The sequence below is a fragment of the Tamandua tetradactyla genome, chromosome 25, assembly GCF_023851605.1.
Source record: "Tamandua tetradactyla isolate mTamTet1 chromosome 25, mTamTet1.pri, whole genome shotgun sequence".
In the NCBI taxonomy this organism is placed as follows: Eukaryota; Metazoa; Chordata; class Mammalia; order Pilosa; family Myrmecophagidae; genus Tamandua; species Tamandua tetradactyla.
Genome location: NC_135351.1, coordinates 32,422,451 through 32,566,629, shown reverse-complemented (window position 1 = coordinate 32,566,629; position 144,179 = coordinate 32,422,451). Strand labels below are relative to the sequence as shown.

Below are 144,179 nucleotides of genomic sequence, written 5' to 3'. Positions count from 1 at the left end.
AGCAGACTCACCACCCTCCCCCTGTCCCCTGTCTACATGGGACATGACTACCAGGGGTGTGGATCTTCCTGGCAGCGTGGGACAGAAATCCCAGAATGAGCTGAGATTCAGCATCAAGGGATTGAGAAAAACTCTAGAATGAGCTGAGACCCAGCATCAAGGGATTGAGAACACCTTCTCGACCAAAAGGGGGAAGACTGAAATGAGACAAAGTGTCAATGGCTGAGAGATTCCAAACAGGGTTGAGAGGTTATCCTGGAGGTTATTCTTATGCATTAAGTAGATATCACCTTGTTATCCAAGATGTAATGGGGAGGCTGGAGGGAACTGCCTGAAAATGTAGAGCTGTGTTCCAGTAGTCATGTTTCTTGATGATGATTGTATGATGATATAGCTTTCACAATGTGACTGTGTGATTGTGAAAACTTTGTGTCTGATGCTCCTTTTATCTACCTTGTCAGCAGATGAGAGGAACATATGGAATAAAAATACAGAATAGGGGGAACAAATGTTAAAATAGATTCAGTTTGAAATGCTAGTGATCAATGAAAGGGATCAGTAAGGGGTATGGCCTGTAAAATTTTTTCTTTGTTTGTTATATTTTTCTGTTGTCTTTTTATTTCTTTTTCTGAATTGATGTTAATGTTCTGGGAAATGATCATGATGATGAATATGCAACTATGTGATGATATTTTGAATTGCTGAGTGTATGTATTGGAAATGTCTGTGTTTCTTGTAATTTTTTTAATTAATAAAAAATTAAAAATAAAAAAATAAAAAAGTGTAAGACATGGACGCTGTAAACTATAAAGTATTATTGAGAGAATTTAAAGATGTAAGTAAGTGGAGATCTGTTTCATGTTAATGGATTGGAAAACTTGATATTATCGAGATGACAATTCTCTATAAGCTAATCTATAAATTCAAGGTAATTCCTACCAAAATCCCCGTAGAAATTGATAAGCTAATCCTAAAAATTAGAAACTTTCAATGCCAAAGACAAAAAGAAGCCAAAACAATTTTGAAAAAGAAGAACAACATGGGTGGATTTATACTGCCCAATTTCATAACTTGTTAATATGCCATGGTAATCAAGTATAGCATGCAGATCAATGGAAGAGATTTAAGTGTTCAAAAATAAATCCTTCCATTTATGGTCAATTGATTTCATTAGTTTGGACTTCATCAAAATTTAAAACATTTGCACTGTGAAGGATACCACAATGAAAATGAGAAAACAAACCACAGACTGGGAGAAAATATAGGCAAGTCGATTTCCGATAAAGAGCTTTTATTCAGAATATATAACTAAAAGCAATCCAATTTTTTAAGTGAACAAAGACTCAAATAGATGGTTTACCATAAAAGATACACAAAGGGCTAATACACAAGTAACGAGATGCTCAACATCACTAGTCATTAAGAAAATGCCAAGCAAAATCAGGATGAGGTATCATGATATACTCACTAGATTGACTATTATCAAAAAGTCAAACAATACCAAGTATTGGGAAAAAGATGGAGAAACTGAAATTCTTAAGCAGGGATGGTATGAGTATAAAATGATGTAGCTACTCAGGAAAATAATTTGGCAGATTCTTAAAAAGCTAAACATAAATTTGCCAATCAATCTGTCAATTCCTCTCCTGGGAATCAATGTTAAATAAATAACAACATATGACCACACAAAGACATGCTTGTGGATATCAGCAGCAGCATTATTCAGAACAGTCAGGAAACCGGAAATAACCCAAATTTCCATCCCCTGATGAATGGAAAAACAAAATAAGATATAGCCATACACTGAAATTTTATTCCACAATGAAAAGGAATGAACCACTGACGTACTACAAAGTAGATGAATCTAAAACAAATTATGCTAAGCCAAAGAAGCCAGACTTCCTATTATATTGTTCCATTCACACCAAATACTAAGAAAAGGCAGATTTAGATGTATAAAACACAGATCAGTTGTTGCTCAGGTATGGAGCTAGTAGGGGTGCACTATAAACGGGCATAAGGGAAGTTTTTCAGGTGATGGAAATGTTCTAAAAGTAGCTTGTGCCGATGGTTGCATAACTGCATAAACATACTGAAGGTACTGACTTGTACGCTTATAATGGTGAATTTTACAAGGCGTACATTTCACTTCAATAAATATGTTCAAATATATGTACATACATATGCACTTATATTCTTATTTATCTTTACCATCTGAGTCCTGCCTCCCTATTATATCAGAGGAACTAATTGTGGTTGTTAAATATGGCATTGAATAAACAGAAACCTAGCAAATTTGATGAGTCAGTTGTCATTCAAAGTTATCAATACCATCCTTTCAGTCTAGCTATGTGCCTGGACATGATAAGGCATGTGGGGGCAGCTCAGATAAGGTTAGTACCCATGGGTTCCTTAAATAGCTAGGAAGGGGCAGACAGAAATGATGTCTGCCATCTACATGTTGCATGTATCTGTGATAGCCTAGATATTTTTAAAATTAATTTTTAAATTAAAAAATATATATAACAACAAACACAAACATTCTTAACTTATGATCATTCTGTTCTCTATATATAATCGGTAATTCACAATATCATCACAGAGTTGCATATTCATCATCATGATCATTTCTTAGAACATTTGCATCAATTCAGAAAAAGAAATAAAAAGACAACAGAAAAAAGTTCATACATACCACACCCCTTACCCCTCCCTTTCATTGATCACTAGCATTTCAATCTAAATTTATTTAAACATTTGTTTCCCCTATTATTTATTTTTATTCCATATGTTTTACTTGTCTCTTGATAAGGTAGATAAAAGGAGCATCAGACACATGGTTTTCACAATCACACAGTTAAGTTGTGAAAGCTATATCATTATACAATCATCTTCAAGAAACATGGCTACTGGAACACAGCTCTACATTTTCAGGCATTTCCCTCCAGCCTCTCCATTATTTCTTGACTAACAAGGTGATATGTATTTAATGTGTAAGAATAACCTCCAGGATAACCTCTCGACTCTATTTGGAATCTCTCAGCCACTGATGCTTAATTTTGTCTCATTTCTCTCTTCCCCCTTTTGGTCGAGAAGGTTTTCTCAATCCCTTGGTGCTGAGTCCCAACTCATTCTAGGATTTCTGTCCCACATTGCCAGGAAGGTTTACACCCCTGGGAGCCATGTCCCATGTAGACAGGCGGCTGGCAGTGAGTTTGCTTGTTGTGTTGGCTGGAGAGAGGGCCACATCTGAGCAACAAAAGAGGTTCTCTTGGGGGTGACTCTTAAGCCTAATTTTAAGTAGGCTTGACCTATCCTTTGTGGGGTTAAGTTTCAGATGAACAAACACAAAGATTGGGGACTCAGCCTATTGCTTTGGTTGTCCCCACTGCTTGTGAGAATATCAAGAATTCTCCACCTGTGGAAGTTGAATTTCCCCCCTTTCTCACACTTTCCCCAAGGGGACTTTGCAAATACTTTTTAACTCACTTTTGAAATCACACTGGAATTTATTGGGGCATCACTATGGACAAACCTACAAAACCTTATGCCCTGCTCAAGGTTCCTTATATTTATAGTGTTCAATTAAGCTGTCCACATAAGTTATATTAGGAACTGCACTAGTCAAAATATAAATTTTGTACCAAATAAACAATTTTTGCTTTAATCTCACACATAAGTTAAAAAATTTAAATATTATCATCTATTTTCAATACCCTGAAGTAATGACCTTCCTTTGTTCTTCTTCATGCAAAAACATTTTTAAATTTGTACATTTAGTCACTATCATTATACACTCTAGGCATTCCTAGATTATACCATTTCAGTCTTCATCTTCTATCTTTCTTTCTGATTTCATTTGTGCCCCCAGCCCTCCTCCCTCTATCATTCTCACATTTAGCTTTATTCAGTGTTCTAACATAATTGTATTACAGTTAGGTAGTATTGTGCTATCCATTTCTGAGTTTTTACGATCAGTGTTGTTGCACAATCTGTATTCCTTCAGCTCCAATCACCCAATCTCTTACCCTATTTCTATCTCCTGCTGGTCTCTGTTACCAATGGAGTTCTCCAAGTTTATTCATTAATGTGAGTTCTTATCAGTGAAACCATACAGTATTCGTCCTTTTGTTTCTGGTTAATCTCACTCAGCATAATGTCCTTAAGGTCCATCCATGTTGTTATATACTTCATAACTTTATTCTGCCTTACAACTGCATAATATTCCATCGTATGTATATACCACAGCTTGTTTAGCCACTTGTCTGTTGATGGACATTTGGGTTGTTTCCATCTCTTGGCAATTGTAAATAATGCTGCTATAAACATTGGTGTGTAAATGTCCATTTGTGTCCTTGCCCTCATGTCCTCTGAGTAGATACCTAACAATGGTATTGCCAGGTCATATGGCAATTCTATACTTAGCTTCCTGAGGACCCACCAAACTGCCTTCCACAGCAGTTGTACCATTTGACATTCCCACCAACAGTGGATAAGTGTGCCTCTTTCTCCACATCCTCTCCAGCACTTGTTATTTTCTGTTTTATTGATAATGGCCATTCTGGTGGGTGTGAGTTGATATCTCATTGTGGTTTTGATTTGCATTTCCCTAATAGCCAGGGAAGTTGAACATCTTTTCGTGTGCCTTTTGGCCATTTGTATTTCCTCTTCTGAGAAGTGTCTGTTCAAGTCTTTTGCCCACTTTGTAATTTGGTTGTCTGTCTTTTTGATGTTGAGTTGAACAATCTATTTTATTATTCTGGATACTAGACCTTTATCTGATGTATCATTTCCAAATATTGTCTCCCATAGTGTAGGCTGTCTTTTTACTTTCTTGATGAAGCTCTTTGATGCACAAAAGTGTTTAATTTTGAGTAGTTCCCATTTATTTATTTATTTCTTCAATGCTTGTGCTTTGGGTATAAGGTCTAGGAAACCACGTCCTATTATAAGATTTGTAAGATATTTCCCTGCATTTTTTTCTCACAGTTTTATGGTCTTAGATCTAATGTTTAGGTCTTTGATCCATTCTGAGTTAATTTTTGTATAGGGTGCGAGATATGAATCTTCTTTCATTCGTTTGCCTATGGATAGCCAGTTCTCTAGGCACCATTTATTAAAGAGACTTTTCTGTTCCAGGTGAGTTGGTTGGACTGCCTTTTCAAAGATCAATTGTCCATAGGTGAGAGGGTCTGTATCTGAAAATTCTATTCGAATTCATTGGCCAGTGTATCTATCTTTATGCCAGTACCATGCTGTTTTGACCACTGTAGCTTCAAAATATGCCTTAAAGTCAGGTAGTGTGAGACCTCTGACTTCATTTTTCTTTCTCAGCATACTTTTAGCTATTCGGGGAGCCCTGCCCTTCCAGATAAATTTGGTTATTGGTTTTTCTATTTCTGAAAAGTAAGCTTTTAGGATTTTAATTCATATTGCATTGAATCTGTAAATCAATTTAGGTAGAATTGACATCTTAACTATATTTAGTCTTCCAATCCATGAACATGGTATGCCCTTCCATTTATTTAGGTCTTCTGTGATTTCTTTGAACAGTTTCTTTAGTTTTCTTTGTATAGGTCTTTTGCCTCTTTAGTTAAATTTATTCTTAAGTATTTTGTTCTTTTGGTGATAGCATAGATATTTAATATGGAAAATATTAGAAACATTTGGAGCTTCTTTGAAAAAGATTATACCTTAATGAAGAGTTTGTCACAAGCATGAGCTATGAAATAAATGTTAACTTCTGATTAAGGCACCTTGAATATCAGATGCCATGGAAGTGGTCACTCACTCCTTTAACAAATATTTACCAAGTTCCTATAATGTTCCTGGCAGGGTAATTGCTGGTGATTCAGTGGCTAACAAGAGTGTGTCCTCCAGAAGCTTTCAGCTTAGGAGAGTATGCAGATAAGCCCTCCTCTCTCCACCCAAAAAAAAAACTATTAATTTTAAGAGGATATATTTATTAATATGGGTGTAATAAAGTTTTCAATAAGGGTTGCCTTTTGCGTACACAAAGTGTTTGTGAAAATTAGAAAAAAAAATTTCTTTTGGGTGCAAGAAAAATCCCTTCATGCAAAAGATGTGCTGAAACACTCAAGGGGCCCTTTCTGTAGGGTCTGAGCAGCACAGCTGTACATGGCTACCCTGGATTTCATAGCTACTTCATGCTTTGGGGGAGTTATTCCAAAAAGGAAAAATAAAGCAAACATTAGTCAATTTTTACATTAACTTTGGGCTATTTGATGTCTCTTCTGGTGAAGGGCTTCATGTGTGCAATCCTGGTGCACTGCTCTTGGCGTGAGCAGGTGCTGCAGGTGCTTCTTGGGGTGCCTGGCTGGTCCTTGCCTTTTATTTAGAGTCAGCGTCTCTGCTTTCTTGTCTCTGAGGAGGGGGCCACAGGCCAGTTGACCCTTGTTTCACACAAGAGCAGATTAAACAGCACAAATTGGGATAACCAATTCTAGGACATGGAAATTAAATTTTAGACATATCAGTTAATACTGTTTAAAGTGGGAAAGAAAGAAAGTGCTGGGATAGGAGAGTGGTATGTGTGATGGCCACCCAGCTCGTTTGGGTAGGGAGCTGCATACCTGGAAGCACCTTGTTGGCTGTTTGGAAAATTGGGTTCCTCGGGCTGGGGAGCAGCTCAGACATTGAGCCCTGAGTTAGGGCCAACTCAGGTTAAAGGTAGCTGGAAGCTTTCCCATCAGCAGGTCTTCCGCATGGTTCTGCTGGGTCAGGTCTTTGGTAAGTCACAGCCTTAGAGGAAGTGAGGCATGGGCTTGTGTGGGTCTGAGCCAGGTGGATGGGCCCTCTTTAAGAAAAAGAACACAAATTTAGCGAGGAAAGTGGTATTTAGATTGAGAAAATAAATCACAAACAATTATAATTTTATAAAAAGCAGACAAATACCATAAACATCACAAAATCCAGAAAAGTAACATTGTTTAACTGCCTAAATGAACTACCTAACACCTCTAGAACAAATTTTTCCCCTACTGTTTTGGGCTTCATGCACTTTGATCATTTCTTCATCTGAAAAATTTTAATATTTTTTCTAGAGAGAATAGAAACATAACTCAATCTTTCTTCTATCATGATGGACAGAAATGAAGAGTTCAGAAAACTTTCCTGCAGCTTCCTCATTTGTTACTGGCAATGTCACATCTGAGTTTCTTGCTCAGGCCAGTCAAGGAAGAATTCCAGCCCTTTGCCATCACTGGGCAGGGACCCTGATGGCCACTGCCACAGCTGATGGTTGGTCCTTTTGCTGCCTGCCATTCCCACTGGGTAGTAGCTGGGATGGAGGGGTAGAAACTATTCTTGAATTCTGGGTCATAGTGGGTCTCAAACAGGAAAGCCAGCTTCTCTTTGGTCCTTCTCTCTGAAGCAAAGATGGAGTCCCAATGTACAAGGTCTACTAGGAACAGACTGCGTCTAAGGGCCCAGGTTGCTGTGGAGGTAGTGCTGGAAGTCTTCCAGGCTCCCTGCAGGCTCCCACAGGATATAAAGAGTGACCACCAGGCTGGAGCTGCACATATGGCTGGGGCCACTGTTTCTTCCCCCGTTACCTGGAGAATGCTCCAAACCTTGGAATGGACAAGTGCAAGAGAGGGGCCTTAAAGATTAGCCTTCATTAACAATGTGGCAAACCTATAAATTAGCCTTTAAACATAGCTGACATCTCTCTGCTAGGCATGTTGTATACATTGTCAGACTGACCCTTAATGCTTCTTTATCTGTCACAGATTGTGAGATGGTACTTTAGCTTCCTAGGTTGCTGCAACAAAATACCACAACAGGGTTGGCTAAAAACAACAGAACTTTATTGTCTCACAGTTTAGGAGCCTGGAAGTCCCGAATCAAGGTGCTAGCAGGGCTATGCTCTCTGCAACTTCTAGGAGAGACTATTTCCTGGCCTCTTCCTAACTTTTGGTGGTTACTGGCAATCTGTGGCATTCACTGGCTTATGAAGCATCACTCGAACCTCTGCCTCCATCTTGACATGGCCTTCACCCTGTGTATCTCTGTCTGTGTCCAAATTTCCCTTTTCTAGTAAGGACTCTACTCATATTGGATTTAGGGCCCACCTTAACCCAGTAGGATCTCATCTTGACCAATTACATCTGTAAAGACCCTTCCAAATAAGGTCACATTCATAGGTACTGAGGATTAGAACTTGAACCTATCTTCTTGAGAGCCATAATTCAACCCCAAGCAGAGGGCAATTAGCCACACAGTCTCATTAGCATGAGGACCCTACAAGAGACCTTGAAATCAGTTCAGACTTTGGGTTTCATTGAATGCTGATAGGCCAAGGGACACAGTGAGTAAGGTGAGCTCCAGGATAGTGACACAGAAGTTGGCAGGCTTAGGGCAACATCAGATGACATATTCCACATCTCCTTCACACTAAAAATTCTCCAGAAAGACCCATCTTCATGGAGCAGTCCAAAGTCCCCTCCAGGCGAGGAGATGGCCAGCCCTGGGGCCCTTGGTTCTGCAGTGGACAACCTCTAATGGCCAGGGGTGGGGGTTGCTCTTGTTTTGTTCCTCACCGAGTCTCCGAGAACGTGGAGCAGGGATGAAAGATGCTTTATTGACCTTGTTACCAGCCAGCTGAGGGAGTGAGAATGACAAAGTTTATACATTCTAAAGAATATCATCAGTTGGATTCATCACTAAGTTATAATTTTATATTTATACAAATAATGATTGTGAAAATATCTTTATTGATTTTTATTTTTATAAGGGTAATCTGTGCTTATTTTAAACAGCATAAAACTGTATTAAGAAAAAAATTTAAAAAAAAAACCGAAGTTTTCCGGTAATCCCGGTATTAATTAACAGTTTGGGTTATATCCTTCTAGATCGTTTTTCCCTATAGATATCAACATACATACCTCTATGTGTGTAACTCAAATTTCTGTAAGTTTTCCAGGATTCTGGGGTCACCACTTACATTAATATCCAAATAAAATAGCTCAAGCTGCCATCCTCAATAGTTTTAGGGATCTAGGCTTTTCTCCAGCTGTTTTGATTCTCAGGAATGTCGAGGATGCTAGTAGGGTGCTTGTTTATTACCTCTTGCTCTGGAGTTCTGTTCCCAGCTCAGTTGTTTATTGGGTTGTGCTGCCACTCCCTATCCCTGCTGACTGCTCCAGCTTTTCTTTGCTCTATTTTTCTTTAAAATCTGAACACAACTTCATCTCCCTGTTTCTCAAGGCACAGATAAGATATCGCTTGAGTATAATCAAATTTTACTTTCCAAATATTACTTTTGGGGTTTTTGGAGAAGATACAGTTCATGTTGTGCTTTACATTTAACTTTTCTTTGGTTATAGTTCACGGCCCTGTGCTAATTATGACAATTATTCATAGTTATCATTATTTTAGACCTTACTGTTAACGTCTAACGTTCATTGCACGATACAAGAGGCTGGGCATTGTGCAAAGAAAATTTCATGCACGACCTTACTTAACCTTCACACCTACCAGTGATGGAGCTGTGAGTACAACCATTACTTTAGAGATCAGGAAACTGAGGCTAAGAAGGTTGAACTTATCCATGGTCACACAGGTAATTGAAGTATGGAGAGGTTTTGAATCCTCTCTTTAGGCTTGTGCCTAAAGTTCCATGCTCTCAATAATTATGCTGTTCTGCCCCATACTTTCCTTAATATCATAAATGATGCTCATTCTAGGGATGGCTAATAATGTTTTTCTTATAAAAGTCAATCCAACTTGGATCATACCTAACCTGGCAGCAACAGCCTTTATCTAAAGGTTATGTTTCTATCTTTCAAAACACTGATTTTTGTTTTATTCCTACAACCTCCCTCCAAATCTTTTTCTTTAGTAGTCATTTTTGCCTTAATTACCTTAAATGAACTCGACTCTACCTTAATTTTCCTTTAAGACTTCCCTTTGCTTTATGATAAAACAATGCCTATTTTTAACTTCTTCAGCTCTGTGATTATTCTATTACCTCTTTTATTTTTTTCATGCTTACGTGGCCCTAAACTTTTCTCCTCCTTAAAAGCAACTTGCTGGAGAACTCTAGAAATCACAGTCTCCACAAAATCCCAGAAGCCAAAGGAATGCACATGGAAGACTTTTACATTAGACATTACCGGTTGTCTTTGGTAGCGTCACTGACAACAAACTACATGAATAGTTTGTTGGATGAGTTTAGACCTTGAACAGAGATGTTTTAGAGCTTTGTCACAGGATTCTTGTTTTCACCAAATACACACTTTTGGCAGGGACAGAATTATAGGGTGGGCTGGACACCTGCAGCTGATCTGACTTTGTTTTTCCCCCATCTCCTTCATAGAGCATAAGGAACATTTCTAACTTCAAATGAATTGCGAAATGGGTGGGTCCACATGGAATAACGTTGGCTTTCCTCCATGCTACCCAGATGCTTGAAGAATATTTTGGGAAATTGGTGTAATGTCAAAGATATTTTGAAAATTAATTCCTGGACTTATGAGCTAGTATCGCCCAAAGAGGATTTCATGACACTCCACTTTGACTACAAAAGGAAGCTTCTCCTTGGAAGATGTTGTGCTGCATTTTTCTGAAACAACTTTTATGGTTTAGCAATACACATCAGGGCTAAACAAAAATGCATATGCTATTTGACCAGTATATCCATTTATAGAAATTTATCCATGGGAAACCAGAAAAGCAGCTATATTGCCAAAGACATTCATTATCATGCAGTAGCACAAACTTACAAGTGGTATATTATGCCCAGCATAGTGAAGTCATTGTTTAAATGATTGAATCCCTGCTTGATTGTGCATTATGAAAAACAGAAAGATTTTACAGAAATATGAAATGATGTTAAAGACATTATGTAAATTTAAAAATCAGCTACAAAATAGTATGAGCCTTTTGCCTACCACAATGTAAATTCTGTCGTTGTCTGTTCCCGGAGACTCTAGTTTTCTGCCTGCCTTGTCCTGCTGCCCTGAGCTCCTCCTCTATAGGTTATTGCCTCTGATGGTGAAAGTGATCAGAGTTACAACAAACTGCCCCTGGAGTCAGCTCCACAGCTTTGGGACTTTACTGACTCATGCACCTCTGAAGTTGTTCAGGCAGAAGGAGTTAGGACAGAAACTTATCCCCACACCTTGACAAAAGTTCTTAGGGAATGCCTATTTCCAAAAGAATGCAACCATTTCTCCTCAGATCCCTTAATCTGGGGTGTCTTGAAGTACCTCTGGTACTTATTAAAAGGCAGGTCTGTGGGCCTATTCTAAACCTACAGCATCAGATGTCCCACCATTTGAGAACTGGAGAGCTGTTTTTTTTTTACAAATTCCCGGGAAATGTCTTTTCTCCTTGCCAGCCCATTGCCTCCACTAATTCTCCTGTATTACTGATGCTCAGGGGGTTTCTTGCCTCCTGAGCCCCGGAGCCTTGGTTCCGTTCCTCAGCTTTGCTATCTAAATAGAGCCTCTTTTTGGTTCTTCTGAGGAGCTTCCTGCAGCTCTGTGGCTCTGAACCTAGAGTCCATTCTCTCTGTCTTTCTAATACTCTCCAGTCCTGTCCTCAGCCCACCCATCACTGGAAGAGACGTCAGCAACTGGCAAGGATCAGTGGGACTCACCAGTACGTTCCCTGCAACATAGCACCGCCTGAGCCAACTTCCTTTCATGATATGACTCCTCCCCTTCCTTTCAGTTATGGCAAAGCAGAAAGCAAACAATCAAACACACATGATATGCTAAAGTTACCTTTTGTTTATTTTTTTAGTTCAAATTTGCCAAAATATCAGGAAGAGTTTTAGAACTTCCAGAAAAGAAAACCTTTCTTATCCTTTGATTATACCATCCATCCGTCAAGTCATTTCACAAATCACATTTCACAAATTCCAAATTGGCCTTATTCTTAAAGTTTGCCTGAGAGAGACCATCATCTCCCTTTAAACATTAAAAAATCTTTTACTGTTTCTGTTAAAACAAAAACAAACTAAAAACCCTGATATTGATTATTTTTCCATTGATCTTCCACATTTGGGGAAGACAAAAATAAAACTCAGCATGAAAAAGCCAGATAATTCCTCATCTGTGGGCATGGAAATGCATGTGTGTGTTGCAGGGACCCTTTGTGGTCTCAGGTCTGCAACTCCTGCTCTTCCCTTTTCCTCAGGAGGGCAGCGATTCTCCCGGAAGCCACAACTTAGACTCTCCCACCTACACATTTTGTGAGCATTCAAGTGTGTACCTGTGCTGACCTATGATATCCTCCTTGTTTACTGTGCTTGAATCTGTTCAGGTCTTTATAGGGTGTCTGGGTCCATACCTCCCAAATAATAATAATAATAATAGTAATAATAATAATAAATGTGACAGCTTTAAAAAGGATGAAATCAAACACTTTGAATGGAATGAGGGATTTGACTCCCTTTGTTTCAAAACAGGAATTTCTCCTACGTAACCTGATGTCCCACTTGAGAGAAGGTCATTCTGTGTTGGGCATAGAAAGGCATTGCTTTGTCTTCTCAGCCTTGGGAGAGGGTCTCCCAGGAAGTAAACAGGCAACTGGTTCAATGGAGAGCTTCACTGGGCACACTAACTCTTTGAATTCGAAGATGTGCCTGAAAATGTCAGTTCAACAGCTTATGCGTCATGTTGGCCTGCCTTCCTTTTAATCCCTTTGAAGTTTGTTTTCTGGCTCCTGTGGAGATACGTGACTGCAGCATGTTTGGCCCCGCTTACAGAGATCCATTTTGAAGCTTAGCATTGGTACACCAGAAAATTTGTCTAAACTAGTTTGTAGTTGGCGTGGTATTATGGTACTTGAGCATATGTATCTTAATGAATCAAGCACTCATGAGATAAATGGAGTAAGTTTATCACAGAATTAATACAAATTTTGGTTTCAAATATAACACCATGATTTTTCTCTAAAACAGAACTTGATCCTTTGAATGGCATGCTTATTTGTTTATTTCTAGTTGAAAAACTCAATAAAATATCTTTTCTATTTTGTAGGCCAAACTATTTGAAGTTTAATATGATTCAGTTGAAGCTGGGGAAAATGCCATTAATAAAAAAAGTGATTTTACGAAAAAAATAACTAAATTGCCTACCAAACAGCACATCTAAATAGTGAAAAGCATTCTATAAGCCAGTAGAAAACAGTTGAAAGATATAAAATATCTACACTAAAACTCACAAAGTATAAAATACTAGAAAATTCCAAAGTTTCCTTCCAATGTTTAACCTTTCTAAACCTTTTAAAGTTAACTTTTCTTCTTCTAGGGAAGTAATTAAGCATTTTCTGTTTGCAGCCTCAAATTTTATTTCAAATAATATTGCACAATGGTGACTAATATACCAGTTGACTCCATTTAAAGTTGATTGATTGAGTGAGAAACTTTTGACATTAGAAAATCAATGCTGTTCACATTGGAGAAAAAACACTATAGGCTATTTTTAATGAATTTAAAGGAAACTACAACCACTTATGTAAACTATATTCTATGTTCATATTATTTCCCTTTAGTTATATTTGTTTAAAGCTCAATAACTACAAACACTCTAAATGAAGCCATATGCACAGACCAAGCAAGAATCATAATTCTCTTTTACTTCATACTTAAATTCAAAATATTTCCCACTTACAAATGATTTATAAAGCTTTAAAGAAGGTGAAACAGTCATCAGGTTCATAATTAGAAAAGCTATAAATAGAGAAACAAATAATTGTGAACATATTCAGAATATACGAAGAAAGGAAACATAAAAATACTTTACCCAGCTAGTCAATGGAATTTCTATTATTAAATATGTATTAAATTTTGTATGCAGCAGAAAGCAATGACAGTGTCATGGCATAATTAAACATCCTGTGTTCTAAGATCCATACATAAACCTCACCTCCATACTCTATCCAAGTAAATACTTTGTAGTAGTATTTCTCAGGACAATATTTCTTAAGTTAAAAATAAAACTATTCCTTTTTATTCCTTTTAATATAATAAATGGCAATGCTTTGAAGAGTGTTCTGGTGGCACAACAAAAATCTGTAAGAGGAAAGTAACAAATAAGTCTAATTAGGTCACATTCTTGTTATTTAGAAACTCGTGTTCATCTCCACTTCATTACTTACAAACACTACTTTTTTTTTAAAGTGAAGAATAACCAAATAAACATAACATTTTTGTGGACTTTAAACAAACACAAAAGACAGTTTTGGCTATGTATACAAGGAGGAATAAAATTCTTAAAAGCCTTTATATTCATTTTTTTCTCAAGTTTTTCAATGTTCCAAGAGATATCTTAGTTTTTTTAATTTAATATTATAAAGAGCATGATACATGTTGTCTAAGTTAAAAAACTGAATGAGATGGTGAAGGAAATGCTCAAGCCAGATGAATGGATGCAGTTGTGACATGTATACCCCTTTACCCATTTCAAAGATCAGAAAAGAGTTACTTTCAACATGGAGGGTTTGTTCTATCGAAGTAAAATTTAAGAAGCAGAGAAGAGAAATCAAACTTAAGTCAAAGCAAAACCTGTTTAGAAAAATAGAAACTCAGGTAATTTTTCCTAGTAAAAATTTTTCAGTGATTAGGAGCCGAATGAGAACTGTAGACATTAAGAGTAGAAAGGGGTGAGAATGAGAGCCTGGCACTTTTCACCTCTGAATCTGGAGAACTGGGACCTCATTCTTTCTAGGAGTCAGGAAAGCTTTGGGTGGGCAGCAGTGATACAACAGAGGAACATTTTATTAAGATAATCTGAAGTTAAAGCTAACATTTCATGTATTCCTTCATTAATTCTGCAAATATTTATTGGTCATTTCCAGTCTTCCAGGCTCTGTCCTATCTCATGGGAACTAATCAAATCAAATTCCTCACCCTTATTATTTTCCAGTTGGAAAAGAGACAATAAACAAACAAATAAACAAACAATGATTAGCATATTAAATAGTGATAAGTGCTAAGAAGAAAAATAAAAACAGGGAAGGAGGGTAGGAAATATCCTTGAAACTACAGAGAAGGTGGTCAGGAAAGGGAAAAACAAATATGAAGGCATTAAGGCAGGAAAGAACCTGGTGTGTTTGTTTCAGGACCAATATTTCTGGTTTTGGGAATACAGTGGACTAAAAATACAAAATACTTCATCTCAGAAAACAACTTTAAACGCTGGATATAAACATAATAAATAGCACCTGTATTAGATTTCTATTGCTGTATAACAAATTACTCCACACTCACTAACTTAAAACAACAATAAACATTTGTTATCTTCCCCAGTTGTTGTGGGTCAGGAATTCAGGTATGGCAACACTGGGATCTGCTTCTAATCTGGCTTACTCACATGGTTGGTAAATTGATGCTAGCTATTGGTGGAGAGTTTCTATTCTTTCCCATGTGGGCCTCCACAGGCTGCTTGAGTGTCCTTCCAATATGGCACTGCTTCCCTGAGAGCAAGAGAGCCGTGAGAGATGCCAAGGTGGGAGCCACAGTGTTTTTATGACCTAACCTCAAAGGCTCCCACTGTCATTTCCCCATTATCTGAATGATCACACAGATCAATGGTGATTCAGGGTGGGAAGAAACTATACAAGGGTGTGAAACCAGGAGGTAAAGGTCATCGAAGGCCATTTGGTAGCCACTACATATGCATAGTTGTATTGTCAAGAAATAAGGAGATTCAGTGGTAGAATGCTTGTCTTTCATGTGGGAGACATGGGTTCAATTCCTGGATCATGCACCCACCCACCCACACCCACAGCTCACACCCCCAAAAAAAAGAAAGAAGGAGAAATGGGTACAGGAAGTTAAGAACCTTAATGCTAAGCAGCACTGAATCAACAGTTACCCTGAGGGATTTGCAAGTCTCTGTCTTCCTATGTCTAGGGCATAGTCTCCAAACCATAGCTATTACTAATAACTCATGCTTAGAAGCAGAAAGAGTGGGATTTGGAATAAAGACCTAACAATAAAACAGGGGCACTGGAAGTGCTATATCCTTAGCAACGGGGACTAGAAAAATCTGCCACCTAGAAGGGAAAGCAGTAAGGAGTGTCATCTATATTGGCCTTGCTCAGTGTGGAAAAAAAATGTTCCCTAAAAATTTGTGGCCACAGTTGCATCCTCACACAACTTAGAGTTTGGATTTACACTTCCCTAGGATCTAAGAAACCCAACTAAAGTTCATATAAAGTGATCCTGAGGTGGCAGCCCTGAAACCAGGCAGAATCAATGGTTAATCCTCTCTGGCTTCCATCATTTCCTTGTAACATATGCCTAGCAAAGAGGAGCATACACTACACAACTATAAATACACATGGAAACAAGGCATTGTGGGAGAGCATCCAAAAAAAAAAAAACCGAAACCAATAAGCAATTGGATTGAATTCCCAGTATTTTGAATTAAAGGTATATTAAAATAGGAATCTAATGTAACTATTTTTTAAATGCTAAGAGAAGTAAAAGTGAAACAAACACATTTTTAAAAAGATCAGGTAGATTTGAAAAGAAACAAAAACAATGCTCGCCATAATATAGGAATAAACAATATCACCATTGAAATTAGAATATTTGGGGGATTGTGTACTTCAGGCATGTTAGAGCAAGGAAGTCAACAAATCCTCTCCCCCAAAGCAACCATATAGCTAGACAAAGAAATACATGATCATTTCAATAGAGGCAGAAAAGGCATTTGATAAAGCCAACATTTGTTCATGATAAAAATAGGCCCACAAATTTGAAATAGAAGGGAATCTCCTCAACTTGATAAAGTACATCTGTGAAAAGTCTGTAGCCAAAATCATACTTAGTGGGGAATGATGTTATTATAAATGAAATTGTTTTCCTAATTTAAATTTCAGTATACAGAAATAAAATTGCTTTCTGTATACTGATCTTGTATCCAAACTTGCTGAACTCTTTTATTAGTTCTAGTAGGGTTTTTTGTGGATTCCTTTGGGGTTCATGTCATCTGTTAATAAATAAAGTCTTACTTCTTCTTTTTCAATTTGGTTGCCTTTTATTTTTTTTGCTAGAGCCTCCTTTAAAATGTTGAATAGAAGTAAGAGTGGACATACTTGCTTTGTTCTCTATTTTAGGTAAGAAACAGGATGCAACCAAATTGAAAAAGAAGAAGTAAGACTTTATTTATTAACAGATGACATGAACCCCAAAGGAATCCACAAAAAACCCTACTAGAACTAATAAAAGAGTTCAGCAAGTTTGGATACAAGATCAGTATACAAAAAGCAATTTTATTTCTGTATACTGAAATTTAAATTAGGAAAACAATTTCATTTATAATAACATCAAAAAGAATTAAGTATTTAGGAATAAATTTAACAAAATAGTGCAAGATACATACATTGAAAACTACAACATGTTGATGAGAGAATTTATAAAAGTGCTAATTAAATTGAGACATTTATGTTCATACATTGGAAGACCACTACTTTAAGATGTCAAGTCTCTAGAAATTCTCCTGAGCAGTTGTTTTTGCAGCAATTGACAAACTAATCCTAAAATATATATGGAAATATAAAGAACCAGAATAGCTAAACAATTTTGATAAAGAAAAAAGAAGTTGGAGAACTTACAATTCCTGATCTCAAAAGGAAATGAAATTATTGAAAGCCACAGTAACCAAGCCAACACACGACTGGTGTTCTGAGCAGACCTAGATAGATCAAGAACAGAACTGAAAGTCCCATTGGTTTCCAACAAAGGTGCCCAAGGCAATTCCATGTAGAGAAGGGTAGCCCTTTCATCAACTAATACTGAAACAATAGGATAACCACATCAAAAGGGGAATTTAGACCCTTATCTTAAACCATATGCAAAAACTAATTCAAAATGGATCATGGACCTAAATGTAAGAGTTACAAGTCTTAATATTTGCCCTATGTGTATTCCTTGCTCAGTTTTCTATGTATTTGGCACATATCCTTCATTAAACTCCCCCAGCAGTATAAATCTCCTCTCAATACCTTTATATAGGCCAGGTGTCTGTCAATTTCATTGGTTGGGATGACCAGAAATCTTTATGTATTCATGGACAGATCTGGGGGCAGAAGGGATGCCTGAACATGGCTGGGAAAAGTCACATCTTTATTTTCACTAATTGCTTGCCAAATTTTAGCATTTCTAAAATTATGAATATAGCTGTCAAGTTATAGCAGAACCTTTTATTTTCTCCTGGACCTTTCGCCCCATCTGTCTTTGGTTTCTCTCTGTTACAGAGTTGTCATCTTTGGATTCCCTCCACCAAGTTCATGGAGTGGGATGGGGGTGGGAAGCTTCCTTTGCTCTTCATGTTTGGGACCCTGTTTCATTGCTCCCGTGTCATATTCTTACGTGCTGTGCTCCCTCCTGCATATTGTTGAGAGAGAATGTAGAAAAGATACATTTTGAGAGTTTCAGTTCTTAAAATTGCTTATTTTATCCTCATCCTTAATAGGTAATTTGTCTCTGTGAACATTTTTAGGTTGGGAATAATCCTCCTAAAGAAGTACGATGACTTTGCTGTAATGTCTTTGAGTTCCCAGTGAACTCCTGGGAAGTCTGAGTCAGTCTTGGTTTCACCTTTTCTGTGTACTGTTTCTTCCCTCTCTGGTAGTTTATCGGATCGTTTTCACCCCAATGTTCGGTGATTTCATGATGATTCACTTGAGCATAGTTTTGTTTTCATCCTGGGCCCTTTGGGCACACTTCTACAGATTTGGGAGATTTTCTTGAATTATTTGATAAATTCTCTGCCCATCTTCTTCCCTCTGTCTAGTCAAATTGCCTTTCTCTCTCTCTCTCTCTTTCTGGAACTTCTTTTATTTGGGGAGGTAACTCGTTGACTGATTTAGTATTTTTAAAAATAGTTATTTTCCATCTTATTTTTATTTCTGGGTTTTTTTGTTTTGTTTTGTTTTTGCCTTTTGCTATATTTTAGTTATTTTTATTACTTGTTTGTTCCTTTCTTGTTGCATCCTGCTCTTATTTTACAGATGCTCTATTGTTTTTTTTGAGCTTTCTAAGGGTATTAATGTTAGGTTTTTATTGTATTGTTTTCTCATGTTAGTTTCTATTTCTTCAAGTTGCATTTTTTTGATAATTTGTTTTCTTTTTATTGATATATTTGTTCTTTTTAAATTCTCTGGCTTTTCTATTAGAATAATAGAGAATGTCCTCAAATACTTTGTGACACTTTGTAGCCCATGCATATTAAAAGAAGAGGAGTTCAAAGGGGCACCTATGGCTTAGTGGGACTTGTACACTGTGATTTTCATTGTGGGGTGAATTGACTCGGCCCTTCTATTGGAGAGCTCCAACATTAGTATCTTCAAGCTGGTTAGATTTTACAGAAAGTTGTCTTCTAGTCTTTGTCAGGAGGGCATTAGTCATTCTCAGGTTTCTAGGAGCCAGTGGGGAAAGAGCGAAGATAATCTGACATTCAGTATTTCACGTATTCCCCCTTTTCCCTGCCAGTCTCTGCCTTCTATGATGCCTGGCCTGCCCTGGGCAATCAGTGTTGCTCTGGTACCAGTTTTGGAGAATAAACTTTCAAGTCATTGGCCCTAAATGGGATAGAGGAAGGAGTTTGTTCACCTAACTTCTTCCTACATCTTCAGATCAATTTTCTCTTTTCAGAGTTTCTCCTCTACCCCGCCCCCGCCATCCCCCCCAACACTGAACCACATCACCTCGACTGGCAGGGGTTCTGGAGTCCCCACATCCTGGCATTTGTGGATTCTGTGACTAAAACAACTTGCTCCTGGGTTTTCTCCATGGCCAGGTGAGGATTTCGTTTTCTCACGTTTGCCAAGTCAATTGCCATTACTGTGTATGCTTTAGACTTTATCAAAGTCAGTTGCTCTTTTCTCTCCTTAGATTCTCTTTTCCTTCGAGGGTTTAGGGCTTCAAAAAATTGACTCAGTGAATTTCAGGAGGGAGTCAAGGCAAATCAAGTGTTCAGTGGGTCACTTTTATTCAAAAGTGCTTATGTTATTCTTTGTATCACTTTTCTGTCAGAAGGTTTTCATAACTCAAATTAATTAGAAAGATTCCATGGCCAGAAATAGGTAGCATCAGGGCAAAGCAGGTGCTGGATTATTGGTAAGGGGAGTTAAATACCCCAGAAAAATGGTACACTATCTTCAGCACAGTCACAGGGAACCACGTTTCTCTGCTACTTAGAATTAGTTATATTTCTCCTGATCCCAAAAGGAAATCCTTTTGTTAATAAATGCAAAAAAAAAAAAAAAGTTCATAGTTCATGTTCTTTTCACTTGCTACACATTTTACTCCTTGTTTTTTGTTTTCTGTTTGTTTTTTGGAGAGTAGGTATTGAATAGCAATTTAGTAATTAAAGGAGCAATAAAAAAGACAACTCTATACATTCACATTTTCAATTTCCAGACTTAATGGCTAATTCAAAATGATCTCCTAGACCCACAAGCTTGCACTGTAAGTCTCCTATGGATGAATAGCTATCTCAGAACACTCTCAGGAACTAGATCTTTCCGTTTGCTCAGAGGTCAGTATGAGGCGGCGCACAGAAAGCAAGTACTTTGCGAGTGTGTCAAAAGCCATAGGGGATCTGCAAGTCTGAGAAGCTTCATTCATTGAGGCAAACGCCAGGTCCCAAAGCAGATGCCGCTTACAAGACAAGGAGAAGAGAAAGCCTACTTCTCATTTCAGTGTGTCTCCTTTACTCTCGCCCCCTTCCCCCCCCCACCTCCCGAGAACAGCCTATAAACCCACTGGCAGATTCTTCTGCCAGAGTTGGTGAAAACTCACACCGAGGGTCCAGGCAGCTGGTTTGGTTAGTCTGCAGGGAAACTGTATTAGACCTGGCTCAACTGGGAAGGCTGGGTGGGACCCCTTGGCCCCATGATACTTTCCCTTTGCTTTGACATTATTTGCCCTGGAACTCTTCGCCTCTGTACTTATGGTTAACGATGTGTGGGAGAAGGGTACTTCTTCAGCCTTGTTACTAGAATCAGCCCAGGCTAACAGGACCCTTTGTATGCTTTCAATTAAAGTTTAAACGTGTTCTGCCTTTCTGTGTTCACTTTTAGCCACTTTTGCTGTGCTTTTGGTTCTCTCTACTTCACTTCTCCTCTGTCACCTGATTTCAGAAGAAACCCTGCCACTCATCACGGACCTATGGAAAGAGAACAATTACATAATTTCTGGAATTTTTATTTACAAATGTGGGTTACAAGGACAAAGAGGAATTGGATTTCACTTCGAAATGGAATGTACTAGATATGTAAGAACAGGTGAAATGTGGGAGGTAAACAAAATTAGGTGGCTCTATTAACTTCCCATGGTTTTGTCCTAGAGAAATTATTTCTAGGCGTGAGGAGAATTTTGCCTTTAGACGTTTTTATTTTATTTAACAGACCCTTCTATAGCATTTGTCAATGGCAGGCCATAAAAACTACAACTAGTAGATCATTTAATCCCAAACAACACTGTGAGGTAATTATTAATTTTATCCTCATTTTATAAATGATAAAAATGAGACACAGGGAGGTTCAGTTACTTGTCAGAGGTTGCACAGCTGGTTAGGAGCAGGGCTGAAATTCCATTGCACCAGCCCTCTGCTCCAAAGCTCATATATTTCCTTTCCTAAATATTAAAAACCATTTCTTATGATTATAATCTCCTTATAGAGTCTAAATAGGAAAAGAAGGAGATAGAAAGAAAGAGAGAGGGGGTGAAATAATCGTAAATGGCAATGATCACTTACTTTATGGCCATCATAAACTGGAATGGTTTTATTCAATAACATATAAAGGATGTATCATTTGAAAATGTTTCCAAGATAATCTTCTGTATACTGCAAAGTAAGATATACCTATACTTGAAAACAGTGAAAGAATTCCTTAAAATTTGAATCTGCTTTACATCAAACATATGTTAATTTGCTGAGTAGATTATGATGACAGGGAAATAAAGAAGTATTTTCATCATATTTTTAATATATTCAGGAGCTTCTCAATAGATGGTTAAGGAAAACATGCATATTAGAAAAATAATTTCAGTTTCTACTGTGTCCCTAAAAATTATATTCTGTTTTAAAATACATATACAAATAACTGATTGTGATTTTGCAAAAATGGGTTAACAGATGTTAGAGACATAGTTTGAGTGTATGTCTTCCAAGAAAATACTGCTATCCTATAGCTTATAGATGTTCTTAAGCCTGTATTTATAAAATATATTTTAAAAGAAAGAGGCGTTGTAACTTCATCTGCATGTGTTACAGAGTCAGTGTTTGGAGAGGGATATAGTCTTGAGAGGACATAGACTGGGGAAGTGAAGCTGAATCAGTGGATCTAAGGAATGGTCATGAGAGTGTGTGGAGTGGTTTGAATAAATACAAGAGGGCAAGAATCTGAGAATACTTACCTACTGTTTTAGTTTACTAAACCTGCCTGAATACAATATAACAGAAATGGGTTGACTTTTACAGTGGGCATTTGTTACCTTACAAATTGACAGTTCTAAGACCATGAATATATCCAAATTAAGGATCAAGAAGAAACCTTTGAAGAAAGGCTGCTGGCATCCGGGATTTATCGGTCATACAGCAGGGCAGATGGCTGGCATCTGCTGGTCCTTTTCTCCCTTGTTTTGTTCATTGCAGTCTCTATTCCAGGGGCCTCCTCACTGAGCTTCTATGGGTCTACTCTTAGCTTCTCTGGAATTTTTCTCTGAGCTCTCTGGGCTACTGTATAGCTTCGCTGGGGCTTTTTCTGTCATTTATCTTCTCATAAAGGACTTCAGTAAAAGGATTTAAGACCCACCCACCTTGGATGGGGTTGGTAACATGTCAATTAAAATAACCTAACCAAAAGGTCCCACCCACAACAAGTTTGCACCCAGAGGAATCAGTTAAAAGAACATGGCCTTTCCTGGGGTATAACAGCTTCAAACCAGTGCACCCACCAAAGCTGATGATTCAGGATGTCACATGCCCAAACAACATTTGGTTAACTGAATTTATTTCTTAACGAAAATTAATTTAATTTGCTTAAGCATCTATGCTTTGGGATATCACATGGCAAAATGCATCGGCATTTCAGATCTTCTAGACTTACTCAAAATGGTACAGCTCCATTTGTTTCTTTAGAACTTGGAAGCATTATTTCTTTATGGTGGTTTAGACATTATGTCTTGGCTCCACTAAGATTATCTTGAAGCAGTTCTTTCTCATATAAATATCCTTCCCCCAAATTATGCTTTGTTTTAGTTACTCTTGATGTTCCAATAATTCTTACCACATGGAGAAAAACATTTAAATATTTATTTAGAGGGAATGAAGTTCCTTACTCTGTTCTTTCTCTTAATGGTGCTCACCCAGTGCTGTTATTTAAAAGATAGTTTTAGGTTGAAAAACAAAAAACAAAAAACAATGTATTCTTTACCCAACTCAAAAGGGGAAAGAAACTGTCAGGGTTGTGATTACCTCTATTTTCACTTTTCTTCTCATGCCTTCTGAGTTATTTAAGCTACTAGAATATGAGGAAGGGACATATATTTTTAATGAATTTTGTTCAGTCCTATATCTTGACACTGGTGTCTAGAATAGTATAGAACATTATAGGTTCTCAAAAATATTTTCTGAACAAATGAACATTCTGGAAGTGGGATGTAAATCAAAACTTCACAAATTTGAAACAGAAAGCATTCTAAAAGAACCAGTCTCAACGAGTGTGGCAATGTTCTATTGCAGAGCTGCCTAAGGGGTTTCTTAGGAAAGTTTTATTTCATGAGCCACCTGAAATATTTTCATACTCGGCTTTTTAATGTTTGCTTGTTTAGAAGTTCTCTAACTGCATGAAAATAAAATTCTTTATCAGTTTTTAATCATTTGTAAAGCACGGAAGTGTGTAAATCCTGACAGCTATTCACAAAAGACTCAATTTTAAAAAATTTCCTCCATGATGGAATACATACTGTATTAGTTTGTAAGCTGCTGGAATGCGATATACCAGAAATGGAACAGCTTTTAAAAAGGGAATTTAATAAGTTACAAGTTTACAGTTCTAAGGAAATGAAAGTGTCCAAATTAAGGCACGGACAAGAGGTTACCTTCACTCAAGAAAGGCCCATGTGTCTAGAACAGCTCTGTCCGTTGGGAAATCACATGGCTGGCATCTGCTGGTCCCTTGCTCCTGGGCTCCGTTGCTTTCAGCCTCTGTTCCTGTGGGGGTCCCTCACTTTGCTTCTCCGGGGCTGGCTTTCATCTCTTGGCTTCTCTTGGCTCTCCCCAGGTTCTGGTTTGCTCATGGTGATATCTGCTGGGCTCATGGTGATATCTGCTGGGCTCCAAGCATATCCTAATATCTGTGTCTCTGTTCTCCAAATGTTGGCATCTGTGTCAGCTCTACTCTGAAGTTTTTGTCAGTTTTGTCATTTCTGAGGTTTCTCCAATATGTTTCCTCTTTTAAAGACTCTAGTAAACTAATCAAAACCCAGCCTGAATGGGTGGCGTCATGTCTCCATCTAACCAAAAGGTCACACCCACAAGTGGGCGGACCATATCCCTGTTTCGATAATTTAATCAGAATATTCCAGTTTACAGTATTGAATCAGGATTAAGAGAAACAACTGCTCCCGCAAGATTGGGTCAGGATTAAAACATGACTTTTCGGGGGGTACATAATAGATTCAAGCCAGCACACATACTGTGAATATTTCCATCTATTAAATACTCAAGTGATGTTCCTTAATTTGAAAGTGCTCTTTCCATAAAAATCACAAGTTTCTTAGAGGTTTTTAAGTTTCTGGTGCTTCCTAACCTAAAATCTGTTCTATCAATGGAGGTCTTTCTTCTAATCAAAACTGCATCCAAGGGTCCTCACAACTTTATTGTATTTCAGATTGAAATTTTATTTTCATCTTTAATGTGGCTTTCCAGGATGGATCTGTAGATAAGCTTTTGTCCTGCCACCACCTCCGTTCACAACCTTGACTTCCCTCCTGTTGATAACCTTGTCCTTTGGGGAGAGCTGCCTTAGATAATCTAGTTGGTGCATAAGTTCTGCTGGGACAGCCCAAGTCTCTGCTCCTCTGGTTCAGAAGCTCTATTACAAAATGCCACAAACTAGCCAAGTTAGGGCAGTGGCCATAATCAATAGAGAATCACCCTGCAACAGGATATCCAAGGGGGCGGAAGATGACATGGGCTTAGGCAATGTGATGTTGGCTGGTCTCTGATACTCCACTGTCTCCCCATCCCCTTCACCATTACAGGTCGCCCACTCTTCTTCTGACTCAGTCATTGAGTGGGAGTCAATCTGCTGCATTTCTTATTTCTCTCTTCTTTATTCTTACTCACCAAAGGAACATAGAGAATTGACATCACGTTAGATGTAGTTTTCTGGTAATTTCTTCATAGTATGGGAGTCACTAGTTACGCTGGGTAATTCAGAATTGACTATAAATGTACTTATAATTATTGCCATATGATTTATCAATTTGTCTAACTTTGCCCCCCTCAAATAACATGCATATTATTACGTGGTATCTGCCCTTGCTCAGAATGAATTAAAGAAATAAAATCTAACCTTCTTTACTACTACTCAGTATTATTGGTTATTTCCTTGGGAAACGATTGACCCAGGATTTTCTGCAAGACTGAGTTAAGACATGACTTTTAAAAGGAAAGAAGAATAGAGATACAGAAGGTCCGTTTTGGCTAGTCATTTGGTTTCCTCTTTGTGGGGGACGGAGCCAAAGTGACCCCAGAAGATCAGGTCAAGCTCTTTCCATTGAATGTTTAGGCCCCCCAGCTCTTTACATAGATGAGCCTACTTCACAAGGGTAGATATTTTTGAAATGTTTTCAAATCAAAACATTGGTTGTTCTAGTCAGAGGGTTTTTTTTAGCAGTATTGGATATACAGAAATAATATTTAATTTCTCTGGTTTATATACCAAATAATGATTTTTTTATTCAGACTTGAAATTTTTTTTACTTAATAGTCATGCAATATAAAATAGCAATGATATAAACTTATTTGTTGGTTAATAAAAAAAAAGGAAAACGTGTTTTCTTTTTTAAATTAGAATTTCAAAATATTTTATACCCACCAACCAGTTAGCTCTATGCCTGTAGTCAATGGTTTGACACTCTAAATGTCACTCTCTAATTAATGTCAGTAAGATGGATCACAGAATAATCTCCCAATTAATAAAAAAGTGATTGCATTTTTCTCCATAACTTTTTGCTGCTCTGAATTCGAAGCATTGATTATATACTTGAGAATGAGAGCTAGGTTGCTTATTTTTGTTCTAAATTGTTCCTTAGAAGATATTCACTCTCATTTTACCTTGTGTGAATTTTACATTTCCAAGATGTCCGATTTGCCTTCCCCTAACCACTGAAAAGAGGACAAAAAATGGATGGTATAATTACCACCACCCCTCCAACAAAAAGGACTGAACTACCTTAACAATTCTGTGTGTGTGTGTAAGTGAGAGAGAAGAGGGAGGGGAGAAAGGGAGGGAGGGAAAAAGGAGGGGGAGAAGGAGGGAGGGAGACAGAGAAAGAGAGGACGAGCAAGAGGAGAAAAATAAAGATAAAAAACGACTTCCTTCAATTTTACTCAAACTCATTTCTCTTCTCCACATCACCACACACACACACAGACAGTAATTACATTTTTATATTTTCAGTATGTAGCCATGGCTCTGGAAACTTGGTAACCACATAAAGTTTTAGAAACATGCATCAGGGAAAGCTCCAAGCTACATCTGTAGCAAATAGGCTGTGTGTGCGTGTGCGTGTGTGTGTGTGCGTGTGTGTGATTTGGTTTGTTTGAAATGTATTCAACAAAAATACTACTGATAGATTTGTTTGCTAAAAAAATTGTTTGCAAAGACATTTCTAGACTGGGTAATAGTTTATGGTATTAATATATTTTTAATATTATGAGACATTTTTACTGCACAATGAAGCAAAGAACCTGTTCCCTGTGTTCTTAAATATAATATATTTTGAAACAAACCTCTCCCTCAGTTTCCTCACAGGGCAGACTAGATCTGACCTCACAAATTTGCTTTGAGGGTTAAATCCATGTACAATTCCTAAAGCACTCAGTACGCGTATTATTATTATTATTATCATTATCATTAGGCTTATTGATGGTTTCCGATGCAAGGCTAATTTTGTAATAGGATGGGATTTTGATAAAACTTGTCTGGGCTAATGCTGCAGTGAAGTGACAGCAATTATCTGGCCAATTACAGTAGCAACCATCAGTCTGACTATTTCATTGAAAATTTGCAGTCTGTTATTTAATTGCCTAAATAAGAGAAAAGATGGCTTTCCAAGACCAAATTGCATTTATATACAGCTAAATTAATGATCTAATTCAGATTTTCAAATGTGGAGATTTCCCAAGAGTTCAGATTGGTGCTTAGATTTAGGAACAAGAAGAAACAAAATCCTGCAGCATAGGAAACAAACTTATACATTTCCCCCCTTTATCCAAGTATTGAGTAGAGAGCTTCAAAACCTTGGTTAGCATTCATAACCAGACTAATCTTGTATTTGGTATTTTTCAAACGGAAAAAAATATAGTCACTAGTTATTCCAGCTTTCATTTAAGTGAACCTCTATCCATTACTTATTTATTATTCCTAGTAATGATTGCAGTGATTTTAATTAAAGATCTGAATGATTAAATTTTCATGTTTATATTTTTAGTTTTTGTGGCCTTTCAATATAGTGCAGATGTCTTTCAATCATTTCCAAAACCGTGTTTGGAGTTTTGGAACCAGTGGGTAATACCACATCCTCTCATCATTCTCAGTGCGGAGTTAAACCTGTATTGAGTTTTGAATTGATCCTGGTTGTTCATTTTTATTAAGCACCAGGCTTTCATTTAAACCAGTAGTTATAGAAGTATAAGCATATAAAAGTATAAGTATTTAAATGTCAAATCTTCTGTCCTTAGGTTTCATAAAAGTATATGGACTCCTTCTTTTAACCTACACTCAAATCCATTTAAACTCAGATTGTACTAATGACACATAAATTCACCAAAACTCATGAAATCATGGTTGTCTTCTAGGATTTTGCAACTTAAAACTAAGAATGCATTACTTGTTCTAGTGAGGATGTTAGTTTTGGAGACTATGTGGAACATCAAGTATACTAAATAGGGGAGGATAGAGAGAGCTTATTTCTAATATAGCTTCATTTTATCATCATTTTTGGCGTTACTTCTATTCATCAGAAGCCACAACAATGTATATAGAAGTGTGTGTATGTACGTGTGTGTGTGTGTGTGTGTGTGTGTGTAACAAATGAAGACAGGGTTGGAGGTGGAGGTGGAGAGCAGATCTGAGGTGCATTTTGCAGAGTGGGCTGGGAAGAAGTAATGACATAAATGCAATACAAACACACATATGGCAACACACCAGCAGTGAGCTTTAAAACAACTGGGTGCAAATCACATGTAAAATAATAGTTTTTTAGAACAGCATCCAGAGAAGCTTGACAAGAATTCATTATCATCCACTGAATCATGGCTCCATTTTCAAGGACTTCTCATCCTAATGCTTTCTCGTTTGAATAGGTCTTGCTGAGAAGTACTATAGGTGGAGAAATATTAAAATAAAGGTAAATTTAGAAGTGTCTATAGGTTTATAGTTTCTATTTCAAAGGTTTTTTTCAGTTTAGCAGTAATTAATCAACATATATGAATTAAAAAAAAGAGCATTGAGAAAATTTTCACATTTTCCTCTGGCTCAAGCTTGAGATGATATTTATATGTTAAACAATTTCCATACTATTTAGTTGCCTCTTTTAGTCATATATGACCAATAGTTTTCACTGTTATTTTTCTCCCATTTAATTTCAAAATCGGATATTTGAAAATCAAATATCACAATGGAAAAACGTGAATTGATGCCAAGAATACAAGTTTTATAATTATTTTAGATTTCTATGTAAATTACTTGAATTCCCTGCACCCTAGTCCTTAAAATTAATTATCTGCTGGACATAACTTTGAGAAGTGAAATTAATAGAATGTTACAAAACCTGTGGGAAATGTAACATGGAAAATATTAGCAGTATTACTATAGATTTAACACACCACTCCTACAGTGGAGACAAAATGTTATAATAGCAAAATTCCTGTTTGGATCAAAAATGCAAATTCCTGAAAATATCCTCAATAATCATTTCCACAGGATCATAGCCAGAATGGTAATTTCTAGGGCTTCCTAGGCTTGGCGAGAAAATCACCATATTCACGGCTTCTTCCTTTCTTCCTCTCTACACTTCCCCTACCCAACATGTTTAAGGAAGTTAAAACTTGGTAAAACCAATACCAAGAGAGAAACCAAAATGAATGGACAGTTAAGAGGGAGAATGTGGAAGGAGCCAGGCATTGTTTTGTCAGTAGTGGCAGGCAACCAACCTTCTTTCTGGCACCTGCTTTTAAAAATCTATAACCTTGAACAATTCATTTCTGTCTAGGACTCCCTTTTCTTTTCTTTTCTTTTTTTTTTTTTTTAACTTTTTTTATTAATTAAAAAAATTAACAAACAAAACATTTAGATATCATTCCATTCTACATATACAATCAGTAATTCTTAATATCATCACATAGTTGCATATTCATCATTTCTTAGTACATTTACATCAATTTAGAAAAAGAAATAAAAAGACAACAGAAAAAGAAATAAAATGATAATAGAGAAAAAAAAGACTATACATACCATGCCCCTTACCCCTCACTTTCATTTACCACTATTTCAAACTGAATTTATTTTAACATTTGTTCCCCCTATTATTTATTTTTATTCCATATGTTCTACTCTTCTGTTGATATAGTAGCTAAAAGGAGCATCAGACATAAGGTTTTCACATTCACAGAGTCTCATTGTGAAAGCTATATCATTGTTCAATCATCATCAAGAAACATGGCTACTGGAACACAGCACTACATTTTCAGGCAATTCCCTCCAGCCCCTCCACTACATCTTGAACAACAAGGTGATATCTACTTAATGCATAAGAATAACCTCCAGGATAACTTCTCCACTCTGTTTGGAATCTCTCAGCCATTGACACTTTGTCTCATTTAACTCTTCCCCCTTTTGGTCGAGAAGTTTCTCTCAATCCCTTGATGTTAATTCTCAGCTCATTCTAGGGTTTTTCTCAGTCCCTTGATGCTGAGTCTCAGCTCATTCCAGGATCTCTGTCCCACATTGCCAGGAAGGTCCACACCCCTGGGAGTCATGTCCCATGCAGAGAGGGGGAGGGTGGTGAGACTGTTCGTTGTGTTGGCTGGAGAGAGGGGCCACATCTGAGCAACAAAAGAGGCTCTCTTGGGGGTGACTCTTAGGCCTAAATTTTAAGTAGACTTGACCTATCCTTTGTGGGTTAAGTTTCATGTGAACAAACCCCAAGACTGGGGGCTCAGCCTATAGCTTTGGTTAGGACTCCCTTTTCTTATCTGCAAGTAGAGAGTATTGGACGAGAGGGTCTCTTAAATTCCCTTCTGAGGTTGACCTTCCTGTGACTAACTCAGCACATTTTATCATCCCTTGTTTCTCCTCCCGCAATCACTGACAGTGAGCTATACAAAAATGGGAAGACGTGGTTATTTTCCTTCAACTAAAGATGCTTCTGATAATGAGCATGATTCCGTGACCTACTGCTCTCATCAATACCGAAAAAGCTTTTGAAACATGACTTCACAACCATACAGGGGAATTACTCAGAGTAAATCAATTTCTTTCCTATCTGGTTATTGATGCACAGGGTTATTAGTGATTGCAAGGGGGTTGCTTTTTTCTTTCCCAGACTGTTTTTCTTCTAAACAGTTTTATACAGAGCAGAGTTTATAGATAATACTAAAGTATAGGTCTGCCCAGAGAAAGTGGATTAGTTGCTGTGATTTCCATATGGAAGAGCCTAAAAGTGATTTTCAGTGCCGAATGACCTAAGCTATGTGTAGCTCCAAAAACTCAGTGGAATCTCACTTTCCTGAAGCCCTTAATACAAAGAAATGCCTGACATCCTCACCTTCTCCAACCGCATCATCATCCTCACATCAGTCATTATCAAAATGATGAATATAGCAACGAGCTAATAATGAATCATAGCATCCTGCTCAGGTGAGAAATACCAATTGGCACTCAAAATTGTTATTATTTTTTTTAATCGGCAATGGAGCAAGAACCAGAAGAAAGTTTGTAGTTAAGAAAAAAAGAAAGAAAGAAAGTAACCAGAATTCTATTTCTGGTCTTGCTGCCACTGACTCATGGTATTCCCTTGAACCAGTCGCCTATCCACACAAGTGCCTTAGTTTATAGACTCAAGTGTGAAAAAGCATCAGCTTTCCTGTTGGAGTGTTGGAGAACTGCTGAGATCACTTATACAAATATTTTTCTTTGCGCTCCCTACAAGACAGGAACTTTATAAATATTTAGTATTGCTGCACCTTAGGTAAAAGTAGACAGAGGAATTATGATATTCCAAAAAAGAAATTACCTATTTCGGACCATCCTGGTTCATATCAAGTGACTTTGCTATACTCCCGTGGGCTTTCTTTATTTCCCTTTTTCCTTCCTTGCCTAATGTGGAAATATAAATAAACCTCAGCAGCAGCAGAGGGTTTGGGAGGGAGGGAGCCCAGCAGGGCTGCAGTCACACTGGCTGATTGCAAGCTGTGTATCAGAGCGGGTGAGAATTCAATATAAACATAACATTTCGGGCTCCCAATTGAAAAATGTGAGAAAATGATTCATCATAAGAATGAGTAATTTGGTTAAACGTCCTGGACTTAAGGAAAACCTCACTGAATCTCTCATTTTATCTATTCGGTTGCTTTCCCTGGATACTTGTTGAGAGAAGAAACTGTGATTGTAACTAGCACGCTCAGGCTGTTTATTTCCAATGAAGCCTTAAAAAATGAGTTCACCTGTTTCTTTGCAAATTCTTATCCAACGAGCTGATCCTCCAAGACTGTCGTGGGAGTGGGTTCTGGAATGACGTTCCCAGAATTCATACAAGGCTTATTTTTGGATAGTGGAATTTCAGACAAATTCTTTAGTTCACTTTCTTGGTCATACATACTTTTCTGTGTTTCTTGACTTTTTTCTTTCAACAAGTAGTATGTATCGCTTAAAAAAAAAAAGGGCTTTTCCAAAAATAATTTGAAATGCCTCCCATTGATTTCATGCTCTTCTTTATCATAAAGTCGGAGCTTTAATGGGCCTTTGCTTTCTTCCTGCTTTCCTTTCAAATTTTAGACAAGCAGTATACAGTAATTGGTTTCCAAATTGAGAAACTGAGGCCTCTATAAAAGTGAAGAGGGGAGATGTTTTTCATCTAGGGAATTCAGGTTGCTTACCATGTGAATTTAGATAGAATTATTTATTTGTCCTAAGTGACTGGGGTAATTCAAGCCACACCAGAGTGGTCTCTGGTGTACAAGTTATGCTCAGGATTCTTTTTGTTTACCTAACTGCAAGATGATTATGCTAGTTTTAGTATTTTTTGAGCACTCTGGGTGTTTTAAATGCAATGCCGGTCAAAGACACACAAAGACCATAACTTCACACTCAGTGACCTTAATGAAGGAATAAAAACAACTTAGGACTTTTGTGTATTCTCGTGTGGTCTCCTTTTCTATTTTTTACCTCAACATCATTGCAGGGCAGAACATTCAACCAATGTGGGGCAAGCTTTTCCCTGACAGACCAACCTTATTAAGAGGATGTTTCCAAAAGGATTGAGCATGCAGCATGCTGCTGTGTATTCTAGGCAACAGGATTACAACAAGGGATCAGATGCCTCCCTGGCCTAAAGAAGCCTATGGTCTACTAAAGAGAAACAAACATACAGACAGGGAAGGTCTGTACAGAGGATTCCAGAGCATTCCGTGGCACCAGGTAGAGGGGTCGGTGCCACCCAGACATTGAGTGTGGAGGAGGATCGCATGCTTCAAAGAACGGGAGGAGTAAAGCAGCAGGGCTCTCTACTGAAGACACCAAACGGAATTTTCATGTGTCTACGGGCAATGGGTGAGATGAGCATGGCGGAAGGTAAGGCTAGAGCAGAAAATGAATGTCCGATTCTGGAAGGCATGACATCACTTTCTAAGGAGAAAGACTATGTCCTGGAAGATGTGAAGTGGGGGGTTATATAAGGAAACTCAGGAAGCAGATATAGCCATGTGTTCCAGGTCCTCTATCCTAGGATCCTAGGAATAAAAGTAGGGTCACAAAGGAGGAGTTTGCCTTTGGTTGTGCTACAGGAATTTAATCCCCCTGAAATCCCCGCCTGGCACAGTAAGAGGCCGCAGGTGCCTTCCTGGTGCCATGCCCCCTCCATTTTGGACTCTGAGTCTGCTGCTTTGTTCCTCTTCTTCTCCATATCCATTTTCCCACCCCCTTCATGGCGGAAGCCAAAACCCAGGTGCTTGGACAAGGGTCTTGCTAGAGCCAGAGCCAGAGATGCAACTCCTAGGGCGCTGCAGTGGATGCTGTTGCCCCGAACTTTCCTGGAGGCACCGTGTGGCTGCTCTTTCATGTGCTAATGCGTCCGTTCTTTTAAGGCTTTGCAAGCTCTTTCTTTTAAGGCTCACCCTGGGCTGAGGTCTCAACACCCCAGTTCTCTGATGCTGGCTTGTTGTAATTGGCTAAATCTGTGAACCTGATGGCTTTTTTTTTCTTGGGATGCGTCTCTTCCCAGGAAACTCCTTGAACCCAAGCACAGCTGAATCCTTGGGAGAATACAGTTTAGATGCATGCTAGTAATTGGGCTATGCAAAAAGAAATAGGAGAACAGGAGCAAACAGGATGAAAGCAAGTGTGAGGACAGAGAAGCATGTACAGTTTATGTAATGCTTTCAAACCCAGAGTAAAAAGAACCAATTTGCAGTATTCTTCTTACCCATATATTTTTTCTTCTGATTTCTGCTAATTTTTCTATTCTGTATTGTTTGGCTTTTTGTAAGCCACTTTAGAACTTTCTTTGAAACATGGCAGGATATAAATAAATGAATAAATAAGGAGGCCAATTTATAGTTGACATGTTGAGTAATGAGCATTCTGGAAACAGGAACGATGTGGTCAAAAGTTCAGACACAACATTTGTGATAAACATAATCAAGGCCAGAACTTGGAATAGCAGGAAGACAGCACTCAAATTAAAGTCGAACTCCTAAATGAGGAGTTAGGCAGAGCAGTCTGGCAGAACCTGTCCCCTCAAAATCCTCACCAAACCAAACCCAAACAGGCAGAAGGCAAGCATCAGAGCGCTGGCTCCTGCGGAGAGGAAGGAAGAGGAAGGAAGATTTGGGGCCCCGCAGGGTGAAGGGCGGGGCGACTGCTCTGGGGACAAGTTCCAGGCTCCTCCCGGGGGTAGGGACACCGCCGGGTACGAGCGACACAGACGCTTGGTCCACCGCAGCCAGGACCATACCTTCTGCTCACTTAGCTCTTCGCCTTCCCTGTCACACTCGCTCTGATCTCTCATCCATTTCCCGATCTTTCCCCACCGATTCCTCCTCCGACGTCCCCTCCAAGGGCCCACGCTCACTCCCACGAGGAGTGTGACCACCTCCCCCACTCCTCCCCAGAGCCCGCGCTTTCCTCCCCACCGCACCAGCCCTGGGGGACCCAGTCCGGATGGGGGGCGCGGCAGGTAGAGCGGCGGGAACAGCCAGCCCAGGCCAGGCGAGGGGAGACCCGACCCGGGCGAGACCGGCTGCGGCCGGGCGCGCGGGGCGGAAGGTGCGGGACGCGCTGCGCGGGGGGCGAACGCACGGGGCCGACTGGGGGTGGGGGTGGGAACGCGGGATGGGCGGTGGAGGGGCGCAGGGAAAGGGGGCAGCGAGGGGCCGGGGGGAGCGCGGGACCCGGGAGCGGGCGCCGCGCGGCGGGGCGGGCCGAGATGGGGGAGGGGCGCGGGGCGGGGCCGGGGGTGGGCGGGGCTCCCGTGCCCGCCCCTCGCGCCTCCTCCCCCGCGCTCACTCGGCGGGTCCAGGTGTCCGCGTGCGAGAGGCGCCCAGGATGTGCCGCTGGCCGCTGCTGCTGCTGTGGGCGCTGCTCCCCCGGGCGGCCGCGGGGGGCTCAGGGGGGCCCTTCCCGCATCGCACCGCCCTGGACCCGGAGGACAAGTACTGGCTGAGCTGGGGCCGCCGGGGCGACCGGCTCGCGCTGCGCCTGGAGGTGCGCACGGCCGGCTACGTGGGCTTGGGCTTCTCGTCCACCGGGGGCATGGCCGTGGCGGACATCGTCGTGGGCGGGGTGGCCCACGGGCGGCCCTACCTCCAGGTAAGCGCGTCCCCCGCCTGGGGCTCGCCCCGTCCGGTCCCCGTCCCGGGAAGACGCCAGGAGAGCTGGTCACCGAGCTGGGCGACCCCGGGGGACGAGCCGCTTCTCTCTCCTCGGCCAAGGCGGGCACCCCAGGACCCAGCACCCGCCCCCAGCCTTGCACCCCGACACCTGCTCTGCCAGCTTCTGCTCCCCCGGAGCCTCCACCGCGTCCCGCAGCTGAGCTGGGACTTCCCGCTCCGAGCGCGGCCCTGGACCCCGCACGGCTTAACAGAGCCCCCGCGGTACACCTGCGGTGCGACCCCCTTCATCCTTCCTAGGTCAAAAGGAACAGCTCTCAGAGTTGGGGACCCAGAGCGTGAACGCTGTGCTGCCTTGCTGTCTAGGGTTGGGCATCTAAGAACTTCTCAAGTCAGGGCGATTTTGGAGTCCCTGAGCGCGGGGCTGCTGTCAGCCTGCTCTGCCGTGAGCAGAAGGAAGGCTCTGTAAGAACCGCTCAGGGACTCCGCCACAGCAGCCCTCCGCAACCTGCAGATTCCACACAAAATCCCCTGATGGGTGGCAGAACTTTTCACTTATTCCAACAGCTGTCCGACTGTTACACTGCAGCTTTGCTTTAACGGGAGGAACCACGTTGTCTGTTCATAGATGGTTTTATGAATAAGAGAGAGCCTTTGTGGGACAGGCAGTGATTAGGTGGTCGGATCTTCTGGAGATCTTTCTTTAGTTTATCGTGACCAACAGTTGAATACTTTTCCATGATGAGAAAACATCGTGGTGAATTTGCACTCGTTATTACCTAGCAAGATTCACCACCGAATAACTGCACTTTGCTAAAAATCTCTGGGTCCATATGAAAACTCGCAGTTGTTCTGGCATTTTGTTAAAGCGTCCATAACTTAAAATCAAAGAACCGGATGGATTTCACAGTGCATTTCTCAGTTATTTTATTCCCGACTCAGGGTTCGATTTTCATAACGTTCTGAGGGAGATTCCTTTAGATGTTAACCCTGTTTCTGATACGTGGCTCTTTGATTAGAAATAAAGTGCCAGCGATAAATTTTGAAACTGCCTATTATCTTTTTTTTCCCATGAAAATAAATACTTACAACTCCAATAAAATAAAGTTGTGTGAGGATTACACTCTCCTGAATGGGTGGCAGAGGTAGAGATCTTTTCTTATTGTACCATCTCAGATACTAAATCTGTGAACCAAATATTCGACATGGAACTTGGGTCTCACTAGCTGAGTGACCTACTCCGTGGCGTTGGAAGTAGACAACGCCTTATTTAGATACCTGTCCCAGACAAGTGATTTTTTTCTTCTTCTTGGGTCCCAGAGTGTCACGTGCCCCATAACTATCCCCGAACACTTTTTAGAAAGGAGCATGAGCATTCTTAACTATGGTAGCATTACAAACCAGGGTACACTTTAAAAGTTAACTTGATTTTTTATTCCCACCCTAAACGAGAACCATTTCTAGAAAGCCCACCTAATTTGATATCAAATGAAAGGCCGAGAGTAGAATCCTATTTGAACCTACCGTCATAGATCCACCACAAACCTAGGCTTTGCTAAGCTACGAATGTTTTCACGATGCTGGTGGCACTTGCTAAAGATTGCATAAGCATTTTTTGACTTTTCTTTAGCTTGGCGTTGAAACATATAACTTAAACTAATTAATGAATATGTATCGCTAGGAGATAACCTTAGAAATGAACACTTTTCTGATATATTTAATGAGCAAGAAACAGGATTTTCTCCTCCATTTTCATTCCTAAGAAAAGAAAATCCTTATTTTCATAAGTAATGGGTAATCATTTCGTTAGTTGGATGACATCCTTTACCATTCATTTCCTTAAACATTTTACTCATTTTAGGACATATAGAATACAAAGTGATGTTAGTCAGCTAAATGGAAAGACAGTTTATTATGTATCTCTTTAATGAGATGAAAGGCTCTAATGGTTATAGATAATAAGAAATGTTTCAGTTCCAGCTGGATCATCCAGGCTTAGTGATTTCATTTTCCAGCCCTTGAAGTTGAATCTTCTCCCTTGAAGCTACTCATTTCAGAATCTTCAGGGTGTGTTTAAAGGTATCTTCAGCAATTATATCAAATGGTAAATAGGGCTCTTAAAATAGTGTATGTGATTCTACTGGAAGACTTTAGATTTCATGTAATTTTGCCCCCAGTGAGAACAAAGTTTACATGAACAATCAAACAAAAAGTTTTGGTTTCTGGGTCATTAGTGCACATGAAGCAGCTACCAATGGTGAAGGCATCAGGCTTTGTGATAATCTGACATCCCAGTCACTTTACCTTGTGGATTTTTTTTCTTTTTTCTTTTGCATGGGCAGGCACGGGGAATCGAACCCTGGTCTCTGGCATGGCAGGCGAGAACTCTGCCTGCGGAGCCACCGTGGCCCACCCTACCTTGTGGATTTTTAAAAGTTATTTGATTCCATTTTTTCTTATTTAATTTTAAATTTGACCTTTAGATATTTTTTATTTGTTTATGATCTTGATTTTTATTTTTCCGATTATTTTTAACCTTCTTTTCAATAGGGCGTGAACTCCTGGATAACCATGTAGGAATAAATCCCAACCAATTGGGTTGAACATTGTTAGTCAAACAGATATTACAAACGCAGATGCCTCTGGAGGTCAGGCAGTAAATGAAAAAGAGTCATGGCATGAGTGCAGCAGGCGGGATGGAATGCAAAAGAAAGTGAGGGGATTAAGGCAACCAGAGTTTTTATGTGTCAATTACAATTATGTAACTGTAGCAAATTTAGTATCCTCAGAGATTTTCTTTTTTAAGAGAAGACAGAAACTTAGATTGCGTGTGTGCGTAAAACTCTTGTCACTAAATCCTGGTGACAATTTAAGTTTGTACAAATTACCAACACACCAACATAGACACACTTTCAGATGGGATATATTCCATGGAAAATTCAAGCATTTTGTGCGAGACCTGGAGCCTTCATCAGGTGTATTTTTTCATTTATGTTTGAGAATTCTGGACCAAGGGGATAAAAAGCTAAGGTTAGTCAAGAATCAACCCAAATTATGAAAATCGGTGAGAGGCAGAGAAGAGGCCCCAGTTTTTCCAGGCCTGGGGTATTCTGTGCTATATGAATAGGAGTCAGTGTGCCTTGTGAATGGCGGTGCTTCCAAAAACTGCAGCAGGGTGCCTTGCCTGGGCCATGGTTGGGTTATCTATTCTGTGACAAACTACCCCAAACCATAGTGGCTTTGAACAATGACACAAATTATTTTGTTCACAAATATGTGATTTGAGCAGGGCTTGTTGGGGGCAGCTCTTCTTTGCTCCACTTGGCGTTGGCTGAGAGGTGGGCTGCTGGTGCCATCTGAAGACCACATTTCTGATGGCTGACGTTGGCTGTTGGGATGGGGTTGTGAGCGCGAGCCATGGCGAGAATGTGGGCTCTTCATGGGTTGGCTGGGTTTCCTCGTACCCCAGTGGCTGGATCCCAAGGGTGAGCGTCATAGAGGCCGGGGAAGTTTTCAATTGCTAATTCAGGGTAAGACCTGGACAGGTCACCTCCAGAGGGCAGTGTGGCATTTGCCTGCAGCCTGGTGGAGTAAAAGAGCAGACCGAATTTCCTTGTCTCAAGGCAACAGTCTTAGCTACTCTTGAAACCGTAAGGAAGACCTGGTTTTATGGAAATCTCCTTGCCTGTTTTGTTACTCTTCAATCTGGAGTTACTTTCTCAGAGGATGTATATCAGGTATGCTCAAAATGGGAAACAAACGAAAGAAGCGTTGTGGTTGTGAGGTGGAGCCTGTCTCAGTATAATCTACTGGTTAGAATGTATTAGAGTGGCTTACAGTTGTGGAAACGCCGCCCCTGCCATCCTCTGAGGGTAGTTTCTACACTGCTTCCCACAGAAGGAACGGGGCTGGGGGTGGGTGGCAGTCTTGTGCATTGGCTTTTAAAAACCTCATATATATATTTTTAATTAATTAAAGAAAAAAAGAAATTAACACAACATTTAGAAATCATTCCATTCTACATATGCAATCAGTAATTCTTAACATCATCACATAGATGCATGATCATCATTTTAAAAACCTCATATTTTGTCTCAATGAGTCAGCTCAGCTCTCCCTTCCCTGATGGATCTTGTCCTTTCCTTGTTCTTTGCCCCCTTTTTGACATAGCTACCCCACCCCCCACCCAGACCATTTAGCAACTCTGTCGCCATCTGAGACCAGTAATTAGGATTGATGAATGCCTAGTTTGTGTGAGTTAGAGAAGAGAGCACCATTGTCGGATGTGCCTGTTGAATTTGCGCAAAAATTGATCCCCCCCTTCCTCTGGGGGTATAAACTGCTAGTGAATGGAGGCTGAAACATGTTATCATTTGTTACTGCCTTGCTCCGTGGCTCTCTGTGAAACTGAAGCCTTTCTGTGATCCCCAGAAGTAAGTCAGAGGCAGGGTAATTGCTGTCGGGTTGCTCAGTGAGGAAGTGCTTGGAACTGATTTGCAATCACAGAAAACAGTGAGCATTCTTTGCCAATAACGATGTGCTTCTTTTAAGTGCACCACTGGCAACAAAGAAATGTTTGGAAGGCAAATTGAAAAGCTGTAAGGAAAGGGGAAGAGTGTGCAAACCTGACACAGTTCAGCTGGCGCTTTGTTAAGAGATATATTTATAAGTTTTTTGGATTATGCCCCCAGATTTCCAGATGACAAAGTGATCTCTCCAGCCTTCTGCTTTGGTGCATCTGTAATAAGGACACATGATTCATGTGAGGGTCTAATTTAGCATGATGATATTCTTCAGCTGTGCGGCTGTCTCTAGCATCGCGGATGATTTCGTAATGCCAGAGCCAAGGGCCAAGAGAACAATGCACCTGAATTGACAAACAGTGTTTAAGGCTTCAGGCAACCAACGGCATGTTTCTGGAATCTTGGAAGGAGAGGCAAAGGGCTTCTGCATAGAAACTCAACAGTGGTTTTATGGTTCATCATTTGTGATAGAGACCTATTAAAATAAAGTTGCTGGCAAAAGGGATGAATATGTGAATACATTCCATATCACTGTGCTTCTGGAAGACGTTTGATCCACATGTAAAAAAAAAATAACTGTATATGGATGCCCCACAATGCTGTTTATTTTAACTTTTAAAAATATCTAGTAAAGAACTTTTGAAAAGAAAAATAAATATTTCCAAGAAGCATCTTTCAAATCTCTGTCTTTTTAATTTGTTTAATTCTGAGTAGACAAAAAACAGCAAACAAAAAGAAAAACTCCTAGCTGCTCATAAGGAGAGTATATATGCAGAAATTTCTGCAAAATAATTTTCAAATGGATAATTTTTGCTAACTGTAAAACTAGGATTATATAGCTCAATACTATACAGAGAATGTATAGACCAAATTTAATTTGCTATGAACAATATGCTTTTTTATTCGTCTAATGTAGCTAAAAATTATGGTGAAATCTTAAAACAATTCTAGCTTTTACAAGTTAAATCTTGAGGTTTTATGTACTTATTGGCAGCCTTTAAATGCTCAGATTCTGGTTGCATCCCACCAACTCCTACCCTCCCAGTTTTACAGGTGAGGAAATTGAACTTTAGGTGGCTTAAATGACTATACAGATTAACCTCCATTCCATACCTCTGAGTCCTGGTTCGCTGCTCTTTCTGTCTCTGCAAGCAAGCTGTAGCTTATATAAAAATGTATTCCAGCTTTCTTCCTACATAGTCAAAGAATATATGTATATGTTATATATATATAACATTATTAAATTCATAGTATTGTTAGTATTTTTGTTCCACTATAAATGTCATAGATAAACATTTTTTATGATATATTTTTAATGACTTTTCATTCGCTGAGCTCTTAATATGCGCCATACAATAAGTCTGTAAGTGCATTATCTCATGTTAATTCTCAGAATAACCCTATGAGGTCCAAATTCTTATTTCCCTTGTTTTGTAGATGGGTAAAGTTGAAGCTCCAGATCCCACAGCAAATTGTTTGTGACTTTCACGTGCCTGTTGCAGTAAAAAAAGTCACTAATAGGCAGAGGACGTCAGAATATTCATTCAATCATTCAACTAAAGGTTAATGAACATTTCTAGATGCTATAGGCACAGCATTGATCAAGTTGAAATCGGTGGTATCAAGGAGTTAACATTTTGGCATGGTTTTAGACAAATAAATACTCAAGAAAATACACATGTTGTGCAGACAATTAAAGAGGGTGATGTGATAAGCAGTAACCATGTGGCTATTTCAAATTCTGATGCCTCTTATCAAAACGTGAAGGAAAACAAGTATCTTTCAAGGTTAACAGTAGCATTTACAATTCAAAATATTATATACTATGAAGAATATTATCTGGCGGGGGCATCAAAGAACTCAGTGGACCTTGAATATAGCACACTGCTTACCTGGAGGGAATATAATAAATGCTTTTCATATGTGTTTGAACCACCTGAGCTCTCCTTTCTATTTCTGTGGCATTGTTAAACAGATATTAAGCTCAACTAAAATCTTTCAAGCTTTAATCTAGAATCTTCATGATTTTGTGGAAGTTTCTTCAAACATTCAAACTTTGTGAAAGTGTGAATGTTTTTTTCTGTGTTCTTTCTCACCCTTGATGATATTAGATAGCTAAAGGATTTTGTGAATCTAGGCCAACAAAACAACAACAAACCAATATAGTTGTAGGGCAGATTTCTCCCTTTTGTGCAATTTTTTAACTAAAATGTTTTTAAGCCAAGGGGAGTGTTCCTCTCCAAAATCTTTTGTTAGGATTAACAGTAACAAAATGGACTCCCTTGGTATTTGGAAAAATTCTCAAACGTCTTTCCAGTTATGTGAATAGATGTCCTTTTCCTTCCTTCCCCTGTTCTCCAAGGTTCCTAACAAGCAGTGCTATGCCCTGCAGCTTTAACGCAGAAGAGAAGAGGAGTTGCAGAAGTAGTGGATAATTAGTGTTTTATAGAGTGCGGATGGGACTTTCACAAGTTGATAACTGTGTCAGTGCTGCCAGTTCTTTCCTAGGTAGCGGGGACAATTCCATGTGCTTGGCAGGGTCTCAAGGCCTATCTGCTGAATCCCTGCTGAGCGTTCAGAAGAGGAGGTCTTTGAAACTCAGCATGAACCCCTGTCCTGCTCATTACTTACTTGCTGTGTGACCCTTGGCAAACTCCCGAACTCCTCTACCATGATATCCAATCCCTAGGGTGCGAAGATGACATGAAATAGGGATGCAAAGCTCTTGGCAGTGTATGTGACACATTGTAAGCACTCAATAAATAAAAGATATTATTATAACGATTTGATGACTTAGAAGAATGTCAGAATTTTCAGAAGACGAGATGAAGATAAATGTCCCAATTTTCTGCTGGGGGAAAAGATGTGCGCTAAATATAGATGTGAATTGATAACAATTTGAGAAAAATTTGAGAACAATCTTTAAGCAAGTGGTTTTGAGCACTTTGCGACCCTTGAGGAGGGCAGGCCAGTGTGGTTTTAATAAAAACTAATTTTACCAATGAAACTGCATTTTATTTTGCATTTGATCTGCTGAAGATGTAGATTGAGGGATTGAATACATAGTGCGTCTGAATGACAGTAAGGTATTTTGCAAGCTTTCCTGTGATAGCCTTGTAGAATATGGACTACTAAACTTGAATTAGTTGCAATCAAAAATATTTAACATTTATACCCAACATGTATCGTTAAAAGACAGGCTGCATTAGATTATAGAATGAGGACTCAAAATATAGTGATATAATAAAACAATGAATGGAAACTTAAAGTTAAAAATTCCTTGGGATTGTAGGTAAAGTTCAACTCTTGGTCAAAAAATTAGCTGTGTATTTATGAAATGTGTAAAATTGGGCTTAATTGGAACTCATGTGGAAGAGAACTACCTATTAATTCGTTTTAAATTCAACATGAGACAACAATGTGATTTGACTGCTGGACACACAAATGCCTTATTAGCATGTAAGTTCTATTGTCCCCATCAAGGACAGCGATAGGGTCTACCGTACTCTGTACTAGTCCGGTCGCACCAGAGGATCCCTTCTAGGAATAGGATATTTAAAGGCCATCTGGGTAAACTAGAGCATTCTGAAGGAGGATTATAGGGTGGGTGAAACGTCTGGAAATCAGCGTATCTGAAGAACAGGAAGTAGCTGCCCATCTTTCACCTGGAGAAGAACAACTTAGAAGACATGGTCGTGTCTTTGAAATAGTAGACAGTCTTTCCCAAGAAATATGGATTAGATGTTAGATGCTGTCGATTGGACTCCAGAGAGAAGGAAAAAAAAGATCCTATTAATATTCTTTTGAAAGACTGTATATTTTGATGTAGCCTAGGAAATAAATTTCTGAGAATCACAGGTGTTAAAATTGAGTGACCCTTGTAGGGTCACGAGGTCATGAGCTTGTCACTGGAAGTGTTAAGCAAACACTGTATGATCAGCTCCTGAAAAAGTACTTTTGAGAGAAATTTGCCTTTGATGGGAACTGAGATTAGTAATCCTTCAGATTGTCTTCCAGTTTGAGTATGGTGCTGAAAATAACTTCACATTCATGCTTTTAGATTGTTCAAGAAACGAATAGGAAGGAAGATGTTGGCAACTATAAAACTGTCTGTTATATAAAATCTGTTTTTTAACCTGCTTCAAGAAGTCCTGGTCTCTATGGGTAGGTCTGCAATAAATTCTTTTCTTCTTTTTATTTTTATGTTTTTCTTCTTCCTTTTTTTTTGTTGTAACAAATTCTTAATATGGTTCTGAGAGGATTTCATCTCTTTCCCTGTTATTTATTTCAGTATATTGGATTTATGTATAATGAATATGTATTTCTTTTGAAATTTGGAAAAGCAAAGAAAAAGGTAAAGCAAGAATTAAGAGGGCTTCTAGGGCCAAGCTAAATGTAAAGTTGTTGAATTTCTGAAAACAAAACAAAACCCAGATGCTACAATACTCTTACAATCTAAGAAGGACCTGCAGATTCTCTGCCTCCTGCCCTCCCCATCCAGATATCGAGGTCAGCATCTCCGACTTACCCTGATACATCCCAGTCCACTCTTCCTTCCCAGCCTCCCCTCCCTCAGTAAATGGCACACCTGGTAGCTCAAGTCAGAAAGTTAGGAGTTCCCCTTGTTCCCTCTCTTTCCTTCATCTAAAACCCATATTCGGGTTCTATTGACTCTTCTTCCAAATGAAACCTGAAATCTGTGCACTTCTCTCCATCTTTACCATGATCGCTCCAGCTCAAACCATAGGAACCCGTGCGTGAAACTCCTGTCTCCCTTCCACCAAGCCTGTCCCCTCTTCTCTTCATTCGCCACCCAGCTACTACAGCACCGTATATGTTTCCATGTCAATTCAGAATATGTCACTTACTGCTTAAAGCTTAGGTGACTTCCATATAAGCTTGGTATTAATGCTTAGGTGACTTCCACATAAGCTTAGTATTAAATTCAAACTCCCTACACGGCCCTATAAAGGACCAGGACACCTGTGGGCCTCAGCTGATTTCCACTGACCTCACTTATCCCTTTGGGCTCCATCATCCAGCCAAATTGACTCCATTTGCTTCATCAAACTGGATAAATCCATTTCCTCTCAGGGCCTTTCCACGCCCACTCTCCATTCCTGGAATCTGCTTCTGCCACATCTTTGTGTGGCTGGCTCCTAATTTGTAGTTTAGTTCTCTACTCAAGTATTACTGCCATGGTGATGGCTTTTCTGATCTCCCAAATTGCGGTAGCCTCCTATTCACTCTATAATCTATGTTTCATTTTCATCTAAGCACTTATCTAAATTTTTTGTTAACTATTACTTAATTTAAAAAATTTGCCCTCCCCCCAACTCAAATATAAGCTCCATTACATTAGGGCCCTTGTCCTGTACAATTATGTATCCCACAACGACTGGCGTGTAGTCGTTATTCAATAAAATATTTGTTGAGGCAGAAAGGAAGACAGGAGACGAGGGAAGGAGGAGGGGAGAGAAGCAGGTAGGGTGACAGGAAGGGAGGGATGAAGAAAGGAAGGAATCAGCTTTTTTCTCAAAGCCAATTTCTTAAATGGATAGTTCAGAGAGATCACCTAAAAATAAAAAATAAAAATTAAATGATGGGATATGATGAAGGTAAAATAGTGTCTTATTTGAATGGTGGAAGCTGAAATTTTTTTTTCATTGAAGCTTATTTTTAGACAGAGGCAACATTTTAATTTTATATCCTTTCTCTGATAATTGTATCATTATAGCAAAGTATTAAATTACTGTACATGAACTCTAAAACGTGATGATTTGCTGTGTAAGAGACTTCAGAATGCCCATTTGTTGGAGCACCAGCTTCACAGTTCGTATTTTCGTCTTCTGGTAGGTAGGTAATTAGAGCTCTTGTTAGACCTGGAGAGTTTCAGCTTGAACTGAAGTGGTTTCTAGAAGGGAAGCTCTTTCTGATTTGACATTCTGCTCAAATTTCTCAGATTAATGAAGAAATAACTTATTAAAATCAACTTTATGGAATTCTGAAGACTGTGTTTATATAATGTTTGTACAGCTTTATGATATTTTTAGGATCACAGATCCTCTTTAACACAAACGTATTTGTCATTATACCATCAATATTACTAAACCACCATAACACTTATTATGGGAATGGATATTACGAACAGAAATGTTTGAAGTGATAAAGCTTTTGAGATTTAGAAAAAGAAGAAAAATTACAGGCACCTGTTGATGAAAATGATGACAGATGGTAGCATTTTTGTCAAAGATCCCCCTGCAGCTGTGCTTACATTCTGTTCTCCAAGGCTGAACCACAGTCTATTCACATCTTTTATTACACCCATAAGAGTTCTCACTTCATCCTATTTAACACAGCACCGGTCAAGGCTTTTCTTTAGCAGAGATTTTTTTTCACAAGAGAGAAAAAAAAGTCTAACAATGAGTGAGAACCAATTTAACATCTGTTTAATCACGTTTTGTCCAACAAGAAATCATAGCAATCCTGTTGATTATCAAATCCTGCTTTTTTTCTGGTATAACTGATCGAAAGTGGCCGTTGATACACATGCTGTCAGGTTCAATGTCAACTTCCTGCTGATTTCTGTTGCTCACACTTGACTTTGCTGTTGCCACATTTTGAAACCTCAGTGATATACTCCTTAATTTTGTTAAAGCCTAAAATGTTTAAAAAAAAACATCCTGTGAGAACAATGTTTCAGGAAAATGTTTATGATGCAACTGGAGGTTAGTTGTATTACTGGAGTCTAATTATCAACTCAGATTTTCAAGAGTAACAGGTAATATTTTATTTAAAAATTACACAGTTAAATCTATGAGCATATCATAAGCTGCAATAAAACAAAAAATACCTCAGTGACAATTCATATTGAAGCTGATTTATATTATGCAGCTATTTCAGTTAAAATATGATTGGCATCCACATAAAGCCATTTATATGGGGTAACATTTCATATTTCATTTTAAAGAATTAAAACTGAATCAATGCAAAGAAAAATGGCTTCTGCATATCAGCTTTCGTGTTTATACTATTTTTAAATCATCTATATATACATTTTAAGAATTTTATTGTGAAATATAACATATATACAAAAAATTTGATAAATTCCAAAGTATATTTTAAAAAGTAGTTTTAGAACAAATTTCACAGTATGGTATGGGTTACAGTTCTACCATTTCAAGTATTTCCTTCTAATTGCTCTAAGACTTTGGAGACTAAAAGGAAATATCACTATAGTGATTCAGTAGTCATACTCATTTGTTGCAACTTCTCTGCTACAATTCCTTCTCCATTGATTCTTCTCCCACTCCTTAAGGATATTTGGGCAATGACAATTCTTAACTTCTTCATATTGAAAAGGACTATAAAACATTTCTATATATTTTTCTTAAACTCTTAGAAAATCTCTAAGAATCATGAGTTTCTGAATCCTCCTCAACCTTGCTACCCTGAGAAAGTTTAGTTTCAAAGCTTCTTCATTGGGACTTATCTTTATCTGTCATTATTTTACCTGGTATACTCTCAGTATATACACTATATTTAGTCTATCTATCATAGAGTTAAGACTTTTTAAAAATGCAATTTTATCAATGTGTATTCACACACCGTACAAACTATCCAAAGTACACAACCACTGGTTCGCAGCATCATCACATAGCTGTGCATCCAGCCCCATGAGCAAATTTAGACCATTTTCATTACTCGAGAAAAGAAATAAAAAGAAAAAAGAAAACCCTGATCTGCCCATACTCCTTACACCCTGTATAATTGATCCATAGTGTTGGTGTGCTACATTTGTTACTGTTGATGAAAGAGTATTAAAATATCACAGTCAATTATAGTACATTTCTTCCCATGTACCCCTCTATTATTTTTTATAGCCTTTTTTTTTGCAGGGGTGGGGGGCGTGTATGGTCCAGGAGTCCACCCCCGGTCTCCCACATGGAAGACAATCATTCTACCACTGGACCCCCCGTGCACCCTGTATAGCCCTCTGCCATTAATAGTTAAGTTTTATAGTGGCTATGGCATCAGACCACGGCATTAAGAATACACTGTGATCAGTATTTCTATTTTTGTTCTAAAAGTCCTAGAATGCCGGGGCGGTGCGATGGTGGCTCTGTGGCAGAATTCTAGCCTGCCATGCCGGAGTCCTGGGTTCAATTCCTGATGCCTGCCCATGCAAAAAAATAAATAAAGTATCTTAAAAGTCCTAGAATGCCAAGCACTACAGGAAGATTGTCTGAAGGAAATGACCCAGCTATATATATATATATGGTAAAGCTGCATCTTGTTCCATTTGCTAAATGGGATGGGGAGCTGATGTAGGGGAGGTCATCAGATTCCATTCTAAAGTGATAATCACATATAATAAGAATGACCTGGAAACTTTCCTTAGAAATATCATAAATATCCTATATGCTATGGCTCTGTGCATATAAACCTTTAGGTAACCTTATCAATTCCTGAACTCATAATTACTATGTCAATTTCCTTTTCCAGTTTTTTTCCTTTTTCCCTTGGGGAATGACAGTGAAGCAATAGTTATCCATCTGACTTTCCACTTAAACAAAGTTTTATTCTTTTGTCAACCTGTCAGGAGACCCTTAAACTCACTGAACATTTTTTTTTAAGGTTTAGCCAATCTGCATTAAGAATTTCAGGACTGACTGCTCTTTGAGTGGTTTTCTTTTTTTACTCCTTCCCTCTTTCCCTCCCTTTTTGTTTTCTTCCTAGCAAGAATATTTAGAATTCTATGAAATTTGAGGCTGAGAGTATTTTTTTGTCCTCTCTTTGTTTGCCTCACTTAATTGTGCTTTTTTTTGCCATAAAATGTGCATATTTTATTCCAGCTCTGGGAAATGCCAAAAAACAAAAGGTGGGGGAACATCCTTCCACGTATATAAATTTAGCTGGCACTAATTCAGAAAAGCTAGAGCAGATATATACATGCATGTGTATAAATATGCATGTGTATGTATGTATGTGTATATATATGTATATATATATATACACACGCCACACATGTACTTTTAGATTATAGTTTCATCAGTGTTCATCATAACTTTATTCCATTCTGGTCTTTCATCAATGCCTTTAAAAGCCCTCAAAAGTACTCTAATCTTCTGCCTCTGTTTCCTCATCAATCATTTAATATTGTTTGGATTACATTCACAATTTGTGCACCTTAACCACTTATGTGATTGGTCAAAGTGTCCATTTGAAGATGCAAGGGAAATATTAATTGATTATACTCTATACATCACAGTTACCTATTACATGATTGTTTCCAACATTATTTGCAACTTCACATATCTTGTGACTCTGTATGCAGTCTATTTCAGCTTCTAGTGCTGTACAAATCTTTATCTTCTGGGTGGGACTGCCCAAAATCCATGAGCTTGGAGTCAGGCATAAACTGTGTAACACCTGAGGTTGGTTTTAGTCTGGTCTTTGTTTCAGAGTGGAGGTCTGCTGGCAGCGGCACTGAGTGTTTCAGGACTTGATTTGTCATTGCAGGTATTTCTAATTCAGTATAGCTTCCTAGCTTGGTTTTTTCTTTAGATTCAGGGAGAGATTCTCTTTCATTGCTTCTTGTCCAAAATGATTTAATGGCTTCATAAATTTGCTGGCTTGTAATATAGGCTTTTTCCCCAGTTACCTTTGCAATTTTTACTGACTGAACTGGGTAGGAAACAGTTGCTCCTAAAGTGGCCAGTCCCAGAGGATAAGCAATTTTCTTAAACCTAGAACCTTTTCTTGCTGAAACCAAGCCTGTTAATCCTGAAACTGTAATCACTCCAATTTTTGGAAGAAAATCTTGAGGCGGATTCTTCAGATAGACATACACATCTTTTCCAAATTGTACTGCATCCATTATCCCATTTTTTGCAAATAAATAAATGCCCGTGCACCTATTAATATAATGACCAATTGTAGTGCGGACAGAAGCAAAGCCCATCTGTAAATGACCAGGCTGCTCTTCAACATATTTAGATTGGAGAGGTGGTGCAGTATACATGGGGAGCTGCTCTGTTTTTACTAGCAGCTTTTTGGGTTCCTCTTCTTTGGCTGCACACACACCTATAGATGTGCATATCAGACCTGCAGGCATGGTTGTCAGCTTTCGCATCTCTGTATAAGAAGTTAACCGCAGGCAATTGAAGAGAAAGCAGTCTCAGGGAGAGAAAACTCTGAAGGCAAATTGAGGCCTGGATTTCGAGGATCTGGATTTCAAATATCGACTCCCTGACCTTGCCGATCTTCCTACAACCCTACCTCCACCCGGCCCTTTGCTCTACGGCTGCCTTCTGAAGTTAGGAGGATCCCTTCTAAGTTATTACAAGGCTATCTGCACCCAAAAAACTAAGCTAGGTTTTTTTCACTTACCGTAATTAATTGTGCTTTTAATGTTTGCCAATAAGCCATTTTTACTATATGATATCAACACCATTAGGCTGCATTTGGTTACAGTCCATATATTTTCATAATAACAGACAAGAGGAAGAAAAAGTCTGTACAAATAGCTTATTTCCATCAAAGTAACAATTCCCATACCACAAAGACATGAAAATCGAATGTTAGTTCTTGTGTTCTTCTACTTTCAAAATGATCTCCTTACTTAGGTTTAGCAAAAGAAAAGACAGGATGCTACTTTATTACATCTGCATGTTTAATGAATATCTGCATTATTCAAGGCACTGTATTCAGCTCTGGGGAAATGTATTAACATCAGAGGGATTCTGAAAACATGGGTTCTCTCAGAACTGCTTTTTTTTCTTATTTATTTAAAAGAGCTAGAGAATACCCTCCTCCTGTAAGAGGATATCAAAGGGCTGTTGCATGCATAAACAAATACTTTATTCTAAATACACATGCCAGACTCCTAAGATTCATGACCATTTAGAGACTTAAAGGTCATAAAAACCTTCCTAGATTTCAGTGCCAGATGTGTCTGCATGGCAGATCATACAGACCCAGTCATCCTGGCATCTGGTTAAACACATGCCATACCAGGTCTTACCACATGTCAACATAATGGAGGGCATGTGGGAAACAACCTATTGTCTTCCTCATTTTGTTCTATTTACAATGTAAACAGCTATTCTAAAGGTACACATTTATAACTGTCTACCATGAATAGCTACCGTTTTTCTAGGCAATTGCCACATGCTTGAGCAGAAAACACTGTGTGTGGAATATACTGCAGGTTACACAGGGATGCAAAGAGAGGAACAGTATTCAGAGAGGGATGACTTCCAGTTGGAATCATCAAAGAAACTTCAAAGAGGAGATATACTCATGAGCCTTGAAGAAAGGCAAGAGATTCAATGGGTAGAATAAGTGGAGGGGATATTTTAGTGGAACGAAGAGGGTAGGGGGGAATGCAAAGGAAGCTGTGAACAAAAGCAAAGAACTAGAAATGGGAAGAGTATCTTGCGGGGCGGGGGGTGGGGGGACAATAAATGGTGAACAAGACCATACAAGGAGATTAGTGATAGATAACCTGAAAAGCCAGGTGAGGCTTAATTATAGGGAACCTTGAATCCAAATGATAGGACTTTGTACTCTACACTGTTGAATCAGAAGTGATGGCATACTGAGAATGATTTTCTCAATGTAAATGTAATGACAAATTGAGAGTGATTTTCAAGGAAGATCATGCCAGAATCAAACAGGTGATAGGGTCTGAATTAAGATAGGAGGAAGCTGTAATGGCATAGAAGTAGAAGGTGGGTTATTTTCTCAGAGGAAAAACTGATAGGACCAGGGTCATTGTGGAGGTATGAGTAATAGAGAAAAAGTTAAAGAGGAGGGCAGTTTTGAATTGGGTGGTTGGTATGCTTAAAGAAATTAGGAAAACTAGTCTTAGAGATGAAGGATGAGTATAATTTTGGATATATTCCATTTGAAATGGCAATAAGACTTTCAAGTGAAAGAATCTGATAGAGTTTGGAAATGTGGTACTAAATAAAGTTGATGATTTGAAACTTGTAGAACAGATGTGATTCTGAAAGGATCAAATATGAAAATGGAAGAGTAAAATGTCAAGGAATTCAGCCTTTCATCATTAAGGACGATGTTAGGTGTAGGTTTCTCACAGTTGAGGAGATACCCTTCTATTCCTAGAGTACTAAGAGATTTATTCATGAATGAATATTTTCAACTTTTCCTGCATCTATTGAGATAATTATATGGCTTTCCTTTTTTAATCTGTTGGTACAGTAAATTGCGTTGATTGATTTTCTAATGTTGAACCAGCTCTGCATGTCTGAAATAAATTCTACTTAGTCATGATATATCTATCATGTCCTTTTTCATACTGCAGAGTTCTATTTCCTAATATGTATTTTTAATAAAATTTGCATCTAGGTTCAAAAAAGATATCAGCCTGTAATTTTCTTCTAATGTGTTTCCTTATCTGATTTTGGTGTCATGGTAATGCTGGCATCAATAAATGAGTTGGGAAGGTTCCCTATACTTCTGTTTTCTTACAAGTTTTAAAAGTACTGTTATCTTCCCTTTCTTAAATATTTGGAAAAATTGCAAGGGAGGGCATGCTGGCCTAGAGTTTTCTTTGTAGGGAGATTTTTACCTGTTAATAGATATAGGGCTATTCAATCATCTATTTTCTCCTGAATAAGCTTTGCTAGTTTTTATCTTCAAAGGACTTTGTTTCATCTCATATCCAAATTGTTGGGCATAAAGAGATGTGCATAATATTTTCAGCTTTCCGATGTCTATAGGATCTATTATGATGTTTCTCTTTCATTTAATGTGCATCTTTCTGTTTATTTTATATTTGCCCCTTCTGCTGTTTGTTTTATTTTCTCTTTTCCTGCCTTCTTTTAGATTAATTTTTATGAGTTCATAATATGGATTTATGTTTTTTAGGACAGAAAGAAGCCAAGATGATTGCTTTCATGCATCATTAATACAGTAATATGTGAGATTTATCATTAATACAAGGTGCCAATGATAGGGTAGTTATATGGGAATTCTATATTTTATGCATGATTGTTTTGTAAACCTATGGCTTCTCTAATAAAGATATATATGTTTATATGTCTTTATTAGAGAAAGATATATCCATATAAATGTGATTTGAGATTTATAAGCTGGGGTGGGAAACACTGATACCTTGTACATTGAAAGGTTTAGAATATTTGCCCTGGGAAGTCTCTAGGGAAACCAGCACATTACTTTGTGGAGTTCCAAGCATTAGTGAGGACTCAGGTGAGGCAAACATATAAGTAATAATACTATTCAGATAGCAAAGGTATCCTATGATCATATCTGAAGATATGTCACCAAAATTGGGCCCCCAAAGTTTAAAAATGTGAAAAAAAAGGTAATGGTGGTATTTAGGACAGTTCATATTTCCATCTTAATTTCAGTAAACTCTGGCAATGTTTCCCTCACTAAGGTTGAAAAAATCATCTTCTTTTGGGCAATCATGTTTTTTCTAAATGTTGAGCATTCAGTGGTTTACAGGGTAGGTGAGATCAAGGGGAATTCTTCAGTCAGAGCTGAGTGAAGTTTCCACCATTTTCTCCCAGCTAAGTTTTCTGAAAAGCCAGATCATGTGGGAATAGCTGGAAGGAATTGGTATTGTTGAATGGAAGTAGAACCAATGGAAAGTTGGCAAGCCAGCTGGATTTTTGTGGGACTAATGGTTTTGGAAACATATTTGCAAGACTAGGATAATTATTCTACTCTTTGAACTGATTGCAATTTGTATTGTATTCATTTTATTTGGAGAAACTGTGATTGCTTGAATCCTGTAATGATAGTAATGAAATGTGAGTTCAGTAGGAAGGCACAGTTAGTTGGTCTAAATTCCAACTTTTCTGCAGGCATTGATATTTATTTCATTTCCATATTTGAAAATCCATGCGATGAAAAGGGGAAAACCATGATATCAGAGGAATATTTTATTTGAATTAGTCTCACTATTGCAACCCAGTTCTCAGTAAATTTTTGACAAACTCTACATTAACAGTAGAAAAAGAAACTTTTTGTAAAAAAAAAGATGAAAGGATGTGCATACATAGGTCTGTAGACAGAAAAAATAAATGGACCCATTCTTTTCCTGCAGTGGCCATTATGGTGTAGAATAGAAAAGAAGGGAAAGGAGTCAGGGGTCAGAGTGGCCAGGTTTGAATATTAACTTTGCTCCTTACCAGCTGTGCCATCCCGGGAAAGTAGCTTAGCCTCTTTGTGCTTCAGTGTCTTTGTCTGTAAAATAGGGAAATAGTTTCATCTCTTGCACTTGAGATGGAGATTAAATGAGTTAATACATGTAACAGGCTTAAAACATGATGCATAATATGTATTCAATAACTTACAGCTACTATTACCGGGGCAAAGATGGGTTAGCTAGTCCCTGGACGTCAAGTTTACACATAAACCTGATAAATACCTTAAAAAGGGTAGGAGGAATAAAAATGCCAGATGCCATCCATATGAGTGTGACTGTTATAGACAACTTTTTGTCGTGGATATTGTATTTTCTCTGTTGAGCACGAATGTATATTCTGTCTAATTCTAATAAAACATCCTTACGTACCGAAAGGCCAGTAAAATTAAGGGAAATTTTATATATGCTATAAGTGAGGAAAATTAGTAGCATGATTTTTGTAACTCCCCACATAGTAAGCTAATGATAAAAAGCATAGGGTAATATTTTGGAAAGAAACCGAACCATATTGCAAAAGAGGGAAAGAAGTTTGCATTGAATAAGCGCTAACCACGGTGAGCACTTTTATCTTTCAAAATCTATAAAAATCGATCCCCATTTTACTAATCTTAAAACTGAAGCTCAAAGAAGTTGGCTTCAGCAGCTCTTCAGGCCATTTAGGGGTAGGGCTGGGGGTCAAATCCTGGTTATTTGATTTCAAAGCCCCTTTTCTTTCCATTGCCCTGACTGCTTCCCTAAAGTGACACATATAATAGTGAACAAGTTTAGTGCAGAAATTATGGCTAATCCAGAAAAATAAAACTACCCAAATTTTTCAATATCTTAACACGTTTTATTTCTTTCATTTCCCCATTGCATTTAACTTTTTAAAATTTTTTATTAATTAAAAAAAATTACAAGAAAGAAACACAAACATTCCCAACACATGCTCATTCCGCTCTACACGTACACTCAGCAATTCACAATATCATCACATAGTTTCATATTCATCATCAGGATCATTTCCCAGAACATTTGCATCAATTCAGAAAAAGAAATAAAAAGACAACAGAAAAATAAAACGAAAACAGAAAAAAAATTTCTTACATACCATACCCCTTACCCCTCCCTTTCACTGATCACTAGCATTTCAAACTAAATTTATTTTAACATTTGTTCCCCCTATTATTTATTTTTATTCCATATGTTCTACTCATCTGTTGACAAGGTAGATAAAAGGAGCATCAGGCACAATGTTTTCACAATCACACAGTCACATTGTGAAAGCTATATCATTATGCAATCATCATCAACCATTGCATTTAATTTTAATAAACATGGTTCATAAAGCTCATAATGAAACAACCTCTGACCTCAGGACGGTTTCCTCACTTTTATGAGTGGTGAAGGGAATCACTGTACTAGCGAAAAGAGAGCTGACCTGAGGGGTGAGTCTGACATTGCCCGTGGTTAGTTATTTCACATTGCGCCCAAATTTTGTTTTTTCCAAAGAGCCCCAAGTTCAAGTATGGACTAGTCACATGCTTAAAGAGCCTATTTCCAAGTGGGATCTCCTTCACCGATACCAGGGGTTGGGACATAATTCAGTCTGTAACAGATGTCCTCATTTTCTTTCCCTTTTCCACAGGATTATTTTACAGATTCAAATAGAGAGCTGAAAAAGGATGCTCAGCAAGATTACCACCTAGAGTATGCCATGGAAAACAGCACACACACAGTAATTGAGTTTTCAAGATTGCTGCATACCTGTGACATCAACGACAGGAGTATATCGGTAAGAAGCTGACAGGGAGATGCAGGCTTGGGTAAGGCTGTAATCACACTTGTGAAATGCTTTATGGAATAAATGGAAACAGGTTTTTAAAAAATCTTTGATGACAAAGTCACACAGAATTGTTTTTGGTGTCTCTTCAGAAACCACCACACACCCACACAAAATAGAAGACCATAGATTTCAGTATATGCAACTTTTTGTGTGAGTCTAAAATTTTGAAGAGCTCTTTAAAGCTTATGTGCTTATGCCTTTAGAAGGCTTTCAGTTGATTCTCTATGGGTGAAAATTGTAGGAAATATTTTACACAAAAGAGAATTAAGATGCTGAACATTAGGATATAATCCACCTGATTTGCAACTGATTCATTTTTGTAAATTTCTAAAATCAAGATAAATAGTAGACTGATTAAAATCACCTTTTAAAATCTACATATTATATAAGGTTTCAGATTTCATGCAAAAATCAAAACCTTTATATATATATATATATATACAAATTCAATATTTAGAGATTACATAATTCATGAGGGGACTTCGGAAGTTTTTATGATTTGATTGGATCATTGTCCAATATTTGTATATATTGACTTATGCAAGTACTTTCTCAAATTTGGTAACTCCAAATTTTAATTTCCAAAGTTTTGTAAAAGAGAATGCAAATCTGAAGGAGTTCTGATTAGCGTTCAGCATAAAGAGTAAAAGAGAAAGAAAATAAAAACACATACAAAGATGTGGATCAATTTTTATGTAAAACATAGTACAGTTATATTTTAATTGGAATAATAATTACAGTCATTTGACTTAAGAAAGAACATAGTAAGGAGAACATTTCAGATAGATGGCTTTTGCTTTATTGCTTCTTTTCAAAGTTCTTATTACAAAGATATATTAAAAACACCTTTATGTATTGGAGAACTGAGCAGTTTCTTTATACCACAAGCCTTTGGGCAACTGCACAATGGAAATCACTTTTACCTGACAGTACTTTCCCTGAGTGGGGTGTTCTAGCCTTTGGAAATTCCCCAGTAATGACTGTCAGTCACCTCTCATAATAAACAAACCCAAAGTCTGAAATTCCATCCGCGTTTTCACTTTCTGTGAAGTCATATATGTGACTGGCCTCGTGCAAGGGAACCATCTTTTGTGGAGAGAAAAAGTCCCGCCCTGAAAAGCAATATTCATTTTCATTCTATTTATTTATTTTCCCTAAACTTTTCCAAAGCATCAACACAGGGTTAATTTTTCAAAGTATAGCAAAAACAGTTGCTTGGTAACCATTGGTTGCTAGTTTGGATTTTAGCGTGACAGTGACCTGCTGTGGTCATAGTCCTCAAACGTAACTACTAAGTCAGTTGTCCTTTGCTCAGTTTGGGAGCACGTAATCTCCAGTACTGAGATAGCCAGTTTCTTCCAAAAACAACTCATCTACTTGGTTATTTAATGACTTAAGTCCTCACAATGTGTGTTAAAGACCACGCTGAGAGTTCTAGATGTCGCTACACTCTTTTCTTCTGCCTTAAAGAGAGTTCTTTAAGTTCAGCTCAGTGGTAGGGAAAGTGCTCACCTGAGAAGTAATGGTGCCACGTCGTCTCCTCTCCAGGAGAGCACGGTGAGGGTGATCTGGGCATACCACTCTGAGGACCTGGGGGAAGCCGGCCCCAAGTACCATGACTCCAACCGGGGCACCAAGAGCTTGCGCCTGCTGAACCCCAAGAAAACCGACGTGCTGTCCACAGCCTTACAGCACTTTGACCTAGTAAATCAAGACGTAAGTTATTTGATTTGATTGGGATTTTTTTTGGTTTTATGGTGGTAGGGATGGGTTTGTTGAAAGTGTGGAAGAGGGTTGTTGGTTGTTATTAAGTTTAATAATATGTCAAAAGAATGTGACTTTGTGTCTTCTTCCCCTTTTCTTTAAGACAGGTCCCCATCCCAAACAAAGGGACAACGTATTGGTGCCAGATGTTTAAGATTCCTGTGTTCCAGGAAAAGCATCACGTAATAAAGGTGTGTGACGCACTCACGGGCTAAACTTAACTTGTACAAATGGAGGAAGAAATAGTTGCCCTTAAAATGAAAATGGTAAACCAGATACGAATGACTTTCGTCTCTATGAAAGTTATGTAGAGAACAAAAAGCTTGTTTGTCTGACCCACATTTAATGAGGAAGCAAGAGTGTAGCCTGTATTTTGGTTTTCCTCTCCTAATTTTACATGTCAAAGGTCAAAGTTTTGGGATGCATTCCAACACCTATTATTTCTACAGGCAACGTTTCTGCATTTGGGATGGTTGGATTTGCAATTCCAATGATACATTTACATGCTTATAAATTACATCCACGGTGGATATAGTCCCCACAAATATATTCTTATTGATTTGTATTTGAATTCCTATAAAAGTGTTTAAAATAGTGACTTGAAAATATTTATGAGGTCAGATGACAGCATGTCATTTTTGCAGGCAGATATGGAGATTTTAGAAAAGAGAATTCTCATTAAGTTATATTGAAAGCACACTTCTCACACTTCTCTGTCTAATACTTGAGACTCATCATCTCACCCAGCTCTCCATATGTAAACTTGACCCTATTTAAGCTTTGCCAAGTATGTACATTTACCCTAAGTTTAAAATGTTTTAGAGAAGGTTATTTTTTCTACTGTCTTTAGTCAATAGTAATCATATTGTAACTATTAATAGTGACTGGAAATATTCTGCCGGAATTGGTAAAACATAAGCTCCGTTTGAGGAACTTTTATTCACAGGGAATCCTATTAATAGATAAATTCCTAATTTATCCATTAAATATGATGTGTCTTATTCTATTAGTAAATATGAATGGTCTATATGTTAAAGAGGAGAAAACATGCAAAACAGCCTAATAGATAAATTCCTAATTTATCCATTAAATATGATGTGTCTTATTCTATTAGTAAATATGAATGGTCTATATGTTAAAGAGGAGAAAACATGCAAAACAGCCAAGGCAGAATTCTCATCTCTCAGTCTTCTTCCTTTAAAGACCATCTTCCTACCTGGAAAGCATTGAGCTCAGGCTGTGGCAGGGGATTCTGCAGCCAGATGGCCTAGGTTTGAATCCATTCTTTCCTTTTATTAGTTGTATACCCATCCCAAACTCAATTTTATCATTTAAATGGGATTTTTTAAACAAAGGATTAAAGAGAAAGTTTTGTTTGCACCAGGCCCAGTATCTGAAATATAGAAAATCACCAGTAAACTAATTGCTGTTATCAGGACCTTTATTCCCAGCTATTGCTCTCCCATTGGCTTTTCATTGGACAGTGATATTTACTGAGGAGGCTCAGAACAGAAGAGTGCAATGTGGCAAAGCAGTAATTACTACTGGCTTATAAGAGAGAATTACCTGAACCAATTGTGTGACCTTGGGCATGTTATTGAATCTCTCTGTGTCTCAGTTTCTTCATCTGGGAAGTGGGGATAAACACAGTACCTATCCGAGTTCTCAAGACTATTAAATGAATCAAACGAGTTTCATATTTTTTGAATATTTAGGACAGTGTCCAGCATATAGTGTTTGTTAAGTTATGTGAATTAATTGCAATTCTGGAGTTCACTGGCAATACACAGTTGTTAATCTTTTAATAGTCTGGTTAGGTTCCTGAGCTACTAAGTGATGCCAAACCAGCCAATCCTTCCTAGAGAGTCACAGTTCCAAGTGAACCCCAGGTCGTCACTTATTTCATTTAGTGAGGTCACCTTGAAAACTCTCTGCTTTCGAGAAATGTGAAGTTGAGGTAAATCAAGCAAACATTCGTGCTAATTTTCCTCTTCATCAATAGATATAAAAGGGAAATGTTATTCTTTATTATTTGCTACTGAAAAGAGCATCTTTCCTGCCATAAAATGAGATGTTGCTTTTTTCCTTTATTTGTGCATTCATAAATCTGAGCTGTTTAATTTGGAGAGGGTTTCCTAGAACAAGGAAACTTAAGAATAATCGACACTGAATAGCCATGTATTTCTCTTGAAGCTAGAGTACTGTTTAGCTGTGAAATTGTCACTCAAAAATCAATCTTCTTATGATAGGCACATGACAAAAACATTTAGCTTTTTATACTGTGTTAAACAGATATCATAGCCTAGTTTTCCTCTTTTGAGCATCCTTCTTTTTAAATAAAAGGACACCCTCAAATGGAGAACTTTAGCATTAACATGCTTCGGAAATGTTGTGTGAAAGGGTTTTTATTTCTGAAAATGTGTAAGTTTTCAGGAATAAAACTATTAAATTGTCAGAATTTGAGTTTTCTCTGTCAAGGTACATGATTTCACAATTACTAGAATGATCTCTTCTCTGTCAGAGATTTCCTTCTATTTCTTTCTGAAAGGGTATTTCAAAAATATATTTTAATTGATGTGTTTTTCTCCCCTGATGTAAATAACATTTTTGTTTGTCATCAAGATGCATTTCTCATTCTTTATTCTTGTGTTCCTCTTCTGTTTCACTTTATCATTTGGAAGACTTTGCATAGCCCAGTAGGTGTCTGGTTACTATTGTTGACTATTGACCGAATGGTTGTTTTTGTTTTTGCAAAAAGTGTAGAATTTTTCGAATTGGCTTTTTCTCACTAATTCCCTTTTTAGCATTTACTAATTTAACCATATTTCCTAAAGGCAGATCTATTTTGCATGTTGAGATAAATTAATATTTCAAATATGTCTATATGAAATGCTGTCCACCTTTTAAACACCTGCAACATTACATTTGGTTATTAAATACTTAATATTAGAGCTTTACCAACAGCACCTGTGGATTTTGTCATGGACTGACAGAGTGGATAATTCTGGATTTCTAGAAAAATCTGTGCTCTAAATTTATGGGTCACTTAACCCCCTTCTTGGGAATTTGTCATACAAAGTTTACAAATGCCATAATAATTTTATGACATATACAAAAACATCTGAAGTTTCATATTTCTTTTATCTACTGGAGAAGAGATGGAAATAATTGAGCAGTTACTGTGGCTTATCTATAACTTTGGAGGGAAAAGATTTTGGTAAGAGCTCTTGCCCCTAGCCATTAACAATTTACTTCAAATTAACAAATTTAAGGATTTGGGGCTTAGATTACTCAGTGCTGCAAAGTTCATTCCAGAGCCTCTTGGATTTTATCTTCGTAGAATCATGGGGGTTGTCTAACTACATGGGTGTTCCTACAGGCATTATCTGACAGCACACAGTAATCGGATTCACTTTGAAAGCCTGATTTTCACGGAAGTGATTTATTGCTCCCTCTGTCACTAATTAGCTTTCTGACCCTACTTGACCTCACCCTGGTCCTCAAATTCCTCCTCTGTAACATAAAGGGATTGGACTAGAAGATCTCAATTGACTCTTTCTACTTCTAAATAGCTTTGACTTGATGGAAACCAAATGTGAATTCTGTGCTGTGGTTTTGGATGCCTCTTAGTCTGAGCTCATGACACACTTGCTTCTCAGAGTTTTAGGGTGTGTGGGGTGAAACCGCTTAGGACCTACTGCCTGCCTGGAAGTTAAAAGGCCTGCTTTTCTAGTGTTGGGCCTGGACTCCCTTTGCATTTATGTTTAGCTATCACTCTCCTTTCCAGAGCATACCAAGATGTCCCAGAAACCCCTGGGGAGTCCAGAATATCTAGGGGCACCCATGGCTTGCTGATCTATTAACATAAATACATGATGTTTTTTTTTAAGGCTTGGACTTTCTTATTTCTTTGCTATAAATACCTTACTTTTTAATTTTTAAATGTCGGTGCACTTAACAGAGCTTGTTGCTGATATTATTTAGTTAATGACTAATATGTGTCTACAAGAACTTAATAAGGAAAACAATGACAAGTTATTAAAGCATTAACATCAAACCAAGTTATGAAACCGCAAATCTTCACAGAGTCCATACAAAACCCACACTTTTTTGCAGAGTCCTTACTGTGTTGTATTTAAGATATTGTCAACAGGGTCAGACCACATACTGCAAATCTTGGTTCTACAAATTACCGGTACGCAATCCAGGGCAAGTCATTTACCCTCTTTGAGTTTTAGATTTCTTTCTGTGAATGGGAATGATAAGGTATTTGTCGCAGTTGGTAGTCGTCAGTATCAAATGACATAACATGTGTGGAGTGCTTAAATGTTGGGCATATATTAAATAGTTCAATATACTAATATTCCCAGTTTACTTTGCTTTTCATGTACTTTTCCAATTTGGGAGATAACGTGTCTTTCGTTAAGGAGAGAAATTATGAAGGCCAGAGTAAGGCAGGCTTTCCTGAGGAGACAGGTTGAATGAGAATGAGCTATGGAGAGATGTAATGGTTGTTTTCTAACTATGCTTTTCATTAGCTCCATGCTTCGGGCAAACTAATGTCTCAGAGTTTGCAACCTCACTTGCAAAATAGGAAAAATACTATCTAATGAAAAATCAAATAAATACAGATGAATACACCTGTTGCCTAATAGACTCATGATTGCTTGTCTGTGTCCCTTGATGAGGATTATAGAGATAGATGCCTAAAAATTCAGCTAGTATTTTCCCATACTTAGAGTCAGGGCTGCACTCAAACCGTGGCAGGCAGTAAGTCTCTATTTTATTTTGAAGAGAAGATTCCCTGGGAATTAGATTTCATAGTTTGCTTCCATTACTCCAAACCAAATGAAATTTAAGCCAATTTCCTCCTGTTCTTGTCTAAGGAAGGATAAAAACCAGCTGGCAACCATGCTCTGGGAAATATTCCTTCACATTCTTGGGTCTCCCTAAGCCAGGGCCTTCCATTCTGTGGCCTGAAATAATCCCATTTTCTACAGACATAAAAAGACATATTTTTCTTAGTTCTTATTCTACCACCCAACTCTATCTCCATTCTAGTATGCCTTTTTCAAGCGGTCCAAAAATTTGGATTGAAGAGCATTAGCACATTTGTTGGTAATTATTGGCAATAACAGTTGGTGCATGATTTAATTAACAGCAATTTATTGAAAGACTAAAAAGATATTTACGTTGGATTCTAGATATTAATGGCACAAAAGGATTAAGAGGTTTGGTAACTTAAGCTATGTTTGACTTTTCCTTACATGCAGGGAAGGAGGGCTAATATTTTTGGCTCCTTTAAATTCATTGCCTCATTAGATTTTTACAGCCTCCTAGGAGGTAAGCTGAAATGACCTCCCATTTTCCAGGAGAATGCACTGAGACGCACCAGCTTGCTTAGCAGTATACAAATCAGGTGAAGCAGAGCCAACATTCGAATGTAGACCTGCCTGAATCAGATTGGTGACCCTTTTTCTAAACCATTTCACTAGCCCAGGCTTTATGATTTTTCAAGAGCCTATGTATTACAATAAACCTATTTTGAATGGGAAAGATGTCTGATAGCTTAGCTTACATCCAGCTGTGGGTCCTTCAAGTAGGATCCTCAGAGCCTGGGCTAATTCTGAGTCCTACAGGGTCAGTGCATAGTCCCAGGTGAGCCGACTTCACCAGAACCTTTCAGAAATATCAGTTCAAAGACTCTGGGAACTGACTTAAACCTAGTTGGATGGGCATGCGAGCACACAAAGATCTGATGCTTTCAGCTTTGGGGTTTGCAAAATGCTTATTAACAAAGGGATGGCATGTATAAAATCTCAGTTATGATTTAGGAAGTCATCTAAATAAAATGAAAGGTAACTGATTAAGCTAAAGATAATGGATGTGGCTATGAAAAGGGATAGAACTGGTAAGTCTTAGAGATGATATTAGGGGGAAGATTCACTGGAAAGAAGGCAATGATCCTATTAATCTTATTGGGTACATCCTGTAGCTTAATGAGTTTTGGAAACACCCTTCTATTTAAGTTGAATTACTAATCTTTGCATAAGGTGAAAATAATGGCAATGATCTATTTTTATACTCCTTTTCTATAACGGTCTGTAAGAAAGGACTTGAGATGAAATAATAGCATTTTCATTTTCCAGTTAAATTTATGGCAAAATGCCTAGAGAAGGGTACCCTAAAACAAGAAGATATGTGGTGTTGGGGAGAGCACTAGAAGAAGTGGCATCTTAGAGTGGCCTGAGAACCAGTTCTGATCCTGCCTTCACCATTGGGCAGCTGAAAATTCACAGGACTGCATCACGGTGCTTCTCAAGAGACTGAATTCATGATACTAACACAATTCAAAGATGTTATATCAGTGTAACTGAGAGGTCTTTCTGTGTGATCTCTAAAGCTTGAGATCTTATGAGTTCTTTAGCTAAATATTGGAATTGACAAAACTGGAAATGCATAAAATGAATAATGAAACAGATTGTAAAAAAAAATTGTAACAGAATTTTAGGTACTTTATGGGGGTATTTCCAAGAGGTAAAATATACCAATTTTATTTTAATTTCTGTTTTCAAAGTTAAAAGCTGTATACTTATCAAAACAAGATGACATCTGTTATTTCAATGAAAATTGAAATTTTTGATAGTGTCTAGGAATGGAGCTTTTGGTAATTAGTAAAAATATATATATGTAATCAAAACTCACTTTTAATACATGAGCTATTTAATATTCAAATTTATAAAACTCATAAATCAGGAGATAGTTTTACATCAATTTATAAAAGGCTGCACAGTCGTATTCTTTAAAAGAGCAAACCTGTTGGTGTATTTAATATAAATTTATTTCTACCACATAAATTCAGGTTATACTGAGTTCACTATTATATCATATATATAATATGTAAGTGTATAGAAAATAAAAACATATTTCATAAAGAAAAATATTACACTAACTTATCAAAAACATTATAGTTGTGTCTTATTTCATTGAGTTATTTCTTTTTTCTTGATTCATAATCAAGGTTGCACATTAGAAGCCTCTGGAACAAAATTCTTTTAAACAGCATCCAGGCCTTGGCAGCAGTGACAGCTTTGGCAGCAGTGATGACTATTGCTATCATTTCAAAAAGTTCCCCAAGTGATCTGATACAAATCCCCTGGTTCAGAAGCATTATTTTAGAATCATTAAACTTTCCCAGTAGGCTGCATTTGTTAAATGATATTTTATAGCACCTAGTAAAATGCCCTTCATATTAGTAGCATTAATAAATATATTGTAATAGTGATGCTATTTTATTCAATAAGTGTTGTACATATTGGCTTGATATTGAAAAAACATTGAACAGCTGATGTTGAAATGCACTGTTCGTTGTCCATACGTGATGAAAATTGAAGCATTTTATGGTTCTGAGGTATTTTATGCCTTGACACTTTGCATATTTCTTTGTGGAAGGAGAGAGGCGAAAACACCAGCTGCTGGAACCACAGCTGACTTTCATTATTAAATGTGAACTTGGACTAATTCACATATAAAGAAAATTTTTTTCTATGAAAGGAGAAGAGTTTAGGTTCTAGTGAAACACATGCATTGATGTTAACTCTATACATCGATATTTATAATGAAATGTTTGCATTTTAGAGATGGTGTACTGAAAGCCACCTCTCTGACTTTAAAATCATCCCATTACCAATGAGGAGAGATCTTTTCATCACTGAAATTGTACTGAATTGTTCTATAGGGAATTTTAAATGGGAAGATAAGGCAAGGCCACGTGAATAACTATTAGTGGGTATTTAAATAAGATGTGTACTTTATGTGCCCACTATGTATCTTAATCAGCTGGAAAGCAGCCTTTCCTGCTATGCAACTATAAATCATAAGGAGCAGTCAGTGACTATCTAGTGAGTGCCAGCATTGGACAGTGCTAGGTGCTTTTTGTTTCTCAGATCCAAGGCATTACAAGACAAGCCTTTCACCCCAGGACCTCATGGTCTAGACGGGGAGGGGGGAGGGGTGCTCATCCAAGAACAGAGAACCCCTAAAGCCAGCAACTGAGCATCAGTGTCAGGTTACAAGGTCTAGGCAAGGATAGAGGCAAAGGCAGTGAAGGTTCCGGCCCAGCCTCATGCCTTGAAAGAAGGAAAGTGTGGGGGAAAGTATAAAGGAGCTGGATTTGAGGTAGGGGGATGTTGAGTAAACAGAGGCTTGAGGTTGGGAAAAAGTTATGCATGTAGTGAGGCTGACAAGGAGGCAGATTCTCTGTTTTCATGCTTAAATGCCAATATAAACTTAGAAAAGGTGAACCAACAGTTTTTGAGGCCACTGCACATTTCACATATCTTCTTGGCAATCCTCAAAACAAACCTTTGAATTAGAGAGCGTTCTTATCCTCAGTTCACAGATGAGTTGAGCGACATACCCACTGCTGATAATTTTCCTGTGTATAGGGAGATAGATTTCCCTAAGGAAGATGGCATATTTTACAAATAAACATGTATAAACACTTTTGCTGGTTTGGCTTTAAAGCACAAATTTTAAGTCTGTGAAAAATGGGATACCTGAAGTAAAACAATAGGTCTCTTGCTTCCGAGTTAGAGTTCTGGCATGTGACATATTGTTTTGAGCAGAAGCCCTGTTTGGCTCCACGTGGGGCAAACAATATTTACTACTGCAGTCAACATGTGCCTGTGCAATGGTCAAGCTTTCCATCTGTCCTGTCAGCTCATATCAGACCGGAATGCAGAATCCCTGCTGATGTTTGTTGTCATGGCAACTGCATTTTTGGATCAGGGACCGCCTTCGCCGTACCAAAGCCCCAAGTGTGGAATAGTGACAACACCTCCAGCCTGTGGTCTTTTCGGGGGCACTGATTTCTTCTTGGATGACACCGCTGTGGAGCCTTTGTCTCCAGGCCTGAACGTACAAATCGTACTTGGTATTACAACCCTAGCAGATGGCCTCATCTTTTCTAAAACAGAAACCAAGGCAACCTCTTTGCACCCACTTTAGTTCTCTGAAGTAAAGCTCAGGTGGTCCTTTAGAAGGGGCTGATGGCTGTGCTAGTCTCAGAGAAGGAAGGGTTATTCCTGGCACAGCAGAGACTGGACTCTTGTGTTTGTTGATAGTGTTGACCGTTTTCCCTGTCAGCCTTTGTGGAATTGACTTTGCAGCTTAATGTACAGAGTGTATGTGGACTTCTTTGTAGAAGAGGTTTATTCCATTTTGCTCTTCACTTTATTGAATCATTGGGCCAAAGAAGGCTCTCAGCAGATAATTTATGCATGTATTACTGAAAATTTGAAAAATATTACTTGAAAAACATCTTCCAAAGATGTATATTTGTTCCTAACTATGAAATTTTGTACACACTTTCTAAAGCCATCTTTATTAATAAAAGTGAGCGTTTTCTCTGTACTAGCTGATTTTTGCCTCATGATCTTCAGGGTAAAATTAGGTGGGCCTTTTGGATGGAAACTGAACACAGGGTTTCATCACCACAATCAGTAACTTGGCTCAGCGTTGAGTATACCTCTTTGCTTGTCTCCAAACTTTTATGATCTTGGTGTCAACATACTCACATGTAAAATGGATATACCTTAATAATTCTTCTCTTCTCAAGATTATCCTGAAAGTGCTAAATGCCATTGAGTTTTAGAAAATGTACATTTATTCACTACTCGCTACATACCAGGTACATGCTTTACCTATTACTATGCCATTTGCAGATGACGAAACTGAGGCTCAGAACAATTAGACATCTTTCCTAATGTCACAGAATTAGAAAGTAACAGGCTTAAGATATGAGCCAAGATTCCAGTGCCCAAACTCTGAACCACTGCAGGATGCACATTGTAATGCAGACTGCCATGCATGCAGGCGCTATAGTATTACAAAATACCATTAGCTTAGTCTAGTTGTGGGGACTTGAACAATTTATTTCACTTTTCTGAGATTTGGTTTGAAGGGCCCTGTTTTTCTGTCACATAGATTCAAATCCTGGCACTACTACCAATCACTTACCTGACCTTAGGTATAGAACTTCTCTGAACCTCAGTTTCTTTGTTTGCAAAATGGAGATGCTGCTTATTCACAAGATTGTTGGGAAAATTAATTGAAAATGTTTATAAGGCACCTGCAGCATGACAGATGCTAAGTACCATCCTCTTATTGTGATGTTTTTTCCTCTAACGTGCCTAACTTCCTGTTTGCTTTTTTCAATATTTTATTTCATAGCTATAGAAAATGACATCTATTGAGAAACTGCATTTCCCATCTAGTTAGTTAATTGAAACTGGGATTAAATTTTAGGTATAATCCCAACTTGCTATTATGTGTCTGTTTTTTTCACTCAGTGTATGACAATTAAAATAATATCAAGGTAAAGAAATATACCTAAAGTTTATATCTCTTTCCATGAGGTCATCTTTTAACATTCTACAATGAAAGAATTTTTAGAGTTTTTAGAAAGCTCTCAGTTATTTGGGTGGACTTGTCTAGTAATTTATAGCAATTGTGAATATTCACTTTGATTTCATTGGCATTTTCCAAATGGATTTCATTAGATTCTTTCTAAGTTGGAATTCATCATTCGCGTTCTGTCAGCTTTTAATGCCATGTTCACTTTTAAGATAAAGTTTAGTTATTTTAAGAACTATCCTGCATCTTCCTTGTTATGGAGGGCAAGCTTTCATTGCAAGTCTTTGTAAAATTCACAACTGAATTAACTTTATAAGGTTAAAGAACTAAATTCTTTTTTTTAAAAAATGATAAACCAGAAACATCAGTCCTCTGAGTAATATTTAGCACTTATATCACAAATAAAGATTTTGAATAGATTGCTGCTTTAGTCACGTTATTTCAAACTACATTTATTCCAAATGTTGAAAGATATTTTATGGAATATTTTATTTCTTATTCTGCCTGAATATGAATTTTTTTTTTTTCCCACATGGGCAGGCACCAGGAATCGAACCTGGCTCCTCAGGCATGGCAGGCAAGCATTCTTACCTGCTGAGCCACCGTGGCCCGCCCTGAAATTTATATGTAACATGATTTAGCGTTTAAATGGACTTTAACACTCTTGAAATTACAACTGTTATATCTTTATGCCTCATCACTTGAAAAATTAAGGAGTTTATTCTGTACACTGTTTCTTTCTTTTTTAAGTGCAATTTTACTGAAATATAGTTACAAAACCATATAATCATCCAACAGTGTTCAATCAGTGATTCACAATATCATCATATAGTTGTGCCTTCATCAATGGGTGAGCCCCATTCCTAGGCAATTGTGGATCTGCTTTCTGTCACTTTATATTTGTTTTTATCTCCTACAAGTTTATATAGATGGAATTACTGTACCCTCTTATGTCTGGTTACTTTTACTCAGTGTAATTGTTTTAATATTTGTCCATCTTGTTGCCTGTATCAACAGTTCATCTTTTTATTGTCCAGTAGTGTTCCATTGAATGGATAGACCAAATTTGTTTATCTGTTCACTTGTTAATGGATATTTGGATTGTTTCCAGTTTGGGACTATTCTAAAAGAATTACTATGAACATTTGTGCAGAAGTTGTTGTATGAACATGTGCTTTCTTTCCTTTTAGATACATGCCTAAAGACTGGAATCACTGGGTCATGTGGTAGATAGTAAGTTTAACATTTTTAAAAAAGTGCCAAACTTTTCTAAAGTAGTTGTGACATTTCACATTCCCAGCAACAAAATATGAGCATTCTAAGTATTCCAACTACCGATACCTGGAATAGTTTGTCTTTTAAGTTAAGCCGTTCTAATTGTTGTATCTCACTGTGGTTTTTAATTGCATTTCTCTAATGGCTAACGATCTTTAAAATCTTTTCATGACTTGCTATTCATTTAACTTTGGTGAAATATTTTTTCAAACTTGGCCCATTTTTGTAATTGATGTTTGTTTCTTGTTATTGAGTTGTGTTCTTAAATATTCTGGACTGAAGTTGTTTATCACACTTGTGATTTACGATTATTTTCTCTCAATCTGTGGTTTATTTTCTCTCAATCAGTGGTTTGTCTTTTCATTCATTTAATAGATTTTTTAAAAGAAGTTCTTAATCTTGATTAAGTCTAATTTATTTTTTTTAATATTTTTTTAATTTTGTGGATTACATTCTTGGTGTTGTAATTAAGAAATTCTTGCCTAGCATAGAAAGCCATGAAGATTTCCTTATTTAATTTCTTTAAACCGTATTATTAGTTTTCACTGCAGAGTCCTTGCTCATCTTTATTCCTAAGTATTTCATATTTCTGATGATATTTTAATGGTTTTTAGATTTGAAAACTTCCCTTTCTGATTGTTTTTTTTGCTAGCATTACAATTGACTTTTGTATTTTGATCTCATTTCCCTTCAATATGCTAAACTCAGTAGTTCTGATAACACTATTATAGATTTCATTGGATTTTCTACTTAGGTGTTCATGTGTTCTGTGAGTAAGCGAGTATTACATCTTCCTTTCCAATTTGATGCCATCTTTTGTTTTGTTTTCCTTATTTCACTGTGTACCTACACTACAATGTTGAATAGAAATCGAAAGAATGAACTTTTACTTGCTCCTGATCTAAGAGTGAAAGCACTGTCTTTTAGCATTAGGTATGATGTTAGCTCTCGATTTTTCTATCTTTCCCCTATGTGGTAACTCTAATTATATGTATATTAGGACATTTCCAGGTGTTTTTTCAGTCCATTAAAAAAATTTTTGACAGCAGGTAAGAGTGCTAGCCTGCCATGCCCAAGGATCCAGGTTCGATTTCCGGTGCCTGCCCATGTAAAAAAAAAAAAAAAAAAAATTTGAATGGATTTATTGCTCTATCTTCAAACTCACCAGTCTTTTCTTCTTCATTTTCTAATCTATACTTTTTCCAAATGCCCTTTTATTGAGATAAAGTCACACACCATCTAGACCGTTCAAAGTATACAATCAGTGGCTCACAGTATCATCATATAGTGCATTCATCCCCACAATCAATTTTAGAACGTTTTCACTACTCCAAAAATAAAAATAAAAAAGAGCACTCAAAACATACCATACCTCTTATCCCCACCCTCTTTTTTTCTCCAAGCCCTTTAATATTCACTCAAACAGTTGAGGCACAAGCGATAATAAAAAACTGCATTTTTTTACATTACAAAGAAAATCATTTTGTATGGTATTCTCAAAATCTCTTCTGCACTAACATTTCATTAATCAGTGAATCAAGGAGGTCACAGAGGCAGGCAAAAGAGGATTGATTAGAAGACTCAAATACTTACTGACTGCATACTAGGCACGCTATACTAGGTTTTACACACTTAAATGTGAACATAAGTTCTAGTTATCTATTAATAGAAAAACAATGCTGTCAGCTAAGCTAGTGTTTTAAAAGCTTTCACTTTAAGTATAAATTATGAACCTTTGTATTTAAATAAGATCTTTGAACAAAGAAGCATGTCAACATACACTAATACATGTTTTGCATTTCCAGAGATTTTATACAAGGATGCAACAACAGCACATGAAAACATTCAATTTGTTTTACTCGACTTAAATCTTGAATTGTTTTATTCCCACCTGCTAGATATCAGTTGGCCAGCATCACAATTCCCTGATCTATCAGCACTATTAAAATTTTAGGTAGGAAACAGTATTCACTGGGGGAAAAATAGCAGGTAATTTTTAAAAAATGTAATATAGCTAAAGCTTTCAAAAGTAGGACCTAATTTTAAAGTACCAAATCTGTCATTTAAATAAGAAAATGTACTTGGCTTAATCAGCTCTAAAGTGAAGCTGTCATTACCTTTTCAACAAAGCTTAAATCAAAGTGGATTATTTTCCAGAAAGCCAAGTGATTCCCCAGCATGTACTGCGCAATTTTCAAGGGCATGTATTGTCAGTTTTCTACCCTCCCCAAATCTAAACTGACCCTTACTCCTCCAAACAATCCTTCATTTGTCTGGGCCCAATATTTCTTGCTAAGCTGTCTGCCCCCTGCCCTTTTTTCCACCTATATTCTTCCTCTACTTGCCTCAATCTATACCTAGAGAAACGACTATTACTTTGCTGCATGGTCAATTATGGACCAATCACCACCACAATGCTTTGAATTTCAGATCCTATTAGTAAAACTGACCAACTGTCAGGTTTCTACTATTCACCCCCCCACCCCCAAAAGTACACCAAATGACATGAAAATAATAATAAAAGTACACCAAGAGTTCTTACAAACCTAGAAGGTACCTGGAGGAAGAGTCCTGAAGTGTTAGAACACTAGCCCAGTGTTCTAACTCACAGGTGAGAACATTAGAGGTGATATGACAGGACATGCCCGAGGCTATGTAGCTAATTAGGGGTAGAGGCTAGACCTGTATTTCAAACTCTCACTCTGCCACTACCAGGATACACAGGAAAAAGCCTCTAGGTTAAGGTAAGAAAAAAATTAGTAAGCAAACCAATATAAAAAGCCCAGCAAAAGGGAAAAAATCTCTGGGATCTCTCCACAGACTTAAAAAAATTTTTTTTTTAATTTTTAACTTTTTTATTGTATAATATACCATATATACAAAGGAAAGAAAGAAAAAAAGCAATAATTTTCAAAGCAGTCTTCAACAAGTATTTACAGGACAGATCCCAGAGTTTGTCAAAGGCTATCATTCCATCATCTCTGATTTTTCCTTCTAGCTACTCCAGAATAGTGGAGACTAGAAGGAATAAATACTTTTTTTTAATCATCACAATTGACATCTTTTTTCTTTTTTGTGAAAAATAACATATAAAAAAACAATAAATTTCAAAGCACAGCACAATTAGTTAAAGAACAGATTTCAGAGTTTGGTATGGGTTCTAATCCCACACTTTTAGGTTTTCACTTCTATATGCTCTAAGATACTGGAGACTAAAAGAAATATCAATATAATGAATGATTCAGCAATCATACTCATTTGTTAAACCCTACCTTCTTTGTAAAACTCCACTATCACCTTTAATCTTTCTCCCTCTCTTTAGGGGTATTTGGGTTATGCCCATTCTAACTTTTTCAGGTAGGAAGGGGCTGTCAATAATAAGGGGTCAGGAGATGGAACTAGCTGACATTCTGGAAAGATCCTTTAGGATTTATCTGGTCCAGGGACCCATCTGGAGAGTGTAGGTATCTGGAAAGTTACCCTAGTGCATGGAACCTTTGTAAAATATAATATATTGCCCTAGGTGTTCTTTAGGATTGGCTAGAATGGTTTTGGTTGGGGGTTGGCAGCTTATGATAGGTAGCAGTGTCTAACTGAAGTTTGTGTAAGAGCAACCTCCAGAGTAGCTTCTCGATTCTATTTGAACTCTCTCAGCTACTGATACATTATTTGTTACACTTCTTTTCCCCCTTTTGGTTAGGATGGTATTGTTGCTCCCTCGATGCCAGGGCCAGGCTCATCACTGAGAGTCATCTCCCACACAGCCAGGGGGACTCTTCTCCCTGGATGTCATGTCCCACGTAGGGGGAAGGGCAATTATTTCAGTTGCAGAGTTGGGTTTAGAGAGAGTAAGGCCATATCTGAGCAACAAAAGAGGTGCTCTAGAAGTAACTCTTAGGCATACCTATAGGCAGGCTAAGCTTCTCCACAACATACGTAAACCTCACAAGAGCACGGCTCAAGAGCAAGGGCTTGGCACACTAATTTGGGTATCTTCAATGTTTGACACAGTAGCCAGGGTTTCCCTGGTAGTAAAGTTTAGCAGTTCCATATTTCTCTTCCATCCTTCAAGGAACTCCGCCAATACTTCCTAATCATTCACTTAGTATATCTGGGATGTATCCAGGCATTACTTTAAGCTGTGCAGGATTAAAAGCCCTCATTTTTATTCTGAGCTCCCTGTGTTTCTCTGAAAATCAGGTTATACATATATAAAACAGCCTCTAAAATTCCAGAAATAATTATCACTCTGGACAAAATGTGACTGCTGCAAGAGCTTACCATCTAGGCCCCTGTTTTCTTATAAGTATTTTCTAAATGAGACCATACAATAACTGCTCTTTTGTTTCTGGCTTATTTTGCCTCCTCAGATGTCACACAGGTTCATTCACAAAGTTGTATTCCTCACAACTTTGTTCCTTTTTGTAGCAGCACAATATGCGATCACACGTATACCATCATTCGCCAATCTACTCAGCCTCCTGAATTCATTAGGCATCATGTCCAATGTCCAATGTCATAAAGGTGGAGTCATGCAGTATCTCTCCTTTTGTATCTGGCTTATTTCATGAATCACTGTGTTCTCAAGGCTCATACATCTTGTCATGTGCTTCAGGACATCATTTTGTCTTACTGCTGCATAATATTCCATCACATGTATATACCACATTTTGTTAATCCGCTCGTCTGCTGATGGGCACTTGGATTTTTCCATCTTTTGGTGATTGTGAATAATACTGCTATGAACATCAATGTGCAAATGCCTGTTTGTGTCATTGCTTTCAGCTCTTCTGGATATATACCAAGAAATGCTATTGCCAGATCATAAGGCAACTCGATATTTAGTTTCCTAAGAAACCGCCAAACTGTCTTCCATAGCAGCTGTACCATTATACATTCCCACCAACAGTGGATAAGTGTCCCAATTTCTCCACATCCTGTCCAAAATATGTCGTTTCCAGTTTGTTTAATAGCAACCATTCTTATAGGTGTGAGGTGGCATCTCATTGTAGTTTTGATCTGCATTTCCTATATAATAATGAAAATGAGCATCTCTTCATGTGCTTTGGAGCCATCTCTATTTGCTCTTCAGAAAAATCCCTATTCATGTCTTTAGGCCATTTTATAATTGCGTTGTTTGTTCTTTGTTGTTGAGTTGTGTGATTTCTTTATGTATACAGGATATCACACCAATGTGTAATTTCCAAATTTTTTCTCCCGTTGAGTTGGCTGCCCCTTCACCTTTTTGACAAGGTCTTTTGAGGTGCAAAAGCATTTGATTTTGAGGAGTTTAAATTTACTTATTTTTTCTTTTTATGCTTGTGCTTTGGGTATGAAGTTTGAGAAGCTACCTCATATTACTAGGTCTTGAAGATGCTTCTCTCCATTTTCTTCTAAAAGCTTTACGGTACTAGCTCTTACATTTAGGTGTTTGATCCACCTTGAGTTAATTTTTGAATAGGGTTGAGATAAGGGTCCTCTTTCATTCCTTTGGCTATTGATATCCAGTTCTCCCATGCCTGTTTAATGAGAAGACTATTTTGTCCCAGTTCAGTGGATTTGGGGCCCTTGTTAAAAATCTGTTGACCATAGATTTGGTGGTCTATTTCTGCACTCTTGATTTGATTCCATTGGTCAGTGCTTCTATATTTGTGCCAGTACTATGCTGTTTTGACCACTATGGCTTTATATTAAGTTTTAAAATCAGAAAGTGGCAATCCTCCCACTTTCCTCTTCTTTTTTTTTAGGATGCTTTTAGCTATTTGGGATCTCTTTCCCGTCTGGATGAATTTGGCAACTAGCTTTTCCAGGTCTTCAAAGTAGGTTGTTGGGATTTTGCTTGGTACTGCATTGATCTATAGATCAATTTGGATAGAATCGACATCCTAACTATATTTAACCTACCTATCCATGAGCAGGGAATACCTTTCCACCTATTTAGATCTTCTTTGATACCTTTTAGCGATGTTATGCATTTTTCTGTGTACAAGTCCTTTACTTCCCTAGTTAAGTTCATTCATAGGTACTTTATTTTTTTAATTGCTATTTTGAATGAAAATTTTTCCTTAATTGACTCCTCAATTAGGTCATTGCTTGTTTATTTTTGCACATTACCTTTATATCCTTCCACCTGGCTGAATTTGTTTGTTTATTAGCTCAAGTAACTTTGTTATAGGTTTCTCAGGATTTTCCAAATATAGTATGTCATCTGCAAATAATGAAAGTTTTACTTCTTCCTTTCCAGTTTGGATGCCTTTTATTTCTTTGTCCTGCCTAATTGCTCTAGCTAGAACTTCTAGTACGATGTTAAATGATAGTGGTACAGAGGGCATCCTTGTCTCATTCCTGATCTTAGGGGGAAAGCTTTCAGTCTCTCTCCATGGAGTATGATGCTGGCTATCAGTTTTTCATTTATGCCCTTTATCATATTGAGGAAGTTACCTTTGATTCCTATCTTTTGAAGTGCTTTTATCAGAAAAGGATGTTGAATTTTGTCACATGCTTTTTCAGCACCAATCGAGATGATCATGTGATTTTCCTTTTCGATCTGTTAATGTGCTGTATTACATTAACTGCTTTTCTTGTGTTGAACCATTCTGGCCTTCCTAGGACAGACCATACTTGGTCATGGTGCATAAATCTTTTAATGTGTTTTTGAATTCGATTCGCTAGTATTTTTTTGAGAATTTTGGCATCTATGTTCATTAGGGAGATTGGCTTGTAATTTTCCTTTCTTGTAGCATCTTTACCCAGCTTTGGTATTAAAGTGATGTTAGCTTTATAAAATGAGTAGGTAGTATTCATTTTTTCTCAATTTTTTGGAAAAGTTTGAGCAGGATTGGTGTTGGTTCTTTTGGGGAGGTTTGATAAAATTCCCCTGTGAGGCCATCTGGCCCTTGGCTTTTCTTTGTAGGAAGATTTTTGATGACTGATTGAATCTCTTTATTTGTGATTGGTTTATTGAGATGTTTATTTTCTTCCTGAGTCAGTGTAGCTTGTTTTTGTGTTTCCAAGAATCATCTTATGATTTCTTTTATTTCTTTAGGGTCTGCGGTAACGACCTTCCTCTCATTTCTGATTTTATTTATTTGCATCTTCTCTCTTTTTTTCTTTGTCAGCCTTACTAGTGACCCATTGATTTTATTGTTTTTCTCAAAGAACCAACTTTGGGTTTTATTGATTCTTTCTATTGTTCCCCACTCATTTAACTTGGCTTTAATCTTTGCTATTTCTCTTCTTCTGTTTGCTTTGGAGTTAGTTTTCTGTTCTTTCTCAGGTTCCTCCAAGTGAGCAGTTAAGTCCTCGATTTTTTTTCTTTCTTGTTTTTTAATATAGGCATTTAGAGCAATAAATTTCCCTCTCAGCACAGCCTTTATCACATCCCATAGGTTCTGATATGTTGTATTCTCATTTTCATTAGTCTCCAGATAGCTACTGATTTCTCTAGCAGTTTCTTCTTTGACCCACTGGTTGTTTAAGAGTGTGTTATTTAATCTCCATTTGTTTGTGAAAGTTCTCATTCTTTGGTGGTTATTGATATCCAGCTTCATCCCATTGTGGTCAGAGAATAATAATGAATAATTTCGATGTTTTTAAATGAATAAAAACCTGTTTTGTGCTCCAGCATATGATCTATCCTAGAGAATGTTCCATGAGTACTACAGAAGAATGTATATCCTGGTGCTTTGAGGTCTTATGACTTATATATGTCTCTTAGGTCTAATTCATTTATCTAATTGTTTAACTTCTCTATTTCCTTGTTGATCCTCTGTGCAATTGTTCTATCTATAGAGGAGAGTGGTGTATTGAAGTCTCCAACTATTATTGTTTAAATGTCTATCACTCCCTTCAGTTTTGCCAATGTCTGTCTCATGTACTTTGGAGCTCCTTGATTGGGAGCATAAACATTTGATAGTTATTTCTTCTTGGTGAATTGTCCCCTTTATTAATATATAGTGTCCTTCTTTGTCTCTTATGATATCTTTACGTTTAAAGTCTATTTGGTCCAATAGTAGTATAGCTACTCCTACTTTCTTTTGGTTACAACTTGAGCCAAACATCCTTTGCTCTCCTTTCACTTTCAATCTATTTGTATCCTTAAGTCTAAGATGAGTCTTTTGTAATCAATATATAGCTGGATTATATTTCTTAATCCGTTCAGCCTATCTGTATCTTTTATTTGGTTAAATTTAGTCCCTTGACATTCAAAGTTATTACTGAAAAGACATTTCTTGAATCCACCATCTTATCCTTTGGATTTTGTTTATCAGATCTACATATTCTTTTCCCTATATCTCTTTTTATCCTTTAAATTACCCTTACTGGTACTCTTCAATTCTGTGCCCTCCTCCAGAATTGTATTTTTTTTTTTTCAACAGGCAGAGCTCCCTTTAGTATTTCTTGTAGGGTTAGTCTCTTGATGACATATTCTTTCAGTGTTTATTAGTCTGTGAAAATTTTAATCTTTCCCTCAGTTTTGAAGGACAGTTTGGCTGGGTAACAAATTCTTGGCTGGAAACCTCTCTTTCAGGATCTTAAATATATAAGACCACTGCTTTCTCGCCTCCTTAGTGCCAGTTGAACAGTCTGAACTCAGTCTTATGTGGTTTCCCTTGTATGTAGTAAATTGTTTTTCTCTTGCAGCTTTCAGGATTTTCTGCTTCTCTTCAACATTTGACAGTCTGATTAATATGTGTCTTGGGAAGGCCCACCTGGATTTATTCTATTTGGAGTTTGTTGAGCTTCTTTGATTTGTGTATTTGTGTCCTTTATAAGGGTTGGTAAGTTTTCCCCCATTATATCTTGAACTAATCTTCCTAGCCCTTTACTCTTCTGTCCTTCTGGGACACCAATGATTCTTATATTTGTGTGCTTTGTGTGGTTCATCTTTTTCCTGAGATCCAATCAGATTTTCCTTTTTGTTGCCGTTTGTTGTTTTGAGTGTTCAAAATCAGTTGTCCTGTCCTCTTGTTCACTTATTCTTTCTTCTGCCTCTTCAAATTTGCCGCCATGTGTATCAAATATATTTTTGTTTTGGTCTACAACATCTTTAATCTCTGTGATATCTGCTATTTTTCTGTTTATTCTTTCAAATTCCTCTTTAAGCTCTTCTAGTGTCTTCTTTTTGCTTTTTTTTTTCTAGTGTCTTCTTGATCTCCTTTATGTCATTACCCTCCCATTTATTTTAATTAGTAGAATCATATGACCATCCTTGATTAGTTGTTCTAAAGTCTCTGTCTCCTCTGGTGTTTTAATTTGGTCATTAGTCTGGGCTATAGCTGTCTGCACCTTGACATCCTTAGTAATCTTCTTTTGTAAATATCTTGAATGGTTTACTTTTAAGTTGATTTCCTTCAATAGTCTAAGGCTTTGTGTCTGCAGGATGGATGTGGAGCAGGATGTGGGGTGCCAGGTGGGGCACAACAGTGTGCTGATGCATTGCAGTGCAGGTATAGGCACAGGTTGGGGTGCTATGCTGTTGCCTTTGAGTATGGGGTGTGGATCACGGGGTTGTAGAGGTGTGGTGTGGGGTCGTGAGTATGGGGTGCAGCTCAGGCAGATCTTGAAGTACAGGAGCAGGGTGCGGCATGGGGGACACAGAGGTAGAGCATTCCTAATCCCAGTATCCTCATCTGTGCACTCTTGAGGGCTCTGGGCTTCCATTTGGAAAGGGGTGCATTCAGCGGCTTGCACCAGCTGAATGGTCTCCTGTTCTCTGCATCTCAATTCTTCAGCTTTTGTAACCAGAGCCTCCCTATGTGGTGTGCAAGACCCTCCCAGGTCACTTACACCCTAGAATCACCATCTCAGTCCCCTTCCCCTCCTTTCTCTAGCTGTTCCTTGGAGCAGGGATGAACTTGACCTATCCTATTCTGCTATCTTCCCAGAACCCTCTATTCTGCCATCTTCCCGGAAGCCTAGGTCTAGCCTTTTTGCAGTATTTTGTGTTGTTGGACTCAAAATGCCTTAAGTATTTTTTTTTTTCAGCAGTCCCGCTACCTCTCTGCTGCGGCAAAAACTGCTAGTACCTTTAAAGCTTATTTTAGGTTTCTCTGTACTGAGGGCCTATTTTCAGTAGTCAGAAATTGTTAATTAATTCTGCAAGTGGAGCTTGGTTGAGCTAAGCTTTTGCTACTAGTCAAGTCTGTTTCTTTTCCCCTTGGAACCAGCCTGCCACCTTGTGGGGGAGGGATTCGACCTCGACGACTTAGGGGACTTAGAGTTCTGTGTGGAGTCCCAGCCAGTCCAGTTTGTCCAGATTGGTGTATGCTGTGTGTCTGGTCACTGATGTAGCCCCAGCAGTTGTTCTGTAGTGTTCCTAGCTATTTACTAGGTGCTCTGGGGGATGAACTAAATTCCACATCTCATTAAGCTGCCATCTTGCACCCGTTTCTCCACAGACTTTTGTATAGCACAAAGTCAACTTTAACAATGAGAAATGCTTCTGCATATGCCACGCAATACCAGGGATCCTTATTCCCAGTTCTCTGAAATTGAATCTGTGACTGCATGTCAATATTTGAAAACAGAAGGTCCCACCAGCTCCATTCTTGTCCGTCTTCAGCCACAGATTATAACCTTACTCTCAGTGTTCAACAAGATAAATGAATCAAGTTGAATTAGAAGTAAGGAAATCCAAGGAAGATAAACACCAAGGGGGGCATTTTTTTTTTACAAGCAGGTCACCCCAGTTATCATAAAGAATACACTTCAGATTAATTTACAGAGTTGGGACAGAACCATATGATTTCAGTGAAATTCAACACAATAATTAGACATTAACAAAATGTCAATTTGGAAATGCTAAGCCAGGCAAGCATGCAAAATTTAGAGTATAAAACAACACAAGATTAATAAAAAAAAAAATGCATAAAAAAAAAAAAAAAAAAAAAAAAAAAAAAACAAGGCCTGATGGCCAAAGACACTCCTCAGGAGAAGGTGGATTTGAAGATGTTGAACAGAAGTATATAAATTAGGAGCTGAAAGGGATGCCTCAGAGATCAGTGGTCCAGCTCCCTTATTTTATAAATGAGGGAAGTGAGCAGACGTTAATTGGTGGAGCTCTCACACACAGCTAGTGCTATTTGAAATTACTACACATATCTAAAATACAGGGTGATAAATATCCAGAACATATTAAGCCTACCATTTTAAATAAAACATTTCACTAAGCCAACTAATTTAAACAAAGTATATCAAGACTGACACAAAGTATAGGGATGAAGTTAATACAGCACAGCAGAACATTTCACAAATATATTTATATTTGAAAGATTAAATGGGAAAAACTTATCTCAAAGATTAATATTCAGTTTTGATAAACAGTCAAGTTTTCATACAACTCTCTGATATATAGCAAAATGTACTAGCTTTTAAAATGTGCTTTCTTCTATATATTTTTTTGCTTTATTTCAAAACTGAACACTGGGTACTTTAACCTAAGTGTTGTTACATGTATATACATTTTAATTATGCATTTTAGAAAGAAACAAAATCCATATTTCAGTTAACTCATAGTATATTTATAAAATGAAAAGTACTTATCAATATATGCCTTTCAGTCTAAAAAATAAATAAAAATAAATACAACAGATAATAAAAAATTAACTTTGATTGATTTCAGTGAGGTACAGAATCAATATCAAAGCATAGTTGCCCCATAACCCCAGAGCTATTCATCTTCCAAGTTAAAAATCTTTTAAATATTTTAAATTGAGATTTTATTATGCTGATATTTGTTTTTCATCCCATATCATCTTCAGCCAAGTTCTGAGCACTTAAAATTCTGTAATTGATGGGAGCTTAGTCAGAAGCTTCTAGTGGTGGGGGAGTTTTGCTGTAATACTTGCAATAACTGCTGTGGCAGTCCACATACAGCACCTGCGTTTGTCAAGTGGTCCACGCCCTTCTCATGTTCACCTTGGGCTAGGAACTCTTCACCACGCTGTATTTCTCCAAGGAAAAATTTCTGAACAGCTTCAGCATCTTTAAGGTCAGGCAACTTGGAAAGTCCAGCTCTCTCCTTGGCAAGTTTTTGTTTCTTGTTTTGCTCTTGCAGGTTGTCCTTGAAATTGGGGTCACTCCATCCTTGTGGTTGAATTAAACGCAATACCCCATGAAAAGGGACCCGCATACACCACTGGTGATGGCGCTGCTCCCATCCACCATTTTTTCTCGACTGTGGAGTGTGGAGGGTGGTGGTGACCATGGCGGCAGCAGCCTGTGCCTATCTCCCCTTTTTAAAAATTTATTTATTTACTCCTCTGCCCATACACTGGATAAAGGGAGTGTCAGTCACAACGTTTTCACAATCACCTGGTCACATCATGAAAGCTATATAGTTATACAATCATCATCAAGAATCAAGGTGACTGGATTACAGTTCAATAGTTTCAGGTCATTCCTTCTACCTATGCTAACACACATGAACCCAAAAAGGAATATTTATATAATGCATAAGCATAACATCCAGAATGACCTCTAGATTCTATTTAAAATATCTTAGTCACTGAAACTTTATTTTGTTTCATTTCTTTTCCCCCTTTTGGTCAAGAAGGCTTTTTAAATCCCATGATGCCAGGGCCAGACTCATCCCTGGGAGTCAAATCCCACATAGAGGGGGAGATATTAATTTTATTTGCAGATTTGACTTAGAGAGAGAGGCCACATCTAAGCAACAAAAGTGGTTAACTGGGGGTGACTCTTAAGCATAATTATAAGTAGGCTTAGCTTCTCCTATGCAGGAATAAATTTCTTAAGGGTAAGCCCCAAGATCTAGGGCTTGGCTTGTAGAATTGGGAGCTCTAATACTTGAGAGGGTATCAGGAATTCCCCAGCTGGACTAAGTTCAATATTTCTACCTTTTTCCTCAAGGGCACTTTACAAATACTTTTTTATTGTCTGCCCAAAATACTCTGGGATGTATCAGGGTATTACATTAACCTGTACAGAATTATAAGATATTGTTCCCTATTCTAGGTTCCATGTAACTATGTTGTTTAAATAAACTGACCGTACCAGTTACATTAGATAGTGTGCTACAGAAAATATAAATTTTTTACCAAATAAACATCTCTTCCTTTGGTTTCACACAGAAGTTGAAGTTTTAAAATACAGACAATATTGCCCTTTAACCTGTATTATGATTTACCTTAGTCCTAACCAGATCTGTTTCATTCACATTTCTAATTAAAGTCTTACCTCTTTTTTAGCTTCTTTAACAGTTGTTGTATGGAGTAATACTTACTTTCAGAGTTGCAAAACTCTAACTCTGAGTTTCAAGTGTCACACAAAGTTCCAGAGAACTACCAGATTATACACTGAGAGCTCAGCATCCCAGAATTTAAAAATAACAGTTAAAACCAGGAATAGATGTGACTGCTGTAAGAGCTTATGACATAGAAATCTTCACAATGAGCCTTATTGAACATTTGTACTCCTTAGTCATGGATTGCCGAATTTCTGCCCATGTTCTATCCCCTGATAAACTATGCTCTCAAATTCAATCCTAAGAGTTTGCTCATTATTATTAGTCCATATTAGTGAGGCCTTACAATATCTGTCTTTTCATTTCTGGTTTATTTCACTCAACGTTCACCTAGTTGCATGCTGTGCTGGTTTGAATTTGTGGACCCCCCAAAAGTTTTAAACCTCATTCAATATTGCTGGGTGGGAGTTTTTTGATTATCCATGGAGATGTGACCCACCCAATTATGGGTGGTAACTTTTGATTAGATGATTTCCATGGAGGTGTGTCTCCACCTATTCAAGGTGGGGTTGTTTACTGGAGCCCTTTAAGAGGGAAGCATTTTGGAAAGAGCCACAGAGACTCTGCACCCAGAGACCTTTGGAAAAGAAAAAGGAAAATGCCCCTGGGGGAGCATCATGAAAGAAGAAACCAGAAGAGAAAGCTAGCAGACTTTGCCAGGTGTCCTTCAAGCCAAGAGAGAAACTCTGAATGTCATTGGCTTTCTTTAAGCAAGTTATCTTTCCCTGGATGCCTTAGATTTGACATTACTATAGAAGTGCTTTAATTTGGACAATTAGACAGTCTTAGAACTATAATTTGCAACTTAATAAAGTCCCCCTTTTAAAAGTTGTTTTGTATATCTCATTCCAGCAGCTAGCAAACTAGAACACATGCCTCACAACTTCATTCCTTCTTGCAGCCACTCAATATTCCATTGTATGTATACAGCACTCTTCCATCCACCAGTTGATGTATGCTTAGGCCACCTGCTTCCATTGAAAATCATGAATAATGCTACCGTAAACACCATTGTGCAAATGATCATTTGTGTCCCTGCTTTCAGTTCTTCCAAGTATATGCTTAATAATGGGGTCACAGGATCATATGACAACCCTATACTTAGCCTCCTGTGGAACCACCACACTGTACTCCAGTTGGACTGCACCGATCTACTGCCCTACCAACAGTGCACAGGTATATCTCACTTTCCACATCTTCTCCAGCATTTGTATTACTCTGTTTGTTTTTTCAAAAGTTTTATTCACACACCATACAATACATCCTAAGTAAACAATCAATGGGTGCTGGTATAATAACATATTTATGCATACACCACCACACTCTATATGAGAACATTTGCATTTCTTCTGCAGGAAAAAATGAAGAAAAAAATAAAAAAATAAAAAGGAGAAATAACAACACCAAGAATCCCATACCCTTCCCTTATAATTCCCCTTTTATTGACATTCAGCTTTGATATATTGCCCTTATTACATTTAATGGAAGAATGTTACAGTGTTACGGTTGACTATAGACCCTAGTTTGCGTTGTTTTTTTTCCATAAACCATCCTATTTTCAATACCTTGCAATGCTGACATTTATTTTTTCTCCCTGATGTAAAAAATTCTTTTATTTGTACATTTAATCAGCATCATTGTTCGCTCTAGATTTCACTAAGTTATACGGTCCCATTTTTTATCTTATATCATTCCCTCTTGCGACATATATGCCCCTAGCCTTCTTATTTCAACCATACTCACACTCTTCTCCAAACCTCTCTCTCCTGTCTTCTCCTATCTGCCTGTAGTGCTCCCATTAATATTTCTTGGAGAGCAGGCCTCTTTTCACAAACTCTCTCAGTGCTTGTTTGTCTGCAAATACTTCAACCTCTCTCATTTTTTTTAATTTATGATACATAACCACATACAAACACAAACATTCTTACCATATGATCATTCTGTTCTTGTTATATAATCAATAACTCACAATATCATCACATAGTTGTATATTCATCATCATGATCATTTCTTAGAACATTCACATCAGTTCAGAAAAAGAAATAAAAAGAAAACAGAAAAAAAATTCATACATACCGTACATACCCTTACCCTTCCCTTTCATTGATCACTAGCATTTCAATCCACTAAATTTAACATTTGTTTCCCTGTTATTTATTTATTTTTAATCCATATGTTTTACTCATCTGTCAATAAGATAGATAAAAGGAGCATCAGACACAAGGTTTTCACAATCACACAGACACACTGTGAAAGCTATATCATTATACAGTCATCTTCAAGAAACAAGGCTACTGGAGCACAGCTCTACATTTTCAGGCAGTTCCTTCCAGCTTCTCCATTACATGTTAACTAAACAGGTGATATCTATTTAATGCATGAAAATAACCTCCAAGATAACCTCTTGACTCTGAAATCTCTCAGCCATTGGCACTTTATTTTGTCTCATTTCACCCTTCCCCCTTTTGGTTGAGAAGGTTTTTTCACTCCCTTGATGCTGAGTTTCAGCTCATTCTAGGATTTCTGTCCCATGTTGCCAGAAAGGTTCACACCCCTGGGAATCATGGCCCATGTAGAGATGGGGAGGGCGGTGAGTTTGCTTGTCATGTTAGCTGAGAGAAAGAGGCCACATCTGAGCAACAGAAGAGGTTCTCTTGGGGGTCACTCTTAGGCCTAATTTTAAGTAGGCTTAGCCTATCCTTTGCAGAGTTAAGTTGCATATGAACAAACTCCAAGATTGGGGCATCAGTCTATTGCTTTGGTTTTCCCCACTGCCTGTGAGAATATCAAGAATTCTCCACTTGGGGAAGTTGAATTTCCCCTCGTTTTCACCATTCCCCTAAGGGGACTTTGCAAATACTTTTTTATTCACTGCTCAAATCACTCTTCTCCCTCATTTTTGAAGGACAGCTTTGCCCTATATATAATTCTTGGTTGGCAATTTTCCTCTTTCAGTATCTTAAATGTATCATACCACAGCCTTCTCATTTCCATGTTTTCTGCAAGCAATCTATCATCCACACATAGTCTTATCAAGCTTCCCTTCTATGTGATGCATTACTTTTCTCTTGCTGCTTTCAGAATTCTCTCTTTGTCTTTGCCACTTGACAATCTGTTTAGTGAATGTCCTGATGTAGGTCTATTTGGATCTGTTCTGTTTGAGGTATGCTGTACTTCGTGGATCTGTAATTTTATGTCTTTCATATGATTTGTGAAATTTTCAGTGATAATATCCTCCATTATTCTTTCTGCCCCCTTTTCCTTTTCTTCTCCTTCTGGGACACCCATAACACATATATTCATGCACTTCATGGTGTCATCCAATTCCTTGAGACTCAGCTAGTATTTTTCCATTCTTTTCCCTATGTTTTCTTTTGTGTGTAGGATTTCAGATATCCTGTCCTCTAGTTCACTAATCCTTTCTTCTTCCTCTTCAAATCTACTGTTGTATGTCTCCTTTGTGTTCTTCACCTCTTCTGTTGTGTCTTTCATTCCCGTAAATTCTGCCATTTGTTTTTTCAAGGTTTTGGTTCTTCTGTATGGTCACACAGTGTGTTCTTTATATCTTTCCCCATCTCTTTTGCCATATTTTCCTTCAACTCGTTTATTTGATTTATAAGACTTGTTTGAACATCTTTAATTAGTTTTCCAACTCCTGTTTCTCATTTATAGAGTTAGTTTCTTCCTTTGGGTCATAACTTTATGTTTTCAGTATGACTCATGTTTTTGTTTTTTTTTTTTTGGTGTCTGTGCATCTGGTTTCCTTGATTAGTTTGTTCTGGAGGTTATTTTCTCTCTTTTATCTAGGTTTTCTTTGTTGTTGTTTTTTTTAATCTAAGAAAACAAACAATACACTTAAAACCACCAAAAATGGATATCTTAGTTAGGTTAACCATAGGTATTTTTAAATAAAGTATCCTTGTAATCATTGTAAAGCCTGTGCTTGTGCAGTAAGTTTCATAAATCAATTTAAAATCAAGGCAACAAGGAAAAAAGTCTACACATTCAGATAGCAAAGTTCTTAAATTCTAAGTATTAAAAACTTGGTTAGTTTTGTTCTCCATCTGTTCTTTGTCATTCAGTTCAACTTATTATAGACCTCCAGAATAGCTTCTACTTAACTGATCTGAATTTTCAGTTCTTGCTTTTTTTGGTTCTTGCTCTGCCTATATGGAAGGATTTTTGAGGAGGGACTCCCAGATATGATTGACCCCAATCAGATTTTCCCAGGCAAGATAGGCACAGATTTCAGGAAATGGGTTTAATCAGTGTCAGGGTCCTCTGAGGATGAAACCCATTAGGGATCCAGTCTTTCCTGAGAATCCTCTTGACTCTTTGCTTTTCCTATCCTGCCCAGTAGATGACTCTAGTCAACCCACAGCTTCCCACCAGCATAAAATGGTGTACTGCCTTTAATTCTCAGCAGATCCTGTCCCTGCCAGGGACAAGGTTGAGGCAAAGGCTAGAAGATGGGCTTAAGGTGTTTTGTTTTCCAGCTCCTGGGGTCTGAATTCTCTGAATGAGAGCTGCCACCTGTGCTGGGCCCTGCCCACCACCACATCTTCTCCCTTTTCTTGGGGCAAAATGTACCCTTTAGGGAATTATCTCCTTCACCTGACTATTTACTTTGCCACTGAGACCTCCTTTAACTCTACTTTAGCCTGAGGCAGTGTTGACAATTGAAAGTGTCGTTAAAGAAAGCTGGGGCTTTCTTTAATGGATTGCTAAAAAGTTGAAAAATACAAGGGAAAAAAATCCTTTTCAGAGCTGGTCCTAAGCACCCCAGGTTTGCCAATCAAGAGCCAGAGTTTGGAGGTGCAAGGGTAGTTCAGTGGTAGAATTCTTGCCTGGCATGTGGAAGACCTGGGTTTGATTCTTGGTCCATGCACTTCCCCCAAAACAAACAAGCAAGCAAAACAGACAAACGAAATACAACAAACAAACACAAATTCAACAAATGGTGCTGCAATAATGGAATAGTCACATGGAAAAATAATGAAATGTGGATCCTGCCACACGGCATGCAAAAAAAAAAGAGCTGGAGTTGGTACACAGCCTTTCTCCAGTATTCTGAGCTCAGCCAACTCCAGAAGCTTTTGTTTTTGTTTTTGTTTTTTTGCAGTCAGCCTGGTTTCCCCTCATCTGAGAGAGAGCTCTGGGTTCCTTTTGTGCTTGCTTCAGGACTATGTGTTCTTGGAGCTTGTATTCAGCAGTCTGAATTTGTTAATTTTATCTGCAATTGGAGCTTGCTTGAGCACTCCCTGTCTTGCTTCTAGTAGAGACCTTCTTTTTCCCATGGGAAAGTGACTCCAAAACAGCCTTTCATGTCAGTGGGGAGAAATGCCAGACTCCACAGTTCAGGAGACTTTACTTATAGTTTTGCACTGTGATCTCGGCCCATCCACCCATTCGAGACTGGTGTACAATGTGTATCTGGTCACAGAAGTCCCCCAAACAGTTGTTTGCAACAATTCCTAGCTATTTACTGGCTGCCCTAGAGGACAAAATAAATTCCATACCTTGCTGTTTTGCCCCACTTCTTCCTAATCTACTCTTAATACTATGTACTATTGTTTTCATTTTAGTCATTAGAGTTCTAATCTCTAGAAGTTAGTTTTGGGTGATTTTTTTTTTATCTTTCATGCCTGTGCATAACGTATTCAATCTTTGTCCCATTTTTCTTAATAACTGTTTTAACGACTTTGTCTACAGTGTCTGTCATTTGTGTGATTTCTGGGTTAGTTTGGGTTAATCGCATTCACTTCTTGTTATGGGTTTTATTTTTCAATTTTTTTTCTTGCCTGCTAATTTTTGATTGGATGCCAGACATTATGAATTTTACTTTGCTAGTTCCTGTATATGCCAGTATTTCTATTAATATTCTTGAATTTTGCTCTGTTATGTAGTTAAGTTACTTGGAATCAGTTCTTTCAGGTCGTATTTTTAAACTTTTTTAGGTACTAATTTTACCTGATACAATGCAAAACCCTTATATATTCTCTACTAAATGCCCCAGTTATGAGGTTTTTCTGTTCTGGCTGTTGGGAAAAGACAGTATTTCTGGGTTGTGAAAACTCTGTCATTTTAGAGTAATTTTTCCTTCAGTGTGGGTCATTTCCTCATATGCATGGAAGCCTCAATACTCAGAGTATTTGAAGCAGACCCTCTGCAGAGGCCTTAAATTCTTTCTTTGTGTATCTCTCTCCTATCCCATATTCTCCTTGGTAAACTGTAGCTTGTGTGGCCTCCCTGGATCGCCAGCTTTGTCTCCTCAACTCAAGTAGAATACTGTGTTCTACATGGTTTCCCCTTCCTTTGCATCAGTCTGAAAACTCTCTGGTCAGTAAGTTGAAAGAATTGTAGGAGTGACCTCATTTATTTCTCTTTTCTCAGGGATCCCTCTCCTTTTTTGCCTGATGTCCAATGTCTTGAGACACTGCTCAACTTCATGACTCATTAGGGAAGTAGAAATTGAAAACACAGTGAGATACTGCCACATATCTATAAATATGGCTTGAATTAAAAGGTTGGCACAGTGTGGAATAATTGGAACTCTAATACCCTGTTAGCAGGAATATAAAATGATACAACCACTTCTGAAAAGATATTTATCAGTTCTTAAATAATGAAACATGTAAATGCAAGATAATAAAGATGAATATATGCTTTTGAGAAGTTGGAGGTCAGGCTAATATTTTCACTTCAAATACTTCTTTAATGTTTTTAATATGTCATGAACTCATCTATAGAATTTTAAATTTCAATTACTCCATTATTTTTATTTCTAAAAATTCCTGTTTGTTATTTTTCAAATCAGCTGATATTTCCTTGTGTCTTGCTCATTTTTTATTTCTTTACAATTAAATACAATTATGACTTTAAAAATAAAATATACATCATAATTTTACATTTTACATCTGAAAATTCCAATAACTGGAGTCCTTGAGGATCTAGATGTTTTGTGGATAGATTCTTGTTTCCTTGTATTTGTTAATTTTTGCCAGATTAACATAATCCATGGGATTCACAAGGTGCTGGACTGAAGACCTTTCCTCCAGGAAGTATAATATTAGTATTTACTTTGCAAGATGCCAGGGGCTGCAATCCATGAGGGATCCTTTATTTTCTTGGTTTGGAATTTCTCCAACCATACAGGTTTACAAATTCAAATCCTAGTGGCATGCAAGAGTGGATTTATGTTTACACATTTCCAGGGGAGAATAGTAGCAGCAGTAGTAGAATTTTTCCAGAACTGTGGTAGAGACAGACAGGTTTTTTCATTGCCTGCCTTTGGCAGTTTCATTGCGGGCTATTTCACTGGGATATCTCACTTTGGAGAATCTAGGTTCTATGTGTAAGTAAAAGGTGCAGAGGGAAGAAGTCAATCTCAATTTCAGTCTTCCTCATTACTCTGTAGGCCCAGCCTGAGACCATTATTCCTGGAAACTCTGGGCTCATGGTATGGGTGTATTTTCTCAGGGGAGCCTTAGCTTTTGTTTTTATCACTTTGACTTCAGTTTTCTAGTCTTTTTTTTTCCTTTAGGAAATTTCCCTAATGGGTTTAGCAAGACATTTTAAGGCGTGTATATCAGCATTTCCAAGAATCCATCTGTCTTTCATGTGAGGGATGTTCAGAACATCTAGTTATCCTTTACCTGTATGCGCGGGTTCTGATGGGTGCAAGTTTTGCCAGATTCAGAATGAATTAATTTGCAATGCCATAGCCAAAGTCACAAAGAAAAGATATTCCTGGAAGTGTTTGGGGTGACTGTGATGGGATCACAGAGGGCATGGATTGTAGGCAAGAAATGAATTTTTCTTGAGGCAAAGTAGAACTACAGGGTGTTTTGGTTATGGGATACCAGTTTGTTGCACAGGTTTTAGAAAACAGAAGGTTGGAACCATGGGTTCAGTCTGGCGGGTTAGCACACTGAAGGGAGAAAAGGGCAGCCTTAACTGGGAAAGTGGCCTTGGAAATAAAGAGAGAATGCATGCAAAGAGTGTTGTGCAGATAGAAGTTGAACAAACTGGCAGCTCATTTGATGTTAGAAGTTAAGATTTAAAACGAGAAAAGTCGTAGTTCATGGAGAAGAGTAGATTCTGAGTTCTCTGTTGGAAACATGACAATAACTCAATTTATCAGATCTTTTCTAGGTTTCTTCTTTCAACTGCCAAGAAAAAGATTGGCCACATTTCTGAAACTGCAAATTTCTCTTTGAATACCGATGTGGGTGGTGAAATAAATCATTCAAATGTAAGCCCTCGAATTATGAAGTTTAGATGGAGTGTGGTTTTTAGATGATTGGGAAAATTATGGAATAAATCACTCAAGCTTTTCATGTTTCCTTCATAAATAGATCCATTTTTTAAAATAGAATTACTATGACCACAGACCTGGGGATATTCAAACTCTTATAAAAGGTGTTAATTGAAAAAGTTATTTTAAGTTTAATTTAAAGAGATGACTGACTTTTGTAGGAAGAAAGGCAGATCAGATTTGTTAAGACTAAAGACTCCTGTGTTCGCCCCAGAGACCCACCTGGCCTCTACCTAGTTTAACAGTTCACTATTAAACTGAACTAGTGGAAATACAGAAATGGTGGATTCAGTGGGGGACAAAGAACAAGACAAAGTAAAAAATGACAAAATGTGAATTAACTCTAAATGGTTGTTATATGAATCCTGTTAGTTTATTTTCTGTGTAAGTAAACTTTCCAAATTGAACCAAAAGCAAGCAAACAAACCACGCTAAAAGTTAATAGGACAACTGCCCTGCTCTCAAGAAGCCTACATCTAGAGAAGATTTATTTCTTCAAATAGGTGGAAGGTGGCAGGAGTTAGAAGGGTTTTGAAAAGGTAAATTCGGGGTGACCCTGTTTAGTAAGGAAAGCAAAGGCTTCAGGGAATATGGATATCTGTTTGCCCAAAGGCTTGAAAACCAGTGTTTAACTCAGCTGTAGCCTGAGACACAGTTCGCTTTGTTATGAATGAGGACTTCTTGTATGGAACTCTTGTGTTTAAACACATAGAAAATAACAGAGAAATCAAGAGCAGAGCCAGAACTGCAAACGTCATCCCCTTGTATCCGTTTGCTTCTTTAACTTTCCTGGAGCGCATGGCTGTATATTTCCTAATTTGAAGCGATGGTAAATCACACATTCTGGGACCAGGCCAGCCATAGATAGGTCTTTTCCACTCTTTATTATCCATTTTCCAGCCAGAGGGCAACTCTCCATAAAACAAATCAAATGACTCTTTGAAACAGTGCTATAATAGTAAAGTACCAAACTATCTTGAGCCTTATTCCATTTCCTTTCCTGACTGCTACTCCCTCCTTCCCACGCCGGCTGCTGCCTGTCCGGATGGACAAAGTTGCTGAGAGAACAGGATCTGAGCCAGTCACCCTGGCTGACGATTCCAGCTGCTACTTGGCAGCTGTAGTTTGTATGATTTATTTACCTGTGCCTCAGTTTCTTCGTTTATGCAATGAAAACAGTAATACTCACCTCAGAGTTCTGTGAAGCTTAGCTGAATTCAACTGCAGTATACTTGACTCACAGAAGTCCTCACTAATGGTTCCTATCATTGGGTACTACAGCGCCTGGAGTTTTCTATGGACCCCAGAACTTCATCCTCTTGAAAATTATGCCCAGCTCATCATTGCTTGCCAGCCCTGCTTACAATTCCTCATAGTGGTGCTTAGTGAATGGTTCTTGGATGAGTGACTCAAATCTAAACTTGAGTCAATGATGATGGGCTGTAAACAATGTTCAAAAACTCTATTTTATCCCTGGGACAAATGAACTTTAAATGGGTGGCACTGTGGATTATATATCCAATTAATGTAAGTGCTGAGTTGAACAGCTCTGCAGTGTTACTTCTTGACATTTTATAGAACGGGGACAAAATTCAATGAAATTAATTATGATTTGAAGATACAATTATATTACCAGCTCTAAATAAACTTATTTATTTATTTTTGTATGTCAGAACAAAAGCAATTGACATTGGGTTCTCTTACTTTAATTATGAGATAAAACGGAATTTACTGGCAGGTGATTTGAAGAACAATGAATTCTAGACCCTTGTTTAAAAAACAGCATAGACTTCTGTATGAGGCAATATTTTTAATTTGTATTGCCAACAATTAGATCTAATCTTCAAAATACTGTGCCCAAAGTAATAAAAAATATATAATTCAATGATTATTTCCTTGCTCGTAGAAGAAAAATAGATGGCCTATTTATTAGATTTCTGCAGGAAGCAGCATCTTTAAATCATGATGAATAGGTGTTACAATAATATATTGTATTTAAAACTGCAAAAATATTAAGATAAATTATATATAAACATAAGTACTTGAAGTTTTTGGATGTGAAAATAATTTTAAAATAGGACGTTAGGTTTTACATCTGCAGAATTAAAATGGTTATTTTTGTAAGCAAAGTTGTATTGAACTGAATGAAAAACTAAGTTGTTTTCTTTTCCCTAATTTGGGCTGCGGCAGTTTATCATGAGGATCATCTGTTAGTAATTAAGTTCTGTCCTTTCATGGATAGAATTATTAGGCCTGAAATTGTTAAAAAAAAAAAAAAAAAACAACAACGGTATCAACAACGGATTAACAAGAGTCACTTCAAAGAAGAACAAAAAGGAAAAAACAATCCAGAGAAACAGAAAATATCTGGTGTAGAACCAAAGAAAGGGCTCAGTGTCTTTGCTGGGAACCTCCCAGCAGGAGGTCTGAGGGCTCGGGATAAAGCAATAGTGATTTGGGCTGTGAAGCCTGGATGGCAGGTTTGGGGAAGAAAACCCTTTTTTAATGATTCTAAGGTCCTAAAACTTCAGAGGATATACTTGGTTTTCAGAGGAACAATATTTTGTCTAGAAACCTAACCCTACATCTATCCTAGTCAATTCATCTAAACATGGATTTTAAATTTTAGAATTATGAGAGCTTGTGGATTATGTTGCAATGACTCCATATTAGGGACAGAAACATTTTGAAGGGTTTGTTTACATGCTATATTATCTAATTAGCTATTTTAGCAGCATAACTAGGATATGTCTTAGTCTGTCAGGGCTGCTATGACACATATCATACACTGGTTGGCTTAAAAACAGGAGCTTGTTATCTCATGTTTTTGGAGACTAGAAGTCTAAGATCAAGGCATCCCTAAGTCTTTTCTCTCTGAAGTCTGGAATCTTCTGGCACTGGCATGCTGCAACCCTTTGACTTTCATCTCTGCCTCCAACGCATGATGTCCTTGGTTTCCTCCTGTGTCATTTTCTCTGTGTTTGAATTTTCTTCTGCTTATAAAGGGCCCCAGAAATATGGATTTCGGTCCATGCTGATTCAGTTGGGGCCCATCTAAATGGGATTTTAGGAGATTGTATGCACAAATGAGTTCATATTTTAAATGATACTACATCTTTAAAGGGTCCAATTTATGAATGGGTTCACACCTCCATGGATGTGGCTTAAGACTTAAAATGTCTTTTATTGGGCTACCTAATTCAGTCTACTGCAGAGTGCACGTGTGGTCTTCAAGGAAACAGCAGAGATAGAGTATGGATGGAAAATACAAGAATTGATGAACTTAATGAATTCTTTGTATATAACATGCACTGCACTGAGATTGTTAATAAATAATTTTCCCAACCACTTTGTGAGGTAAGAAATGGAGACTCATACTCTTTGTTAAGCTGTCATGAACTATTCAGCTAGTACGTGATAAAACCAAATTTTAAAATTGTACCCTAAAATTAATATTTGTTCAGTATAAAATATTCAAATACAGAAGCCTATAGAAAGAAAATAGCCCTAACTCAAGCTCTACTTCTCATAAGTCATCATGAATATGTTCTTGAAAATTATCTATGCATACTTAAAATGTCTATTTCTTTTCCCAATTTTACTTCTCTTTCTCTACTTTTTCTTGATTTTCCATTGGACCCAGATATGATCACACTATACCTTTTGACACATGCTTTTCACCCTTAGAGTATCTCTTAGAAAATGCATACTTTGATACTTATTTTTTAATGACTGTGTGCTATCCATTGTCTGAATTTAATATAATTTAATTAACAACAACATTAAGTTATTTCCAGTTTTATGCTATTACATGCATTCTCTCCAACATTGTTATTAATGAACTTTTAAAATGTTGCCAATCTGATAGGTGAAAAGAATATACTATTGTTGTTTTAATTTCCATTTAATCATTTATTTAGTTATGAGTTTTAGCATCCTTTTCTCTGTTTTGTAATCACTTGTATCTCATTTCTATAAACATTTTGTTTATGTGCTTTGTTCATTTTCACCACAGGTTTTATTTTTTCCTTTATCAAAGCTTTTTTATATTAAGCGAATTAGATATTTTCCTGACATAAATGTGGCACGTATATTTTCCATTGTTCTGAAGATTTAATATTCATTTATCTCTGCTCTGCTGAGTGTTGCTTCTCTATTAATCTTTAGGTCTCTTTTCAGGATGGAAAGATATATTACATGAAATAAAGTTGGAGTCTCCATGCATTTTATCACACAGTTCTCTCTTTTCTGTTATTCTGTGATGTGGCGCTATCTTCCTATAAGATACTACTCCCTTCTGTTTTCATCCTCTGTAGAACATGTTGGTCCACATATATCTATCTAGCCTTTGTAGGATTGGCAGAAATCCAGATATAATCATCCCTTTGATGTATTGCTGCATTGAAGAGCTTGTGTTGACCAATAAAAGTGCTAGAAAATGTCTTTGAACCATTCCACTGCAGTATGAAGCAGCAAAGTAAAGTCTACTTCATATGAACTTCGTGCAGTTATAAATACCAGAATTTAAAATGCGGTTAACCTAAAAACACAGTTCAATTTATCATTTACAAACAGCTCACATTTAAAAGATGTAAGTAATAACATGTCAAGGAATAATGAATAAGATCTAGTCTTGATGTTATGTTTTCTTAATTACATACACACACACACATATAATAAAGGCTTTGAAAAAGTCTGTTCCATGTAAATAATTGGCAGCAAATGGTAAAACAGAGTTATGACTCCAAAAAGGAGAAAAAAAATTATGTGTGAAATAATTGCCTTCAATAAAACAATAAGTACTAGATGGTACAGAACTCAGTGCAGTTTTAAACTGTTTACTAATATTATATGTTAAGACACATTTTCCTCGATAATATTTGAAATGGATTAAAAGTTGATTTGTGCTTTCATTTTACAAAAAAGGAAACTGAGTTTCAGTAAGGTTAAAGAATTTGCCTCAGGTCACACGCTAAGTGGCAGACCTTGGATTCCAAACCAGGTCCTTGGCTTCAAGCCACCAAGTTAGACTGCATCTTGAAAGAAGTTCAGAGAAACAAGACAAATGTGGGCCAACATAATCAGAGAAGGCGTCCAGGAAAAACAAAAACTGGTCTGCCAAAGATGAATAGGATTTAAATAAGCAACGTTGAAAATGGGGGACTTACGGATAGAGAGAACAACATGGATAAAATCACTGGGTGAGAATGAACACGGTAAAAAAAAAGGGGAGGGCTTCCTATGAGCTGACTGTCTTGCCTATGGAACTGTGCATGTCAGGTGCTGGTGACCACAGAGGAACCTGAATGTCAGAAAAGGAGGGGCTTGATTGACTCTGGGATCTGTGGTGTGGAATCATTGAATATGATGGGTCAGATGGATAAGATGAAAAAGAAGTGCTGAGCTGGGGAGATCTGTCTGGCTGGGATATGCATTATTAACCAGGAAGCAAAAGTTTATCTGAGTAGGTATCTACTGAGATAATCCAGGCAGGAGAGATGCAAGGAGTGGACTAAAAATGCTGTGACTGGAAAGCAGCTTGAAGGACATTTTGAAGATGAGCAGTAGGAAATAGGATGAGTCATGTTTCTTTGGCATGGTCTAAATATTCAGTGTTCTTCTGAAAAAAAAAATTGGTTTTCAAACACATTCTAGAATATGCTCAGCTATTAGCTATTTTGGGAACTCTTTTCAGAAGTCTGAATAAACAGAGCTTTCAACTTAATCCAGATATGGGTAGTTACCTCAGCTTTCTTCTCTTGCCTGAAAAGAGGGAAGAAACAATCAAATGGTGACTGAAGAAAACAATCGTCATTGGTAATTGCTATCAGCATCAAACCTGTTGTTATTTTGAATGTGTTGCTTGCTATCAGCATCAAACCTGTTGTTATTTTGAATGTGTTGCTTGGCTTTATTTCAAGCAAGCTCCTTGGCCCAGGGTTCATGGTCTTGGGAGAACTGCAGCTTCATTTCTGGGCTCTGCCCTTGACATTATTTACTGTTTGCATTCTTAGGCTGTTTTCTTCCTGGTAGGGAAGTGGCAGCCCACTCTCCTGAGGGCTTTCTCATCCAGGAGAAGTGGAGAGAGCAGCTCTTCTGTCAGCCCCACACAAGAGTCCTGGGACTGCATGAGATTAGACTAATTTGGGCTCATGTCAAGGATGGAATCACAGATGAATTTAGGCCACTCAGGGAGGTGGGGACCATTCCTAGCCAAATGGTAGCAGAGCTAAGAAATTCAGGGTCCTGTAGGAAAGTCTTATGAGGGAATTCATGCTGAAAAACAACTAAAAATTCTCAGCCTTTGCTTTTAGCTTCTTTACTGTTCTAGAATATGAACCAAATGATTAGCAGATTCATTGTGATTTATGTTAGTTTCTTCCCTTGGTACCTAACAAGGAGCTCAGGGAAGGGAATGGAGATGTGGGTTGGTTAGTTGCGTGCATGAATGAATGAGTTAGAGACCATAGATGTGCCCCTCCCCTCCCTTCAAATCTGGATTCTTCACTCTGTGTGGCTTAATGTGAGGGGAAAACCAGAGGTTTGCACACTGGTAGGAGGGCAGGGGAAATCCCCCAAATCTGCCACCCTGTAGTGATTTTTCAAATTGCTTTTATACACATTAGAGACAAAGAAAGGTAATCATCTTGGATTTCAGGTAACAGGGGTCTGGAGAACTTCATTAGTTCCTTATCTTCATTATTTACTAATTCCTTTAGAATCTGCATCCTCTGTGATAGCTGCGCATGGTGTCCCCAATTCTGGGGGCCATAGCAGAAAGCTTATTCATATCTGGGTGCAGACTTGGCATTTAGATATTGCTCCTCTGTGAGACTAAGGGCTCGACTTCACAGCTTGCTTACAGTTTTGATGTTACATTTTTAAAGGCAGCTATTACAGGACATCTTTGAGAGAACAGATTTTTAGATCAGAATGATAAGGAAAGTTTTTCCCCGAAAACTATTCATAGATACACATAAGAAGTGACAATGTGAGTAAGCTTCTTTTGGAGAAAGAAAGGAGGTCATATTTCAGGTAAAAGTTTCTGTAGAGAAAACACAATCCAATTTTATACATACAAATTAGAAAATCAAATCCTAAATAAAATGAGATGGCATACACACAAATATGTATTTAATTAGATACGTTTGCAGTAAAATATTTGACCTTGTTAATATATTTTTTTTCGCCTGAGTATTTGTCACATACAAGCTTTACAAATAGATTTTGAAATACTGGAAATTGTGAATGGATTATTTGTGTAGATTTGCTTGGTGTCTATGTGAGTAAAATGTTAAAAATCTATTTAAGACCCCAGGACCCCACTTATAATAGTAGTATCATTCATTGAGCACTTATAAGGAACGTGTTGCTTTTTTTTTTTTTAACCTGTTGCTTTTGAAGTGTCAGTCATTTAATTCTCAAGTAACTTTATAAATGAGTCACATATCACCGATTTACTGATGAGGAAACTGAGATCTAGAGTTTTCTAAGCAACCAGGAAACAGATAGAAAGTAATAGAACAAGAGTCAAACCTAAGAATATGTACTCCAAAAATGCCCTTTATTATGCACCCTGTTTTAGGTGGGGTTCCCAGATTCAGTGCCTCTAAAGAAGGCTTTACAATAACAAAGGATTTATTAAGGAAGTTCCAGGAGAAAAAAACTGGCCAAGGGGAGGGTGAAGCCAAGGAAGGGGGAAAAGCCGAGCAAGGCGTGATTCAGTCGTGGTCCCAGCCTCATATACCCCTGTGAACCTTGGAGCAAACTTTACTTACACTTTAGGGAAAGGCTGCTGGACGTTCATATTTGCTTACTTGTCAAGTTCCTGCCCCCGAGGAATGTACATTTTCCAGCAATTCCTGTCTCTTCAAATTAAGCCCAAGAGCAGTCCCCTGGAGAGTCATAGGTGCAAGCTCAGAATCTGGGCGATGGGTGCACAGGAAAGGTTAAAGGGAGAGGAAGGGATCTTGGTGGAGCATTCACGCTGTCTAGTCTACCACGCTCCCAACACATGCACGGACAGGTCAATCGGTGTGGGGCTTGAGAGCCTCTACTCTGCATCCAGACACAGACATCAAATCTGGGCTCTGATACTTAATGCAGGTTCTTCAGTTATACATTTTTATATGCTTATTTTTTGCATATAAAAGACAGAGAATAATTCTGTTACCTAAGCCCAGGAAATTGTTTTGAGGACTAAATAATATTTGTTATACATTTAGCATAAGCCAGAGCTGGAGGGAAAGTAAGAACTATAAAAGAATTTGCTATTACAATAATTGGAGATAAGAAATGGAATTTAGGAATATGTGACTGGGAGGGACCTCAGTCCCAGCCCTGCATTTTCCGGATGAGAAAGTGACACTCCTTGTGGGCAATGACTTGCTTTCCGTCTTGTCACACAGTTCATTAGTGGCACAGCCAGGATGTGAACTTGACCTCTTGACCTCTAGAGCAGTGTCTTTCTGCAATTCCCTGCTGCTCCTTATGTTCATTTAAAATTTGTTAGAGTAAGTAGGTGCTCTCTAGTTTATTGAATATCCTCATTATTTTAAAATTAACATATATAATTAATATAGGGCTAGAAGCTACCTTAGAGCTCATGAAGTCTTACAAAATCAAACAGCAATATATATATTAACATACGATATTATAAACTTTTGAAAATTTAATTTTCTGTTTTGCTTTGTTTTTACATTCTTGAGGTGTTTGGCAACTGACTGAATAAATTCACATTCAAAAATAAATGACTATAAATCATGTGTTTACCTCTCTCATGGGTGCTTGCATATTCATCAAGTAAAACAGTCTTAATGCTAAATGTCTGTGAGAATTTCAGGAATCAATAAGCAAGCGAAAACCATTTCTGTATATTAGAAAGGGTGATTTTTTTTCTCTGAAGTAACTCTATTATTAACTTACCCATATCCAGTTAAGAATAATAAGTGAACTGAGAGAGTAAAACGGAAGCAAAGTGACAAAGTAGTTTTTGTGGCAAAGTTCCTAAAAAAGAGAAAAGATAACTTCAGGTTGCACATGTATGAATACATATACACATTGATGAATTGATGAAATATAGTCACGTTTGTTTATTACTCTGGACGCTTTGTTGCAAATAGTAGGAACCCAACTTGAACTAGCTTAGGAAAAAGAGAGGAATGTAGCAACTCATGAAATAAAAGGAAAGGTTGAATAAACGAACCACAGAATGGCAGAGATGCGGCTGGTCTCAGGAATGACTTCAGTTAGGCATGCAGCTCTGTGCCGGTTGTATTGCCTCATCTTGGGTATTCTTCATGTCAGGGTTTTAGTGAATATCTCTGGACACTGGTTTGGTCCATGTGCTGAAAAGCATCCCCTATGGGTGCTGCAGAACCTCACAGTCTCCATCTTCTTATAGGAACTGACTCTTTTTCATAGTTGAAAAAATCTCAAGAAAAGATTGACGGCCCATCCTGGGTTTCTGAACACATGCACTATGGTTGGCAGGGCGAAGTTGTGGATGAAGATGACAGCTCCCCTGAGAATTCAGGGCTGTAGCAAGTTTGGAGTGATTAACCAGTAGCTGAATGGTGTGCTGTAGGAACACAGGATCAGGCACAACAGAAGGTTTTAGCAAATGACTGCTTGGCTATTTACACAGCATGAAGGGTTCAGAAGAGCAGGGGAAGGTCAACTGGTTGGGTCAGGGTAAGTGGATGGAAGTCCTGCTCACCCCACTTTGTGTTGGAGAGGAGAGACCAATCTGTGCATTTAAGGTAAGTCCTGGTCTTTTCATTAGACCTGAGGCTGTGGAATGGAAACCTATTGTAAATTTGCACAAAACAGAAAAGGGGGTGGGGTTAGGCGAAGGCTAGGAGGTGGCAAGGAGGTGGCCACTAGGTGTGTCCCTGAATTCCCCAGCAGTAAGGGTTGGACTATTTCCTTGCAGTCTCTTCTCTCTCATTTCTTCTCTTTCCTTCATTCCTTTTCTTCATCCTTATCCCACTTGACCTTATCTTGCCATCACTTTCTGTGCCTTAGCCAGCAAGTCTATCATGCTGCCTCCTTGAAAGCACATCAGCAAGTCATGTTTTGGGTTGTACCCTGATCATTTTCAGACAAAGATACCATTTTAGGATGAAGACACCATTGTCTTGCTAAATTTGTTTGCCTCTCATAATTTGGATAAGCTGTCATGCTAAACGAGCCCATCTCACTAGGAATGAGGATGCAGAGAGAGAGAAAGAAAGATGGGCAAATACCATGGCATGTTCTTATCATTGTCTATCTAAGCTGCTAGCTGTGGCTGAAATGGTTTCATAGGAAGCAGCACCTTTTAAGCCAGCTGACCTTTGGATAACTTTGTCAAAGACAATGGTTTACCTGCTTTCAACTGGACAGCAGCCTGAACCTCAGGTGGGTGCCAAGAACAAGAAAGGGCAGGAAGAAAATGGGAGGTGAGGGTTTTACAAAATTTCCAGCTCATTACAGATTCCACCCATCACCTCCTTTCATTTGTTTTAAATTTTAATTTATTGAGTTGAAAGTTGTTTTTGGAGAGCCAGTTTCTACTCATGTTTCAACAAGCAAGTGGGGAGGCTTGAACAAATGAGTATGGGAAAATTGCTCATAAGTGCTTTAATAACCTCCCTATTTCTTTCACACAGAACTTGAGCTACTTAGACAAGTCAAGAAGGGCAATTTCTCCACCTTTTGTCCAAAAAAGAAATTTCAAAGTTAATGCATTGACCTGTATCTGTTTTCACAGTAGGTATTGGTGATGGGAGACCAGCAGATGGGCACATCGCAGTTTTATCAAGGATCCACAACTGTTTTGCATGGATTTGTGTCCCCCAAAAGAAACATTGAAGACCTAGCCCCCAATACCTGTGAATGTGACTTTATTTGAAATTAGGGTCATTGCAGATGTAGTAAGTTAAGATGAGGTCATGCTGAATTAGGGAGGCCCTAATCCAGTATAATGGGTGCGGGTTGTCTTTATAAGAAGAGGAGAAGAGGCACAGAGAGGAGAATGCTGAGTTAGAGACACATAGGAAAAAGGTGACCATGTGACGATGGAGGTAGAGAATGGAGTGATGCCGCCACTGCCAGCAAACACCTGGGGCCACCAGAAGCTGGAAGAAGCAAGGAAGGATCTTTCCTTAGAGTCAGAGTTAGCAGGGCTCATCAACACCTTGTTTTCAGACTTCTACCTTCAGGACCTGTGAAGGAATAAATGCATTTTGCGCTCATTTATGGTAGCCCATGACAGCAGCCCTAGGAGACTAATAAACCTTTCGATGATGGAGCGAAGACAGACATTTCCCATAAGATTTTCTTCTCTCCTATTCTGAAATAGTTTCTTAGTTCTAAGGAATCCTGTGGCACTTACAATTTCCTTTGTCTTGTCCCAGCACCGAATCACTTGGTCCTTGGTTCTCCTCTTTTCATCCCACTCTGTGTCGTTCAAGTTAAGTAAAATAAGATGACACCAAATTTAGATTACTTGGCTTAAGTCATTAATATATACTTTTTTTTTCCTTTACTGAAAATGCAGAATGGGTTGCTGAAGCTTAAAATTTTTCAATCATACTGAATCTTTGCATCAAGCTCCAACCCCCGCCCCCACCGACTCATGCAACTGCATGTGATACCAGAGTGGATAGAAATCCTTTCCTCTTCACCAAAATAATTGAGGCATTTACTGAAAGTCAATGAGGAGATGTACACAGATTGGCAAAGGTGTGACACAGCCACTTCAGGGTCAGGAACAGAGCGCAGGACTGAATAAAAGCAGGTTGATGTGCAGAGGCAAAGTGTAAATTATGACTTTTGTAGCCCCATACATGTGGTTGTGAAAGTATCTTCAGTATGACCTTCAGCTGCCCATGTAGAGGGTGAGAAGGCAGATTCCAGGATTGTGGGTTCCTGGGCCAGATGTGAAGGTGCCTTTGAATCATCGGCCTTCCTAGTACAAATGCTGGGTTAGTCACTGGAGAGGTGTGAAAGAACTTCAAGAGTAGGAAAGAGGGACAAAAAGGGATCCTGAGGGAGCAAAGAACTGGGAAGTTATAAGGTTACAGTGGGATTGGTTTGCTGAAGTGGGATGCAGGTTCGTCGACCTAAGCTGAGACAGTCGAGAAACTAGGAGGCAAATGAACTTGATCAGCCTCATTGATGCTGGCTTTGCGGAAAGGATAGTTTTACTTCATTTCAATTCAATAAATGGTTTTGAAGCACTATGTATGTTGGGAGGGCTCTGCCGGTCTATTTGACCTGGCTACAGGGAGAGGAGGAGACGAGGGGGTCAGGGGGTTGCAGCATGGATCTTTGGAGCTTTTCAGTTTCCAGGTTCAGCTGTATGGTCAGTGTTCATTTCCACCTCTGTCTTGGCTGTAATTAGCAGCTTCTTTTCCTTTCTTTCTCAGTAAATACTCTCTAGAGTATTCCAAATCTCTGGTTATTTGAACTAATTGAAGGAACTGTTTCACTCTTCCTTAAAAGAATCCTCCAAGTTGATACCTTCCCTTTTCTTTCTCACCTGTGTTTTGGTCTCCAAGTCATTCCTTTCCTACGCAACAAGGCTAACAGATAAGCCACAGCCACCAGGCCAGCTTTGCCTCAGCTGCCCATGACATTGGGTGTGTGAGTTTAGTCATCTGCTCTGGGGCCCCTATGTGCAAGTTCAAGGTGGTTCCATGGCACAGTCTGCAACGTCATCAGGTGAATTTAGTTCCCTGTTGCGCCATTGCCACCCACTTTTAATATCTTTCTGCCACCATCACACAGCCAGACTGAAAGCAAAATTAAATTATATCTTCATTCTGCTCTCAGAAATACCAGTTTGTCCATGTAGACTTTATGTTGCCATGGCCTTCTTTAGTCATTTCTGTAATTTAATATTTTTTTGAACAGATGCAGCTTTTGGCATTCCCATTTTGTTGGTGATAATTGATGTCTGGAGAATAACAAGAAATATTATAGGAAATAATTTTTAAATGCTGCTCTTTACAGCACTGATTCACTATAGCTTTATTTGTCTCAGAAATATCTTAAATGCAAAAGGTGTATAGGTTCACCGTCATTCCAAATAATACAGTGATGCAAAAGAAAAATCTCTTTCTGTGGACAGAAACTGAGCACAGAAGAAAGAGTAGTGGTTAGTGGTTGCATTCAACCAACAAGCAGGAGGGGGCCGTGCGTGAGCCCTCAGCCTCATTCGGCCTCCTCAGTCAGTGCTTGCCCATCTTTGCCTCAACCCTTCTTGGGCTGAAGACTATCTCAGCAGGGTTTGAAACACGTTTATGACGGCTTGAAATAGTGAAGGAATTAGATGGTAAAGATCAAAGGTCATTTAGGGGTGGGGATTGTGCCCTAGTGTCGTCAGGGCTTTTTGAGATGGCTGCATCCTAGGGGGGCATGAAGCATTGTGGGAAGTTCTCTCTTGGATAGGCATTATCAGGCAATGGACCTGTCCCACAATTCTCAAAATGTGAGAAATGCCTGTTCTTAAGGAATATTATTGGAGTTATCCACAATGGTGGTTTTAAAATTCCCTTACCAGCTATTCTTCTATTCTTCAGGAGTTTGAAAACTAGTAATTTCTCTCCCATATCAGTGACCCTTTCATTTAGGAACTCTCCTTCCATTTAACTCCCAAATACTTCTCTCTTTCTCACACTTGTCTTTCGTGTCCTTTCTATTTTGTCAAGGGTTTTGCTTCTTCCAAGCCTTCTTAGTTTTTCCTGAGATCAGTATCCAGGTTTGCACACAAACAGGTTTCTTGTTTCATGAGAATCCTTGTTTTCTAGGCTGTACCCTCAATTTGTAATCTTAAAGTCAGTTGACAATTTCATTCTTCTAGAACTCCTCACCAGGTTTGAAGTTGTCACCTGCCCTTCTTAGGGAGGAGCACACTGGAAGGCCACAGGGCTTCCTCTTTTCCCCAGAGACCTCAGAGCCCTTGGATTGGGTGGGGAGGGCAGGAGAGCACAGGCGTGAGGCCCCCAGGCTGCACGTCTCCCTGGTGGTGGTGTTCTGTGGGGCTCGCAAAAGAAACCCCTGGCCCTGGCTTCACCTGATTGCAGACAGCTTTCAGCAGGTTGCCTATTGAAGCCTTTTCATTCCTCCTCTTCACTCGTAGCAACTTTCAGGGGCCTTGACACATCAGGTCTTCTTGCAATAATGGATTGCGGTTACAAAGGGTGCTGACTGCAAGGTCAGACCAGCCTGGTTTCAAATCCTGACCTACTACTTCTTAGCTGTGGGGCCTTGAGCTTCTTGCTGAATCTCTCAGAGTCTCAGTTTTCTCATCTGTAAAGTGGAGACAGTAAAAGCTACCGCATGGATTTGTTGTAAATATCAAACGAGATATGGAGAATACATAATATAGTAACTCGCAGGCAGTAGTTGCCAAATAAAAGGCAGATGGGGCTATTATTATTCCTAGAGTAACTGGGTAGCTTGGCAGCTTGCTGTTACTTTCAATGTTTCCTTTTAAAAAAGGCACTTGCCCTTAAAAGGTTTTTTTAAGCAGTTCACTTGAAGCTGCCACCCAGCTATCCAAGCACAACATCATCCTCTTAGCTTCCTCTTGCTATGCCTTAGTAAAGGCCACCAGTCTCTGTAGCTGCCCTGGCAACAGCCAACTTGCATTTTCCCTAAAGACTCCTTTCCAGGTCCTGCCTTGCAGAGCTCAATGGAACTGTCTCTGAATTTATAGGGGACTTGACAAAATCCCATATTTTGCCTGCGTATTTTAGTGTTGACTTTTGAACAATGCCCTGCTCCCCTTGGAGTACTGAGGAACCCACATAAATCAAGTTACACAAGAACCTCTAAGTGGATGTGGAAGCTAACCCCAATAGAGATTCTGGGTTATGCTTCTGAACGCTAATTGTTTATTATGCAACCATGCTTGAACAATAACGATGCCATTTTCAAGTAACGTGGAAAATTGCTTCTGCCTTCAGGGCTCATGACCTTTTCAAAGACACGGACAAGCACAGACAAAACCATGTGTGATGCCGTGTCAGTGAATATGATGTTAAGAATGTGCATGTGGGTTGGGTGTGGCATGACTTAGGAAAGAAGAATGGATTTAAAAACTCAGATCTCATGTATGTCCGTTCAGACCTCTATCTGCTCACGTGCACCCCCTCCCCTGTTGGGCTGCTTCAGTTTTTCTGTGTACAAAAAAGAAAGTCCATGGAGAAAATGGGAAGTGGAAAGTCCCAGGAGAATGGAGCAGAAAATTCTTCATCTTATGCTTGTCAGGACTAGAGAGCACAGCCAGGGTTTCAGACTGCAGGGCCTGCGGTTGAGTTGTTAGGACTAACAGCACAAGCATGGATGAGTTCTAAGGCAGCTAAACTCTTTGAAATCTAGGGCCACACCAGGGCTTCTTTATCAGCTGAACATGATAGTCTAAGAATCCTGTAACTGATGGAAACACCTACAACCCATCGTGTCTAAGGAGACAGCTCCTTGCCTATTTCCTTTGGATATATGGCTCTCTGGAACACTAGGATGTTCTCAGCTCTTTGGAAATGGCTCCCAGATTCCTGGACTGAAGTAGACAAGTGCTTTGAAGGGAACTGGCATGGGGGATAATGGGTGATGCTTCCAATATCAGGGTCAACTTCAGACCCATTCTATTAACTGCTTTCAAGTTTGCCTCTTTTAACTTGAGCAGTGTCAGAAGAGCACCTCACTGCATTGTTTTTTTCTCTCCCATTTTTGGACAGCAAAAGTGTTAATAAGATTCAATCCTAATCCCTAAAGTAAAAAGAACATCCACTATTGAGCCCTACTTTATGCCCAGGAGTCTGCTCAGCACCAGGTATATAAAAATGAATCAGACATAGTTTGTCACCTACCGTAAGGAGGAATGAAGATAATAACATTTGGGGGCAGAGGAGCAGGAGACAGAGTTTATGTCTGTAACCTTAATTTTTGTTTTGTGTGGTGAAAAAAAGGAAAGGGGAGCAAGGGCAAGGTGAGGCCAGAGCAAAGAGCAAACAAGTTTGAAGAGAACAACTTTGAGGAATGGGTAAGAGAATCAAAAGGGGATTAAAAGATAACCCCAATGGATGAATAAAGTCCCATGATTTCTAAGTAAATGATTGTCATAGTTTTTATCGCTACTGCTGGTGTGACCACCACCGTCATCATCATCTGCATCTTCAGAGCAAATTATTCTTGAACTCTGTAACTTTTAATTGAAAAGAATATGCCTTTGAAAAAACGAGAATCATTGATGCTCATTTGGTGCTTTGTGGGATGTTGCAGCATGGCTTTCATTATGGCATCTTCCCTCTCGCTTGTGTTTGTTCAGGTGGAGCCAGTGATACAGAGAGGCCACGAGAGTCTGGTCCACCACATCCTGCTCTACCAGTGCAGCAGCAGTTTTAACGACAGTGTCCTGGACCACGGCCACGAGTGCTACCACCCAAACATGCCCGACGCGTTCCTCACCTGCGAGACCGTTATTTTTGCCTGGGCCATCGGTGGAGAGGTGGGGCTAATGGTGACTGCAATGAAACATGATCAGGACTTTCCCCGACAGCTACTTTTTAATGAAATTATATACACAACATATACGTATATGAAAGTGGCTTATTTCTGTTCTCATAGGAGGTGATTCTTTCCTTAAGTCATTTTATTTATCAGGTATAGATTCATGGAGTTCCAGAATACTGAAATATCTTTGGGAATGGTTCGTGTTTGAGGGGAGTATTGCTCTCAGATGCTTTCATAAGACGCTGACTTATGGAATTCTCCACGTTTAGGGTTTTTCCTATCCACCTCATGTGGGATTATCCCTCGGGACTCCTTTAGATCCTCACTATGTGCTCCTGGAAGTCCATTATGACAATCCAACCTATAAGGAAGGTGAGTTTATTCTTCATATGCTTTACTGATAATTTTTAAACATTTTGTAATTCTCATCCTAACAGCATTGAAACAAAATGGCACCCCATGTTAAGAAGCGTTAACCTATACATTTGTTATTCAAATTAGGATACTTTTTAGAGTGAAAGAGGATACTATTAGTAATTAAGCTGGGACAACAGGCATTAAGCAGCACTGAACCAGGCGTATGGGCATGTGTAGTCATTAATCTTAGAAAACATTTGCCTATGTCATCTTAGCTGTAGTAACAGATTTTTCCTTTTTGATACAAATTAGTCCCAAATACCTAGTGCTTATGGAACATATTTCTAAGGGGACATATGAAAAAGCTACCATTCATCACACTAAAAACTGGTAAGCAATTGTTGTGTGATGGAGAAAACCATAAATATACTCAAGAAAGATTTCTGGAGTAACACCGTGTAATACAATGTTGACATGAAGAGGTGTGTACATTTGATTTCTGAAGTTACTTATGAAATACTCTCCAACCCAAAAGCTGATAACTTCAATATGGAAATGATAAACAGAAGCAAATCAAAGTTATTATTTTACATTGATTTATACAGTTATTCAGCAAATACCGAACACCAACTGTGTGCCAAATGTGTGATTGAGAATACAAGGTGAGTGAAAAACAGACATTGTTCCCACATTCATGGAAAGTACAATCTAGTGGAAGAAACAATCAGATAGTATCAATTCATGTAAAATATATATGCTAACTGATCTAGGTAGAGGAATTGGGTTCAATGAGAGTATGAAATAGGTGATCTAATTACACATGTGTGCATTGGGGGTGGTCCCAAAAGTCTTCGTTGAATAGCCAAGCTGTTCACCTTGCCAAGACTCACCCCCGGGGAAGAAAGGCGTTCAGGAGCCCAGGGAGGAAGATGGAACTGACCCTCCTAACATCGTATAGGCCAGGATAAGATTTGCCCTGTTCCCAAGGGCAATGGGAAGCAATTGAAGAGTTTGATAATGTGGAGTCAAATTCTGAGATTTGTATTTTGAAAAGACCCCCGTACTCTTGCAGCTTAAAAAATAGCTCATGATGAAGAATCATATGGTGAGATATTTAAAGCAGGATGTTTCTCTAAAAGTGTCAAGTTACTTTGCAAGCTAGTAAATTATTGCTTCCACTTAGTAGTTCATATGAAACACTTTCTCTGAATTCACTTTAATTTTTCACCCGTAAATCATGGCCCTTACTCTGAATCATGACTGTAGAAAAATTAAAGCTAAAAACTCTGATAAGCCCAAATAAATATTTTAAAAATAGCATCTACCAATTATAAAAGTTAGATTTCTCCCAAAAGTGTACCTGTCTATAAAACTTAGATAAATTATTATTTGTGGTAGTAATAATAGGAATAACCTTTAAGTATATCTTATATATATATATATACTGCAATTTTTATTTTTCAAAATTTTCACGTTTGATTCTGTTATTCATAGAAAGGATATTTCATACAATGTATAACAATTCTGCGATTGGAATTCAAAATGAATTGCTTCTCTCTTTTATAAAATCTTTATTTTGAAGGTAGAAGATTTGATTGATTTGCCTTGTCTATTTGTAGTCAAGTTCACTTTCTCATGAAAGTGTTTCGGTGTAAAAGTGGAATATAAGCATATTCTTGTAAAAGGTTAATGTGTAAAATCCAAGACTTTTAGTACTTTTAATTTTATTCACATTCCTACCTAGGCCAAATTTTTAGTGTTGATAATTTTATCTCAGTTAATATAGCACGATAAGGATTTTGGTTGCCAGTAAAGTTTTTAAATAAGAATTTCATATTTACTTAATAATGTAGTACTTTGTTTGGTTAGAAGAGCTAGTAGTGTCTAAATAGCTATGTTCTGTAATGCGATGAGCGAATCTAACTGCAGTAAAACCCAACTGGGATTCTTATTTATCTTTTTCCCTCTATCTCATTGCTATAGGAAGATGAACAATCACAAGATAAAATATTCAAAAGAAAAATTTTCATATATTTCTTGGGATAAGAATTGGGATACTTAATTAAAACAGCCCATTATGCCCTAAGACACTCAAAGTAATGGATATTTTCTAAATGTGTGTATGAGAGAGTAGATAAGAGAGAGGTATATAATATAAAATGAGAAATATTCAGTATAAGGGTCTTGGTGTTTAAGAGTGATTGACAATCAATATATTAAGCTAATAGAGTTAAAGGAGATGAAAAAGCAAAATGAGGGATGATGGGCAAGGTCAAGTTGTAGGTAGGTCAGTCACCACTGCAGAAGGGAGACAGTTAATTTCAAAGTAAATACCATGGATTTAGGAAGTATTTGGGACTCATTCTCTCATTATGACAATTTATATGACAGCCAAGAGTGTGCTGTATTCAGCTTTTATCCCCACAGTCCCTAATGAGTTACTGCCCACATATTAGATGTTTAATAACTGTTTGTTTATTGCATGATTGCTTGCTGAATGAATACAAAAATGGTGACAAACTCTAGAGAGAGAAAATTAATCTTTAGGTAGTTTTTTCCATCAGCAAATTGTTTTCTAGACCGAGGGTTTTTCACCTCTAAGTATATGTTATTGAACGTCATCTCAAGACTATATAAAATAAAAATTTTGAGTTATTCTATATTCAGATGAATGACTTTAGACTTTTCATTCCATCTTCATGTTAGAGAACTGTAGACTATATCAGCCAGATAACTCAAACGTTTTGCCCATGGTGGGTTGTCTGAATCAAAAATAGTTGTGCATAGGTGCACCAGTGGTTTAGTGAGTGGCAGAATGCTCGCCTTTCATGCAGGAGACTCAGGTTTGATTCCCGGACCATGCACCGAAAAAAAAAAAGGTTGCACATAATCTGGTGACTTGCCTTTTAATTCCTGTTTGTGAAGCTGGGTGTTTTCCATTGATCTTTGATTTCAATTCTTTTCCCTTGTGAGACTTTAAGGAAAATTAATAAATCCATTTCAACTGGCTATAGAGAACTATTTTTTTTTTCTGAAGATCTCAAAGTCACTTGTAATTATGTGCTCTTGTCCCAGGCTTGATAGATAACTCTGGACTGAGGTTATTCCACACGACTGATATAAGGAAGTATGATGCCGGGGTGATTGAGGCCGGCCTCTGGGTCAGCCTCTTCCACACCATTCCCCCAGGGATGCCTGAGTTCCGGTCTGAGGGTCACTGCACTCTCGAGTGCCTGGAAGAGGTATGCAGAGTCCGAGTCTAGGAATTGCTGTTTACAGATTAATCCATGTTTTTAGAAAACCATGTTGTAAAAAACTTCATTCTTGTTCATCATTGATGCTTTTCTTGTTGGGACCTTGCAAAACCATTATTATCATTTAAGTGGACCTTGGATGGCCTTTTGAAGCCTGGAAGGCTACAGGGGTAGAATTCTGAAGACAAGAATAACTTCCAGGGTGTTTTCCTTCCTACTCCTACTTCCTTTGCTTACCTCACATCGGACACTTTATTTTTTTTTATTATTATTTTTTATATGGGCAGGCACCGGGTGGACACCTGATTTTAACTTCTACAATTTCTGCCTTTGTTTTGTGTAAACTCTTTTCCTTTTTTTCTGTTTCCCCATATTCATTTTTCCTTCCTTCATTTGCATTTTTCTCTGCTGTACTGTTTTCTACCCTTTTTAAAGGAAATAACAAGAATAGCTAATATAAAAATACACAGTAGATAAGAGAAAATCATAAACAAGTATTTAATAATGACTTCTTCCATTTATAGTTTTTTTATCAATGAAAATATTTAAATGTGGGTAATAAATACTCTTTATGAATCACAATACATTGTGATGTGAAGAGTATGGTTGCCTGGTAAAGTGGAAAAATTATGCTCTTTGGCGTTAGACCACAATTCAAATGACTGTGCCATCATTTACTAGAGGTGGATTCGTGGGCGATTCACTTAATTCCTGGGCGATCCAGTTTTTTTTTTCTTTACCTGGAAAAGTGGGAGTAATTTCTCCTCTTAGAGTTGGGATTTGCAGGTCACTAACATACTGTGATCCTTTTGTCAGGAGTTTTGCCAACCTTCTTACCTCCTACAGGAAGAAACAAGATACCATTTAGGAAATGACCTGGTAGGAGTCTCCAGTAACGTGGGTGATGGGTGGCCTAGGTTTTTTTTTTCTTCCTTTTTTTTTGGTCTCCCAGCACATATTGCACCACAAAGCTAATGTTAGAAACATCATGAAAAACCCAGATTCCAAATGTTTGGCAGCTCAAAAGTTTACGGCAGTTGCTTTAGCTCTTCTTCTCAGTTGCTGCTCCAGGTATGTTGTAAGCAGCGCTGTCTGAACTTGCTTTTGCTGGGACTGATGGGGTCTACCTGGGCGTCCCGTGCAGGCACTGGCAGCGGAGAGGCCCAGCGGCGTCCGGGTGTTCGCGGTCCTCCTCCACGCTCACCTGGCGGGCAGAGGCATCCGGCTGCGGCACTTCCGCAAAGGGGAGGAGCTGAAATGGCTGGCTCATGACGACGACTTTGACTTCAATTTCCAGGAGTTCCAGTACCTGAAGGAAGAACAAACAATTCTACCGGTATAAATTTTACAGTTTTCTTTTTTTTCACTGACCGTTGGAAAAGCCACCAGATTTCTGTCTGCCAAGATGAGTAAGGTTTCTGCTAAGGAAAGGACTTGCCCATCTCCATATACCGAAAACCACCCACCATGCATGTTGCACAACCCGGATGGAATGCGTCTGATCTGTTTTCCAAAATCGAAACTTGTTTTTCCTAACGCTCCCAGGAGCAAATCAAGTTGTTCTTTTTTTTAAAAAACAGACTCGGATTCTGAGCATTTGATATTGTTCTTTCCTTATTTGAGTCACTGGTTAGGAATCCTTTAGGTTGCAAGTCCAGTAACGGTAAATAAAAATCAGATGCTTTCTTATACATCTTGAACAGAGAGAATAATTTTTAAAAGTTCCACTTGAGTAAAAATGAATATAAGGCTAATTCATTCATTTCATTCATCTGATATGGATATTCAGTATAACTAATTATAATAAGCTGTTCATACAGCTTGAAACTGTACTTATGGTTATGGTAGATAGAAGAGAACTATCAGGCTATATCCACTCCACTACACATATATCTAAAACTATATATCTATAACCATATATATATATTGAATTTAGGGAGTTGGCTCACAGGATCATGGGCTGACAGCTGAAGGGAAGGCCACCATGCTAGAAATTCTAGAAAGAATGATGTTACAGTCTTGAGTCCTACATCTGTTAGGGAAACTGTCAGGCTGGAAACTCAGAGAGAAGTAAGGCGTACTTCCTTGAGAGAATATTTCTTCTTTCTGGAACCTACAGTTCTTTGCTTTTAAAGCCTCTAACTGATGGATGAGACCCATCCACATTACTGAGGGTGACGACCTTTTTTTACAGTCAACTAATTTTAAATGCTAACCCCATCTACAAATACATCCACAGCAACATTTTGGCCAGTGTTTGATCAAACAACTGGTCACTATAAACTAGCCAAAGTGACACATAAAATTAACCATCACATCCACTCCTAAGAGTCAGATTCTTAAACTATTTATGAAATGAGAGTAATAGCACACTGTTTTCAACAACATGATAGGGACAGGGTTTTAAGAAGGGACGATCTATCAGGGAGAAGGTATATTACAGCATGATAGATAAGGTAGAAGAGGAGAGGAGAGAAGAGGAGAAGGTGAGAAAAGCAAAGGAGGATTACCCTTTAAATCCCTAGCTCAGGATCTATACTCCATTCAGAAATTCTTAGGCACACCCAGAATAAGAAAGAATGCAGTTTTTGAAACACTGAACTTGTCAAGTTTCTTAAGGGCTCCACTCTCTGTTTTGTGTTGTCTCAGGGTGTGCCAAACAGTTGTATTGTGTCATCTCAGAGCTCCCTAGCTGTGTGCCACGAGATCAGTGGAGAAACTCATCGCTAGGCCCTCTGCGTAGCTGGGCAGGGAGAGTGAGTGTAAGGCATCTAGCACCCCAGGGCTGCTGCCTCTGGCTCCCTCCATTCACCTACGTGGGGTGTTATCTTAGCTATGTGGGCTGTTGCGTTCAGAAAGTGGAAAAACACTGGCACCACAAATGACTATCAGTTTGCCTCACGATTCTGTTGTAAGGAGATAACATGGCTAAAGCGCTTTAAAGGAAATAGCACAAATGAGATAAACACATTAACTAGTATCTATGACATATGTATTTATGAAGTGCTTCTCTGTGCTAAGGACAAAATGTGTGTTATCTCATTTAATCTCACAACATCTGTACAAAGTAAATGCTTTTTTTTCACTAACTTTCAGATGAACACATTGTGTCCCATGATTCAGTTCCTTACTTGAGCTCATGCAGCTAGAGCCTTATTTGAATGCAGAGAAACTTATTTGTTTACTTACTTACTATACTTGCAGTCCTTGGATTAAATACATCAAATTCCTTCTTCTGAATGCAATGATCTGATGATCTGTTCATATAGAAAATATTAATTGTTGACTTATAAATGTAGTAGATGAATAAAACAGGATGAAACTTTAATCTGAAAGCTTTTATATGTATGTTTTAGGGAGATAATCTAATTACCGAGTGTCGCTACAACACAAAAGATAGAGCACGGATGACTTGGGTAAGAAACGTTTTCTGTTATTACTAAAATTTATTGTGGAGTGAGGGACTAAATCTTGATTTAGATGAAAAAGCATAAAAATAATTTATGGACATCTTGAGCATGAAACATAGACGTGGAATCAGAGCTCTTTTAGAGAACTTTATCAGACTTCAAACCAATTGGGGACACTATGGTAATATTTGCAGTGCAATTCATTGACTCTTTCATGAAAAGTCATTTTTTTTCAGTCTTTTCCTCTCCCAAATGATGTTGGCCATTAAGTGACCACCCTCTTGAAACTACGCTTAGATAAATAAAGACTTCTAAAGGAAGAACAAATTGCATTTTGTTCCATGACCTTTGGCCATCTGATCCAAAGAGAAATCTGATCCCAACAGATTTATTGGAGATTTCTGCTGAACATTCAAGAAATGGATAATTCAATCTCTTCCAAGGGATACAGGAAGAGGAAATACCTCCCACCAACTCATTCTTTGAAGTTAACATAATTTTAATGCTAAAATTTCATAAGGACCTTATGAGAGAGGCCAATAGCATGCACATGGATGGAACTGTCTTTGACAGTGATAAACGAAATCCTACAGTATAAGAAATGTTATGTTAGGATCAGTTTGGGTTTAGCTGAGTGGTAAAATGGTTTCATATAAGAAATTATACTAGAAAATATATTCATGTCATTCTATATTAAATATTAAAGGAAAAAGACGTATGATCCTCTCAATAGGAGCAGACAAAGCATTTATAAAATTTAAGCCATTCATGGACAAAGAAAAGACATTTGGAAAACTAGAAATAGAAGGAAATTGCCTTAATCAAATTAAAGTTAGCTATGAAAAATGTGTAACAAGTATCAAACTTATGAAATATTAAAGCATTTCTTTATTAGAAGCGTGCTTCCTTATTAGAAACATTCTTTTTGGTAGATGACAAAGACATTTATCATCATTACTTCTATTCAGTATTTTCCTGGAAAAGAGAAAATAAAACAAGATTCAGAGAGGAAGAAACTAAACAGAAGATTCACAAATATTGTGATTTTTACATCAAAACCCTCCCCCAGAAGATAACATAGAAAATTAATTGCATTTTAGTGCACAAGCAACTATCTGCAAAAAAAGTAATTAAAATAAGTTTTATACAAATAAAATTTAATATAAGATGTATTTGATCTCTATTGGGACAATTAGAAGTATTTATTCAGAGATATAAAAACACAATTAATGAAATTAAGAGATACCATGTTCATGGATAGGAGGGCTCAAACAATAAAGATATTGTATCTATTCAAATTGATCTATAAGCTTGATGTAATTTCAATAAAAATTTCAAAAGATTTTATGGTTCAGACTTTTGGCCTCCAATCCGAAAAGTATTTGCCTACCCAGTCAAGGTTGCAGATATTTTCTCCCACCTTTTTTTTTTCTAAAGTTTTGCAGTTTTGTAATTACATGGGACAAGTTGATTATTAAATCTAAATGGAAGAGCAAAGAGGTAAGTATAGGCAAGACAAAATTAAAAAGAAAAAACAAGATGATAAACCAGCTTCCAGATTGGAAACTTACTTTAAAGCTGTGGTATTAATGCAGTCTGGTGTGGGTCAAGAGTTGAAACAGTGGACCAGAAGTGCTATCCCAGAAATAGACTACAAAAATATAGATGGATACTTGGTTTATTATAGATGTGGCATTCAGTTAAGTTAGGAAAGATGGGTTTTTCATTAGAGGATGCTGGCACAATTGGGTATCCATCTAACAAAAATAAAATTGGGTCATTATCTCACACAATGCACAAAAATCCAATCCAGGTAGATTAAAAATTTAAATGTGTAAAGAAAATTTTAAATCCTTTAGCAGAAAAATATTTGAATATATCTTTATGAACTTGAGGTAGAAAAAGATTTCTTAGATGAAAAATAAAGAGCACAAACTATTGACAAAAATATTGATGTATTTGACTACCTTAAAGCTTTTGTTCACCAAAATGCACTGTTAAAAAAAGAGAAAGCAAATTTTGAGTTGGAAAAATATTTGCTATGCACAGATTGACAAGGCATTAGTATTCAACATATAAAGTAAATTCCATAAGTTGGTAACAAAAGATACAGTAGGGAAAGAGTAGAAACATTTCACAGAAATACAGACCAAAATATATAATAAGCATATGAAAAATGCCCAATTTCATTTAAACCAGGAACAAGCTATGGTAAACCAGAATAAAATGTTTAATACCCACCACTGTGGCAATATTTAAGCAGTCAAATACAATGTATTAAAACTGGAAACCTCACAGTGCTAATGGGGATGCAAATTTATAAAACCACCTTGGGAAAAATTGGTATTATCTAGTAAAGTTAGAGATTCATATATTCTCTGCCAGATTCCATTTCTTGGTAGATTTAAACCTGGAGCACTTTTGCAGAATGTGTTCTAAGTAATAAATGTATAAAAATATTCATAGTAATATGTAACATCACAGGAACAAAACAACTGAGAACAGCTCAATTATCCATCACAATGAAAATACGTAAACCCATTATAATATTTTCCTATAATGAAATTGTGTATAGCTATGAAAATAATGATCTAAAGCTACAGGTAATAACATGAACATATTTGAGGAATATAATACTGATCGAAAAGAGAAAGTTTGAAGCAGAATATATAGTATGATATCATATTTGAAAAGTTCAAAAACATGCTGAACTGATCAATGCATTGCTAAGAGATACATGTATGTATAAAGTAAAATAAAACTACAACAAAAAAGTAGAATGCTAGGGAAAACATCAAGGTAACAGTCTTCTTTGATGGGGGTGAGAAAGAAGGGTTGAGGATGGGCAAATGGATGGTTGTCAGTACAGTGATATTGTTTTTTTTCTTATGCCATATATATTATTTTTGTTTGCATGCAATATTTTACTAAAGACATAATAAACAAATTAATGTTGTAATGGATATTTAGATACCCTGCCTAGATATCTTTTTCAAGGCCAACACAGCCAAAACCCACCTACTAGAATTATTAGATGATGATACCTCACAGCTGTGTTCCTTATTGGAAATTCCTCATTACAGCAGGAAATGCCTCATCTACAGTTATACTCCCTCCAGAGGGTACTAAGCACCCAATTACTGGCTGTTATGCAATAGCCAGTTCCTGTCCTTAAATTTGGTACGGGTCTAAATGACCACCCAGTCCTAGGATTAAATATATTTACTTAGATATCAGTTGCAATCTCATTTATGGATTGGCTCTTTCCTTTGTCCAATTTTGCCTTGATCATCAAGTGCAAGACATTATGTTTTTGCAATTCATAAGATAATTACATATTGTCCATTGCATTAATTTATAGCCATGAACAATTCTTCTAAGTTTTCACCTTCATATTTGAAGGACAGATTTGCTGGACTTATAATTTCTGGTGGACAGTTTATTTTTCCTTGCAGCCCTTGAATATATAATTCTGTTGTCTTTTGTTACTTCCATCATTTAGGATGAGATGTTAATTTTCAGTTGTATCACTGTACTCCTTTATGTGATGTGTTATTTTTCTTCTGCTGCTTTCAAGATTTTCTCTTTGTCTTTGGCTTTCTATGACTATGTTGTGTCTAGGTATGGCTCTCTTTGTATTTATCTTACTTGGGGTTTGTTGAGAGTCTTGGATCTATAAATTAGTGATTTCCACTTAATTTGTGAAGATTTCAGCCATTATTTCTACAAATTTTTTTCTACCCCCTTTCTTTTATTTGCCATTTTGAGATTTTTGTTGCATATATATTGATATATTTAATGTTTTCCTATAGATTTCTGAGATGTTTTCACTTTTCTTTATTTTTATCTCTGTTATCTGGAGTGGCTAATTTCTATTGATGTATCTTTGAGTTCGTTGATTCCTTCCTCTGCCATTTCAAATCTGCTGTTGATCTCATCCCATTATTTTTTTAAAATTTAGTTACAGTGTCTTTCAGCTCTAGAATTTCTATTTGACTCTTTTGTATGCTTTCTTTTCTCTGGTAATGTTCCCTATGCACTTATTTTTAATATATGCCTTTAAATATTTAAACATGTTTTTCCCTTTGACTATACTTCTATCTTCTTTTCAAATTCTTTTCCTGCTAAATTTGGCACCTGGATTTTCTCACAAAGAGTTTACATTGACCAGCTTTTTTCTACTGAGGATAGGTCATAGTTTCCTGTTTCTTTCAGTGTCTAATAATTTTTGCCTAAAAATTGGATGTTGAAATAATATGTTGCAGCAAATCTGGATTTTGTTTTTCTGAGGGAAGGTCTCACTTTTTTAGTAGGTAATTAACTTACCTAGCTTCAGCTTCTCTGGATTTATGGGTATCATGTAAACCAAACATCCTCACGATCCTCTGAAATGTTCACTGCATTGAAAATTTTAATATTATACAAACAGAACCATGAGAATGTTATTAGGTTAGTTAATAAAAGTAACTTTTTCAGAGGTGGAAATGATTTTATTAATTTTAAGTGTGTTGCTATATTTTAAAAATCAGAATGTCATTTAGATTATTACTCTTTAGCTTTAAAGATTTATTATGATTCAATAGTCATATGTTTCTATATGTTACCTTGGTGGCTTGTGTAGAAGTGCCATAGTCAGTAAAACATATACTTTTTTGAATAAAATATCTCCATTTTCAGGGAGGACTAAGCACCAGGAATGAAATGTGTCTCTCATACCTTCTTTATTATCCAAGAATTAATCTTACTCGATGTGCAAGTATTCCAGACATTATGGAACAACTTCAGTTCATTGGTGTTAAGGAAATCTACAGGCCAGTCACGTAAGTACTACATGGAGTTCATGGTATGGGTAATATACTTCAGAGAAGGGTGGGCCTTCATTTTATATTGGATTCATTAGCATGTAATGGAATTCTTTTATGTGCTGTTCTATTTGGTTATTTTCAGTGGGGTAGACTAGGTAAGCCTCTTGGTTGCTGTGTTGACGGTCTCCAAGATCAGTTTCAGGTTCAGTGATTTACTAGGAGGATCCACAGGATTCAGTGTATAGTTTTGCTCATGTCTAATATTTACTATAGTGAAAATATACCAAAATAAACAAGTAATACACAAATAAACAAAAGGCAAAGGCACATGCAGTGAAGTCTAGAGAAACCAAGTGTAAGCTTCCAAAAGTTATCTCCCAGTCAAACAGTTCACTCATTCCACCAGCCTCAAATTGGGACATCTGTCAAGTATTTACTGGTAAAGCTCATTAAAGACTCAGAGTCCAGAATTTTTACTGGGGACGTTCACATAAGTACTTTCTGCCTTGCACATTTGGAAATTCCAGATTCCCAGAAGTAAAACTGGTGTTCAGCATAAACCATGTTGTTTGTACAAACAGTCTAGGCACAATGAGTCATTTTTATGTTTTATATCAGTATAGGCAACTTTTTACAAGTCAGGTTTCCAGATGCCAGCCAAGGGTCAATTTTGAACCAGGCATTTCCAAGGATAATAGTTACAGGCCTGTCTTCACTCTTTTCAACATAGTTGCTTATCATAAAAGCTACTCATAGTAGAATAATAAGTTAGATAAATATTAGTCCCTGAGATTATATTGTTAAAGGGAGTTGAGAGGTAAACAAATGAATATAAATTTAAAAAATTAGTCAATAGTAGATACCATGAAGATGATCAAGACATGGAAGGAAGTGTGTAGCTATTCTTAATAAAGTTAGGGAGGCGATGTTTGAATGGAGAACTAAATGATGAGAAGCCATCTATGGAAAGATATCAAAGTGCATTCTACACAAAGAGAAAAGCTAGTGTAATGACCCTAAGATGGGTATAAACCTGGCAGTTCCAGAAATAGCAAGCAGAAAGATGAATGTGGCTGGAGCAGAGTCAAGTGAAGTAGAGAATAAATGAGGAGGTCTGAGAGCAAGTATGACTAGATCATGTAGGGTTTCACAGGCAGCATAAGGACTTTGAGTTTTTAGTGCAAAGAGAAGCCATTGCATGGTATAAACAAAGTCAAATTGGTGACTGTTTTGAGAAAGGACTCTAGGAGGGAAACGTTTGGAAAGAACACCAATCATGAGACTTGTGGTTTGGGGTTGAGAGGTGATGGTGGTGGCTTGAGAGTTCAGCATTCAGGTTATCCTTTGAAGGTAGTGCTCTGAGGATTCATTCATTGGTTGTATCTCTGGGAGATGGCGAGGGAAAGAGAATAAAAGTCCAATGTTGAAGTGTGAATGGTCTTAGGGGAACATGTTTGAAGTAGAACTTGAGAATTCTGTTTTGTGTATGTTAAGGCTGATGTAGAAAGGGATTTCTATCTCTTCTTGTAACATTGGAGAGAGAAATTAGGATGTTGGTGGAAATTTGAGGATGGTAGATTTTGTTTTAACATAAGGAAGAGTTGTAATGATTAGAATTTTTCAAAATGAAAGGGACTGACTTAATTAGGCAAAGGGTGGACATAGATTTTTGAGGGAGTGTGTTTGAAAGACTAGAAAGCCATTTAATGAGTATGTAGTAAACAATAATGCTGAAGAACAATATAAAACGTGTCTATTTTTGCCTCTAAATATTACCATGGTTATAAATTATGGATTGTAAGAACTTTTTTTTTTAGTTAACTTATCATTAGAATATATGTTCTCCTGAATTCCTAATCCAAATAGTCAATGACCACCAGTATAGAAGTCTATGCCTAGTAAAATACAAATAACAAAATGATTGTGCAAATTAGTTTGTAGTTTACCTAATATTTTTACATGTATGACTTCATTTAGTTTTATTTTCACACAATTGTGGTAAGTACAGCAAAACATGCAACCCCAGTTTTATAGTGGAAGAAATAAAAACTAAGAGATTAAGAAATTATGCAACATCACATAGTAAATAGGGAAGCTATGTTTCATATTCTAATCTCCTGATTTATACATATATTGTACTGCCTTTTAACACAAAATAAATAATTATGCATGTGAAAAAATATAAAATATTAATGCACATAAAAACTCAGCACATAAAATGTTAATCTAAAAAGACTAAGATATAGTCTTATTTTTAGCATATTGATATTATATAATTCCTTATGGAGATGTAAAAAGTCACTTTCTTTATTTTGGGCTATATTTTTGCATATTCATGGAAACTTTTCCTCATCAAAGATTAATTTGAGAAAATGTTGAAAACAAATAGATAGCCAAAATGTTTATATGATAAATGAAATATACTCTATAGTCAGATCATTTTCTTTTATATTCTAACCGATGTGATGCCTCTAAAATGTTCAGCTCCCATTTCCCAATGAATTCTGCCAGTGTCTAAATCTTTGGTCTGCCCCAGAGGACATGGAAGCTGTATTTTAATCCGTGGAAAGTCAGGGGAGAATTGCTTTGCAGAACAAGATCAATTGTGAAATATCATTGCCCACATAAAACCATCTAACTAAAAAAATAAATTTATTTATTCTTTGAAAATACAAGTAAAAAAGAGCCTCTATTTTAAAACACAAGGTTAGACTCTAAATCAAATTTTCAAGTCTCATTCATCATTACAGTGACATAAGTGATGTTGGAAGCCAAACCAGCAAGGTACTGGCTAGAAGATCAGAAGGAGAGAAAATGGGTGGGGTGTCTTTTTCTGTCTTGCCTAAAAGGATATTGCTTATTTGGCTGCAAGGTACAGTACTAAAAAGAAATATATAGGGTATGACCCCAAATCTCCTATTTTGTGCTTTCAGCCTAATGATTAACGAGGTGCTCTGTTTTATTGTAAATACTCTGCGGCAATTGTAAGATTAGAGAATGGGTTGGTAGAAAAATAAAGACAACCACATCCTGTCTCAATTTCATTGTCTGTTCTGGGGGATGCAATTTTTCTCTGCCTCCTACAGCTCTAGGAAGGGCTTAAGGAAAAATTAAAAACTTACAAAAGATCAAAAAACAGAAGAGATAATGAATTTAGATAAATCATGTACTCTCTGTGACATGAAGCATCTGTACTCTGTCTGTGCAGCTCACATGAGGTTTACGTGTTGGAAAATTCCCATATTATTCATTATAATTCTGAAAAAAATCAAGCAAGTTGTTTCTCTTTTTCTTTGCAGGAATAATCACTTGTTTTTTATATTGTATAAAAATCACGCATTTTTTTTAAAGAATTCAGGTATTGCAGAAAAGTTTTAAATTAAATTGTGAAGGCAAGAGCAATCACCTAAAATTCTATTACTTAGAAGTGAACATTGCTAACATAAATCGAATGTTATTGCAAGTATCTTTATAACTAACAGATATAAAGATGAATAGATTAAAAACTATTATAAATATACTATTCTAATTAATAGTAATATAAGCTATTTATAAATTATAAAAACATTGAATTTTAATTTTGTTTTAATGTATCAAGAGAAAAAAATAAAGTAAAACTGAAGTAATTGTTGAACTTCAAATAAATGTTGTTGTTTTTAACCATAAAAGATATTATTTTTTGAAGGAGTTCTCAAGTGTTGAGTAAAGAGATTATAAAAGACATCAAGATTTGGACTTATTACTTTTTTAACTATATGTTTCAATAGTAGGTAATGAAAGATGAGCCATCAGTATTTTCACATTTCATCTACACCTACAAATATTTATTATTTATAGTATAATTTTTGAATTTTCAAAATTTTTAATATTTACGTTTAACTTTGAAACCATAATTTCCAAATTATTTAATGTAACTTTTATATTTAAATAGATTCAGTGATACCTCTCAATTTTTATATGATTTCTACATTTCTGAGCTCTTTAATTTGGTTCATCACGATTTTATCCTTAAATTGTTTAATCAAAAGGGTTTCTAAGTGCTTTGTACCCTGAATTCTTGTGTGCTTATATTTGCAAAGCATTTTGGTATATAAAACATTTTTAGGTCAAACTTCCTTTTCCTTTTGTATTTTCTTTCCCTAGATTATAGAAGATTCTTCCTTTATCTATAGGTTTCATAAGTTAAATGAAACATATTTCAATGCTTAGCAGTTTAGCATTCTGAACCAAGTTTTCCTGAAATAAAAGTGATCTTTCAATACATGTATTCATTTGTTTTTCCATATCAGGGAGACGTTCCTATATTATATCTACAAAAAATTTTAAAATCTATTTGGGATTTTTCTCAAGTGTTTGCTTTAGTAATTTAACTTTTCAAGAATATTCATCTTAAATTTGTTTCCTTTGTACTGCAGGCTCCCTTTTCATCTCATTGTGTTCTTTCAATCTTGTATTTCAACTCAATTAATTGGAATCATGCTCTTATAATTGTTGGAATTCTCTCCCAAGTAATTAGTTTACATTTTCTCCTAGGCTCAGTATTTCTCTGTCTCTCTACAGGCAATGTGACATAATTTCTTTTCTTCCTTATTTTTGCCTGATTGTATCATTTCTTGCTTATGTTAAGACACTCTTGTTCAAAACTTGTTTCTGCTCTGATAGAATGGAGGCAAATTCTTGATTTCCTTCCAAGCATACCTGACACTGGTTTTCTTTCTCTCTACATCACAGTTGGAGGATTGGGGATGATTTATTTTGTGTGTATTTTGAGGATGATGGCTTGTAGGTGTAAGGATGGGACTCATATTAGAATGCTTGAGATTTTATTAAATGCCGTTTGAGGAAAATTTCTGACTGGTTGGGCTTTGTCTTAGTTTGCCAGGGCTGTTATGACGAATACCACACAATATATTGGCTTAATAATAAGAATTTATTTTGTCCAATGATTGGGAGGCTAGAAGTCCAACATCAACGTATTGGCAGCGCTTGCTTTCTACCAGAGTCTGTGGCTTTCCCAAAGTTCTCCTTTATATGGAGAAGTCTCTCTGCTTTTGTGTCTTCTCCTCTGCTTTCTGTCATCTACTTCTGGGCCCAATTTCCTTTGCTTATACCTACCTCAGTTGTATGGATTAAGGCCCACCCTGATTCAACCTGGCCCCATGCAAATAGGATCTTTAAAGATTCCGTACACAAAAGAATCCACACTTTAATAATCACATCAAAAGAGGCCCTTTTTCAAGTAGGTTCATACCCTCAGGACCAGGAGGTTAAGACTTGAATGTGTCTTTATAGGAGATATGATTCATTCTGCAACAGGGCTGAATTCCTGTCCATGGAGGAATGTCCCGGGCTTTACATCGTGCCATCAAATCTGTTACAGCCCTGCAGCCTCTGCTTCTATGAAGGAGATTCAAAACTAGGGTGATTTCCCCGACATTCATTTCCTTAGTCAGGGGGTGTGAAGGGAATTAGGAGCTGCGGCATGTTGGGCAGATTTCCTAGTTTCCTTCTTTAACAATAAAATTGGGAAGAGTATGATGTTATGTTGTGTTCTTTCATTTGTCCATTTGTTGAATATCTATTTTTAGTTATTTATGTATATATATGTATTTTAAGTCAAATTGTTTAACTGTCTGGCGTCTTTTACTCAGAACAATGTTTCTGAGATTTGTCTATGCTGGTGCATTTATCAGCAGCCCTTTCCATTATTATTGCCGTGTAGTAGTTCTTTTTATGCATACAAAATTTCTTTATAGATTCACCAGTTGAAGGACATCTGGGTTGTTTCCAGTTTCTGGCTATTATGAAGAAAGCTGCTGTGACATTCTTATTAGTCTTTGTACGGACCTATGTGTTTGTTTCTCTAGGTTAATACCTAGTGGGTTGTATACTAAGTTTATGTTTATTTTATAAGATTCCCAAAATGTTTTGCAAAATGTCTGTATCACTTTATATCCGACCACTAATGTATGAGTTCCTATTGCTCCACATTCTTGCTGATGTTTTGTGCTTTCAATCTTTTAAGTTTTATTCATTCTAGTGAGTATATAATGATATATCATTGTGATTTTAATTTTTGTTTCTCTTAAGACTAAAGAAGTTGAGCATCTTCTCACATTCTTGTTGTTTCCTTCTATATGTTCAAATGGTAAATTGTTTTTTAAATTTTAATATACATTTTAAATTGTTCAAATTTTTATCCTTTCTTTAATTGAGCTTCTTGCTGTCTTTGTATGGAGTTGTAAGAATTCTTTGTATTTTGTAAGAGTTCTTTATATTTTAGATTTGTCATTTGTCAATAATTTCTCCAAGTCTGTGGCTTGACTTTCATTTTCTTAACTATGTTCATTGAAATTCATGTTTGTTATCCTAAAGAATTCTTTGCCTCCCCAAAGTTGTAAAGATTTTCTCCCTAAAAATTTTGTAGTTTTAGCTTTTAAGCTTAGGCTAATGATTCATTTTGAATTAATCTGTGTGTGTTGTTTGAGGTAAATGTTGAGGTGCATTGTTTTTTTTTAATCCAGATATCAAGTTTTTCAAGTACCAGTTGATGAAAAAGATATATCATTTTCCTTTTGAATTCTTATTGAATAACTTTGGAGCCTTTGTTGATAGCCAGTCGACTAGGTATTGACTATTTATGTCCCCAGTATTCTCTTTCATTGCTCTACATGTTTAGTCTCACATTTGATTATTACCACAGCTGATTATTAGAGTTTTATAATAAGTCTTGAGTAAGAGAGTGTACGTCCCAAACATTGACATTCTTTTCTTTTTTTCAAAATTGTTTTGGCTATTCTAGGTTCATTTGTGTTCAATATGTATTTTTAAATCAACTTGCCAATTTCTTAGAAAAAGGGTCTGTTGGGGTTTGGTTGGGATTCTGCTGAATCTGCTTGTGAGAATTGACAACATTGAGGCTTCTAATCCGTGATTATGGTGTCTATCTTCATTTGTTTACTTATTCCTTAATTTTTCTCAGCACTGTTTTGTAGTTTTTATATAGAGGTTTTGCAGATGTTTTGTTACTATTTCTTGTTTTTGTTTTAATATTGTCTGCAAATTCTTTAATCTGTCATTTCTAGTTCTCTGAATATTGACTATCTGTTTTGAATGTACAAATACAAATTGCTTCTTTTTTTGTTGGAAAATCGAAACTTTTTCTACCATTGTTAATTGCAGTAACCTTTTTATCTTTTAGGAAAACCCACACATCTGAGTTTAGATTGACTTTGCAAAAGAAAATTACTCATCGATATTAAAACATAAAATCATGACATAACCTAACTTAGTTTTATAAACTACAGGGCAATAGAAATGATGTCTTCTATTTGCTAGTGTTTCTGGCCAGAAATTTACACATCATGTCAGATGTGTCGAAATGTAACTGTTTTAATTTCTGATAACTTTCCTAATATTCTTAACTAACCTCCAATCCCAGTGATGGCAGAAGAGCTTGTTCCTTCAAAGTTACCTGCTTCTGGTTTAAAGCTTAGTCTCTTTAAGAAGAATGCTCAGGATAAATATTCACTGTGTCAGGATTTATTCTTTATGTGTTCTCCTTCTTTTGTTTTTTCCATGTGTAATCTGAAAGTATGATGTAGGAAAGATTAGAGAGGGTAGAAATGAGAAGAAGGAAGTTTATTGGTATGGTATTGTTATAGGGTAGGGGTTGGGCACAGTAAGAATGGAAAAGAGAAGATAAATATGAGAAGTTAAAGATGCATTCTTAAAGAGGTTAGAGGCCATGTCCTCCAGGTCACTCAGCCTCAGTCACTTCTTTCTCCTATTTATGAATCCTTAGGTTTAATTTTGTCTCTATCTTTTCTCCACTCATCTGTAGCAATCTCAGTAAATGCAAATCCACTGACATATAGCAGCCAAGCTTTTAAAAATATCTTCTGTTATGATGATGGCACTATTCGCTCTTACCAGCAAGATGGCAGAAAATTCAGATTTACTCCACCTACATGTCTAAATAGAAATTCAAGCACTGCCTTGTGGTATTTTAAGTGGTTACAGGTTGATGATTTTCTCCCAAGCTTTTCCCTGGTTATAAAGCTGATTTTCTTTTCTTTTTTCATATCTGGCACCTTGATGGCACCTGTCTTTTTGAAAAGTAAATTTTATTTTTAATATTTTATATTCAAATTATTTTAATCTTACTAAAACCTAGCTAAAGCTTGTAGTATATTTAAAAAGTCTTGGTATATAAATATAATGGACCACTTTCAAGTTTTTGTTCTGTACTAATTCTGGATTGTCTCTCTGTATGACCTCACATCTTTACTCTTAAAACACTATAGAGAATTTATGCCATTGTTAGATATATCTAATTTAGTTTGATACTGATTACTTTTATTTTATAATACGTAACTTTAAGATCTCTGTATAAAATAAGGCATTTATATGTCCACAAATAATACTTACTTTATTAAAGGAAAATGGCTGCAAAGATTAATGAATATAAAGGTCCTCATCATATATTTCCCATTGTTTTTTTCATACCTCACTTATTAGAGTATGGGTTGCATAATTTTAATTTAATTTATGTTGTTTTCATTTGCTAGCTGCTGGAATGCAGTATCCCAGAAACAGAATGGCTTTTAAAAAGGGGAATTTAATCAGATGCTAGTTTACAGTTTCAAGGCCGAGAAAATGTCCCAATTACAAGTCTATAGAAATGTCCAATCTAAGGCATCCAAGGAAAGACACCTTGGTTCAAGAAGGCCGATGAAATTCAGGGTTTCTCTCTCAAGTGAGAAAGCACATGGTGAACACAGTCAGGATTCCTCTCTCATCTGGAAAGGCACATGGCAAACATGGCATCATCTGCTAGCTTCTTCTCCTGGTTTCCTGTTTCATGAAGCTCCCCAGGAGGCATTTTCCTTCTTCATCTCCAAAGGTCACTGGCTCATGGACTCTGCTTCTCATGGCTGTGTTGTTCTGCTCTGCTCTCTCTGAATCTCCCATTCTCCAAAATGTTTCCTCTTCTATAGGACTCCAGAAACTAATCAAGACCCACCCAAATGGGTGGAGACATGTTGTCACCTAATCCAGTTTAACGACCACTCTTGATTAAATCACATCTCCAGAGAGATGATCCAATTACAGTTTCAAACATACAATACTGAATGGGGATTAGAAGAAATGGCTGCCTTTATAAAATGTGATTAGAATTAAGACATGGCGTTTCTAGGGTACATACATCATTTCAAACCAGCACAGATTTAAAAAATTTATCTATGTAACTCCATAAAATAATAAAGGATGTTCAAATTTTTTAATTATCTTTAGTAAAAGAATTTACTGTCTTTTACTTAAAAAGATAATATTTAATGTCCATTGCATGAGATGTGTATGTGTGCCTATGAATGAATGTGTATTTGTGAGTAAATATGTGTGTATGAGTGAATATTGTATGTGGGGGTGAATATGTGTGTGTATGTGTGAATATTGGGCACAAATGAATAAATTGTGAAGATCAAATATTAGAAACATAAATTCTTCAGCTGGAGGTTAATTAGTCATTTAAGGAAGACAGTATCAAAGTTTCTAATATTCCTAATTTTTTCTACCCAGGTAATAAGAGCTAGCAAATTTCACAGGTTTCTTATTCATAGAATTCTTCATTGCTATAAAAACACTTTTATTATTACATCATGCAAAATAAAATGAGTGATGTTTGTTCCTAAATTCATTGTTTATTTCAGTCAGAGCTAAACCTACCCATGGGGCCTCTGACATAACAATAGGCAATGGTGGCACGTAGACTTAGGAAAAATCTGGGGCATTGGTTTGGAGTGAAATCTTTTCTCAAAGATTTGGGGAAAATATCATTTGATTTTTAAAATTTCTGAGTGGTAGATAACATGAATAATACACGTGTTATTTGCACAGGTAAAAACAACAGAACTCTGAATGTCTATGCCAGCAAATTTCAGAATGTAGAATATAGGAAAATAAATTTGTTTCTCACAGATGCTACCTCCCTCACCTTCCTCCTCTCCCCATCCATCCCTTCCCAGCTGCAGGAAAGTGGCCACTCTATCTGCTTGGACGGGGGTATATTTTACAAACACCAGCTTGGTTCATCCCTTAGTGAGCCTCAGGAGTTGTGATACCTTCAAAGCTATTGTTTGAGAGGCTGTGAAAGTCCACCAGCCGAGCATTTTGCATTAAGTATTGACCAGGGGCAGCTTCTCTGTCAGGTCTCAGGAGACAGTCTTCAAAAAAATGGTCTTCTTTCCTTTCAAAAGTGAGTGCAGAGTTCTCGCCTGCCATGCTGGAGACCCAGGGGTTTTTTGCCTAGGCAAAAAAAAAAAAAAAAAAAAAAAAGTGAATGCATTCCTTCTTTATGTGTTTGTGAAAAAGAGAAAATGAGTGTGCATATGTGGGAGAGGAGGGGCGAAGGAAGAGTTGGGGAATGAGAGAGAAGCAGAGACCCAAAGCCCTTTAACCTTGGTACTCAAACACTTTAGCAATTAAACTCACATAAGCCCAAGGACCACTGAGTTCTCTTTTTGGCCTTTGTTAAACCACTTGCCAATTTCTCCCCTTAGCTCTGATTTAAATAGATTTTTTAATTAGGAATTATTTTGACTTAATTATTTTAGCAATATGAGTTTGTGCTGAATTGATATAAAACATTGAAAGTATCAGCGAAAATGTTTTAAAGTTGCACGAGTTTGATATTTTTGTGGAGTGTATGATGATGAGCATCATTAAGCTTGATGTCTACCAATTTTCTCAACAGCAAGAAGACACTTTTCTTTTAATTAAGAAAAGCTGTGACAGAGTTTCTGCTTGGTGTGATGAAAATTTTTTGATAATGGACAGTGGCGATGGTAGTACAATATTGTGGATGAAATTAATGCAACTGAATTGTATCCCACAAAATGATAAAGATGGGAAGTTAAATATATGTTTACCACAATTCAAATTTTTGAGTTAAAGAGAAAAGTTAAAAAATTAAAAAAATTTTAAGTTAAAGAGAGAAAAACATTTTTTAAACAAGGAAAAATCATGTTTTAATAAAACTTTTGCCTATGAATTGAGAGTTAGAATACTTAACATTTTGGAAATGGAGTGGGACATCTCTGGGTTCAAATTATAGTTGTGTGACCTTGGGCAACTCACTTAACCTCCCTAAATCTGTTTCCTCGCTTTATATAAAGAGGGGAAATAATTATACAACCCTTCCTCACAGAGTTATTGTACAGATTGAATGATATAGCATGTATGAGGGGGTTAGCACAGTACATGGGAAACGCACAACTGAAATTAGCTATTATTATCATCATTATTGTTGTTTATATTTAAATCCATTTTGGGGTCCTGAATTATCAGATGGTCTATACTCTGTATAGATCAAGTATGGAATTCACTTGTTGATTAGGCTCGTGCTATCAAACGAAAACTCAAGGCTGTGCTGCTTTTTAGAGATAAGTATGTTTAGTATCTCAAATTTTATTAACAAGCAGCCTTGGAAGGAGAAAGCCAAGACAGAAGGTTTTCCTGGTTTCTGCATGTTAAGTGAAGTCCAGTACTTGTGTTAGAGAAGTTATGGAGTAGTCAATGAGTTGGTGAAACTCAACCTCCATAGCAAATAAAGTTTACAACTCTAAGTAAGGACAATATTCTCCAGTTGTAGGTTGTACTAGCAAACATTTATGGCCTCAAAAGTAAGATCAGTAGTTACTGGAAACTATTACAAGAAAGAGTTTTTTGGGTGTGTGTCCTCTATAAATAGATTTTGACAGAAGTTCAAGTAAAAAATAGATTTTTAAAAAATATTTTTTAACTCATTGTGAATACGTGCAGTCTACTTTCTTACCTCACAAGGTGAAATGGCTAACTGGTTTCTTTGTGTTTTTGAAACAGTTTTGTTAATATTCTTTTCATGATTCCAGATTTAATCTGATAATGGAGGCTTCAGGTAAAAATTTTAGCCAAGGCCAATTAAAGAATATGGGTTTCCTAATTTTCTGATTTCATTATGAATAAAACCTTTTGAAGGGTAGGGCTTTGACAAAAATGTTCTGCTACTATAGTAATAGACAATATATACTCTGAGACAGAAAAATAAAATGCTTATCATATAAAATTATTAGAGCTGACAGGGCCTAAAATTTAGCCAGAAAAAAAGTGTAATCTTAAGCTACACAAACTTCTGAGTTTTAGATATATTCCATTACTCTTTTAACTGTAAATGCAAATATTGTTCAAGAGTTGGAGCTAATGTTGATGACTTAACACATGCAACTAATTTCAAAATGTGTTGCAATTTACAGTTTAGGCATAGAAGAGCCACAGCCTTTTTCAGTCACCAGCTGAGTGGGATAAATTCTACAAAGATGGGATACCTGAAAAGGGCCTCACAATTACATGAGAGACAATAATAATATACAAATATTAATGTAGAAAATAATAAAAACCTGTGCTCTTGGGAATTATTTTTGTAATAAAAGGTGTCAAGAGACTTATGCTGTCAGCCATATGGCCAGAATAATAAGATTAAGTCTAAGTTAGTGTTAAGTGATATTCAGGATCCTCCAAAAGTGAACCACATAATATTAAATTGAGATTTGTTCTTCTTTAAATTTATATTATTCTAATGGAGGGGATGGAAAAAAATGTCTCAGCAGATGTAAAATATTAAGTCAAAGGTACATGCCCTTTGACTTAATATTTTACATTTGCTGAGACATTTTTTTTGTCTTAGGATGAGACATTCTCATTGTCTTGAGAATGAAAGGCTTAGAGCAAGTTAGAAGAAATGTCCCTTCCCTTGATGGATATTGAACTTACAAGCCTCAGGTCTGAGGAGCCCCCTTTCTTTTCTGTGGACCAGGAATATGCTCCTCTTACTAGGAGCATACAACGTTCTCTTGGTGCCGTGGGCACCATTTACCTTTTGATAACTCAAGAGAATTTCTTGGAAGGTTCATGGATGAATTTCTCTAATGTAAACTTTTGTGATATGGCAATATTTTCTTAGGAATTAGTTATATAAGCTTTTTTTTTTTTTTTTTTTTTTTTTTTTTGGTATGCTTTATGGTGGGGTGGGTGGGTCAGGTTTCATTCTTTTTCCAAGTGAGTATCCTGTTATTGCAGCCCATTCGTTGATTGTGTGTTGGGGAGGGGAAGGTGGGATGTGCAAGGCTCTTGGAATCGAACTAGGGTCTCCCACCTGGCAGTGAGAATTCTACCACTGAACTACCCTTGCACCCCTGAATTATATAAACTTTTATTTAATGAAAGACACCAGCCAGAAATGTATGATTTTATGCTTCTGTGATTTCTTTCCTTCCTGGACATTTAACGCATTTTTTTTTTTTTTTTTTTGCTTTTTTTAATGTGGCAAATGGAAGCACAGTATATCATCTGCAGAGTATTTTCTGTTCTCAGAAAAAAAAGTTAAGCCCTGGTTCAAATTTAGATCTTTTGTATGTATCTTCTCACTTCTTAGGCAATCTGAAACAGGGCAACCAGCAGGGGTCAGGCTTTTCAACTGTGTGGGTTTGCATTTTGCATGTTTCCATACCTTTTAAAAAACCTGCAAGGTTGGTTGTTTTTTGTTTTAATTACACCATTAAAATCATACTCTTCAGGAATGAATTATGCCCAGTTATAAAATTTAACTGACCAAAATAAAGGAGTAAAGAGTTGCTAAGTTCTGAGAAAGCTTTCCCAGCCAAAATTTTTCCTCTATAAGTAATACCATGTGCTATTAAACAGAGATTATCTTTTAAAAAAGACTCCTACTTTGGTACGTGTTTCTTTTAGTGAATTCAGCAATGCTTTTTCATTTGGTTCCCTGTGTGTGTAGAAATGAACAAATGTGAGATTTGCTTTAGAAAGTTAAAAATAAGGGAAGCATGTAATTCTTTTGTTCGAAATGTGACTAATTGTGATTATTTTAAATTCAGAACCTGGCCTTTCATAATCAAAAGCCCCAAGCAGTATAAAAACCTTTCTTTCATGGATGCAATGAATAAGTTTAAATGGACTAAAAAGGAAGGCCTCTCCTTCAATAAGCTTGTCCTTGGGCTGCCCGTGAACGTGAGATGTTCCAAGACGGACAACGCGGAGTGGTCGGTAAGCCCCGCTTTGCTTTAACCTCCTGAGAACCCACATGTCACATTTCTCCTAAATTCACAACGGGAAAATCTAAGGTGCAGACAAATATCCGTAAATCTGAGCAACTCCATTTTCTTGGAAGACAGAAATTTATTCTAAAACTAACATCGGGGTGAAATAGAAATAGGATCTGTAGGGAGCTTTAAAAAGCACTGATGCCTCATTTGTATTTTCCTTTTTCCAAAGCTGTGTCTGGCCCTCTTCTCTGCTCCCCTCCTAAAGCTTATGCTTTCTGATTCCCTTGATGCTGGATTCCTTCCTAGCAGCCACCCCTCTGCCCCTCTGTCCCCTCTCCTCATATAGGGGACTGAAAAACTTGGTCACGGCCCAGAGCTTAGCTCACGTGCTCATTTGCTCTGCCTGCTCCTTCCTTTCCAGATCCAAGGAATGACAGCCTTGCCTCCAGACACAGGAAGACCGTATAAAGCAGAGCCCTTGGAGTGTGGACCATCTTCCTCATCGCGGCACAGACATTTCTCCCTCGCCTTGCTGGTGTGTGCTGTGGGACTCAGCCACGTGCTGGCCACCAAGTACTTGTGAACCTTCTCCCGTTGTACTCGGCCACCAGGTTTTCTGGGAGCCGAACGCATCACTTAAAGCGCAGGTTAAAGGCTGTATCTACTTTGGGCATGAAGGGCGTTGAGGTTTTCCCTTCTCACTCTCCTCCTCTCTACTTGCTCCCCTTCTTTCTGCCCTAGAGATATTGATCAGTTCTCTTCTTTCCCTCAGAAATGCCTGAAGTGATGTAAGGATGGCCAATAAAGCAAAACTAGCCCGACTTGACATAATCTTTTTAAACAAAAATTGGACAAGATCAAGTGGGGGTAAAAAAATTATTTCCTTTCACATTCCGTTTTATTTAAATAGGCATTGTTGCTATCCTACACACCCCCCCACCTTGGCTTCTATATTCCTTTAAAAAAATGCTTTCATCTTAAAATTATATAAAAAGAACTGCTCTGCATCCCAATTTTCTTCCTCTGTGGTTCTCTGGGTGTGATTTCTCAGGGGTGAAGAGTCCTTCCTTGTTGTTTGCATCCTCCTGAGAGTGACCCACCTCAGTGGGGTGGCGGGGTGCTGGCAGGGTGACCCCACTCTAGTCTCCTCATTCTCTGGATCTCTGGGTTCCCCTAAACTACCCGAACCCATCTCAAACTGCACTGTTTTCCCTCCCTGCTCAGCGCTGGCCAGTTGAGTCCTTTCCTGAACATTGTCACTACCTGAAAAGAAAGAGACGAAGGGAAACAGAATATAGGATGCTGACGATTGCACACTGAGGAGAAAATGTGGCCAAACTCAGCTGTGTGGGGTCTTTTATCAGATCCCAGTCCACGGGCAGACGGTGGCAGGACTGGGGAGGTGACGCTCATGCTGCGTACTGGCTCAATTTGAGCCACAGTTCTTATTTTATTTTATTTTTAGGGAAACTGTAGTTTTACAGATAAATCATGCATCAAATCCAGAATCCCCCTATACCACCTTATTAGTGACACCTTGCATTAGTGTGGAACATTTGTTGCAATTCATGAAAGAACATTTTTATAATTATACTATTAACTCTAGACCATCACTTATATTAGGGTTCTCTGTTTGTGTTGTACAGTCCTAGCTTGTTTTTTTTTAATTTATCTTTGTAACATATATACAACCTGAAATTTCCCCTTTTAACCACATTCAAATACATAATCCATCAGTGTTGCTTATGTTCAAAATGTTATGCTACCATCAGCACCATCCATTATGAAAACTTTTGCATGAAATCGAATACAAATTCAGTACAATTGAAGACCTCCTATTCCCTACCTCTGTGTCAGCCCTTGGTAACCTATATTCTAGTTTCTGACTCTGAATTTGCTTATTTTATATCAATGAGATCATAAAATATTTGGTCTTTTGCGTGTGGCTTAGTTCACTCAATATAATGTCCTCAAGGTTCATCCATATTGTTGCATGTTTCAGAACTTCATTTCTTTTTACAGTTGAATAATATTCCATTGTATGTATATACCACATTTGTGTATCCATTCATTGGTTGATGGACACTTGGGTCGCTTCCTTCTTTTGGCAAGTATGAATAATGTGCACATCGATGTGCAAATATCTGTGTGTGGCCCAGCTTTCAAATATTTTTTTGGTACATCCTTAGAAGTGGAACTGTTGGGTCATATGGTAATTCTATACGTAACTTTCTGAGAAAACACTGAACCATCTTCCACAGTGGCTGTATCATTTACAATCAATCAGTGTTCCTAATTCTCCATATCCTCTCCAACACTTGTAATTTTCTGGGGGTTTTAGTAGTAGTAGCCATTCCAGTGGGTCTGAAATGGTGTCTTCCTGAAGTTTTAACTTGCAGTTTCCTGATGGCCATTGAGGTGCTTTTTTGTCTATTTGTATATCTTCTTTGGAGAAATGTCTATTCGAGTCTTTTGCCCATTTTTAACTGGGTTGTTTATCTTTTTTATTGTTGAGTTGTAGGATTTCTTTATGTATTCTGTATGCAAATATTTTCTCCTATTGAATAAGTTGTCTTTTTACTTTCATGATAAAGTCTTCTGATACACAAAGGTTTTTAAATTTGATGAAGCCCCATTTTTCTATTTTTTTCTTTTGTTGCTTGTGCTTTTGGTGTAAGGTCTAAGAATCCATTGTATAACACAAGGTCTTGAAGAGTCTCCCTATGTTTTCTTCTAAGGATTTTATAGTTCTGCTTCTTGTATTTAAGTCTTTGATCCATTTTGAGTTGACTTTGTATATGATGTGAGGTAGGGATCCACCTTCATTCTTTCACATGTGGATATTCACTTTTTCCAACCATTTGTTGAAGAGATTTATTGAACAGATTGTTCTTTCCCAATTGAGTAGACTTGACCCTCTTGTCAAAAATCAGTTGGCCATAAATGAGAGTGTTAATTTCTCAACTCTCAGTTCTATTCCAGTGATCTATATGTCTGTCATTGTGCCACTGCCATGTTGTTTTGATTACTGGGGCTTTGTGATATGTTTTAAGACTGGGAAATATGAGTTCTCCAAATTCATTTTTCTTTTCTAATGTGGCTATGGCCATTCAGGGTCCCTTACTCTCCCATATAAATTTGTTGATTGGCTTTTCCATTTCTGCAAAGAAGGTTGTTGGAATTTTTATTGGTATTACTTTGAATCTGTAAATGGCTTTAGGTAGAATTGACTTATGAACAATATTTAGTCTTCTGATCTATGTATGTGGAATGTCCTCCCATTTATTTAGGCCTTCTTTGATTTCTTTTAGCAATGTTTTGTAGCTTTTGTATAGGTTCTTTATATCCTTGGTTAAGCTTATTCTTAGATATGTGCTTATTTTAGTTGCTCCTATAAATGAATTTTTTTTCTTGATTTCTTCTTCCAGTTGTTCATTATTAATGTAGAGAAACAGTACTGGCTTTTGCATGTTTATCTTCCATCTCTTCACTATGCAGAATTTGTTTAGTAGTTCCAGTAGTACATTGTGTAGTTTTCAGGTTTTTCTATATAGAGTATCATATCTTCTGCAATTCAGCAACAGGAAAAATAAATTGGAAAGGAAGAATTAACACGTTCACTATTGCTGATGACAGGATCCTATATATATATATATATAGAAAATCCTAAAAAAGTGCTATATTGAAGTCTCCTACTATTCATGTAGAACTGTCTATTTCTCCCTTCAAATCTGTCAATATTTGCTTAATGTATTTTGGGGCTCCACTTTTTAGGTGCTTTTGTATTTATAATTGTTAAATCTCTTTGTTGAACTGATCCTTTTAGCAGTATATGATGATCATGTAACAGTTTTTGACTTAACATCTATTTTCTCTGATACTAGTATAGCTATCCCAACTCTCTTTTTGTTACTACTTGCTTGGTATATTTTTTCCATCCTTTCACTTTCAACCTATTTTGAATTTAAGGTGAGTCTCTTGTAAACAGCATATCGTTGGGTCATGCTTTTGTTTAAAATCCAGTCTCTGCCTTTTGATTGGAAAGTTGAATTCATTTACATTTAAAGTAACGCCTAAATATGTGCTACTTTTATCTGCCATTTTGCTATTTTGAATTTGTAAGACTTAAGACATACATTTTTTGTCCCTCAATTCTTCCCTTAATAATACTTCTGTATTTATTTCCTTTTTTTTTTGTATTGTACCTTTTTGTGTCCCTTCTCATGTCTTTCTGAATGTATTTCTCTTTGAGGTTATCATGAAGTTAAAATTTAGCATCCCAAATCTTTAACAGTCCTATTTGACTGATACCAACTTATCTCTAATAGGATGTGCATACACTGTTCTATTCCCTTCTGCCCCCCCACCTTTCTCCTCTACATGTTACAAATTATATCTTAGCACATTGTGTGTCAAAACCATGAGTTTATCATTACTTCTTATGTATTTGCATTTTAGCACCTGTAGGAATAAGAAGTATAGTAACATAACAAAAAGTACAATACAATAGTGCAGACATTGTTTTAGTTTGGTAATGCTGCTGGAGTGCAATATACCAGAAATGAGTTGGCTTTTATAGAGGGAATTTCTTATGCTACAGGTTTGCAGTTCTAAGGCCATAAAAATGTCCAAATTAAGGCATTCAGAAAAATATACCTTGACTCAAGAAAGGCAGATCTGGAGGAACACAAAGCTTGCATCTGCTGGTCCTTTCTCTCCTGGTTTCAAACAGCTTCTCTGGGGGCATTTTTTTCTGCATCTTCAAATGCCTGTCTTGTCACCTCTGAAGTGTTTTCCAAAATGATTCCCTCTTAAAGGACTCCAGTAAGTGGATTAAGACACACCTTGAATGGGCAGAGACACATCTCCATGGAAACCACCTAATCAAAATGTCCCATCCACAATTAGGTGGAGCACATCTCCATGGAAACAACTTAATAAAAAATATCTCACTCAGCAATATTCAATCAGGATTAAAGCACATGACTTTCCTGGGGTACAAAACAGCTTCAAACCAGCACAGGCATTTATAATTATCCATATGGTTACCTTTGCTGGAGGTCCTTATATCTCTGTGTGCTTTGATCCACTGTCTAGTGTCCTTTCCTTTAAGCCTAAAAACCTCCCTTTAGCATTTCTCATAAGGCAGGTCTCAAAGAAATGAACTCCCTCAGCTTTTGTTCATCTGGAAATATCTCAATCTCCCCCTTATATTTTAAAGAAACTCTGCATGGATATAAAATTCTTAGTTGGCATTTGTTTTCTTTCAGCTCTTTAAATATTTTGTACCATTGCCTTCTTGCATCCGTGGTTTCTGTTGATAAATCAGCATCTAATCTTATTAGGAAGGACATAATACATTGCTTTTTTTCTTATAGCTTTCAGAACTCAGTCATTGTCATTGGCATTGGACAATTTGATTACTATTTGTCTGGATGTGGTTCTCTGAGTTTACCCTGTTTGAAGTTTGTTGAGCTTCTTGAATGTGCCTATTCATATCTTTCCTTAAGTTTTAGAAGTTATCTACCATCATTTCTTTGAATAGTCCTTCTGCCCCTTTCTTTCTTCTCCTTCTGTGACTTCCATAATGCATGTATTGGTATGAGATAGGTCCTTTACGCTCTGCTGATACTTTTTTTTTTCTTTCTGTTCCTCAGCTTGAGTTATCTGAGTGATTTAATGCAGGTAGTTCTTTGCCCCAGGTTGCTTAAACTTCATTTTTCTTACACTGTCCCAGCTGTGAGTAAGCTGCTTCTCTGTCCTCAGAGCAAACTCTGGGAGGGCTAGCTCAGAACGAGTTCCCCTGCACTGTTTCTCAGATGTCCATCTGATAAATTGGCACTGACATACATGGACCTCAGTATGCACACAGGGGACACTCTACCCCATCTGGCACAGGGCCAGGGACCCAAAATTCAAGGGTGAGATGGCTCCACCCTACAGTGTAGAGGGCATGCAGTTGGAGCCAGCCAAGTAACAGGAGCTTGTTTTCAGGCTCTTCAAGCTGAATTTTATTGGTTCAGCACTTGCTTTGTTAATGCAAGCCCTTTAACCCTTTTCCATAGTTTTGAAGATGGTTGCTGTCTTTACGTTTCTTCTCTCACCTTTGCCTGGGAGTTTGGGGGTTGGAACAATGGCTTCCCTTGGGGCTGACCCCCAACAATTGAAGTAACATCATTTACCACAGTTTACCAGCCTCTTCCTCTTGCTCTTACCTGGATGTTGCACATTGTTAACTAAACCCCAGAGTTTCAAAGTGGTTGTTGGAGACACTTCCTGCCAATTCAATAGTTGATTGGGTGGAGGGTCTGATACCTGAAATTCCCTACTCTGCCATCTTCCAACAATCCTCTCTGTAGATTTATTTTTATATTATCTATGAAACTAACTTTCCATAATAAAATTGTCACCATTTGAATTGGTTGTCATTTTTGTTGTTGTTGTTGCTACTCTCTTTGTATACAGTTAAGTGAACACTTGTTTGTGTTCTTTCTTCACTTCTTAAGCTAATTCTGTTTGGATCCTATTAATAAACAAAATGAAATCAATTTGTGTGTGTGTGTGTGTGTGGTATCTTGTACATTCCTTGAGAAAAGCAAGTGCTTCAAGTACCAATATTGCCAGGTAAGTCAATTGTGTTGCATTTTCTATTTCCTTTTAAAGCTGTTTCTCCCATACAGACCATATTTTCAATATAGAACAGATCATCTTTTAAGCAAACATTATGTTTGGCATGTTTCCACTCTGGAATTTTAGAATTTGTCCATTTAATGAAATATTTTCAATATTTATGAGGCATATTTTATAGTTAATCTTTCCTTTTTATTCTATAATTGCTATATCAAGTTCTATGATTTTTCTATCAAAATATTTTTGTGAGAAATAGGATAATCCCAAACACTCCCTATTTGAAATTTCATGTTTATTTTTACCTCAGAATTCCTGAATCTCAGATATCAAAGTCAAATGATTTCCTTTGGAAATTTTATAGTATTAGATATGTTTTCATTATTCTTGGAATGGAAGGTGAACACACGGCTTAGAAAAGGATAAACAAATTTGAAAGCTTGTGGAAATTTGTGGAGGCAGGAGAATTTTTATTCTGGTTGATGTTACAAAGATGAAAGCTGATATTCTCCTGCTCCTAGGAATTCTCATAAATATATATGGCATGGAAGGATTGATTCATCTTTAGTTAAAAACTTTTGATTAGAGAAGTTGAGGGTTTACAAAACAATCGTGCATAAAATACAGGATTTACATACACCACCTTCCACCAACACTTGCATTGGTGTGCAAAGTTTGTTACATTTGATCATAACACATTTTTTTGTAATTCAATTTTTAACAGGAGTTACATTTGTTACAGTTGATGAAATATTATTAAAGCAGTATTATAACTATTGTCCATAGTTTACATAAGGGTATTTCCCCCCATATTCCTGACTTATTATTATGTTTTCAAGCCTGTCTTTATTTTATTACTCATTTGCCCATACAGTGAATAAAGGAAGTGATAATCACAAGGTTTTTGCAATTACACAGTCACATGATAAAAGCTATATAATTATACAATCATTATCAAAGATCAAAGTTACTGGATTACAGTGCAAGAATTTCAGGTATTTACTTCTGATTATTCTAACACACTAGTAACTACAAAGAAATATCTATATAGTGAGTTACTAGTCATAATCATTTGGTAAATCCTAACTTCTCAGTTATATCTCTTCTGTCTCATTTGATCTTTCTTTCAATTTTCAGGGATATTTGGGCAATCAACATTTTTTTTGTTGTTAGGCTATTTTTAGTATTTTGGTGGGTATCCCTTCAGACATTTCACAGTGGATATATACATATGTTTGTAATTTTACATAATAAAAAAATGTAATTTTACATAATATATCTACTTCTCTATATAACAACATGTAGACATCTTTGTCAAATGATATACATCAAAATGTTTTTAATGGCTGCAGATATTCTTTTTTTTTAACTTTTTTATTGTATAATATAACATATATGCAAAGCAAAGAAATAAAAAGCAATAGTTTTCAAAGCACTCTTCAACAAGTAGTTACAGGATAGATCCCAGAGTTTGTCATGGGCTACCATACTATCCTCTCAGGGTTTGTTTTCCCTTCTAGCTGCCTCAGAATATAGGAGGCTAGAAGGCTTAAATATTTTTTTATCATCACAATTGAATTTTTTTCTTCTTTTTTTGTGAAAGATAACATATACAAAAGAGAAATAAATTTCAAAGTATGGCATCACAATTAGTTGTAGAACATATTTCAGACTTTGAGATGGGTTAGAATTTCACAATTTTAGGTTTTTACTTCTAGCTCCTCTAAGATACTGGAGACTAAAAGAGAGAGCAATTTAATGATTCAGCATTCATATTCATTTGTTAAATCCTACCTTCACTGTATAACTCCACCATCACCTTTGATCTTTCCGTCCTTCTCTTTAGGGGTGTTTGAACTATGGCCATTCTAAATTTTTCATATTGGAAGTGTCTGTCACTAACATGGGGTAGGGAGATGGAACTATCTGATGTTCTGGAAAAACTGGGCCCTATAGGTTTCAGGACTTATCTGGACCAGGAACCCATCTGGAGGTTACTCTAGTGCATTGAAACCTTGTAGAATCTTATATATTGCCCTAGGTGTTCTTTAAGATTGGCTGGAATGGTTCTCGTGGGGTTTGGCAGGTTATGATAGATAGCAAGGTCTAGCTAAAGCTTGCAAAAGAGCAACCTCCAGAGTAGCCTATCTACTCAATTTGAACTCTCTCAGCCTCTGATATTTCATTAGTTACACTTCTTTTCCCCCTTTTGGCCAGGATGGAATTGTTGATCCCATGGTGCCAGGGTCAGATTCGTTCCTGGGACTCATCTCCCATGTCACCAGAGAGAGTTTCACCCTTGGATGTCATGTCCCTTGTAGTGGGGAAGGCAATGATTTCACTTGCAGAGTTGGGCTTAGAGAAAGTAAGGCCACATCTGAGCATCAATAGAGGTTCTCCAGAAGTAACTCTTAGGCATGCCTATAGGTAGTCTAAGCTTCTTCGCTACCTACATAACATGTCATAAGAGTAACCCCAGGATAGAGGGCATGACCTATTGATTTGGGTGTCCCTAAAGTTTGACACAGTATCAGGGGATTCCCTGATGGTAAGGTTTAATGGTTCTATATTCTTTCTCACATCCCTCAAGAGATTTTGCCAATACTTTTTGATTACCTGCTTACTATACTCCAGAATGTATTCAGGCATTACAATAATCTATACACGATTAAATGACCTCTTTCATATTCTGTGCTCCCTGTGTTTCAGTTGTTCAAATGAGCTAAACAGATAGCTTGAATTAGATTATGCACCACAGAAAATTTCAGTTCCAGACCTTTCTTCCTTTGATCTCAAAGAGTATGTGTGGTTCTAAAATGTAGACTCTGTCTTCCATACCCCTGTGTTCTGAATTACTTTAACCCCAAACTGATCAACTTTATTCTTATCTCTAAATATCAGGTTATGCATATTTATATATATAAAGCAGCCCCTCAAAATCCATAAATAATAATCACTACTCTGGACTTAATGTGTCTGCTCTAAAAGCTTACAATCTAGGCCCCTGTTTTCTTATAAGCATTTTCCAAATGTGCCCATGCCATTATTGCTCTTTTGTTTCTGGCTTCTTTTGCCTCACCAAATAAATAAAAGTGGAATCATACAGTATCCTTTTGTGTCTGGCTAATTTCACTCAGCATTATGTTCTCAAGGCGCATGCATTTTGTCGTGTGCTTCAGGATGTCATTTCATCTTAATATTGCATAATATTCTATTGCATATATATACCACGTTTTGTTGATCCACTTGTCTGTTGATGGGCATTTGGTTTGTTTACATCTTTTGGCAATTGTGAATAATGCTGCTATAAACATTGGTGTGCAAATGTTTATTTGTGTCATTGCTTTCAGTTCTTCTGGGTATATACCAAGTAGTGCTATTGCTGGGTCATAGGGCTACTCGATATTTAGTTTCCTAAGGAAACACCAAACAGTCTACAATAGTGGCTGCACCGTTATACATTCGCACCAGCAGTGTAAAAGTGTCCCAGTTTCTCCACATCCTTTCCAACATTTATAGTTTCCTGGTTGTTTAATAGCAGCCATTCTTATAGGTTTGAGGTGGTATCTCATTGTAGTCTTAATATGCATTTCCCTTACAGTCAATGAAAATGCGCATCTCTTCATGTGTTTTTGAGCCACCTATATTTGCTCTTCAGAAAAATACCTATTCTTATCTTTAACCCATTTTATATTTGAGTTGTTTGTTCTTTTGTTGTTGAATTGTATGCTTTCTTTTTATATACAGGAAATCAAACCTTTGTCTGATATATGATTTCCAAATGTTTTCTCCCATTGTGTTGGCTGCCTCGTCACCTTTTTGACAAAGTCTTTTGAGGTGCAGAAGTATTTGATTTTGAGGAGTTCCCATTTATCTATTTTCTCTTTTGTTGCTTATCCTTTGGGTGTAAAGTTCAAAAAGCTATCTCCTATTGCTAGGTCTTAAAGATGTTTCCCTACATTTTCTTTTAGAAGCTTTATGGTGCTCGTTCTTATATTTAGGTGTTTGATCCATTTTTAGTTAATTTTTGTGTAGGGTGTAAGATAGGGGTCCTCTTTCATTCGCTTGGCTATTGATATCCAGTTCTTCCACGCCCAATTATTGAAAAGACTATTTTGTCCCAGTTCAGAAGATTGGGGGCCTTGTCAAAAATCAGTTGACCATAGATTTAGTGCTCTATTTCTGCACTCTTGATTTGATTCCA

General features: G+C 37.4%; 1 protein-coding gene and 2 pseudogenes across 1 annotated transcript; 1 reads left to right on the top strand and 2 right to left on the bottom strand.

The window, feature by feature from the left end:
- Positions 1 to 35,038: 35,038 nt before the first annotated feature.
- Positions 35,039 to 139,896, top strand: MOXD1 (monooxygenase DBH like 1). Its single transcript, XM_077143991.1, has 12 exons — positions 35,039 to 35,307; positions 55,681 to 55,827; positions 57,427 to 57,594; positions 57,750 to 57,833; positions 107,239 to 107,418; positions 107,693 to 107,795; positions 110,856 to 111,022; positions 112,179 to 112,370; positions 114,391 to 114,450; positions 119,122 to 119,264; positions 133,181 to 133,349; positions 133,770 to 139,896. The coding sequence occupies exons 1-12, from the start codon at positions 35,044 to 35,046 to the stop codon at positions 133,929 to 133,931; spliced, it is 1,839 nt and encodes a 612-aa protein (XP_077000106.1). The 5' UTR covers positions 35,039 to 35,043; the 3' UTR covers positions 133,932 to 139,896.
- On the bottom strand, positions 49,074 to 50,137 carry LOC143669036 (MICOS complex subunit MIC27 pseudogene; annotated as a pseudogene).
- On the bottom strand, positions 81,076 to 81,501 carry LOC143668715 (mitochondrial import receptor subunit TOM20 homolog pseudogene; annotated as a pseudogene).
- Positions 139,897 to 144,179: the final 4,283 nt, after the last annotated feature.

Coding starts and splice junctions, on each gene's coding strand:
- MOXD1 (XM_077143991.1), top strand. CDS start 35,044: ATGTGCCGCTGGCCGCTGCTGCTGCTGTGGGCGCTGCTCCCCCGGGCG. Junction 35,308..55,680: donor ACGGGCGGCCCTACCTCCAG/GTAAGCGCGTCC, acceptor CCTTTTCCACAG/GATTATTTTACAGATTCAAA. Junction 57,595..57,749: donor TTGACCTAGTAAATCAAGAC/GTAAGTTATTTG, acceptor TCTTTAAGACAG/GTCCCCATCCCAAACAAAGG.